The sequence below is a fragment of the Neovison vison genome, chromosome 11 (assembly GCF_020171115.1).
Source record: "Neovison vison isolate M4711 chromosome 11, ASM_NN_V1, whole genome shotgun sequence".
Classification (NCBI taxonomy): domain Eukaryota; kingdom Metazoa; phylum Chordata; class Mammalia; order Carnivora; family Mustelidae; genus Neogale; species Neogale vison.
This window is the reverse complement of record NC_058101.1, coordinates 134,769,805-134,913,983: the sequence shown is the minus strand read 5'-3', so window position 1 is coordinate 134,913,983 and position 144,179 is coordinate 134,769,805. Positions and strand designations below refer to the sequence as shown.

Sequence of the window (144,179 nt, the reverse complement as noted above, 5' to 3'; positions counted from 1 at the left end):
CCCTACTTAGAGGAAATGGTGAATAAGACATGTTGAACATATCAAATGTATAAAATTAGAATATCGAATGTGGTAAAACGTGTATTCAGTACAATGCCCATTCAAACATTTTCCCAGGATCTCCTTGGGCATATGTGCTGGCTGAAAAAACATTACTGATCATAAATGCTGCATTGAGCTAATATCTGAGCCAAAATATATATTTTCACAAGAAACCGTAAGTCCAAAAAAAAAAAAAACCCAAAAAACCCCCCACCACACGCACACACACATACACAAAACAAACAAACCAGAAACAAAAAACCACACACTTTTGAGAGTACAGATACCTTCCTAATCCTCATATGCTTGAAAGCCTGAAAAAAGTTAATGTGGTGATGGATGTAGAAGACTTTCAATTATATCATGTATAAAAGTAATAGAGGTAGCAATGTAAGGTTATTGGTGATCTTTCTATATTTTTCTATCGAAAACCAAATTAGGTAAAAATTATTCGATCGACATAGAAGAGATCCCACTTAGTAGTATTTCTCTCCTAACAAAAAAAAAAAAAAAAAGAAGAAGAAGAGAAAGTGAGGGGCACGTGTCTGGGTCAGGTTAAGCATCAGAGTTTGGCTCAGGTCATGACCTTGGGGTTCTGGGATCGAGCCCTACATCCAGTTCAGCGGGGAGTCTGCTTCTCCCTCTCCCTCTGATCCTCCTCCCTCTCTCTCTAATAAGTAAATACAATCTTAAAAAAAGAATTAAGGAAACAAAAAATAAAATAAGTAAGACATTTTGGGTTTATCTTCTCTACCCCGACTTTTAACCTTGCTTATATGATTATTTTTATCAAAAATGTCTCAGGAATTTCATAGTAACTCCTCAGCAATAATTACTGTTTATTGTGTATGATATTTTTATGTATGATATTTTATTATGTATGATATAAAACCGCTAGTAAACCTTATGTTAGAATTCTTTAAGGGTGTATTTAAGACTTTAAGACTTTGAGATTATGAATTTTGAAAGTTCTTTGAACCATAAAGGTTGAGTGGTCTAGAGGGCAACATTAAACCGACAGATTAAAACTTGGCTTGTGATAATTTTGTTCATCACCAAAAATGAAGGTAGTATGGTGTCGTGGAGATAGCATGACCTTGGGAGTCAGGCAACTTGAAGTTTTAGTCCTGGTTCCTGTCACCAAGTCATATGGTTTGGGCCAAGTTATTTTGTCAGATCCTTCATTTAAAAGGTGAGATATTTAGAGTTTAAATTTACAGATTCTTAAGTTCTCTGAAACCCCAGCTTTGGCTCTACTTTAATTTCCTTTGGCTGAAAATTTAAGGGGGTACACTAATTTATTTAATAAGCATGACATGAACACTTCATATATGCAGAGATTTTGTTGCAGTTTATGAGGAAGAAAAAGTGTAAGTGTAGAGCATCCATTCTCAAATAGAACAGTAGGGTCGTATCATACTAACTGATGTGTGGTTGACAAAGTACAGAGAATTTTGTTGATCAATTTCCAAGTGTTTTATCCTTTCAACCCTGACCCTTATTTCACTCCCTAGTAGTATGCTGCAAAATATCATTTCTCTTTCTCAGAGAATCCAGTCCAATTAATGTTATCCCAGAATGCTCAGCCTAGTTGTCTAGCACTGCCACACTTTGCCTGACTGTCTTCCCGATAACTAGTCCAGAACAATTTCCAACTCCCTTTCTACAAGGAGTGCCCACAGGGGGTATTTGATAAGAATATTGGATACAGTTTCCTGTCTTGCCTCTTGACCTGGCTGGAATGGGTATTTGATTGTTTATTATGTTGTGACTTCTGCATTCCCAAACTTGGCACCTGAACTGGAAATATTTGTGATCAATTACTCAATTACTGGGACTGTTTTAGATTTGTTGAGTCCATATTATACACACATACCAATATTTAAACTAGTTTATGGGTTTTGAAGTCTGATAAAAGTCCTAGAAATACATCTAGGAGGAATGTTAGAAATGCAGTCCAAAAAAAGAAAGAAAGGAAAAGAAAGAAAAGAAAGTCCAATCTGCTTTCTTTCTCTCAATGAGAAAACTGGCATTCGATGGCTTGCTGAAAGCCAAAAGCAAGTTAATGATAGAGCAAACATGCCCCAGTTATGGTTCTTTTTAGAAGCAAGTTTAAAGGGAAAGATCCTTTCTTTATCACTTTCTATATGCCAAGCATTGTAAGAACTTTACTTGAATTAACTGATTTAATCTTCATAACAAACCCCTTCTGCTTGTTTTACAAATTGGGCAATGTAGGTATAGAGAAATGAAATGGTTTTCTAAGGTTACGTAGTTACATAATACAAGCTACAAACAGACTTAGTGTTTGAATCCAGGCAGGGAGACCACAGGAGAGTTCTGAGTTCTAGCTACCTCTCCACAGATGCAGGAGTAAAACAATCCTTATCGTATGTTAAACCTGGCAAAGTTTCCTTAAGTATTTACAGTGAAAATAATTTTGTATTTTTAATAAAGCTTATTTGAATTTTAAGTCTTATTACTGCACTTGTCTTCCAGTGAACAAATCATACTGGATTTCTGACCCTGCTAAACTCCTGATCAGATGTTATTTTTAGAAATACAATGGTTAGAGTTATAGCATACATAGGTATGTAGGCATGTACTTAAATAAATTTAATTATTTAGGTTAGGCTTCCACTTTCTCATGAATACTTTAAAACATCCCATTCCTCTATAACACAAGCACAAAACTGTTCTAGCACGAATACAAATTCTCTATAAAAGACTGGTACACTCCCTTGGTAAGAGGTAAGCTAGAAGAATAACTACAGGTGTGTCCTTTTACTTCTGCATCCTTTTTTTACTGAGATCAGAACTCCACTGTAGCTAACTGCTTTTTAAAATCTTGTAAGCCAGCAACATACGGATCCAATTACTTAATTGTCTGCAGAGTTGTAATGACAGTCACTTCTACTGATCTCAGCCAGTCTGCCAAATCTCTAGAAACAAACTGAGGAACGACTCCCCTAACTTGACCCTTTGTCCTTTTTGGAAGAAGCCAATCAGCAGCAGATGCAGTGTGTGTGTGTGTGTGTGTGTGTGTGTGTGTGTGTGTGTGTGTGAAGGAAAAATGTATATGGCATTCTGGTCATTTGAAAAGGAAAAGAATAAAGTGTGAAGTAAAAGGGAAGAATGGGAAGATGGGAAGAGAAAAGGAGCGGAGGCAACAGGACAAAGGGGAGGCTAAGGGAGAGCTTGACTGAGCAGGAATTTCGATGGAGTCTATAATTCTTTAGCTCGAGGAAAATCTGTTTTGCAAATATAGTTACCATACAGCGTGATTGCTCTTGGTAAAATGTAACACAAAGCCATAGCAAGTTAATCTGAGAAAGTTGTGGAGCTGGGATTACAATCTCATGGAAACAACTTTAAAAAGTTTTGAAAATACTTTGCTAGTCATCTAATCACACCTCAGCAAGACAGGCAAAGAGGATAGTTAACATATCAGTGTTTCCTCCGGATTGTAGCAGAGGACAATGGAGTGTTATTTTCTTTAAAACCTCATTTTTAAAATGAAATTGACAAAGGTGACCAACTTCTTCACTTTGTTTTTTTGCTGAATACCTGCTCTGTTGCCTGATTCTTCTTTTTTTTTTTTTTTAAGATTTATTTATTTATTTGACAGAGGCATAGAGAGCACAAGTAGGCAGAGCGGCAGGTCGCGGGAGGAGAAGCAGGCTCTCCACTGAGCAGGGAGCCCGATGTGGGGCTCAATCCCAGCACCCTGGGATCATGACCTGAGCCAAAGGCAGCCACTTAACTGACTTAACCACCCAGGTTCCCCTCTCTGATACCTTTTGAATCTCTCTCTCTCTCTCTTTTTTTTTTTTATCATTTCATTTCAATCAACAAAATGGAGCAGGGAGGGAAATTTCAAGTCGGAATTACTGAAGAGTTGGCTTTCTCTTCCATCTTTTTGGAGACCATTTACTTTTAATGATTCTTTAATGCTACCTACAGATTAAAAATGAAGTATGGATAATGCTAGGTATAGTTTGCATAAACTATCTCTTAAATTGTCATGAAGATCTATGTTAGCAAAATTCGTCCTGCTCTTATAGTCCCACTATGGTTGATTGGTGAGAGGTAATACGTTTTTTATTCCTACACCAGTGGTTTTTCCTTTTCCCACCTGAGAGTGAGTGTTGATCAGATTCTAGCCAGCCCCTTTTGAATACGCATAGAGACCTAATATATTCAACATAAATGGCATTACTAAATGGTGTTATTCAAGTACATATTAGATATGATACACTGATTCATAAATAAGAATGCTAACATGACTTCATGGTCTAACTTCAACTAATGACTTAATAGCAAATATGCTTTCTAAATATTTTTATTTGTTTTATTTTTTTTTTTAAAGATTTTATTTATTTATTTGACAGAGAGAGATCACAAGTAGGCAGAGAGAAAGAAGCAGGCTCCCTGCCGAGCAGAGAGCCTGATGCGGGACATCGTAGGACTCTGGGATCATGACCTGAGCTGAAGGCGGTGGCTTAACCCACTGACATGTCACTCATGTGACAAGCACCATGAGTTCATACGTTGTTCTCTACATTATCTATAACAACACTAAAAAATAAAATTATTCTTTTTTTTTAAGATTTTATTTATTTATATGACAGACAGATCACAAGTAGGCAGAGAGCTAGGCAGGCAGAGAGAAGAGGAAGCAGGCTCTGCTTAGCAGAGAGCCTGATGTGGGGCTCGATCCCAGGACCCTGGGACCATGACCTGAGCCGAAGGCAGAGGCTTTAACCCACTGAGCCACCCAGGTGCCCCCAGAAACTACTCTTTCAGTAAATAAATAAATAAAATAAAATAAAATGGGAAAGAAAGAAACTATTCTTTCTCTCTCTCTCTCTCTCTCTCTCTCTTTTTTTTTTTAAAAGTAAGCTCTACCAGCAACATGGGGCTTGAACCCTCTCATGACCTGGATCAAGTGTCATGTGCTATCTCTACAGTCTGAACTGGCCAGGCGCTCCTCATTCTCCATTTTACTAGCCTTGAGAGTGAGCCACAGAATGGCTAATAACATGCCTATCTCCCGAGGACTAAGAGGTTGGATCGACTTTAGAACCCAGAGCCCACACTCGTAACCACTGTTTTAACCTGCAGTTTCCAGTAAAGTAGCTGGTTTACTGTTGTGGAAATTACTCTCAACACAACACAGCTCAGCTATGCTGGACACATACAAAGGATAAACATTAGGGATGTAAAGACAAATGCTCATGCGGTGCCTGGCAGGCTCAGTCAGTAGAGTGTTCGACTCTTCATCTCAGGGTTGTGAGTTTGAGCCCCATGTTGGGTATGGAGATTACGTAAAAGACAAATAAAATCTAAAAAAAAAATGCTTTTCTTGAGCAAAGTCATAAATGGTGAGAGGCATTTTGGATAGATTTCCCACACAGAAAAAAATAAAATATGGCACCAGTTCCTTCCGGGTCCTTTGAAGTACAGCCTATTCATCTATCCTTAGCCTCTACCCCTACCCTTCCCTTCGTATGTTTCATTGCTTATAAAACCTACACGTTTTCCTCCCATGGGATCTTTACACCTGCTGTCTCCCCTTCTCAGAAATTTCTTCAGAACTTCACAAAGATAATGATGGGGTTTAGGACACAACACCCCAAAATATGTCACCTGGCATATCCAATATTTTAAGCTGAAGGAGTTTGAGAAAATAGCAGAAGCAGAAATGACACTCTGATTTTTTTTTTTTTAAGATTTTTTATTTATTTGCCAGAAAGAGAGAGAGAGAGAGAGTACACACAAGCAGGCAGAGAGGCAGGCAGAGGCAGCAAGAGAAGCAGGATCCCTGCCGAGCAAGGAGCCCAATGTGGGACTCGATCCCAGGACCCTGGGATCATGACCCGAGCCGAAGGCAGCGGCTTAACCAACTGAGTCATTCAGGCGTCCCGACACTCTGATGTTCTATCTTCCCATATCTCATAAAGCAGGTAATAAAGAACATATGTGAGAGGTGCCCTTCCTATACCTGGAGGAAAGGCGCATCCTTAGCTCCTAAGTCAAAGGGACCCCAAGAAAAATCTGAACAAATATGCCTTCCTAAAATTTCCCCGTTTAAACTTAGCTCATACTCTACCCTGTCACGTATCTATCTGATTGTCCACTCTTCATCAAACAAAGCATAAAAATACCTGTTTCTTTGGTTCCTCATTTTCTTCAGAAGGCTTCCATGTCATGTAAAATTTATATTAAATAAATTTATATGGGTGCCTGGGTGGCTCAGTAGTTAAGTGTCTGCCTTCGGCTCGGGTCACGGTCCTAGGGTCCTTGGCTCTCTGCTTGGTGGGGAAGCCTGCTTCCCACTCTGCCCCTACCCTTGCTTGTGTGCTCACACGTGTGGGCGCTCTCTCTCTCTCTCAAATGAATAAATAAAATCTTTTAAAATAATTTACATGCTTTTCTCCTGTTACTGTGTCACTTCAGTGTTCAGAAGTGACACTAAGAGGATCAAGGAAAACTTTTTCCTTCTGTAGAATGGCTTTCTCTCATGTTCTCTGCCACTCCCTCTTATATTCTCTCATATTGTCCTGTTTTCTTATCTCTGGCACATTTAATGCAATCTTAAATTTATTTATTTTTTTTTCAGTGATCTCTCCCCACGAATATAAATTATTTGAAAGTAAGGATCTTGTCTTCTGTGCTCATTCTATCCACAGACCCTAGAGGAATGTGTGGTACACAGTAGGCGCTCAGACCGTACTTGATGGCTAAGGAATGCAAAGACATTCTCTACAGGAGTCCTGCCATCTGCTGTTCTGTGTTTACCCTGTCAGTCAGACTTGAACACCCAAGCTTTTACCACAGGAACTCCAAAGTGCACTTTTGTTGTGGAGAAGAGGGATTTGAAGACTTTGTTGTCACCGCAGGAAACCCCTGGACTTTTGCTTTAATACTGCATGATAATGCCTTCACCTGTGTTCATAAATATTAACCTTTGTAAGTCCTCAAAACCTAGCTCCAAGTAGCAAAATGTAAGAAAATGATGCATGCACTTTATTTATGCACTGCATCTGCACCATATACGAGGGAACTGATTTATTTTTAGTAATTGTAAGGCAAAGAAGGGTTGAAAGATAAAGAACGAACAGAAGGTAATTTAACATTTCTTCGAAAAATAGCTGACTTTGGAAGGCCTTTACCAGATCGGAATATGATATTTTCCAGAATAGATTCCGTCTTCTCTGTATATGCTTTTGTATTCTGACCACCCATGCTACAGACCATTTTTATGACTCAACTGCATTACGTTCAGGGGAACATGTTTGTATCGTAACACAGCTGGGAAGTTATTTTTCTAACTTTGTGAAAGCATCTAATTTGCACGGCCTCCAGACTAAGGTAGGGGTTAAATCCCACAAGAGTACTCTGTCCCTGTCCACACAGAAGAGAGAACACAGCCCAGGGCTGACTCATTGTTGCTGAAGACCTGTCCTGCGGATCACTAAATGCCAGACGAAGGGAGTCATTCTAATTTACTGTCTACTCCCTTTGTGTCCAGAGAATCAGAAAACAACCACCAAGTGACAAAGGTCAGCTCTGGATCAATGACTGGTACATTTAATTTATGCGAATATATAAAGCTTCAATCTCTATACTTTACAATACTCCTGATCAATAACATGTAAACCTCCTTTGTTATGATTTTGCAATTTCGAGTCATTGATCTTTCTGCACCTTTGTCAAATTTAATAAGGCTTAGAGTGTAGAAAAAGTGTGAGGAGCAAGAAAAAAATTACTCATAATATTACCACTTAGCGGCAGTTTGGAGTATTCCTTTTTTTTTTATTCCTTCCTTTTTTAAAAAAAAGGTTTTTTTCTCCTATTCTTCTAATCCTCTGTATTCTAATCTATTCTAATGAAAATGTCACTCTACACATTTGATGATTGATTTGTTCTCATTCTGTACTCTAGAGTAATACGGGGGAGTGCTTCTCTGGCTAAATTTTGTCCTGTAGTGAATAGCATTTTATGCCTGGTTTTTAGATGTTTTCCTTTTTTTTTTTTTTTTTAAATGATAGCTCATAATCATTTTTAAATGAATAAATGATTTATAGAGAAAATAAATATTGTGCTATGAAATTGCATTTTTCCAAATTTGGGTGATATGTGATATTTACTTCTAGAGTGAGAAACAAAGACTTAGGAAAGATTTCCCTCAATTAATGGCGTTCCCTTTGTAAAGAAACCAGGTTTTGAGAAGAAAATACAGTAGAGAAGGGTGCTTGCGTGGCTCAGTCAGTGAAGCCTCTGCCTTTGGCTCAGGTCATGATTTCAGGGTCCCTGCTGAGTGGGGAGTATGCTTCTTCCTGCCCCTCCCCCTCTCCTGTGTAAACGTGTGCTCTCTTTCAAATAAATAAATGAAATCTTGAAAAAAATTTAAAAAAAGAAAATACAGTAAAGGAATAAAGAGAGGACTGTTAATGGTTTCCAGTTAATTAAAATTGGTGTTCAGACTCATAGAAGACCAGCATTCAACTTCTCACTAGTTCCATTCGTGTATAAAAAATGAAGTTCTAGGGGTGCCTGGGTGGCTCAGTGGGTTAAAGCCTCTGCCTTTGGCTCAGGTCATGATCCCAGGGTCCTGGAATAGAGCCCTACATTGGGCTCTCTGCTCAGCGGGGAGCCTGCTTCCCACTCTCTCTGTCTCTGCCTGCCTCTTTGCCTACTTGTGATCTCTGTCTGTCAAACAAATAAATAAATAAAATCTTAAAAAAAAAAAAAATGAAGTTCTGGGTGCCTGGGTGGCTCAGTGGGTTAAAGCCTCTGCTTTTGGCTCAGGTCATGATCCCAGCGTCCTGGGATCGAGTACGGCATCGGGCTCTCTGCTTGGCAGGGAGCCTGCTTCCTCCTCTCTCTCTGCCTGCCTCTCTGACTACTTGTGATCTCTGTCAAATAAATAAATAAAATCTTAAAAAAAAAAAAGTTCTGAATTAAATCTTAAATCATGAACCAAGAACCTACTAGACTGACTTTATTTAAACTCCACAGCATTGCTCAATTGCAAAGCTGTTTCTGTTTTTCCTTTGTCCTAGGATAAGATAAGATAAATGTGGTTATTTTTCTGTAGCTGATACTAGTTTCATTCTCATTAAAAGATATCTTATCAGAATATATTGACTATATATTGAGATGGACACGTGAAGAGTACTTAGTGTGTGTGGTGGGGGGGACAAGGGAGGGACAAATTCAGACTTACCTGAATTGCTGGCCTTCTTTCCTGACCATTACTTTTCCCAGCCATTTCTTTCTATGGAATTTACATGTGAAAAGTAATTTTCATATAAACTTAGAAAATCAAAGCAAATATATATTTTTAAATATTTTATTTTAAGTTTTATAGAGACGGATTGAGCATGAAGGAAGGGGAAGCGCAGAGGGAGAGGGAGAAAGATGCTAAGCGGGCCCCACGGATCCCAATGCAGGGCTCCATCTCACGATCCTGGGATCATGACCTGAGCCAAAATCAACAGTTTGATGCTTAACTGACCGAACCACCCAGGTGCCCCTAAAGATTTTATTTTTAAGCATCTCTACACCCAATGTGGGACTTGAACTCACATCAAGATCAAGAGAGTCACAAGCTCTACCAACTGAGCCAGCCAGGCACTCTATAAAACTAGAGAATTAAAAATATTTTTTTTTAATTTTTTTTTTAAAGATTTTATTTATTTGTCAGAGAGAGAGAGGGAGAGAGAGCGAGCACAGGCAGACAGAATGGCAGGCAGAGGCAGAGGGAGAAGCAGGCTCCCTGCCGAGCAAGGGCCCGATGTGGGACTCGATCCCAGGACGCTGAGATCATGACCTGAGCCGAAGGCAGCTGCTTAACCAACTGAGCCACCCAGGCGTCCCGAGAGTTAAAAATAAAAAAGATTTTATTTATTTATTTGAGAGAGTGAGAGAGATCACAGAGGTTCAGGGAGAGGGAGAAGCAGACTCACTGCTGAAGGGAGAGCCTTTCTCAGGGCTCGATCCCAGATCCCTGAGATCACAAGCCACATCCAAGGCAGACACTTCAATGACTGAGTCACCCAGTCACCCCAACTTAGAGAATTTTAAAATGATAGGGAGCTTATCATTTTTAGGACTAAAAAAGATCTGTATAGATGCAAGAGGAAAAAGAGTTGATCTTATTTCCATTATTTAAGGGACAGGGAGGAGGTGATCTCAAAACCTTTAAGCAGGGTTTTTTGTTTTTTTTTTTTTTTTCTGTTAATCTTCCCAGATAGCTCCACCTCCCCTGGGGCGGGGCTGGGCGGGGGCGGTAATAGTTACACGTAAAGCCAGGAAGTAGCTTCCAAAATGTTTATACTGATGACTTTATTACCTTTTCAGTATTTTCATGGGTTGTACTTAAACATGTAGGTCTATAATTTCTCATTTAAAAGGCTCTTCTAGTAAGTGTAATAGAGTAAAGCATTTTGAAGTAAACTTGCCTATTGTCACAAAATGGTCAACAAACATTAACTTTAGGAAAAACAGCTCAACAGGAGCACCTGGATGGCTCAGTGGGTTAAGCCTCTGCCTTCGGCTCAGGTCATGATCTCAGGGTCCTGGGATCGAGCCCCACATCGGGCTCTCTGCTTAGCAGTGAGCCTGCTTCCTCCTCTCTGCCTACTTGTGATCTCTTTCTCTTTCTGTCAAATGGATAAATAAAATCTTAAAAACAAACAAACAAACAAAAAACACAGCTCAACAAATAACTCTGTATCTCTCCTAACTACCTGAAATGCTTTTTAAGGTCACCTGTACTATTTTGGCTTCAGGTACTTTCTGGAAGCTCACCTCCCACCCCCACCTTTCCTTTTTCTTTTAAGAAGCTCAATTCTTGAAGATGTCAGCAGTTCATGTTTTAGAATAATTTCCACACATTTAGCTGTCTGCGATTTTATTTCCAAACTTTTTCATTTTTTTCATTTGATCAAATTAGCTTTAACCATCAATCTACAAGTACCTACTTACTTGACCGTAGAGGTCAAACTAAAGAATTAAAAATGAAACTGCCTTCGCTTTTGCAGAGAAGATCTTCTCACTATCTTTGCCATCAAATCAACTTATCCTTGTTAAGAAGACTTTGATGCCCCATAAATATTCCTTAAAAAGCAGTACTTTTCAGCTTTGGAATGTGGAGAGTAATATATATTATGATTCTGCCCCACGCCAAGAATTGATGTCTGTGGTCTTTTATTCTTTCTCTGTGTGACATATTTTGACTCTGGTTACTATGTCAAGAAGCATTAAGACTTGCTATTTACAATGAGAAAGCAGGTATTTCCTTTCCATTTGAAATCAAGTCAGGAGAGGACACTAAAGAGTCTTTACCTCTTCCAGACCCTCTGTAGTAGCTATCCCAGATGGACACCACAGTCCCCCAGTGCTGGGCCAGGCACGCATATGCTGTAGAAAATGTTTTATTGACGTCATTTATGATGACATTCTGTGATGTGATAAGAAACATCATCTGCATATTTCATATGAAAATGATGGGACGCTTGGGTGGCTCAGTTGGTTAAGCACCTGCCTTTGGCCCAATTATGATCCCAGAGCCCTGGCATCGAACCCTACATTGGGCTCCTTGCTTAGCGGGGAGCCTGCTTCTACCTCTACCTCTCCTTGGGTTGTTCTCTCTCTCTCTCTCTCTCTGACAAATAAATAAATAATAGTGTTTTTTAAAAAAGAAAGAAAAGGAAATGTGCCTTTTTTAAAAAAAAGAATGTGAGTAACATCTCATGTATTTTCCTATATCCCTCTCTTTTCATTTTTTTTTTTATTTTTTAAGTTCTTATTTATTCATTTGAGAGAAACATAGAGAGGCAGAAGTAGGCTCCCCACTGAGCCAGCCAGGAGTCCAACATGGGGGCTCCACCCCAGGACCTGGAGCCAAAGGCAGATGCCCAACAATCTGGGCCACCTGGGAGCCCCCATTTACTTTAATTTTTAGATGTCTCATTTTATTTCGATTATGACATTATAATATAATAATTAAGAGCCCCATAATCTTCCATCGGAAAAACTGGGTGCAAGTTTTAGCTCATGTTAACTGTGTGTTTAAGATTTCTTCTCTGGGGTGCCTGGGTGGCTCAGTGGGTTAAGCCTCTGCCTTCGGCTCAGGTCATGATCTCAGGGTCCTGGGATCGAGTCCCGCGTCGGGCTCTCTGCTCAGCAGGGAGCCTGCTTCCCTCTCTCTCTCTCTGCCTGCCTCTCTGTCTACTTGTGATTTCTCTCTGTCAAATAAATAAATAAAATCTTTAAAAAAAAAAAGATTTCTTCTCTGGTAATAGAGACAAAGTCTAGAAGGAAAGAGATGGGGGCACCTGGGTGGCTCAGTCCTTCAGCGTCTGCCTTCAGCTCAAGTCATGGTCCCAGAGTCCTGGGATTGAGCCCCGCATCAGGATTCCTGCTCAGTGGGAAGCCTGCTTCTCCCTCTCTCACTCCCCCTGCTTGTGTTCCCTCTCTCACTGTCTCTCTCTCTCTCTGTCAAATGGGTGAGTAAAATCTTTTAAAAAGCGGGGGGTGAAGAATAAATGAGAATTCAGTCAAGCACTCACAATGCCAGCTTTTGTGATTTCTTTTTTTTCTTTTTAAGCAATTTCTACACCCAACAGGGAGCTTGAACTCATGACGCCAAGAGTTGTGTGCTTTATCGACTGAACCAGCCAGGAGTCCTGACTTTCACTGTTAATGGCAGTTCTACTACCCTTTAAATTACATTCAGGTCGAGACAACAACGGGTGGCAAATGACATTCAGTGTGAGCACAATCTTGTCAAATGTCCACTTCTTCCATTCTTAATAACGATCCATTGATCCCTTGTCCTGCTGCCCGATTCACTTGTCAGGGTAGGAGGAATAGAAGATTTTGTTTTTAACTTTATTTTTTTAATTTTTAGATTTTATTTATTTATTTGACAGCAAAATAGCATGAGCAGGGGGAGTAGGTAGCAGGTGGAGGGAGAGGAGAAGCAGGCTCCCCGCCAAGACGGGATCCCGACTCAGGACTTAATCCTAAATTGAAGGTAGATCCAGTACTGACTGAGAACATGACCTAAGCTGAAGGCAGACACAGTACCGACTGAACCACCCAGGAGCCCCTAACTTTTTATTTGTTTGTAATCTCTACACCCAACTTGGGACTCGAACTCATGACCCTAAGATCAAGGGTCACAAGCTCTACTGACTGAGTGGGCCAGGCACCCCAAAGATTTGACAATAAGAAGAAGGAACAAAACAGAATCTTTTTTTAGCCAGCGGTAGAAGCTAGGGAGACATAGCATCACATACTGAGTTGAATAACATTAAGCTTTTCATGATTCCTGGGATCCTTAACCATCTTGGTTCTTTGACTGCAAATGTCTAATAATTATCTTTCCAGAGCTCTGGCTTTAATCCTTTACCAGAAATGCACTTTGTATTGGAGCTTAGTGATGTCTCTTTGAAACTCAGCAGTGTGGTTTCCATTTGCTTAATCCCCTGCTCTGTGAAACACCCAGGTTCTTTTGCTCCTTCTCATAGTGATGGATGTTGATGTCTGTGTTTTCCATTTAGCAGAGATTTGACTGACCACAGCAAGTAGCACGTCAAGGCTTACATTTCCTGCAACCCCTCCCAGAATGCTCTCAGGTTCTCAGGTAGTGGTGAATGGTGCCCAGGTAGAAACACCCAGAGCCTTGCCGCTTTGAAGAGGAATCGAGTACATAAGGAATTGAGTACTGCGTATAGAGTCATGGAGGCATAAGTACTGGCTTGACAGTCAGAAAATTTCTGTCACTCACCTCCTGAGGCAGACCCAGTATCATTTTCCTGTATGACTTGAGGAAGTCATGAAATCTCTTTGAGCCCCACTTTTATTACTTGTTGAATGGTTATATTATTTATCCACATTCTCTTGAAGGATCATTGTGAAATATTGAAAAATGAGAAAATTCATTTAGCAGAACTCGGTTGCATCTCTATCACATGTCATATGTATGTATTTTAAAAGTTTATTTGAGAGAATGCATAGCACACATGAGCAGTGGGGGAGGGGCAGAGAGAGAAGCTGACTCCCCACTGAGGAGGGAGTCTGAAGGGCTCTGTCCCAGCACTCTGGGATCTTGACTCCAGCTGCAGGCGGACACTTGAGTATCTGAGCCACCTGGGAGCCCTTCCATGTTCTGTATTAAGACAATTTATGCAAAGGGACCTCTAAACTCTAAATAATCATAGGTATTAGCTAGTACTTTTATTATTGTGTCCTTTTTTTAAATGCATTGATAAAATGTGGAAGTAACAACTGTGTGTGAGAATAGAATTTGAGTCTTAAATGCAGGGGAAGGAGTGGTGCTGAGCAGAGGAGGAAATACCCTTTGTATTTAGCTTGCTGGGTGGGCTGGAAGGAGCTCTCACGAATGCCTGGTTGGTTGCAAGGTATTGTGGACTCTACCCACTCTCTCGCAGATGCAACCCAAGTTCCTCCTTCCACGGAGTTGCTGATGATATAAATTCCAGGGCACAAAAACCTCACACTTTTCATAATGGGTTTCAGGCCCATTACTGGTAATAATTTAAAATTGTTAGAATTCATGGCTAAAGGGAGATGTTTCTGCTTTTCATTAAATGTCACTGAACAGGTGCTGAGCTGTGCAGTCTTTAATGACTTCCAGCCTCTGCTAAGTCATATTTAAAAGTAAAATATTTGAATCCCTCCCAACTTTCAATAGTCACATTAGTGGGAGAGTAGAGACGAGCACATATTTCACTACCTTTATTTTGCATCATTTGGTTTAGATTTCGATAACAATATTCCCTTCTGGTGGAATATTGAGTAAAGAGAAATGACTAGGAAAAAACAGAAATCTCTCTCTGTTGCATATGTTGTTGCACAAGAATTCTGGGAATATCACCACTTCTTTTTTTACTGCACCAAGATGAATAGAGGAAAACTACTCTGCTGGGGAATGTTTGAAGCAGATAAATTTGTGCCTAGGAGATGGAGGTAATTACCAGACAAATGAGCTGCATGTCCGGTAGATGCACGGAAGGTTAAACTAAATATTTCAAGCTGCTATTTGGTCTGTTTGCTCGTGTTTATATGAGGCTAACAACTTCCACAACTGCCTTTCAAGCAGTTGTTCCCAGGTGTCTTCTGTTTAGCTCTTAAGCTCATTTAAATTACTTTATGAGGAATATTTAGAAAAGAGAGGGAGTGGGGTGATGAAGGGTGATGAGAACGGCTTCGGAAGAATTCTCTGCTTCTGCTGTTCTTCGCAGCAGCTGTGGTGCGAAGGTTGCTGTGGGCAAAAGTCAGATCTGGTGATTTTCACTTGTGATTTCTGTAGACGATTACAGGCTTACTAGAAGTTTTACAGGAATGGAGAGCTTAGTCTCCGAAAGATGTTTGATTTTGAAGACTAATAGGCTTATTTGTTTATCTTTAGAATTTTAATGAGACAATTAAAAACTTCTCTAAATTAGGTGTATCTGATATTTGAAGCATTGGTGTTTGTGGATAAAAATGAGAATGTCTCAATTTTTACGAGAGGTATGCTAAATCATGCGGATGGGAGTGGTATGATGTCTGCAAAAATATTTTGAAATGTCTCAGCAAAATATAGAGAGATAGATAGAGGACATTCATTAAAGTATTGTTGAATCTGGGGCGCCTGGGTGGCTCAGTTGGTTAAGCGGCTGCCTTCAGCTCATGATCTCAGGGTCCTGGGAGTGAGTCCCATATCCGGCTCCTTGCTCAGTGGAAGGCCTGCTTCTCCCTCTCCCTCTGCCTGCTGCTCTGCCTACCTGTGCTCTCTATCTCCTTGTCAAATAAATAAATAAAATCTTTAAAAATAAATAAATAAAGTATTGTTGAATTTAATTGTTTGGTAAATGTGTTTCATTTACTGTTCTTCCAACTTTTTCGGGTGCAAATTTTCATAATAGAATGTTGAAAAAACTTCTACATGATAATCACAAAATGCTAAGATTCCACTGACAAATTTAAAAATTATTTGCTAAATATATGTCCTATAAGTTGTTATCCTTAAATATAAATAATTTATGAATCGAGAACAAAGGTGAACACTCCAATAAAAATAGACAAAGGAAATGAACAGTCAAGTCACAAAAGGAAAAACAGAAATGGACAATAAAAAAGTAAAAAACTGAATATTCATATAACTGTATACTGATCTCACTATCAATAAAAATATAATTTAAAGCAGATAAAATAATTATAATAACTATAAAGAGTTTACGCTAAGTCAGACACTAGTCAAGTATATCTCTTTTTCCTTCCTTCCTTCCTTCCTCCCTCCCTCTTTTCCTCTTTTAAACTCTACTCCCAATGTGGAGCTTGTACTCAAGACCATGAGATCAACAGTCTCCTGTTCTACTGACTGAGCCAGCCAGGCACTCTTTTCACTTAAACTCTGGCAGTGGTTCCACGATGGGGAAGCTTTTTTTGTTGTTATTTAGATTTTATTTATTTATTTGTCAGAGAGAGAGCACAAGCCGGTGGAGGAGGAAGGGGTGCAACAGAGGTAGAGGGAGCCTGCAGGCTCCCTGCTGAAATAGGAGCCCAATGTGGGACTTGATCCTAGGACCTCTGGATCATGACCTGAGCTGAAGGCAGACATTTAACCTGCTGTGCCATGCAGGCATCCCTGGAAACTCATTATTTTCATTTCATAGAAGAGGAAACTGAACCCAGAGGAGCTGAATTCCTTGCCTAAGATTATAGCAGGGAAACATTATTAAGTATTGGAATTAGGATTCACACTAAGACCCTACCTTTCTAGAACTTACTCTTCATAATGTGCTGTATGACATTCACTAAGGGGAGACATTCACAGCTGGTGTGTTGAAAAAAGCTGCTTTAAACACCTTTCTGACAATTTGGCAATGTGTATAATTACATGCCTTAAAAACGTGTATGCCTTTGACCCAGTGATTCTAATTCGAGGGATTTTTTTGAGGAAATAAGACAAATATGTAATGATGCTTATATGAAGGTATTAACCCAGCTCTGGTTATATATTTAAAAATCAAAACTAAATTCCCAATAAATAGAAGACCGGTTAAATAAGTGTGGTTTAGCAATATGGTAATATGTTAGATAGCCATTAACATGTCTATATATTAAAAAAAGTCTATATTTATTAAAAGAAAAATATTTATAAAACATTGCAAATGGGCACAATATTAAAAAACATACTGTAGAGTATAATCACAAGTTGTTGAAGAAAAAAAGCACATACAAGGAATATATATGTATATATTTAGAAAAATATGTACCCAAATTTTAACAACTTTTGATCTTAATTTTATTTTTTTAAAGGTTTATTTAACTTAATTGAGAGAGAGAGGGAGAGCGAGAGAGAGCAGTGTGCATGTTAAGGTGGGGGGCAGAGGGAGAGACTCTCAAGCAAACCTCCTGCCAAGGGTGGAGCCCAAGGGGGTGCTCAATCTCACAGCCCCAAGATGGTGACCTAAGCCAAAGGATTTGGATGCTTACCTGACTGAGCCATCCAGCCACTCCTATTTCTCCTTGTTTATATATGTAATTTAACATTTTCTCCACAAAAGGATTCTTAGCTATGCAATAAAAATGATTTTAATGCAGCATTAAGAGTTTTCAGTGTACAACATGATACTGTTATTTTTAGGCACACTGCTGGGTGGCGGATCTCTACAAATTATTTACCTTGCATGACTGAAATTTTATATCTATTTTCCCCTCTACCCAGCATCTGGCAACCACAGTTCTCTTTGCTTCCGTGAGCAGACTGACTGTTTTGGATAGCTCGTATAATTGGAATCATGTAATATTTCTCCTGCTGTGACTGACTTATTTCACTTAGCATGATGTCTTCAAGGTTAATCCATGTTGTCACATAAGCAGAATTTCCTTGTTTTTTAAGGCTCAAACTATTTCATTGTATGTATGTACCACATTTTCTTTATTCATTCAACTATCAGTGGACATTCAGGTTGTTTCCACATCTCAGCTATGATGAATAGTGCTGCAGTGGACATGGGAATGCAAATATCTCTTTGTGATGAGTTTTTTTTTTTTTTTTTAAGATTTTATTTATTTATTTGACACACACACACACACACACACACACACACACACAGAGATCACAAGTAGGCAGAGAGGCAGGCTGAGAGAGGGGGAACCAGGACCCTGAGATGGAGCCCTGATTCGGGGCTTGATCCCAGGACCCTGAGATCATGACCTAAGCTGAAGGCAGAGGTTTAACCCACTGAGCCACCCAGGCGCCCCATGAATTTTTTTTTTTTTAAGGAAGTATCTAAAATTATGAGTCTGGAGTCTAAAGACTATTATTTACTGCGGTATGAGTGATTACTTCATGTCACATTTTTCCTTCAGTTAGCCATTGGTTGCTTAGCTTTCTCGTTCCTGAGGAAGGAATACCAATGGACACACACTAGCTAGTTGTGCTGTAGCAGGGCCCCCCACTGATTGCTTGATGTCCTCTTTGTGCCTCTCTTCCATTTTTCTCCACTGGCTTCCTTGCCAGGGTATGAACTTGCTCAAGTCTCTTTCTCCCTTTGAAAACAACAAAACACTTCTCTGGATTTTGTTGTCTTCTTAAATAAACCTTTTGCCTTTTCTTCCTGAAATGACCGAGTCAACCCTCACTGGCTTTATGTCCTCCAGTCCCATTTGTTCTTCAATTTGTCAATATATAGTTTCTACTTGAAACCATCCTGGCAAAGCTTTTTATGGACAAATCTAATGTCCTTCAGTCAGTGCTTTTCCATTTGTACCTCTGTTTGATGCAGTTAACTGACAATTAAGTCAGGCATCCTTGAGTATCCTGTTTCCTTGGACTTATGCCCCCCGCCTTGGGTTCTCTTTATTACTCTTCTATTTTAGTTTCCCTTTTTTTTTTTTAAGATTTTATTTATTTATTTATTTATTTGAGAGAGAGAAGGAGGGAATGAGCAAAGGAGGGGCAGAGGGAGAAGCAGATTCCCCTCTGAGCAGGAAACCCAATGTGGGGCTCAATCACAGGACCCTGGGATCATGACCTGAGCTGAAGGCAGATGCTTAACAGACTGAGCTCTCCAGGCGCCATGTTTTAGTTTCCTTTGTTACTATGTGTGGTGGGTGAGTAATGGCTTCCAAATATATCCCTGTCCCAATCCCTAGAATCTGTGAATATTACCTTTTGTGAGAAAAGAGAGTTTGCTTATATGATTCAGTTAAGGGGTCTTGAGGCTCAATTGATAGAGCGTATGACTCTTGATCTCAGCGTCCTCAGTTCAAGCCCCATGTTGGATGTAGAGCTTACTTACACCCCACCCCCTCCAAAAAAGAAGTTAAGGGTCTTGAGATGGGGAGATTATCCTAGATTAAACCATAGGCCAGATGGCATCAAAATGGTCCTCATATGAGGGATATAGCAACAGTCAGAGTTAGAGCAGGAGAAGGCCTGATGATGAAGCTAGCAGATATTAGGGTGATGGGGGCCTCAAACAGTCACTGTATGCTGAAAGGCAAGCAAATGATTGTCCCTTCAGAATTCCAGAAGAAACTAGCCCTGCCATGATCTTGACATTAGCCCTGTAAAATGGATTTTGGACTTCTGGCCTGCAGAACTGTAAGGAATAAATGTGTGTTATTTTAAGCCACTAAATTTGTGGTTATTTGTGAAAACAGCAATAGGAAACTAGTATACTGTGTCTTTATTAATTCTTTCCTAAACCTTGTGCTACCTCAGAACTCTACACATGACCCTCTTCATTCCTTGCTCTACATTTTCTCTCTTGGACCCTTTATCATCTGTCAAGGTTTTAACAATGACTAATGACTGCTATAGCCATCTCTCTCAATCCACAGACCCCAAATTCCAACTCTCCAATTACACTGTCATATGGCTTTTTTTTTTTTTTAAGATTTTATTTATTGTCGTGAGTGAGAGAAGGAGCACGAGCATGAGTAGGGGGAGGGGCAGAAGGAGAAGCAGACTCCCTGCTGAGTAGGGAGCCCAGTGAGGGACTCTACCCCAGATCTCTGGATCATGACCTAATCCAAAGGCAGATGCTCAACTGACTGAGGGCCACCCAGGTGCTCTATCGTATGGTGCCTTGAAGGCAACTCAAATTCATTATCTTTTTTTTTTTTTTGTAAGTAATCTCTGTTCCCAACATGGGGCTTGAACTCATGACCCTGATACTGAGAGTCATATGCTCTTCCAACTGAGCCAGCCAGGTATCCCTCAAACTCATTTTCTGATGGGCATTCAAAGGAGGATTTACCAGCTTAATAAAGCATAAGCGTCAGGTTTCTCCACTTGTTCAGGTATTTTCCAAGACTGTGAGAGAGTCCTAGAAATTTGTAGTTGTGATTTTACATTATTCTTTTTAATGAAATTATTGTCAGGAAGGCAGTGTCTTAGAAGTTCTAGCTGTTAATAACAAAAATCCCTAAACTGGGTGGCCTAAGCAACAAACATTCTCACAGTTCTGGAGGCTGGAAGTCTGAGATCAAGAATGACAAATCTGGGGCACCTGGGTAGCGCAGTCCATCTGACCCTTGGTCATGATATCAGAGTTGTGAGATAGAGCCCTGCATTGGGCTCTACCTTCATCATGGAGTCTGCTTAAGTTTCTCTCTCCCTCCCCTGCCTCTCTCTCTCTCTCTCTTTCTCTAAAATAAATAAATCTTAAAACAAAACAAAACAAAACAAAACAAACTGACAGATCCAGTGTCCACTGAGGGCCCATTTCCTGGGCCATCTCACTCACTCATGTCTTTACATGGTGGAAGGAGTAAGGGAATTCCCTGGGGTCTCTTGTGTAAGGGCACTAATCTGATTCATGAGGGCTCTGTTCTCATGACTTAATCACCCCTAAACCCACACCTCCCAATACCATCACATTGGAGATAAGGTTGCAACCAATGAATTCTGGGGAGACGTAAATGTTTAGTCTACATCAGGCAGTAAGATGCCTCTTACTGCATAGTCCCATGGGTGAATCCAGCCTTCATATATCTCCAAATTTATCCAATTGCTCATGCTTATGCAGCATTTAACCAACATACAGCAGGTGGCCAACAAGTCATAGTATTGTTATCCCCAGATGCTTTATCCTGGTTAGTGACATCACAATCTTGCCTACGAAAGCAGGAGATCCCAGAATCATTTGTGATACATCCCACAGGCTCCTGCCATATCCAAGCCAGAAAATCCCATTGGCTTTGCCTTTCTAATTAAGGCTTTGCCTTAATTCTGACCTTACAATATATCATCACCACAATCTCTGACTTTATTCAAGTCTTGGTTTACTATAATAGTTATCTCATTTGTTTCTGTGCTAAACTTCTCCATTTGATGCAACCTCTTTGCTGCTGATAAATATATCTTCCTAAAGCCAAAATGTAATCATACCTTTATAGCTTAGTGCTTTGGAATATGAGATCTATAATCCAAAATAATTGATTGTTAAACCTCTAGAGAGTGGGGAACTGTGATACTGTGATTTTAATAAGAAATATGTGTTTAATCTTTATCCCCATTTCTGGCACAGAGCTCCTAAATTTAGCCCTTGGAATTTCCAAGGGAATTTCTTAAGTGATTAGAGTGGTAAAGGTATTTTTGTTATGTTAATGAGGTGACTTTTGGAATGCCCCCTCATGGGGGTTTGTCTCTAGAAGAAACAACCTTGTGATTAGAGGGTTAGAACTTTCAGTCCCATTCCCCTCTCTTTGGAGGGGAGGGAGCCTAGAAGTAGAACCAATCAATCAATCATGACTTTGTATTAAAGCCTCCATAAAACCCCAAAAGGACAGGGTTCAAAGAGCTTGAAGGGTAATGAACATGTGGGTCTGGGAGGTGCTTGGAGAGGGCACAGAAGCTCCACACCCTTTGCCACACATGCTGTCCTATGCACATCTCTCTGCTGTTCCTGGATTACATCCTTTTATAATAAACTGGTGTCTAGTAAGTAAAATGTTTCTGAGTTCTGCAAGCCGCTCTAGCAAATTTGTGGAAATGGGGAGCAAGTCATGGGAATCTCTGATTTATAACCAGTCAGTCAGAAGCACAGCCAGCAATCTGGGCCTGTGAAGGGGTGTGTGGGGGAATAGTCTGTGAGACTGAACCCTTAACCTGTGGAATCTGATCCTATCTTTGGGTAGATAATGTTAGAATTGAGTTGAATTCTTGGACACCGTGCTGGTGTTGAGAAAGTCTTGGTGGGTTTAAGGAAACTATCCTCTTCCCCTCACACACTGGAATCAGTTTCAGAACTCTAAGAGGGAACCAATGAGCCTAGTAGTTAGTGTTTTTGTACCAGGTATTTTATCTCTTTCTTAGTTTAAATTTTATTCCCTCAGAAAGACTTTTTCTAGTAGGCTGTCCCAATTATAGTCATGTCATCCATGTTTTAAACTTACTAATTCATATCTCACTTTATAATTATCTTGAATAATGGTTTATTTGTTACTTTACTTATTATCTGTTTCCTTCATTAGATCATAGCTCTGTGAGGAGAGGGTCCTTTTTTTTTTTTTTTTTAAACTCTTGTTCACTGATGTATCTCCAGTTTTTTTTACTGCATCTTGCAAAAAAAGCTAAAGCTCACCATTATAGGCTGAATGTATTCCCCCATACCCACTCCATTCATATGTCGAAGCCCAGTATGATGGCCTTTGGTGGGGTAACCTTTGGGAGGTGATTAGGACATGAGGGTGGAATCCTCATGACTGGGATTAGTGCCTTTATAAGATGAGACTTAAGAGAGAGGATTTCTCTCCCTCTCTGACATGAAGAAATAGCAAGAAGGTAGCCATCTACAAACCAGAGAGAGGGGTCTCATCAGAACCTGACCATGCTGACAACTTGATCTTGGACTTCCAGCCTCTGGAATTATGAAAAATAAATATTTGTTGTTTAAGCCACTTAGCCAATGGCATTTTTGTTATAGCAGCTCAAACTGCTTAAGACACTTGCTGAGTATTTGCTGAAGGAAAGCTAAGCTAGGATATTAAAAACAAAGAGAGAAATCTGTAACAACATGGGTCGCACATTCAGTTAGTAAAAGAAATGATATTATAATGCCACCAAGTTAGGAAGACTACAACTGCAAGGATGTTTTAAAACTTAAGTCAAAGTAGCTTTATAAAAAAATCCCTACAGGGGCACCTGGGTGGCTCAGTGGGTTAAAGCCTCTGCCTTCGGCTCAGGTCATGGTCCCAGGGTCCTGGGATCGAGCCCCGCATCGGGCTCCCCGCTCAGCAGGGAGCCTGCTTCCTCCTCTCTCTCTCTCTGCCTGCCTCTCTGCCTACTTGTAATCTGTCTGTCAAATAAATAAATAATTAAAAAAAATTCCTACATTTTTCTTACTTTTGAACCTCCCATTGGATGGTAAAACTTTCTCAAATCTCATCTCGTGGCTGGCATCAGGACAAGCCTTTGGGAGTCAAGGAACAACAGAATGTTTTCCTCTTCCCTGAAGGGGTCATGCACTAAAGTAAATCTGGTGAACGGCTGGTACAGAGCACACAGTAGCCCCACAGTACATGTTCACTGTTGCTGTAATTTCACACATTTCTTTGTGCTTGAGCACAAGATTTGCCTATAGCCTTTATTTATTTATTTATTTTTAAGATTTTTGTTTATTTGACAGACAGAGATCACAAGTAGACAGAGAGGCAGGCAGAGAGAGAGAGAGGGAAGCAGGGCCCCCGCTGAGCAGAGAGCCCCATATGGGACTCGATCCCAGGACCCCGGGATCATGACCTGAGCCGAAGGCAGCGGCTTAACCCACTGAGCCACCCAGGCGCCCCAGCCTTTAAAAGTCTATTACTTCTTTCCCTCAGCACTGCCCCAGAGTTTAATTTTTAGCTCAAGTGTCAGTTGCTCAGGACACCTGGGTAGCTCAGTTGGTTAAGCGTCTGCCTTGGGTTCAGGTCATGATCCCAGGATTCTGGGATGGAGTCCTGCATCTGGCTCCTTGCTCAGTGGGGAACCTACTTCTCCTTCTGCCTGCAGCTCCCTCTGCTATTCTCTCGTTCTCTGACAAATAAACAAATAAAATCTTAAAAAAAAAAAAGAGTTGCTCTACTAGGATTTCCTACCCACCTGTACATAATATGAATCTATGACAGCACGTGAATACTCTTCTTTTTACATTTCTTGTAGATGAAATACAATACAATTTATATTTTGAAAATTCATCTCCCAAGATTGATGTTTCCATTATTGGAAATTGTTTGTATTACAAGTTCCATAAACATCTGAGGAGTGAAGGCCCCAGACTGCAAGTTTAATTTGGTTTTGTTTAGCCAAGGGACTTGACTCATTATTATTATTTTTTTTAAAGATTTTATTTATTTATTTGACAGAGAGACAGCAAAAGAGGGAATACAAGCAGGGGGGAGTGGGAGAGGGAGAAGCAGGTTACCCACTGAGCAGGGATCCCGGTGTGGGACTCTATCACAGGACCCTGGGCTCATGACCTGAGCTGAAGGCAGACACTTAATGACTGAGCCACCCAGATGCCCTGAAACTTGACTAATTTGACTTGGAGTGTGTGAAATAGCAGCTAACACCACTACATATAGACACTAACTCTACTGAACACAATTTATAACATAATCTCATATAATTCTCAATTCTGTAAGGACATATTTTGTTTTATCCCTATTTTAAAGTTGAAAAAAATGACTCAGGAGGTCGAAGTAACTTAATGGAGATCCAAACAGTGGTAAAGCTGAGTTTGGAAATCAGATCTTTCGGACTTTTACTCTTCACTGTCATGATATAGTGTTGTGCACATCGGTGCTGACTTACACAGCAGCCAGTAGTTACTGGACCACTGAGCACTTGAAATGTGACTAGTGGAATTCAAGATGGCCCATAAATGTGAAATACACTCTGGATTTTAAAGATCGTATATGAGGGATCCCTGGCGGGCTCAGTCAGTAGAGCATGTGACTTTTGATCTCAGGGTGTACGTTCGAGTCTCATGTTGGGTATAGAGATTACTTAGAAATAAAATGTTATGGGGCACCTGGGTGACTCAGTCATTAAGCGTCTGCCTTCAGCTCAGGTCATTATCCCAGTAGGCCCCACATCGGGCTCCCTGCTCAGCAGGGAGCCTGCTTCTCCCTCTCCCACTCCCCCTGCTTGTTTTCCCTCTCTCACTGTGTCTCTGTCAAAAATTTAATAAGATCTTAAAAAAAAGATATAAAATCTTAAAGATTGTATATGAAAGGGATACATAAAATATCTCCATTCTACTTAATATTTGTTCATATTGGTTACATGTTGAAGTGATAATATTTAGAACGTTACATTATATAAAATATATTATTAAAATTGATTCCACTTATTTCTCTTTACTTTTCTTTTTAAAAAGATTATTTCTTTATTTATTTGACAGAGATCACAAGTAGGCAGAGAGGCAGGTAGAGAGAGGAAGGGAAGCAGGCTCCCTGCTGAGCAGAGAGCCCCATGTGGGGCTCAATCCCAGGACCCTGGGATCATAACCCGAGCCAGAGGCAGAGGCTTTAAACCACTGAGCCACCTAGGTGCCCCTTGATTGAGATCTTTTAAACTGTGGATTGGAACCCACTAGAGAATCTAAAATCAATTTAATGAGCTATAAACAGAAGTTGTTAAAAGTCATTTTTAAGTTTTTTAAGCAGCGTGGATTAGAATGGAGCAGAAGGGACTCGAATAGAATATTCTAGAATATAGAGTGTGTCATGGGTACATAGTGAGGGCAAGTATTGTTGGGTGAAACTTGTTTCAGTTGCAGACATGTGTTTGCAATAAGCCACCACGTGAAGTATGTTTCCCAGTGTGAGTCTCTCATAAAGCTGGGAAAGAACTGGGATAGATAGCAACTCCTAGCTTCATTGAGCTAGAGTCCTCTTCCATTAGGAAAGAATTTCACTCCTCTCTAAATTGTTTCTTTCCTTTTCCAGACTCACGCTAGGGTTGTGAATAAAATACTTCTCTATGGTTTTGCTCTCAAATCACCCGGCTCTGTGGCGGTTTTCAGTCTGTTACCCTATCATTTTACTTACCTTCTTATGCAGCTTACATTCCATAGTCTATCATCACTCTTTAGCTTGTACCCAGTCCTGTGCCTTTGTGGTTTGACATGAAACCCTGGCAAAACACTAACTCTTGTTAAAGCCTACTCTCTTGTCCACTCTGTCCATGGAAAGATGCAGATCCTTGTTGTGTGACCTCACTTGCTTCTAGTGCTTCTCTGAAATTCTTCTACATTCCCCTACCGGGTGGGTGTCTGACTGAAACCTGCATCAGAATCGCCTGTGTCTCATACAGACTGCCCTGCCTTGAGCTTCTGATTCAGTAGGCATATTTTTTTAAAAAAAGATTTTATGTATTTATTTGACAGACAGAGAATACAGTAGGCAGAGGGGCAGTCAGAGAGAGGAGGAAGCAGGCTCCCTGCTGAGCAGAGAGCCCAATGTGGGGCTTGATCCTAGAACCCTGGGATCATGACCTGAGCTAAAGGCAGAGGCTTTAACCCACTAAGCCACCCAGACACCCCTGATTCAGTAGGCGTATTTGCCGCCTATTGCTGTATAACAAATTACTTCAAAACTCAGTACCTTATAACAAGCCTTTTTCCCCTTCCTTCTTCCTTTCCTTCCTTCCTTCCTTCCTTCCTTCCTCCCTATTTATTTAAAAATATTTTATTGATTTACTTGAGAGAGTGAGCAAGCATGAGAGAGCACAAGCAGGCACAGGGAGAAGCAGACTCCCTGTTGAGCAGGGAGCCCATCACGGGGATTGATCCCAGGACTCTGGGATCACAACCTGATCTGAAGGCAGACGCTTAAGCCACTGAGTCACCCAGGTGCCCCTCTTTCTTTCTTTTTAAAATCTTTTTTAAACCCTCATGCCATTTTTGAGGATCAGGAACCCAGGAGGAGCTTAGCTTGACAGTTCTGGCAAAGCTGCCGTTAAGCTGTTGGCTGGGCTGTAGTCAGAATCTGACAGACTAGAGGATCCATTTTCAAGCTCATACATGTGGCTGTTGGCAAAAGACTATAGATCTTGCCATATAGGTCTCCCCACAGTAGCTGTTTTCTTATAGAGCAAGTGATGAGAGAGATGATGGAAATGGGGCTGGGGGTGTGGGGTGTGGATAGGTCAGAGGCTGCAGTCTTTTAAGCCTCTTTTTTATTCCATTGGTCACTGAACCACCGAGGCATCCCTCCTAATGACAAATTTTGAGTATCAACTTAAAAATTTGTGAAGACAGGGGTGCCTGGGTGGGTTAGTGGCTTAGTGGGTTAAAGCCTCTGCCTTTAGCTCAGGTCATGATCTCAGGGTCCCAGGATCGAGAACCTCATCGGGCTCTCTGCTCAGCAGGGAGCCTGCTTCTCCCTCTCTCTCTGCCTGCCTCTCTGTCTACTTGTGATCTCTGTCTATCAAATAAATAAATAAAATCTTTAAAAAAATTTGTGAGGACATAATTAAAAAAATTATCTTACATGGTATTTGAGGGAAAAAAAGTTCTCGGTGATTATTTCATAATTTGTTTCACCTCAAACTCCCAATCTCCCTTTCTTCTTCTCCCTCCCTCCCAATCATTCTGTTTTGACTTTGCTTATTCACTACTTCATTGACTAAAGTAGGAATAATCAGACGAGAAATTCTACTACACCTATTCACCGACATTCAGCATACTCTGCTTTCCTCAGCCTCCAACACCATTGCTCCTCTCTGGCCAAGTTACTCTTGATGTCCATTATTATGTGCACATAAGGATGGTCTTCCTATCCAGAGCTCCCACTTTTTTTAAACTTTTATTTTATTTTGTAACAGACTTTATTTGTATATTTGTCAGAGAGAGAGAAGGAGGAAAGAACACAAGCAGGGGGAGGGGCAGAAGGAAAGAGAAAAGCAGGCTCCCCATTAAGCAGGACCCTGGGATCATGACCTGAGCTGAAGGCAGACAATTAACTGACTGAGCCACCCAGGTGTCCCTTAATTTTTATTTTTTTAAAGTAAGCTCTATACCAAACATGGGGCTTGAATTTACTGACATTGAGAATCACATGCTCTCTGGACTGAGCCAGCCAGATGCCCCTAGAGTTAATACTTTTATTTGTCTATTATGCCTTTTTCCAATTCCTGGAATCCTTATTTATGTAACAATCATCATTTATATAATAATAAGTGAATCAACATTTTTTAGTGATGACAAATAAAGGGTCATGAATTGGAAGATCCAGGAGTGTGTTTGTTCATGTGCAAAAGGGATAGAAATTGTGCTAAAAAAAGAGCAAGTGATAATCCTAATCCTGGGCTCATTAGTTCATGTCTCAATATACTTGAGTAAAAACTCATACCTATTCATTTCTAAAGATAGGGATCAGAGGCATAGAAAGTCTTTTCTTCTTTTTTTTTTAAGATTTTATTCATTTTTTTTTTCGTGAGAGATTGAGCACAGACAGGGGTAGAGGCAGAGGGAAAGGGAGAAGCAGACTCATGCTGAGCAGGGAACCTGATGTAAGGCTCAATCCCAGTACCCTGGGATCATGACCTGAACTGAAGGCAGATGCTTAACTGACTGAGCCACCCAGGTACCCACAGTCTTTTATTTCTGATTTCACTCTTTCTGCTATGTGCTTGTACTAGAACTATGAAAAGATAATAGAAGGCATAATTGGAATAAACAAGTATGTTTTTACCACGATGCCTTGGGCCCCAACCCTTGGGTCCACCAGACTAAATTTCCTGAACAGTTATGTTGTTTTATTGCTCTTGGTGTCAGTGTCTGATGCATGCTTGTTTAAAAAGTATTTGCTGGAAGGGGTCCCTGGCTGCCTCAGTGGGTACAGCATGTGGTTCCTAATCCTGGGCTCATTAGTTCATGCCCCATGTGAGGTGTAGAGTTTAATTAAAAAAAAAAAAAAAAAAAAACCAAAACCAAAAAAGTATTTGCTAAATGAATACATTATCTTATTTTAGTTTTTTATGTGTTGTTTTATTAAGAGAGAATTTATTTATTTTTTAATTTATTAAACATATTTAATAACTTCTATGTCTCAGGTACTTGTCTTGATCCTGGACTTAGTCAATAGTGAACAAAGATAAAAATGATTTAAGAAATGTTCCATCTTGGGACGCCTGGGTGGCTCAGTCGGTTGGACGACTGCCTTCGGCTCAGGGCGTGATCCTGGAGTCCCGGGATCGAGTCCCGCATCAGGCTCCCAGCTCCATGGGGAGTCTGCTTCGCTCTCTGACCTTCTCCTCGCTCGTGCTCTCTCTCACTGTCTCTCTCTCTCCCAAATAAATAAATAAAATCTTTAAAAAAAAAAAAAAAAAAAGAAATGTTCCATCTATTCTGGGCCCATAAATTCCAAGAATATAGCCTAGATTAAATACCTTATACTATAACTCAATATACTTGATTAAAAACTCATACCTAGGGCGCCTGGGTGGCTCAGTGGGTAAAGCTGCTGCCTTCGGCTCAGGTCATGATCTCAGGGTCCTGGGATCGAGTCCCGCATCAGGCTCTCTGCTCGGCAGGGAGCCTGCTTCCCTCTCTCTCTCTCTCTCTCTCTCTGTCTGCCTCTCCGTCTACTTGTGATTTCTCTCTGTCAAATAAATAAATAAAATCTTTAAAAAAAACCAAAAAACAAAACTCATACCTAGTCTAGTGATCTTCTTTTATAGATGGAAGTCAAGAAAGTTTAAGTGATTTGCTCCAAATCTAAGCTAGTTCATATCATCGCTGTGACCTCTCTTCCCAGGACTTTGTCCTTTACCGTGAATCTTGCTGCCAAGTTGATACACTGATGTAATTAAAGACAACTATTTGAATGTGTAGACTAGCTTTTTTAGGAAAAATAAATGAATCCTTATGAATTGGGAATAGTTTGCCTGACTGAATTTAACAATACCTTCAACTTTCACACATATGATCATCTGCTCTTTGCAGTTGGTCATTTATGTAGTATTTATGCTAGTATCTTTATTTGGGGAATTAGAAGCACTGTTTATCTTCAGAATTCTTCAGAAATACTGATTCATTTCAAAAAGACAATCTGTTACAGCAGAAGCAGGCAAACTGCAGACCATGGGCCAAATCTGGCCACATGCCTGTTTTTATATAGTTCATGAGTAAAGAATGTTTTTACCATTTTAAAATAATTGGAAAAAACTAAAGGAAGAGTAGTATTTTGTGACATGTGAAAATGACATGAAATTCATATTTTAATGTCCACTTACATGGTTTTATGAGAACACTGCCATGTTCCTTTAAGTAAGGTCTAAGTCTGCATTTTTTTTTTTTAAAGATTTACATTTTATTTTAGAGAGAGATTGAGAGAGGGAGAGAGACAGTGCAGGGGTGGGGGAGGGGCAGAGAGAGAACCTCAAGCAGACTTCCTGCTGAGTGTGGAGCCAAACACAGGGCTTGATCCCATCCCCCGAAGATCACCACGTGAGCCGAAATCAAGAGTCAGATGCTTAACCCACTGGGCCACCCAGATGCCCCCAAGGCTACATTCTCAATATACCACGGAATCAGCTGCAACAGAAACTGGATGGCCTGCATAGCTTTAAATATTTGCTCTCTGGCGTTTTCCAGAAAAGTTGGTTCATCCTTCAGTACAGCAACAAATATACTGCCCTCTCCTTCCCCACACATGTAAGACTCTGAGATAGCTCTTTATTTGTTGTTATTTTTTAAAAAAGATTTTATTCATTTATTTGACAGAGATTACAAGTAGGCAGAGAGGCAGGCAGAGAAAGAGAGGGGGAAGGAGGCTCCCTACAGAGCAGAGAGCCCAATGCGGAACCAGAACCTTGAGATCATGACCTGAACCAAAGGCAGAAGCTTAACCCACTGAGCCACCCAGGCACCCTGGGAGAGCTGTTTAATAGGAACCAGCTATTTCACTATCTTTAAGGACTCTACCCAAACTTTTGCAGCTAAGTTAAAATAAGTCCAGATTTTCTCTTACTTTCTTTTCTTGCTCAATACTGCGCTTAATGTCTGTGTATTCTTTTCTCAAAAAATTAAAGCTTTCCAAGTGGTGTTTACATCTGGCAGACATAAAAAGCTTTCTATAGCGTAGCCACAGAAGGTATGCCTGGAGATCATTTGTAATGGCATAGTGAGGAGCGGTTCTCCACAGGGTCTGACTCTTTCTCTGCGAGGGAAGACGTGCTCTATGGTTAGTTATTGTGTGGCCGGCTCCTTATACTCTATGTTTAGATAGTTGAAACTAAATATTTTACATCAGTTTAAAAGCTTAGGGTTCTTTGAGAAGGAAGCTCTGGGCTGATCATAGAAATAGTTTCCTGTTTTGCTTGAGATTTCTTGGATTATTAAGGAACAACAAATTCACCTTTAGCCACAATAAAGTTTACTAACAGTGTAGTGAAAAAATTACAGAAAATGAATACACATATGGAAATGTTTATTCTCATTAAAGGTTAAGTAAATGCAACTTAAAATGGTCACAAAATACCATTTTTCCTTTATGAAATTACAAAGAAAAAATACACTTTCTAATATTGGTCATTTGGTAGTCATGTAGTGAATGTTGATATTCTTTTGGGAGACTAACTTTATAGGCTGACACTCAAATTATTTCCAAAAGGGTGCAAAATGCCATCCACAGGAATTCACTTGAGCCTTTCAGGTTTGGGGGCTCTATAAGAAATACCAGCTGTTGAAAAGGAGTCAATTCACATTCTAAATTGAATCCTGTTTTGGATACAAGGTTGTTACCTAGAGTACAAATCTGACATGCCATTTCCCAGCTTGAAATTCTCTGAAGGTTCCCAATAATCAGCTGAGTAAAATCCAGTGTCTATAAATGCATTAAAATCTCTGCCATCTTAGCCTGCACCTTTCCTCCTCTTACTTCCTGCCAATCTACTTGTGTAAATAAATTCTTTCCTTCCCTAACCCAGTTAAACTCATTCTTACAGCAATGGGCCCCAAATCTCTCCCGCATTATTATCACCCCCCCCTTTCCTAATCATTTACAAATGCTCTACAGTTGATTCTTGAGTCTACTCACACACAGATTTTTTTGTGATAAATACAGTGAAGTATTATAAATGTACTTTCTCTTTCATATGCTTTTCTTTTTTTAAAAGATTTTATTTATTTATTTGACAGACAGAGATCACAAGTAGGCAGAGAAGCAGGCAGAGACAGAGGAGGAAGCAGGCTCCCCGCCGAGCAGAGAGCCCGATGAGGTACTCGATCCCAGGACCCTGAGATCATGACCTGAGCAGAAGGCAGAGGTTTAACTCACTGAGCCATCCAGGCACCCCATTGTATGCTTTTCTTTCTTTCTTTCTTTTTTTTTTTTTTTAAAGCTAAAGTACATTTATTTCTCTTTAGAGAGATCAAGAATGACACATTAAAATTGTTGTATTAAAAAAAAGGTTGCTAACAAATATGTGGAGTCTCTGCCTACATAGATCTTCAAGAATAGGCAAATTGAGTGTTTTATATAAATGCATACTTACAAGAATGGACTAGATATGCACTGTCCAGCAGGATGGCAGTTAAAATCTAAATTCTTCAGTTGAACTAATCATATTTTAAGTGCTCAAAAATCACCTATGGCTAAAGGCCATTGTATGCTTTTCTTAATAACATTTACTTTCTTATAGCTTAAGTCATTGTGAAGATACAGTAAGTAATACATACAATGGATAAAATATGTGTCAATTGACTGTTTATCTTACCAGTAAGGCTTCCTGTCCACAGTAGGATGTTAGTACTTATTCTTGGGGAGTCAAAAGTTATATGTGGGGGCATCTGGCTGGCTCAGTCGGTACAACATGCAACTCATTCTCAGGATTGTGGGTTGGAGCTCCACATTGGATGTAGAGTTTTCTTAAAAAAAAAAAAAAGTTATATGCTGATTTTTGTCTATGGGGTGGAGGGGGACAAGATCGGCACTCCAACCCCAGTATTGTCCAAGGGTTAACTGCACTTTCATTTTAGAGGAAATTTTCTCTGGACCTCAGATACCCTCCAGCTACCATCCCATTTCTCTCCTTTTTTTTTTTTTTTTAAACAAACTTTTTGAAAGAATTGCCTGTATTTTCTTTATGATTTGTCTCCGATCTCTCTTCTCTTATTTTCTCTTGAACCTATTCTTTTCTCTTTCTATTTACCTTTATTATGAAAAAATTAAACACAAACACAAAGAGTATTATGAAATGAACATCCATATGTCCGTCTTCCGGCTTCCACCAGATTATTTCAAGGTCAGTTACAGATATATGAACATATTCTTTTTTATTTTTTAAAGATTTTATTTATTTATTTGACAGACAGAGATCACAAGTAGGCGGAGAGGCAGGCAGAGAGAGAGAGAAAGAGACAGAGAGAGAAGCAGGCTCCCCGCTGAGCAGAGAGCCCGACGTGGGGCTTGATCCCAGGACCCTGGGATCATGACCTGAGCTGAAGGCAGAGACCTTAACCTGCTGAGCCACCAGGCGCCCCATATGAACATATTCTAAACCGTCTTTCAGACTCATCATCCCACCAGCTGCTCTTGTCAAAGTCAATAGTGAACTTCACTTTACTTATTTTGTGCAGTAAAATACACACCTGTATATTTTTCTCCAAAGCAATAGCTTGGGTGGAAAATTATACATATTTATTAAAAGTGGAAAGCATAGGGAAAAGAATCAACAGAAATTCTACCATATAGAGATAATCATTATTAACATTTTAGTGAATTTTATCCCAGACTTATGTTTTGTATATTTGTGTATTTTAAAAATAAGGTTATAATACTTTAAAAACTTGTATTTATTTAATGAAGTATGAATATGCCTTCTCATGCTTACAAGTTATAGGTTTAGGAAATCATTTTTTTAAGGTCTATAGCATTCCATCATTTTTATGTTTCATGACTTATTCAAATGATCTTCTATATTTGTACATTTTACATATTTCTACTTTTAACTTTCATAAACATGACTATAATGATTATCCTTATAAAGCATTTTTGTGTATATGTGCTGTATTTCTTCAGGATAAATTCTTAGTGGAATTTTGAGTACTGCCTATTTTGAAAGATACAAAGCAATTTTAAAAAAAAAAATTATAAGGATTTAATCTATAGCGTGCTAGTTAGCTGGCAAAAATATATTCTTACCAGTAACATAGGGTCGGGGGAGGAATAAAAAAATGAATGTGAACATGTCATGCTTTTGCAAATCTTCAACTGTGCGCCCAGAAGACTCTGTGGTAAATGGATGAAGATTCAGAGTTAGAGGTTTGTCTGCTCTCAGCCCATACAAGACTAATAGAGTAGAATAAACTTCATCTATAAGTTGCCAGTTCTTTCATCTAATAACAACTGTGATCATGAAGCCTGTGATCATGAAACTCTGCTGAAGACATACACTTGACTTTGATGGGAATGATCATCAAAAGCAGAACTGAGGACTCTTATAGAATGAACTAGTTTAGGAAACAAATTTTCTTTTTCTTTTCTTTGCTCTTTCTTTCTTTTTTTTGAGAGAGCACATAAGAGCAGGGTTAGGGGGTAGGGCCAAAGGGAGAGGAGGGAGAGACTTCAAGCAGGAACCACAGCGAAGCACAGAACCTGACTTGGGGCTCGATCCCACAATCATGAGATCATGATCTGAGCCACAAAAACAATCAAGAGTCGGCCATTTCACTGACTGAGCCACCCAGGTGTCCTGGGAAACAAATTTTCAGTTCCATTTCCATTTTCTTTTTTTTTTTTTCCCAATTTATTTATTTTCAGAAAAACAGTATTCATTATTTTTTTCACCACACCCAGTGCTCCATGCAAGCTGTGCCCTCTATAATACCCACCACCTGGTACCCCAACCTCCCACCCCCCTGCCACTTCAAACCCCTCAGATTGTTTTTCAGAGTCCATAGTCTCTCATGGTTCTCCATTTCCATTTTCAAATTAATCTCATTAGTCACAATTTATTTGATTCGTGGGGTCTTAAGTATTTAGCCTAGTTCAAAAAATGCCTAAAGAAGAGAGGAGAAAATATCAACATTACCTTCCAATAAAAATGGTAGACTTTAATATTGCAAATGTAAAATAGAAACTAAAACCAGAGGACTTGTGACCAAAAGACCCCTTCAAAGAGTCTGTGGAAGGAACCTAGTTGCCTATCAAAGTCATCTGAGGAACTTTTCTTTGGGGAAAGAGAAATTAATTTTACTCAGGCAGAGGAAGCTGAATCTCAGTGGAAAGCTCTAAAGTGAGAAAATTTTACACTTAAAAACATTTCAGAGAATGTAACACACACATCTGAGGAAGTAAACAGTCATCATGGAAGCTGTTTATTCCTCTAAATTTTCATACATCCCTCAATTCTGAAATTGTTGAAAAGGACCTTACCACTGCCAAATGTCTGACCCTCTACTCAGTATTTTCAAGATTCAGAGAAGAGTCTAGTCACTGAAATTTTCTCCAGGGTTAACAGATAGTCATATCCATCTGCTTTCAGAGAAATCTCTTGAAATGTGGAATGTCAAATGAGGTCTGGGCTTTGGTTAGCATAGTTTGAATGATAATAGAAACTTTAAAAAAATCAGTCTGCAGTAAATGTGTTTCTCTTTTATCCTTGAAACCAGGAAGAAAGCTTGCATAATATTTTTGAAATGGGACAGCCTACTTATTAATTACACAATATTACTATAAGAGGGAGGTAAAAATTGGGGCATCTGGATTTTGTGGCTCTTAAATTGCATTGATTTTGCCTTAATTCCTCTAATTCAGGACATAATATGAGTTTCAACTCCTTGGGGTAGATGGATTCTGAGTTCAGTTTGGACTTTAGATAAAGATGCCCCAGGAGGTAATGAGTGTTCGGTTTAACGTGAACTGAGGAGTTGGTCTTGTGTCCTAGCAAATGCTTTTTTTAAAAAGATTTTATTTTTGGGCACCTGTGTTGCTCAGTTGGTTAAGCATCTGCCTTTGGCTCAGGTCAAGATGTCAGGGTCCTGAGATCAAGCCCCATGTCGGGCTCCCTGCTCAGTGGAGAGTCTATTTCTCCCTCTCCCTCTGCTGCTCCCCCTGCTTGTGCTCTCTCTCTCTCTCTCTCTCTGTGTGTGTCAAATAAATACATACAAATCTTAAAGAAAAAAAAAAAAAGAAAGATTTTATTTTTAAGTGATTTCTATATCCAGTGTGGTGCTCGAACCCACAATCTCAAAATTAAGAGTCACATGCTCTACTGAATGAGCCAGTCAGGTGCCCCATGATATCCTAGAAAAGGCTTTTTGGAGGAAGTGGTGAGATGTTTCCTAGATTAGATATTATTAGGCTCTGCCAATCTGAAGATTATCCCACTCAATATGCAAACTTCATGGTTAGATGGGAAAAGGAATAACAATGGTGGTAAATAGTGAGTCACAGTGAACCTGTTCTACTATCATTGAAATTTTCTGATGGGTCTAATGAGACTTAAATCACAACTTTCATAGAAATACAGGACTGGTATGTACTTTAGCGTTATTAGTCTCTTTTTCTCCCACTGGAAGAATTTCTTTTATAATATCTAAAGAGATGGTCATCTTCAACTTTTCCAGTGAGAAGTATACTTATTTATTTATTATTTGTTTATTTATTTATTATTGGTTATGAAGAAACCCATTGAACAGATGCACAGTTTTACTTTTTACTTTATTTAATTTTTTAAAAAAGATTTTATTTTTTTAAGTAATCTCTATACCCACTATGGGGCTTGAACTTATGACCCTGAGATCAAGAGTTACTACTCTACCAACTGAATCAGCCAGGTGCCCGAAAAGTTCACTTTTTTTTCTGATTAAATAAATAAAATAACACATGGAATAAATGTTCAGATATTACAGAAATGTGACTTAGAACATAAACTTGTCTATAATCTCTTTTGCGCATACTAGGGGAAATAACTGGTAAAAAATTACAGATGTCCCCCTGTGATTATATTCAGTAAGACATATAGGCAGAGGACTTACTAAGAGCTTGGGTTTTGAAGTCTGATGGTTTTAAATTCTGGCTCTGCCAATCACTACAATAGTTTGATGCTGTTTCCTTGTTTGGGGCACCTGGCTGGCTCAGTCAATAGACATGTAGCTCTTGATCTCCGTGTTGTGAGTTTGGGCCCCATGCTGGGTGTACAGATGACTTAAAAATTAAATCTTAAAAAAAATTAAGTGAAGGTAATAATGTACCCACCTTATCAGGGTGCTGTGAATCTTCAGTGAAATAATACATAACATTCTCAGTACATATGGCATTATATTTTTATTTAAACTTAGCCACTTTTTGGGGCACCTGGATGGCTAAGTCGGTCCGTTAAGCATCTGCCTTTGGCTAAGGTCATGATCCCAGGGTCATGGGATTGAGCCCCATATCTGGCTCTCTGTTCAGTTGGGAAGCCTGCTTCTCCCTGTCCCACTCCCTCTGCTTGTATTCCTTCTCTTGCTGTGTCTCTAATCCGACAAATAAATAAAATCTTAAAAAAAAAAGATAAAATAAACTTAGCCGCTTTTTGTTTATATGATATGTGTTATATATGAATTCATAGTCATGAGAGTCATAGAGAATTTTACTTTATTTATTTAATAATAGCCACCTTGAAATTCATTTATTGATATAATTGCCAATTTTTATACATTCTTTTATAAAAGATTTATTTATTTATATAATATTTAGAGAGAAAGAGAGAGTGGGATAGAGGCAGACAGAGGGAAAGAGAGAATCGCAAGCAGATGTTCTGTTACATGTGGAGCCTGTCTCAGGGCTCCATCTCATGACCCTGAGATCATGATCCTGAGATCATGACTTGAGCCAAAATGAGAAGTCGGATGCTTAACCGACTGAGTTACCCAGGCACCTCACGGGTATTTCAATGGTTGCATGATATAGTAGGTAGTCTTGTGTTGTTGTAGACATGTACCTTGGTTTTTTAAACAATACTCATTGACGGCCGTTGATTGTAGTTTCAGAGCTGTGGTGGAGGTCGCTTACGCCAGCACGTAAGAGTTGATTGCCACATCTTTGCCTAACTCTGTGTGCAGCTGACATCATGTTGGTGGCTTGGTATCAGCCATGGTGAGAGTATTTACAACCTTGAAAACTGGTAACTGCTACAGGAGGACTCCCTTTTCCCACTTCCACCCACACACATATCATTTACCAGAACACCACTGTGTGGTCGCCCTAAATTTTGCTATAACACATAATTAACATTCTGGAACATATATATTTGCACGTTGGTGAGGGTATTTCCAAAGAAATATTCTTAAAAGAAAAAGAAACAAAAAAACAGACAAAACAAAACAAAAAACAGAAAGCCCAACCCAAACGAAACAATGAACAGTGGTCATTTCTTTCCCTCATCCGGGTTATGAGTCAGAAACTGAGGGAAAACGGTTTTCTTTCTTTATAGGGCATCCTTCCCACCCCACCCCCCCCCCCCCCCCCCCGGCTTGCTGGGTCCCCCTGATGCTGGTCCTTGTGCCAAGGACTTATAGTAGGTTGGCTTTAATATTGTTATTACTTTCAATAATGCATATGTGCCCAGAAAGACTTGATTGAAATCTTTTGGCTTTAGAAGTAACTATTAGATGTTCGAAGGGGAGGAAAGAGATGCTTTTCCAGACATACCTCCTTTCAGTTCTTTCCTCTAAATAAATGGATCACAGAGGGGAAGGTGAAAGGAGATGTAAATTTGAACCTATACTAAATTCCTTTCCTATTCATATTATAATGAAAAGTTGCTAATCACATCACAAAAACAAACTTCTTTTTAACTTCTTCTCTGAATACAAAGTGGGCTTGTAAAACGCAGATTAGTTCTTAAAGATACACAGAGATAGACAATAGGGAAGATCTGTCAAGGATGCATTGGGAGGGCTGATAAAAGATGAACATAAAAAAAAGAAAAGATGAACCTAGGAGAAAGTAAACTAATCCTGAGTTCATTGTTGTCACCACTTTCCATCCTTGGATTCTACCTCCAAGGGTTTTGTGAAGGAGAATAGGAAAGAAATGATTAGTTTGTGCTGAACAGTATTCGTGCTATTCATTTTTTGCGCTACTTATTTTGAGAAACTCAAATTATTTATTTGACGCTTTTAGATAGGGTTGTCACTTAGAAGAAGAAAAGCCAGATTCTAGGGTCTGGGTAAAGCCTCTCTGAAAAGAAAGGGAAACAAGGCAGAATAGAATACATTTAAACCTCATTTAAGCCTTAAATGCATCCCAGAGCTGCCCAGGACAACCAGCTTAGTTACAACCCAAAGCACACAAAAACGATTTTAATTTAAGGACATGCATATTTATTTGATAGCAAAATTCCAAATGAAGTCTCCAAATTTTGGAGAACAAAGATAGACATGTGACCATGAGCAAACAAATTCTATTTAAGTGAATATTAGAGCAGCTAGAGAGAAAAAATACAAAGAACAAGGAAAAAAAGTAATTTTCCTGATCATTTCCTAACCTCGTGGAATACTGCTACAGAGGAGAGCCCAAATGTTTACATGAGAAGTTAAGACCTTCCTATTTTCCTCTTATTTTTGTTGAAAAGCATGTGACTTTTTTTTCTCATAAAGCAAAATCAGTAGACTTTGCTAAAAAATTTATGATCTCTCCTTCTAATTGTCTGGTGGGCAAAAAAGTTAAGAGTGTGTTTACTTTGCAAGGTGAATGTGGTTAAAAGGGAATTGCTAGAAAGCTGAAGAAATCAGAAAATTGTTAAACATTAAAATTAAACATTAAAAATATATCGTCTCCAGGCACTGTGAATTAGGACTTGGTTGTACATAGATCTGGGGAAAATGGGGACCTGAAATGCTAGTTACAACTTGAAATAAACGTGAATATAGCTGAAGCCTTTTTTGTTTGCACTTGGAACCTCTCAGACTTCTCTTTTGGTTCCAGTCCATGAAGTCTCATCCCCATGACCCTTAAGCAAGTTGAGTGGCTTCCAGCAAAACTCAGTCATGGGTGATGCTTAATTAAGCAGGAGGGGATGAAGAGACAACATTTATAGGGCTGTAGTTTTGTGACTTAAGTTATATACATTATCGGTATCTATTTCTCATGTGCATAAATATGAAAGGGTACTTTGGTCCTTCAGCCTAACCACTGGCCACAACTTGATTTGGTAAAGCATGCTAATTTCCCAGGTAGATGTTGGGATTAGGGAACTTTTTTTTTTTTTTTTTTAAACCTCATCAAAGCTTGTAAAAACAAAGAATGATGCCCACAAGAACTGTAGGATATCACTAAAAGTTTCGTCCTCAGTTTGTGACAGTGACAATTCCTGAATGATTCTCCTGTATTGACACAATGTATACAGTAGTCCCTCTGACCACCGGAATAGAATAGTTACGTCACGTAACTGGGCTGAGTCTTTTGAGTACCTACAGCTTTGTTTGTTTCCTGGCTTATGGGCATTGTAGGGACCCCTTTTTCATTTTCTTTGAAACCTCTTTGGCATAATTTTTTCCTTTGAGGCGTGCTTATTTTTAATGTGAATAACAACACCTGTGATGATAAAAATACAGCAGGGACGGCATGCAAGTGTGCCAGAGTACACAGAGCCGTGACCATCTCCAGTGCAATGATCACGGCCCCAATAAACTAGCAGTCCCATGGTTTAGGCTGGGAAGCTTGCAAACTAGCTGAAAAAGCACATTATTCCTTTCTCTTCCTGTCATATAATCTACAATATAGCTGTCTTGAGGAAGATATATATAGTCCTAGCACCTTAGTCGTGTGAATAGTGCTCCCTTGTTCCAAATAAAGTGAAGCTTCCTGTTGGCAGTTCTGCCCCGTTTTTGGGCGCACTGAACAGGACTGAAGGCCGCTGACACCGGTATTAGTGGTAAGGCTGCTGCTGCCTGAATGATTTATTTCCCTTGTGCTTTCAGCTGCCTTCATATTTCCCAGGTCTCAGATGTAGTATCACTTAACAAAAAAGAAAAGAAAAGCTTTCAACAGTGCTCACAATGTATGGGACTGGGGAAAGGAGCTTAAGTTCTCTGACATTTGAATGATCCTTAGAGGTCCTTTTGTGAGTCTGCTCTGTAGGGCTAACGGCATTTTATTGGAACAATGGTGGAATAAAGAAATAGTTCTAAAGAAGAATTTTATTTTCTGGCTTTTGTCATATAGAAGTAATAAAGAATTTAAATAACAAACAGTATAGCCACGGAAACTGAATTTAAACCACAAGGCATAGAAAAACTATGAAGATATTTTATACGACAGACACTAACAATAGCTACCCTTTACTGGTCTTTTCTTATATGGAGCCAGTCGCTCTGTTACATGCACAGTACGAATTTTAAACTTCCCTACAGTCGTAGGATCTAGCTAGGAATTACGATCTTTATCTTCCCAGGATGAAACAAGTTTAGGCTGGGAGAGATTCAATAACTTGCTCACAGTCTTAAAGATAGTAACTATTTAATAATTTATTTATTTGTAAAATATAAATATAAAACATAAGATTATAAAAAATTATTGTAAATAATAAAATACTATTAAAAAATGGTTTTGAGAATCTGAACATTTTGGGAAGGAATGTGCTTTCCAGGAAGGGAAAAGCAATCTCTGAGGCCCCCTGGGAAAGCTGACATTTAGGGAAAATAGACACTTTTATTTAAGAAGTGTTTTGTGTCTTTAATTCATGGTCCATGTAATGTCTTCATCTGGCCAGAAAACAAGACTTTAAATGCATCAGTTTCTTAGTTTTTTTTTGTTTTTTTTTTTTTTTTTTGAGAGGACATTTTGAGTTTTCATATATATTAACTGGTGAGTAATCTTCTGGAATTCATTTTTAGCTTTTTTTTCTTTTTTCTTTTTTTGGGTAAACTCTGAGCAATGTAGGGCTTGAACTCATGACTCTGAGATCAAGAGTTGCGTGTTCTAGGGACCAAGCCACCCAGGCGCCCCCGGTGGAATCAGTTTTAACTCTACTCTGGAGCCGGTTCTTCTGGAAAGCATCATTTCCTCTTTTGAAAGTATTCACTCTAATTTAAAAAATTTTTTTTAAGGTTGCATTTATTTATTTGACAGAAGAAAGATCACAAGCAGGCAGAGAGGCAGGCAGAGAGAGAGAGTAGGAAGCAGGCTCCCCGCCGAGCAGAGAGCCCGATGCAGGGCTCAATCCCAGGACCCTGAGATCATGACCGGAGCTGAAGGCAGAGGCTTAACTCACTGAGCCACCCAGGCATCCCTCAGTCTAATTTAAATTTAAGCTGAGAAGTTGTACCTTACCCTTTTAGTTATATTACATGCTTTAGTATTAGCCCCTCACCCCGAAGCTAACCCTAATAGGTTCACTCATCATTAAAGTCTAACAAAGATTTTCACACCTGAACTCTCTTTCGGGAAGCCAGATATCTTTTAGTCAATATTTTATGGAGATTCGCTGGCCTGCACAAGTACTGGCAAGCTGCATGTTTTTAAGCTAGAGAACTTATTTTTCTGAATGTGCTTTAAAGGTATGACTTATGTCCTCTATAAGCTTGAGGCACAATATATATATTAAGGTATGATATGTAAATGCAATGGTTATGTGATATTGAGGTGCCCACCATAAGATAGGATAAAATGATTAGAAAATGACTAGCATGTGTAGAACACACTGGAACTCGGGAATTATGGTTTTATTTGTTTCTATATTCCCTGTACATAAAACTCTTCCTGGCTGATGTTAGTATGTACTCATTTACTTTTTTTTTTTTTTTAATTTTGAGAGAGAGCATAGAGCATGCACAACCACACACACACACACACACACACACGCACGCACGCTAGGGTGGTGATGGGCAGAGAGAGAGGGAATCTCAAGCAGGCTCCATGCCCAGTGCACCCTACCTGTTCAATATTTTTTAAATAAAAACAAATATTGGGGCACCTGGGTGGCTCAGTTGGTTAAGCCTCCGATTCTTAGTTTTGGCTCAGGTCATGATCTTGGATCATGGGATTCAGACCTGTGTCGCTGTGGGCTTAATGCATAGTCTGCTCTGTGTTTTCTGTCTTCCCTCTCCCTCTTGCTTGCTCTCTCTCTCATAAATATATGAAATCCTTAGAAAAAATGAATATTAAAAATAAAGTAATAGGGGCATCTGGCTGACTTAGTCAGTAGAGCATGTGGCTCTTGATCTCAAAGTTGTAAGTTTGAGCCCAAGGCTGGGTATAGAGATTACTTAAAAAATGAAAATATTGAACAGCTAAGTAAAATATTGTATATAATGTTTTTTTCTTTCTCCCCAAATGTATCTTAAATAAGTCATCTGAAGTCCTCTGATGTCATTGACTTCCACCTAACACATTTTCACATCACATCCAAGATTTCCTGTCTCTCATTGTAAGGCCTTGCAAGATTAAATAAGAAAGTGGCATGTGGTTTAGCATTTAGTAGTTTGCAATGGTAGGTATAATAGCTGATCTTGGTCTTTTTAGAAATGATTAATTTGCTGATATTAGATATAATTTTAACTGCTTTGTACCTCAAAGTCATCACAAAAAATGTCTTTGGAATTACTCTGTCGTTACCATTTATGATGGTTATAACCACATTTCAAGAGATCTTTTCCTTTATATTTTTAAAGACTGATTTAATTTGCAGTTTCATGCTATACCTGTGGATGACCTGAAGAACGACAAGTGATTATAGGCTGAGATGTAGCTCCAGGGAAAGGCCTGCACGTGGGTAGTTTCACTTGTTACAACTGAATGCTCTCATTTACCTCTCATTAGCTATTCAAGAGTTGCTGCTTTTAGTTATCAGATTATCAGTTCTCAAACTTGACTTTGAAGGCTTTTGTTTTTGCTCATGAGTCCTCACAAATCTTTTTAAAACAAACAGTTGGCAAATTGTAAAAAAGCACAATGGTTTCTTTGCTAAATTATCCAAGTCTGGAAATTAGAAATTAAATATATTAAAATTTTAAAAATTAGATTTCCATTAGAAAGCTTTGTGATATTAGTACATTCTAGTAATATTTGTTGTGCCTCCTCTAAACCTGACAAACACTCATTTTATACAGAAGTTAAAAATAGAATGTGTTCCTGGGTTCAGATAAACCCAGTTTCAATGATGTTTTGTTCAGACAATATTTATCATTTGCTTTCAAAGAAGAAAAAAATCCTCGCAGTTCTCCCATACAAGTCAAACAGACGAATGACTATTTCACCACCAAGTTCATGATTTGATATATTCCTGTAAGACATGATCCCAAAGCACAGTACTCAGAAGTACTTCAGCAATTTACGGGCCAGTTTCCTGCTAGTCTCTGTAGACACTTTAAACAAGCTTCATTAAATTACTGAGGAAAATGTAGAGTCTATTGACCTACATTGCCAGTCCTTTTGCAGCTCATTTAAGAGACACTAAAACAATGATATGAGGTTTATTTACCTGTTCTCTCCTGCCACCATTGTTACGTAGGAGAGATCACACTGATAAGACACCAGAGAGCCTTTTACAAAAGCCTTAGCTCTTGGAAAAACTTCAGGACCTGTTTCTTCAGATTCGGAGGAAGAGAAAGAAAACTCTTCCTCTTCTCCTTCCTGTACTCCTTGATATCCATAGGTACACCTGATTTTCAAGTTTTGGTTGATGGTAGGTTCGTTTCTTTTAGATGTGCTTCCAATTCAATAGATGAAACAACATAGGTCCATTTCTTAACTGAGGCTTATTTAACTGTGGCAGAGGATTCTGACAAATTGCACAGGACAAGGCCCAGATGGGTCTTCACACACTAGTTCCCCACTAGTGTGGATATCCACACCTTTTTCTGGCAGACGTTTCCCCCCTGAGTATCCTATTGTTTGCATTCGTGTTTCTGTTCCTTCATAGAATAAGGAGGCTAGGGGGATTACAAGTTAAAAACATGCTGTATGCCAATATGAGCTTTACTTTTATCCAAGGGGGGTCTTACTGAATGTCTCCAAACACAGAACCAAAAAAGCATTTTGAATACAATCATGTTTCATACCAACTACGTAGAAAGTACCATTTTAGTTAGTTGGGCCAGTAGTAAAGGATTCGTTAACACAGGCCTATCATGAGAAACCTCAAATAGAATACACTGGGGATTTATGCAAAACACGGGGCACTGGCATCTTTGAAAAATTAGCTACCTCCAACAATAAGTCAATCAGGTATAGCAGGAGGGAAGAGCATTTCAGGCAGAATGAATTGTAAGCGGGAGGTCAACACAGTGTAGGGAGTGTCAGGACATCTAAAGATAGATGCCTACTGGGGACAATCCTGGGAGTGAGCTAGCATGGCTGAAGGTGATGGTGGAGACCTCAGAGGCACCAGCTTCTGCAGGGCCCACAGGGCTGAGTTGAGGAGTTTTAGCTTTATCATAAAGACAGTGGAAAGATAGAGTTTAAGGTGTGTGTGTTGTGGGATGGAGGCTGTTGGAGGATGGATAGGATGACTGGAGATGGGATGAGTGCGGACAAGCTTTTGAATGGATGGCTCTGGTTGCCTGGTGGGAGACAAACGGGAAGAGGGCCAGGGGCGTTGGGGTCTTCTCCGTTGTCTTGATGAGGAATGATTGTAGCTGGGACTCAGGTGGTGGTAGAGAGAAGTGATGGATTAGATTGCTAAGGTTCTTTGTAGTTTCAAAAGTTTAGGAAAAGACGAAGGAGAGTAATTTGATGAGTAATGGAAAAAATGCTAAAGATAAAGATAAAGTGGGAATAATTATGATTTTTTTTTTTTTGGTATGTGGAATGAAGCTTGGTTTTTAATGTGAAGTTTCTAATCTCTAATGCACAAGGGATAAAATGGTACAATTTGTTTTAGGAAACCTGGAAAAAAGGACTATCCAACTCAAACCAGTTTATATCCAACAACATATTACACTGAGAAATTAAGATTAATGGAGGCTTTCTTTGTAGACAGTTAATTTTAAGTTCCTTATATGATTAAGGCAAGGAAGATAAATTTTGGTATTTAAAGCAATAGATTTAATTGGAATGCTTAATCAAAATTACAGATTTTTTTCTGAATTCTTTGCTTACAACATGATGCAATGATATAATTAATGAAATCGCTCCTATTTGATCCATAGCATTAATGAAAATTCAAAATTGAGAAGCCTGTATAATTTGGTCTACAGGGTACTGACATGTGTTCACCATATGGTCCAAGTTGTTTAGAGTTACGTTATTTAAACCACAGCAAGAATAGTAGCAATAAGAAAGTACTTGTGCTTTTGTGGTTTTTTTTCCCCCAAGTGCAAAGGAATTTTTCTCTTGATAGAAAGCATTTGCTCTGGCTGACAAGTCGTAATCAGTTTTTGGTCATCACTTGGTTCAGACACTGTGCCTCTAAAAATAACTTGGAGTTTCCTACATGGAGCTGATTCTAGGACGTGGACCCTTAGGGCACAAGGAAGCATGTCCTATTTCTTTCCAGAAAATTCCAAGGTTGTCCTGTCTTTTTCAGACCTTTTTTTTTCCTTAAAGATTTTATTTATTTATTTGCCAGAGAGAGGGCAAGAGTAGAATAGAATGAGTAGGGGGAGTGGCAGGCAGAAGGAGAAGCAGTTTCCCCAATGTGGGGCTCAGTCCCAGGACCTTAGGATCATGACCTGAGTAGAAGGCAGACACTTAACCAACTGAACCATCTGGGCACCCCAAGCAGAGCTTCTTAAATGTGGCAGCATGGCAGAGTTTCTTAAATTTAAAAAAAAGGCAAATTCCTATATTCTACTCTAGACTTATTAAATGAAACTATGGGAGGTAGAGTCAGTGGTGGGATAAGGCTTTAAAGATTGCTCCTTTTTTTTTTTTTTGAAGTAGGGTCTGTGCCCAACATGGGGCTTGAACTCAAGAGATCAAGGGTCCCATGCTCTACTGAATGAATCCACCAGGTATCCCAAGAGTTTGCATTTGTAAGATACTTACCAGGTGATTTTGGAGAAACCATTCACTCATTTATAAATTGCCTCTGGGTGTCCTGTAAGCATTTTCTCCGGCAGAATTAATTTATTTGGAAATCCTTTTTCTTTGGAAGTGAAACCACTTTAGGATGTTATAATGGGCTGAAATGTGTCCCCCTTGAAACTTGTAGATTGAAGTCCTAACCTCTGGTACCTTAGAATACAATCATATTTGGAGATACCAGGAGGCCATTAGAGGCCCATTTGATATGACTGGTATCTGGACAAGAAGAGGAAGAGACACTGAGGTGCTGGAGAATGGCTCTCCAAGCCAAACTCACCACGATCTTGGACCTTCAGCCTCCAGAACTGAGAGAAAATAAATTTCTACTATTAGAGACACACAGTTTGGGATATTTTGTTATGGCAGCCCTAGCAAACTACTACAGATGCTGTGTACAATTAGGAAGAACCACGTATAAGGGAAAATAGAGTCTTTAATTTCAGTTTTAAGCACAATGTTAATTTCAGAAATTAAAAAAGATCTATCTGAGGGGCTCCTGGGTGGCTGAGTGGGTTAAGCCTCTGCCTTTGGCTCAGGCTCAGGGTCCTGAGATCGAGCCCTGCATCGGGCTCTCTGCTTAGCAGGGAGCCTGCCTGCCCACCCCTGCCACCTGTGTCTTTACCTACTTGTGATCTGTCTCTCTCTGTGTCAAATAAATACATAAAATCTTAAAAAAAAATCTTTAAAAAAATAAAGATCTATCTGGAATTAAATCTATTCCTTTTGGGTTCCCAGGTATTCCTTTATAATAGAATGAGATTAAACACTTTAAAAACATGTATTGAAACCTGTCTATAATGAGTTTTGACCTCCAATTTGGGAAATTGAATAACAAATCCACTTTTAATGATTGACCGTGAAATCTTAAACAATTGTGGCTTGATGAATTCAGATTCATCCTATTAAGAACATAACCATGTGTAATGTGGTTAATCCTCACTGATTATAAGATTTAAAAATAAATCTTGATATAGCCAAGGAAAAAAGCCCTATCACAGTGCTATGAATAAATAGGTATATACAAAAGTGCCCACTTTGTCAGCAGACTATAATCTTAATATAAGTTGAGATAACAATATGTTAGTTAGCATAAGATGTGAGATTCCTTGAAAAGAAGTAAGATTGACTTTGTAAAAATAACTTCTTGGGAACTTAATATCCTATTCTGGGATGTTGTTAATTATATCGGGCAGAATTTTTGTAGGAAGTTCTTTTTATTCTCCCTTTTTTCCTCTCCCGAGTACTTCCAAGTTCTCAAATTGTACTTTTGATAGCATATACACTTATTACAATATATTGTAAATGTTTATTCATGACCCTTAAAAACTGCAAATTCCATGAGGGTAGGATAATATCTGTCTCTTAGTTTGTTCCTATCACTCTCCACACTATCTGGCACATTGTCGGTACATAATAAATATTTGTTTCATAAATAAATGTGTAACTGAAACAAATATAATTTATTATATTTGATTTATATTTTATGTGATGAAAGTAAATATTGAAGTGTAACTTAGAAGAGGGAAGGTCCTTTGAAGCAGATAAAGTAATATATTTGTAGCAAGTAGCTCATTTTAACTGAATGCTGACTATATTTAAAGCATGGTTGCAGGGAAAAAAAAAGTTTGCTAGGAATATTATGCATCCATCAAAAAACCTGAAGTCTTGCCATTTGCGAAGCTGTGGATGGAACTAGATGGTATTATGCTAAGTGAAATAAGCCAATCGGAGAAATACAATTATCATACGATCGCACTGATGTGTGGCATTTGAGAAAGAAGGCAGAGGATCATAGGGGAAGGAAGGAAAAAGTGAAACAAGATGAAACCAGAGAGGGAGACAAACCATAAGAGACTCTCAATCTCAGGAAACAAACTGAGGGTTGCTGGAGGGGAGAGGGGTGAGATGGTTGGGGTGTCTGGGTGATGGACATTGTGGAGGGTATGTACTATGGTGAGTGCTGTGGATTGTGTAAGACTGATGAATCACAGACCTGAAACAAATGATACATTATATGTTAATTAAAAAAAAGAAAAAATGTTTGCTATAAGATGCTTACAGTTTAATTAAAGAAATAATGTGCATATACACAGGTAACAATTCATAATAGTATGTGGAAGTTGGCACATGAATATAGAAATATTATGCACTATTTTTCATAATTATACTTTATTAAATTGACAAAGATTTAACTAAATATTTTTAACCATTTTATTTTTAACTAATCTCTACATCCAATGTGGGGCTCAAACTCACAACCCCAAGATCAAGAGTCCCATGTTTTACTAGTTGAACCAGCCAGGTGCCTCAGATTTTATTAAATTTTAAAATAGTATATACTTGCTTATCTATTTCTGGAGTCCATATTTGACTGCTGTAAATGTAGGAAGGTGTGTTTTGGAATCCGAGAGGTTTTGAGAAAACACTTGAGTAAGCTCAGGAGAATTTTTTAGAAATAAATTCTTAAAGAAAGATGTAAGTTAAAATGAATTCTTCACATAGAATTGCAGAATACCCATATATAAACTACATGTGGGTATTCTGATAACAATAATAGTCAATGGAAGATCATTTTTTAAAAAAGATTTTATTTATTTATTTGACAGAGAGAGACAGCCAGAGAGGGAACACAAGCAAAAGAAGTAGGAGAGAGAGAAGCAGGCTTCCAGCTGAGCAGGGAGCCCGTGGGGCTTAATCCTAGGATCCTGGGACGGTGACCTGAGCCGAAGGCAGATGCCCAACAACTAAGCCACCCAGGCATCCTGGAAGATCATTTTGAATTTGGCAAGATTGAGTATAATACATTAACATTAAAATTCAATGAACATTATTGGAATGTATTTGTTTTAAGTTGTGTAAATGAAAATATAGTCCATACAAATTAGAGATCATGCTTCTCTTCACTAACCTTAAAAACTTTAATGTAAATAATTAATTAAAAAAATAATTGGTATATCACATGGTTCAAAGTTCAAAAGACACAAAAGGCCATACACCGAAAGTCTCTTTCCCATCCTTGTTTCCCAGTTCTCCTTATCAGAAGCAAGTTAAGCCGCCAATTTCTCATGTATTCTTTCAGGGATTTCAAGTATTTATATATCATCTCCATCTATTTTTTAATTTAAATTCAATTTAATTAACACATAGTGTATTATTAGTCTCAGAGGTAGAATTTAGTGATTCATCAGTTGCATATAACACCCAGTGCTCATTTCCATCAAGTGCCCTCATTAATGTCCAATGCCCAATTATCCCTTCCCCACACCTATCTCCCCGCTGCCCAGCAACCCTGTTTATTTCCTAGTTATAAGTCTCTTATGGTTTGCTTCCTTCTCTGTTTTCATCTTATTTTTAATTCCCTTCCCCTATGTTCATCTGTTTTGTTTCTTAAATTCCACATATGAAATCATATATTTATTTTTCTCTGACTTATTTCACTTAGCATAATACCCTGTATCCATCCACATCATTGAAAGATTTCATTCTTCTTGATGGGTGTCATCTCCATCTATTTTAAACACAAATGGTACCACGTGTTATTCTTAGCACTTAATTAAACAATAATTTTTGGAGATCATTTAAAATATATCCAGAAGGCAAATATATCTTGCTACTTCCTCTATTACCACCATGGTTCAAGCTAGTGTCATCTCTTAATTCTATTTAAGCAATCCATTTCTGACTAACAAATGGGTCAGCCAGAGTGATCCTTAAAAAAGGCCAGATCAGGGGTGTCTGGGTGGCTCAGTGGGTTAAAGCCTCTGCCTTCGGCTCAGGTCATGATCCCCGGGTCCTGGGATCGAGCCCCACATCGGGCTCTCTGCTCGGCAGGGAACCTGCTTCCTCCTCTCTCTCTGCTTGCTTCTCTGCCTACTTGTGATCTCTGTCTGTCAAACAAATAAATAAAATCTTAAAAAAAAAAAAGCCAGATTATGTCATTCATCTGTTCTAGACCCTTTGATGGCTTCCCATGAAACTGAGTGTAAAAGTCACATTCTTTACTTAGGTGACCATAGTGTCCTGATGGTACTTTTCTCACTACCTATCAGGTCTCATCTCACACCTCTCATCTCTAGCTGTCTCTATGTATGCCTCCCCTCGGCTTCTAGATATCTGTCATACCAGCCTCTTAAATGTGCCATCTCAGGGACTTTCTTTTCCTTTCCTTTCTTTCTTTCTTTCTTTTTCCCTCCTTCCTTCCTTTCTCCCTTCCTTCCTTCCTTCTTTCAGATTTTATTTACTTAGTTGAGAGAGAGAGAGAGCACAAGCAGGGGGAGAGGGAGAGGGAGAAGCAAACCCTCCCTGGAGTTGGGAGCCCGATGTGGGGCTTGATCCCAGGACCCTGGGATCATGACCTGAGCCAAAGGCAGATGCTTAACTGACTGACCCACCCAGGTGCCCCATCTCAGGGACTTTCTGTGGGAGCTCTATCTCTGGGTGGCTCTTTCTCCAGATATATGCATGGCCTCACTTCTTTCAGGTCTCTGTTAAAATGGTACCTTAACTTCCCTGACAATCCTAAATACAAGAGCAACAATCTGGGCAAATATCTATCTCCCTTACCTTGATTTTTTTTTTTTTAAGATTTTGTTTATTTATTTGATAGACAGAGATCACAAGTAGTCAGAGAGGCAGGCAGGTGTGGGGGAAACAGGGTCCCTGCTGAGCAGAGAGCCCGATGTGGGGCTCGATCCCAAGACCCTGAAATCATGACCTGAGCCGAAGGCAGAGGCTTTAACTCACTGACCCACCCGGGTGCCCTACCTTGTTTGGTTTTACTCCATTTCACACTTACACATTTTTATTTGTTTATTGTTGGTATTCCATGTGAGAAGAAAATTTGTTTTGTCCAATTTGTATCCTCTTTGTTTAGAATATAGTAGGTACTTAATAGGTTTTTATTAAAAAAATAAACAAGCGAGTCATCATATTAGTGCATAAACCTGTATTCCATTCTTTTTTGATGGTTGCTTAGTATTCCATTGGTGCATGTGCCTTAAGATAAGTAACTAGACCCCAACTGAGGGGTATTTAGGTTGTTTTCAATCTTTTGGTGAAAAGACAAACTGCAAAGAATAATCTTTTACATACCTCATGTTCTAAATATGTGAATGATGTATGTCTGAGGGTGATTTCCTAAAAGCAGAAATACCGGGTCAAAGTAATTTGCTTTTGTGACTTTAGTAGCTATTGCTAAATTGTCCCCCAAAGAGATTACACCAACATACAATCGCATCAATCATATATGCATGTCTGTTTCTCCACCTCTTCAATAACATGTGTTAAACAGCCCATATTCATGTCACATGACTGCTTTCCTAAGATAACTTTATTCTTAAAAGTTGAATGAAATCCAAGGGACATATAGAGAAATAACATTTTCCTAATTATCTTCCTAAGAAGGGAAAATGAGTAGAGTAAGGACAAACATGACATGACACATTGGATAAAAAAAAAATCTGAAGAAGCTGATAATTCAGTGAAAAGATGACAGTAGCAGAATTACTAGATATATTTACCAACATAAACTTCATGCAGATAGGTATAGAAGGAATAGGCAGACATCTTAATTTTACTTATTGTTACCTCTTCATTCAGAATGATAGGTCATATTTCCTAGGTCCAGTTATTAGTTTAGCTTTCATTTAGTTTCAGTTTTCGTCCTCCAGCCCCATATTTGAGGTAGGTTTTGAGAGAATCATAGTTTCTTTCTTGGATTTACTGCTTCAGTCACACACCAGCAGTCTTTCTCAATGGGCATTCTATGGAAGAATTAAACTCTCATTACCCAAGATGGAGGTTAACGAACTTTTCTCTGAAGGACCAGGCAGTAAATATTTTTGGCTTTGAAGACCATATGGTATTTGGCGTAACTACGCAAGTCTGCTCTTGTAGCTCAAGAGCAGTCATAGGCGATACATAAATGAATGAGCAAGACTGTGTGCCAGTCAAACAAAAGCCGCTGGGCAACTGGATTTTCCCCATGTGGCTGTACTTGGTCAACACCTTCCCTAAGAGAGCAATTAATGTAGTGAATGAGCTTCTCTTTCATGCAATGAGATGGCACTGGCTATCTATCACCCTTGGGAGAAATCAGAAGAGAGCCATGAAACTAATTTTCCGTATGGCTAATTCTTTTGCAAACCATAGATGCGAAAGTCTGTGGGATCTAGAAAACCATCTTGGAATTGATGTCAGCTGGTTCCTTTGAAACCTGAAAGCTGTGCCTTTGAAAATTGCAGGCAGAGGTCCAGATAGCCCTCTTTCTTCATCCCTGCTTAACATTCTTAGTCCGTGGCTCCATTAATTCCGCCTTGCCCCAGGTCCTGAAGACCGGTTGAAAGCACATGTTTCTGCCTCTTGTATACTCTTTCTAACTCCTTAGTTCAACCATGGTTTTATGTTCTCATAACTCAACTGATACCAACAGTATTTTAAATAAACATAGCCCCCCAGTGGGTGGGAAACTAAGGGATGGAGCACTGGAGATATTTCTCTCTCTAGGGGAGGTGATATGTGATTTCTGGGAGAAAACCAGTGTCCAGAAGATTAATGACCCAAATACAGTATGTAGCATGTGGGGTCCAGTCTGAGCAAATAGGTTGGGCCCTGAAGAGTCACTTCTGGGTTATGTAGGACAGGATTAGTTTATTCTGAGGTTGGGGAAAAAACATAGCTCACCTGTCTGTCTGCATTTTCCTTTCTATTTTGCTTCTCCAAACCTTCTAGACTTTTCCTTGTTCCTTTATATCTTTTCCCCAGAAGGATTTAGGATTGAAAGAGGAACAAGTTAAAACTTAAACTAGTTGGTCTAGTTTCTGATTAGCTCTTCAAATAATAGATTAAGCTTGAGAAAAGCTCAAAACCGTTGAATAAAGTTGGCTTTTGCATTATTTGTAAACTTTTAAAATTCTTTCTCTTTTTTTGGTTAGCACAAATGATGGATTGTTAATTTTATTTCTAGAAAAATTTACTCCGATTTCCATGTGATTACACAATTATTATTTTGTTGGGGTGGATAAATGCAGAGGTAACATTTTGAACCCATCTGTGTGTTTTATCACCATCATGAATGCTTGCAATACAAAGGTTTTCTCAGGAATAAAGTGACTCAGATTTCCTGTCCTTGGCCTTTCTTCCCAAATCAGACCAAAGAGAAATAAAATACTTTAGTCTTTAATCAGTTAAAATACTGATAGTTGGGAAAATAACAAACAGGAGCATGTTGTCTTACCTATTGTCAAGCAAAATAAAATGTTTACTTGTTGGAAACACTATATCTTCTTTGAGTCTCTCTCTCCCTCTTTTTCCTATCTTCTTTTTTCTTGGTGGAATTTTTCTCTTATCTGAGCAAACGTTTTTCTTTGTTTGGCTCTTATTCTCTGAGTGGACATGAAAGCGACCCATTAACACCAACATGGGTCTATTTTAAGAGTAGGAGTTTGAAATACATGTAATTCTTATCCACTGTATTTCTCCAATTCTTAGCTCTCCTTTACTGCCTTTTAAACACTGCAAAATGGAAAACCTGTTCGAACAAAAAACAGCTAATTCTTTTAGAGATGCACAAAGAAATACTACGCAGGGAAGCAGGGTTTCTTTAGTATATGGCTGCTTGAAAGTTGCTGTTAAAGCAAGAGGACATTTTTGTCAAGTGTGATGAGAGTTTGAACAGAGTCTAACATTCTCATTAAGGAATAAAAATAAGGGTTCCAAATGTATATATTTAAGAGGGCACGGATATAGTTAAACTTCTAATTGCACACATCAAAACAGGAGACGTATGTGATGGGTACATTTTGAGTTTTGAGTACTTATCCAAGCTTTTTTTTTTTTTTTAAGATTTTATTTATTTATTTGTCAGAGAGAGAGAGAGAGAAGAGAGTACAAGCAGGGAGAGCAGCAGGAAGAGGGAGAGGCAGGCTCCCTGCTGAGCAAGAAGCCCAATGGGGGCCCTATCCCAGAACCCTGGGATCATGACCTGAGTCACATGCAGACACTTAACTGACTGAGACACCCAGGCATCCCTATCCAACCAAGCTCTTTTATCAAGAATCCAGGATGGGAAGCTATTAAGAACAGGAATTTTTGAGAGAATACCAATATCTCCCAATCTCTGGAAGATTCAGTTTTTTATTCAATTTATGATTACTCTGGCTGTAAATCAGAAATGAGAGAACATTTAGATAAACTTAAAAGATGGAAAGTTTCTTAAAATATTTTAAAAATTAATTTTGGGGCCCTGGCTGGCTCTATTGGAAAAGATTATGACTCTTGATCTTGGAGTTGTGAGCTCCATGCTGGATGTAGAGATTACTAAAATAAATTTAAAAACATAATTTTGTGCTTGGTGGGGATAAAGTTTAAGAATATCTTATGTATCTGAGACAATTTATTTACAACTTATATGCAATCACGATACAGCAACATTCTTATTTTCAGTGTCATGTCTGTTAGACAATGACAGGAATGAATAGTACAGTTGCTTCAGAAACAACTTGAATTGATTTGATAGATTGGTTTTACTCCAGGCAACAAAATTATAATCTAGGGATTTGTCAGTTATTCTATTAAACATGTTAGGGAGATTTTATTTCATGTCTCTTCTTTACCATCTGGACTGAAATATATTTTTTAAATATTTTATTTATTTATTTGAGAGAGAGGGAGTGAGAGAAAGAGAGCATGAGCAGGGGGGCCGAGGGAGAGGGAGAAGCAGGCACCCTGCTGAGCAGGGAGCCCTATGCGGGACTCTATCCTAGGACCCTGGGATCATAACCTAAGCACAAGGCAACCCAGGTGCCCTGGACTGAAATATTATTAATTCATTGTTAAGTGCTTTCCATTCCCACTCAGTGCAATACAGTGTAAGATGAGTTAAGGGACTGAACTGGGCAGCATCCAAGTATTTTCAATCACATTGTAGACGTTTCTGCTTTCCCAAAAAACCATATCAAGTAAACCTAAAGGTCTAAAGGAATATCAATGCTTTCTCATAACAGCAGCTAGACTTTTTGAGCAACTATCTTAGGCACTGAATTATACATTTTATATATGCTGTGTCTTATCCATTCATCAATCCGGCAAAGAACGTCTTTCTTATCTTCACCTTTTTTCCAGAAAACATCAAGGCTCAGAAAAATGAAGTAATTTGCCCAAGCACATAAAGAAAAAACTGGGAGTAGATTCAAACCCAGATCCATTTGTCCTTAAAGTGCATGCTTTGTCCTTTCTAACTTCATGTGTCCCTTTGAATTTTTGGTATTCTGACCTATTACTTGAATGACTGCAAGGTCCACTTTGCTAAACAATATGCTGACAGTAATGTGCGTATTTACCTACGACAGGGAACTGCTTCTATGAACTCTGCTTGAGAGCAAAATGTATAGGACATTGTCAAGTATAGACGAATTGGGTCTTTTCCATACTGGAACTCAATAGCCAGAAGCAATATAGACCTAAGCTATGATTCTTACTAAATGCATGTTAGCTATCTTTGACAGTGTGTGGATTCCTTCCTGTCACTACAATACTACCAGTATTGATTGTGATGACTTAATATCTATTTATAAGATAAATACAGGAAATTGCACTTTTAGGGAAAAAATGGTCACAGAATGACACTTCTTCCTAGATACTTATACATTATGAATTTACACAGTACTAGGATCAGAAGTTTATAAAGACTCATGTCATTGTAAACCATATTGCGCTGCAGAACTTAAAAATTTATGTTTTATAACCCACTGAAGTGATGATAGTATTTTTATTTAGTGTAAACAATTCAAAATTTCTACCTTAACTCAGTGAAAATATGTAGTGTTCTTTCTATTTCATGTTTATTTCAGAAAAGAAGTAGTTACACAGTTGATTGTAGTTTGCACATCATGTATTAGGACAATTAAGTCTCTTACATGTTACCATATGAATCTCAAGTTTAAACAAGTGATTAAAATGAGCTTATTTTTTCTCTTAGCAAATTATTAACACGCGTGATTTGGGCTCTTCTTGCTCTTTGTACGATCTTACTATTATTACCACTTTGGCCGTATTCTTTTGTATAAATAGTTGCACCTCGCATGGCATATCACTCTTCATTGGCACAATAAATATTTTTAAATAAAACTGAGTCACACTCTTAATCGCACAAAACAAACTGTGGGTTGCTGGGGGGAGGGGGGTTGGGAGAAGGGGGGTAGGGTTATGGACATTGGGGAGGGTATGTGCTTTTGGGTAAATTGGAAGGGGAGGTGAACCATGAGAGACTATGGACTCTGAAAAACAATCTGAGGGGTTTGAAGTGGCGGGGGGGTGGGAGGTTGGGGTACCAGGTGGTGGGTATTATAGAGGGCACGGCTTGCATGGAGCACTGGGTGTGGTGAAAAAATAATGAATACTGTTTTTCTGAAAATAAATAAATTGGAAAAAAAAAACTGAGTCACAAAAATGTTAGGAAGCCTTCTCCCCAGGATTTCCTTTGTTAAGGGTTGTTACCATCTTGCCTGATCGGTAAATGCATCTTTTAACTTTATTGATCATCTCTTCCTCTTATTAACTGTGGGTCAGTAGCTCCTGTGGCCACTTCCTCCATGTCCTCAGTGGAAAGTTTCTGTGACTGTGATGTCATAGGTGGCCTCCGTGAACCTAAACAGCTTCAGTTTTGTGTTCTTCCTTTGGGGAGTTTTTCTTCTTTTTGGAGGCTTTTCTTTTCTTTTTCTCTTCCTTTATTTGGTGTTCTTCCTCTATAATAAAAAAGAATGGAGAAACAAGGATTGAGAACCAACCACTGGGAAAAGTAGAAATTAACTTTGGTTGTATAGGACTTGGGTACTCACTGTTGTCGCTTTTCCTGTCAGCTAAAGAAAGGAAGTGGACCGCGGGAAAGAAGACAAAGTGAAGAGGAAGCAGAAATCCAACCACTGAGAAGAGACGGCTGAACATTCATTTCTTGCCAGGTAATGTTTTTGTTCAGTACTACCAAGGCTGATCATGTCCTTTACAAGACATGAGCTGTTTCTGCAGTATTTGAGCATTTAGATCGATGTTAAAGTTAACTGGGTGTGAGAAGACAGAGTGGGGGTGTAGAGGGCTGCATGATGGATTCTGGGAGCCCCCTGTGCTCAGATCCTCAGGTCCTAGTGTCATTATTATGTGGTCTGGTGGCCAATCTCAGTCTGTTACAGGGTCCATGGACCTAGCATAGGAGCTATCAAGATACCATTTCTTTAGGCACTAGTTCACGTTTTTAGGGAGAAACAAGTCAATCACCACACAGACATAATTATGACGGTCTTCCAGAACCTCAAGAAGTCTTGTTTAGACCTAAGGGGTAGGCAAGAGAATCAGTAAAGACTGGGGAAAACCACTAAACCAAAAGACCCAGATGTTTTTTCCTTTGCTATGAACTAACACTATGATCTTTGACAAATCTTTTTATTTCTCTGGTTCTGTTTTCTAAATTTTTCAGATGAGTTGTCTCAGGTGCGCTTTAAAGCACTGTATAGTTTTGGGATTCTACTTCTATCAACTGTGATCATTCATACTGTCCATTATATTGTTTAGTGCTGATGTCAACTATTATTACTAATCTTCGCTTATTAATTCGTTAAGCAATTACTGTTGAGCATCCACGATGCATCCAGATCTGTGCTAGATGCTGGGGATACATCAGTGAATAAAGCTGACAAAGATTCCTGTCTTCTTCTCCCCACATCTCCCAAACTCACATTCTTGCAGACAGAAACAGGCAATAAACAAACAGAAGAAGAAGAAGAAAATGTATATTGTAATAGTAAGTTCTATATTAAAAAAAAATAAAACATGACAGGGAGGATCAGGAGTACCGAGGTGAGGAGGAGTTGAAATTCAAATGAGGTAGTTAGGATAAACCTTATTGAGAAGATGACATTGCGTAAAGACCTGGAGAAGGAGAAGTGAGCTGTATGGATATGAGCTGTAAAAGTAATACAAGCAGAGAGAGAGTGACCAGTGACAAGGTCCTAAGGCAGGAGCATTTCTGAATGTTCCAGAAACAGCAAGGATGGTAGTGTGCAGGGGGGTCTAGGGGAGAAAACTAGAGAAGAAGTTCAAAAGGCTAGGGGAAAAACATTTGGCTCTGTGGGCCATTGTAGAGATTTTGGCTTTTACTGTCAGTGAAACAGGAAACTATGACAAGCTCTGAGCCAAGGGATGATATAATTAATTACTGCAGCACTCCAGATGAGAAATGATGGTGGCTCACCAGGGCCGTGTTTGTGCAAATTTAAGATGTGATTGAGGTCTAGTTCTATTTTGAAGCTGGAGCTAACAGGTTGTACTGACAGTTTAGATACGGGGTATGGGAGAAAGAGAGGCCTGTCTTGAGCTACCAGAAAGATCTAGCTGTCAGCGACTTTGGAGGGACAGAGATGGAAGAGATTCGGGGAGTGATACCAGGAATTAAGTTTGGGTATTTGAGTTAGAAGTCTAAATGAGCTCTGGCTGGGGATCTATACCTGTGAGTCATCCATTTAGAGTTGGTGTTTAAAGCCAAAAGACTGGATGAAAGAGATCACCATGGGAATGTGTGTAGACAGAGAAGAGATCAAAGGATTGAGTTCTGGTTCCTCCAACATGAGGAGGAAACTACAAAAGATATGAAGAATGACAGCAAAGGTAAGGGGAAACCGAATAAATGTGTACTTATATATTTCTCGTTCCTGAAGGAATTTAGATTTATTTATTATTTATTATTATTTTTTAGATTGTATTTATTATTTGACAGAGAGAGAGACAGAGGGAGACACAGCAGGAGAGGGAACACAAGCAGGGGGAGTGGGAGAGGGAGAAGCAGGCTTCCCACTGAGCAGGGAGCGCAGTACGGGGCTTGAACCCTGGACCCTGGGGTCATGACCTGATTTTTTTTTTTTTAAAGATTTTTATTTATTTATTTGATAGACAGAGATCACAAGTAGGCAGAAGGCAGGCAGAGAGAGAGAGGGGGAGAAGCAGGCTCCCCGCTGAGCAGAGAGCCCGATGTGGGGCTCGATCCCAGGACCCTGAGATCATGACCTGAGCCAAAGGCAGAGGCTTAAACCACTGAGCCATCCAGGCGCCCCTCATGACCTGATTTGAAGGCAGCCACTTAATGACTGGGAGCCACCCAGGCACCCCAGCATTTAGATTTATAATCAAAGTTACTACAGTAAAACTTTTGGCAGCTGAAAGTGAATTAGAAATTTCACAAATGGGGGTGTCTGTGTCGTTCAGTCAATGGAGCATCCAACTCCGATTTGAATGGTACTTTAAAAAAAAAAAGATTATTTATTTGAGAGAGATAGAGAGATAGCAACAGAGATAGTGAGAGAGAGCATAAGCAGGGAGGTGAGGGAACACAAGCCGGAAAGAGAGGGAGAAGCAGACTTCCTACTGAGCAGGGAGCCCAGTGTAATGCGGGACTCTTATCCGAGGACTGTGGTGTCGTGAGCTGAGCTGAAGGCAGACTCTTAACTGACTGAGCCACCCAGGAGCCCCTTGAATGGTACTTGCCAGGGTTGAATTCAGAACCTGGAAATTAAAACGTGAGCAGATATCAAGAGTCAGACGCTTAACCCACTGAACCACCCAGGTACCCACATTTGGAAAGATCTTTTATATACAGTATCATTTAAGTCATTGATATTATAAAGATACTGTAAAGAAATTGTCTAGCTTATAAGTTCTTCAAATTTCCTGATTAGGTCATTTAGTCATGATAGCTTTTCGTGTGGGTATGTGTGTTTTAAAGTGGGGGAAAAGTCTTTTTTTTTTTTAAGATTTTATTTTATTATTTGACAGAGATCACAAGTAGACAGAGAGACAGGCAGAGAGAGGGGAAAGCAGACTCCCTGCTGAGCAGAGAATCCAGTGCAGGGCTTGATCCCAGGACTCTGAGATCATGACCTGAGCCGAAGCTTAACCCACTGAGCCACCCAGGCGCCCCATCATGTGTGTTTTTAAAAGTAAGCAAAACCTTGAAGAATTCTGATGCTGTGGCAGCTGGCCAAAGACCATGTTTTCATTGCTTATCTGATTATCTTTTATTTATTGTGAGAGAAAAAGTAGGCATTACCTAAAGAAAGGGAAGATGTGAATGGTCTCCAGATGAATAAAGGGGTATTTCAAGAGAGTCCTCACAACAAAACTAGGTTTCTAGTTCTGTGCTACTTTGAAAGGAATGTCCTGCATAAAAATGTTAGACTGGGTTGACATATCATGAAAATAACTAAAAGGTGACAGAGAATAGGGAATCTGAGAGAGGGAAACATTAACCTCCGTTTTTGTCAAGAGAAGAATAAAAGATTAAAGAAAGAACTTTTTCTCAAGAGTAAGAACCACCTTTCCACATTGCTTTTCTCTGAGTTGCAGAAATGTTCCAGGTTGATGCAAATACATTGGTGAAGAAGCATACGATTCATCAAGATTTAGCTAATTCTGGTACATTTCTGGTAATTTCTGGTAATTACTGGGAGGTCAAATGGATTTGCTTTCATTCTTTTCTAGATATAAAATCCTATATGGAGGCAGGAGTAAAACTCGAAAGGTTAAATAACTGACAATTATACACTGAGAATAGCCTGCCTCTACATAGTGAAGTTTCTCTTAGGGTTAACAAACACATTGGTGGACGTGAGTGAAAGTGCAATTACTTTGACAGTTCATGTTAAGCGACAACATGACTTTCATGTAAGAACCAAATTGTTAAGTTATTCCTTAATCTGTTCCATATAGATATTGGACCAAATTTTTGTTATTACCTCTAGAATGTCAGTGTAGATAAAGGAGGGACTGCAGGCAGTCACCTGAGTGAACTCATTTATATCTCTGTTATCTTTGATTCTCCTTTAACACCCTCAACACCAATGCTGTTGACAAATCTATTTCTGCATTCCAGGACTGTTAGCTAATTATTTGCAGATCCTTGGAATCCGCAAACATTCAGAGACGAGCACTGAAGCTGATTGAAAAACTCCTTATGATAATTAAATTACTCTTGAATTCTTGTTGTGTATAAGGAAAAAAAATCCAGAAATGGTCCCTTTTGAGATTCCGCCCAACCCAAATCACATAGAACTTTTAAAGTAAGAACATCAGAGATAAGTGCTTTGTTTCAATTGCTCGCTAACTCTCAAGTTGCATTAATGTCACAGAACTCTCCAAATTTTCTGGTAAGACATAAAATCAAATGCATTTTACTTTCTGAACTGGTGGATTTTATGCCTGAAATAGTAAATAAGGATACCACAGAATACTTTGTGAAATTGTTTGAAATTTCTGAAAATGACATATAAAATATTAGATAAGTTTCTTTAAATGAGTTCAAGAAACAGTCTTAAAAATGGGGAGAAAATGAATTTTACAGATTAGTGTTGGATGCTAAGAAGTTAGGTGACTTGAAATATTTTTTCATCAGTACAATGCCTAGGGCACTAATTTCTGAGACTTTGTTTCTCCTTTTATGAAATGGAAATTCTAATATTTTCCATGGATTTAACACATGGAAAAACAAAAAGTGTACATAAGATATTTAGTGAAGATACCATTTATATTTGCAAATACTATTATTTATCAGAAGAATTAATTCTAATGAATGTAACTAGAGTAAGCAATTATATTCAACTTTAAAATTATTTTTTTCTTTTTTCCAGTTTTTAAAATTGAGGTAGAATTGATTTATAACATATTAGTTTTAGATGTACAACATGATGCTTCACTGTATGTATATATTGTGAAATGATTGTCATAATAAGTCTAGTTAATATCTTTCACTACTCATAGTTGTATAATTTTTTCTTATGATGACAACTTCTAAGCTCTACTTAAACATTTTAATTTTTAAATTTTAAATTTTTTATAATCAAACTTTTTTAGCAATTTTCAAATATACAATACCATATTATCATAACTCCTAAATATATAATACTGTATTATTAATTATAGTCAACTACCTTTCTGAAACATAAATATTACATAGTATTAAAAAAGTTCTTCCAAATCAGTCAAAGTGAACACCGGTGATATTTGTATTACTTGCCAAGAAAAACAAAGGTTTGAAAAGACATCTGAAAAACACTTGTGCAAACAGAAGTCTTCATAATAATATAAGGGTGAAGATGGTAGGGAGAATCTTTGAAAAGGATTGAATTAAAGAGCTGAGCAATGAGCCTAGACGGGGAATGGTACTATAGCCCTGAAAAATTAATAATAATACATGCCCCACGGTGCATGTACGCAAAAACATCGACATAGATGTTAAAAGCACAAGTGTACGTCTAAATGAGAACTTGATGCTATAGCCAAAGTCCTTCTCTTAAATTGTTGCCTTCTTAAAGCACTGAAGAGACTAGAACAGAACAGGATACAAAACAGACCTAGATCTCTGGGCGGCCGATAGTGTGCATATGTTTATATAAAGTGTATTTTCTAAAGAGGGATAGGATTGGAGGTCAGGATTAAGAAATGTAGAATTGCCATTATCCAAGTAAAGTGAGTTCATGACATTTGAGATTCGATTCAATTGTCAGAGAAGAAAGAGCACAGAGAACACTAGGTTTACCCTGACTTTATTCACTACTTTTAGCTTTGTAAAAAAAAAAAAAAAAAAAAAAAAAGGCCCAAATGCTTTTTTTTTTTTTTTTTTTTTTTTTTCCAAATGCTTATTTTTAACTTGAAACAAAAAGAAAGGTATAGAGGAAGGGAAATAAGAGAAGAAGGAAGGAGGGAGGGTTGGGGGAAATATTAAAGTACCAGAGAAAGGCTATGTTTATCCTGTGAAAATATGCATTTCTTTCTCTAAACAGCTCATAGTAGTTATAAAAATCCTGGCACACCATTTAGCAACTCCCCGCTCCCTGGTATTGTCTAGGGAAGAACAACATTAATTTCAGTTTACCACAAGTGCCATTATGCCATTTTTTTAAAAGTAGTTTTAAGAATTGTTTAATAAAAACACTCTAAGAGGTAAACAAAGAGCACTGAAAATTATTAAAAATATAACCATCTACCCCTGAGGGTAGAAGTTAAGGTCACCCTTCTTTCTCTCAATTTTCTGTCCTCAAACATTTCTGGAAAATGGTCTTTAGTTTCTGCAAGGAATTATTGGTAATAGTTGTAACCTCATGATTTCACTAGGGATTCCAAGAACAAAGTTTGAGCTATGCCTATGGTTTATGGGTGCTAATTTAAGGTCCAACAATTTTTTTTCATAACTGTCTTTGCAAGCTTTGCACAGTGGCAGTATCGTAGCCAATGAGGTTTATCCGAGGCGCGATTATTGCTAATTCATAACTGTCTTTGCATCCTGTACATACCCGTTTACACTTTACATCTGTGTAGGGTCAAGCAGGCTCCAAGCCTCTAAACCCAGCCTAGAGTATTAGAATATTCTAACAAGGCGGTGACAAAGCACTTCGGGCAAAAGTCAATCAAGCTTCACTGGTTTGGTGTTCTACCTAGAGGAACTTGCCATTAGCATTTAGGCACAAAAGAAGATAAACTTCAGTAGTTAAAGTGTGAGTACATTTTCTAGATAATCAGTCTTTGGCCCAAGAATGCCAAAATAAAGCCCTAGAATTCTTGGGGCACCTGGGTGGCTCAGTTGTTAAGCATCTGCCTTCTGCTCAGGTCATGATCCCAGGGTCCTGGGATCGAGCCCTGCACCGGGCTTTCTGCTCAGCGGGGAGCCTGCTTCCTCCTCTCTCTCTGCCTGCTGCTCTGCCTACTTGTGATCTCTGTCTGTCAAATAAATAAATAAAATCTTAAAAAAATAAAAAGGCCCTAGAATTCTAGAAGGAAATATACACATAAGCTAAAATACATACTTGAAATTAAAATAAAAACTTAAAAAATAAAATACATGTAACAATGAGCAAGTGTTAATCTTTTTTTCTCTCTCTCTCTTTCTCTCTTTGTATTTCTAAATCCTAGGATTTCTGGCAATAATTGTGACCGTTGAGTGGCAGAATATTAACTACTCATAAAAAAATGTAGTTATCAAAGTTTCTAGAAAGATATCATTGAGGCACTCTTTTACCTTAGCATAGACCAGGCCCAGGGAAAAGCTTTCAGGTAGCTTTTGAATGGAATTTTCAATATCTCTTAGGATAATCTAAATATATCCCACTACTTAGAGCTGGAGCCATGAAGGCTGTCACTGCTGGTGGGTGGAGGTTGGGTTACTGGGTAAATAATTCAGCAAACATCCTTCAATGAGGATTAAGTTCCTGGGAACTTGTGTCATAAAAACAAAAATAAATTCTACTCTTTCCTCAAATCTGTAAAGTTGATTTTCCTTAGGGTTATAATTTTTAGATATAAATTTGACAATTTGGTTTATGGTACTCACATACTTTCTTAAAAATGCTTGGACTCTCGACCATCTCAAATGGGAAAACCATAGCTTATGTGGTCTTTAGGGATAACTACTATCTTTCATGCTACCGAATTTTTACTATTTACAAATCGAAGTTTAGGATTGGATTTAGGGAGCTGAGAGGATCCGAGCTGTCTGTAGCCATTTGACAATCTATTCCAAAAGATATTCTGCTCCTACCATTGTAAGAAAGTGTCTGATCTTACAATATTTTTAAAAGATTTTGTTTTGGAGGGGAGGGGAAGAGAGAGAGCGCGCGCGCGCGCGAGAGAGAAAACACACATGTGTGCACAAGCACAAGAAAACACAGGGGGGGCGGAGGGAGAGAAGTAGACTGTAGACTTCCTGGCTGAGTATGGACCCAGTTGTGCGACTTGATGTGGGGCTTGATCCCAGGACCCAGGGATCACGACCTGAGCTGAAGACAAATACTTAACCGACTGAGCCACCCAGGTGACATGATTTTACAATTTTTGAAACAGGGTTTCCATTCGTAAGAGTCATAGAACAAGTTTATATAAAATATACATTGGATATTTGAAAGTTGGATCTCAGGGCGCCTGGGTGGCTCACTGGGTTAGGCCTCTGCCTTCAGGTCATGATCTTAGGGTCCTGGGATCCGGCTGGCATTGAGCTCTCTGCTCAGCAGGGAGCCTGCTTCCCTCTCTCCCTCTGCCTGCCTCTCTGCCTGCTTGTGATCCCTCTCTCTGTCAAATAAATAAAACCTAGAAAAAAATTTGGATCTCTATCTCAAGAATCTATCTCATTAATAAACAAAATATTTAGTGCCTATATAAATAATTCCTTCACCATGATTAGTATTTTATAGTTTCCAAGGTTTACTTGAACGCATCATTTCACTGGATCTTCCCACCAGGCAGGGTAAGTGATGTTATCTCCATTTTACAGAGTAGGAGATTGAGGCTTACAGACTTTTGATGACTGACCTTGAATTACAGAGTTAATCAAGTTTTTGAGAAATAAAGCAGTGTGGACCAACAAAAATAGCTAAAGAAACCCATTTTGGAGTCATTTTTTAAAGTTTTTGTCCTGAAGAAATCTTTCTTCTTCCTTAGTAAATGTTTCAAGATTGTCTGAACTATTCAGGGAATTACAAAAAAAAAAAAAAACCCAAACACTTCCCCACCCCTCCCCCATGCTGTGGGAGTGGTGGTTTGGGAACTCTCAGCAGCAGCTTAAAAGTAAAGCTCTTTTTGTCCAAAGACACAGTATCCCAGAAGTACCCATGGAACTCTGTATAATCAGTGGAATGAGGCCAGCTATGGCACATTCCTTTGAGACGTTTTCATCTTGATTCTTGTTAAGATTCCCAGGTGTGTAAATAGGCTGTAGGATTCCCAAACTGGCTTTCTCTTATTTGCATCTCAACACTCAAGGAAGTAAACTGTGGGCCTTATTTCTCCCAAGATCTTTTGTAGTCTGTTAAACAGGAGTCAACAAACCATATTCTTGAATTTACTGGGTTACTGCTGTATTTCCATTCCTATGAAATTCATTACATTGTATCTAATTCCACCTGTTTGTGGGTTATTTTGCCATCTTTTAAAAGATTTCTTATGCCCATCAAATGGTCTTTTCTGCATCAAAAAAAGTTTTATCTGGATATGTGGCATTTTCTTTTTTTTTTTTGGAAAGAAAAAAAATTTTTTTTTCTTAATTCTTAGATAATCTCTATTCCCAAAGTGGGGCTTGAACTTAGAACTCTGAGATCAAGAGCTACAGTCTCCTCTGACTGAGCCACCCAGGCATCCTGGGGCATTTTCTAATATCAAGAACCAATGGCATTAGCCGTTACACTTACCAGCCACATTCTAAACGTTGTTTGTTTCAGAGTTCAAATAAAGAAGGTAGTTAAGCTGCAGTCATTAGTCTAAAACTTAAGGGCAGTCTTGGGAATCAAGCTTGGAATGTCTTTTGTACTCAAATCATGTATTTTACATCTCCCTAGGGAGTGGGAGAAACTTGATGTCCCCTTATAGCTCTCACACTATTAGTCTCAATTCCAGCTGGGGCTCTGCTTCCAACTTTCCTTCTTCATAGCTACTGCTGTGTTACTTCTAATTTTTATTTTTAGGGCCACCATTCTTACTTTGCTTTTCAGCAGATGGTGTATGAGCAGCAGAATTTATTATGCCTTGGTAAGGGGAAATCATGCCTGGAATCCTTGTCATTTCCAAGTTACTAAAGCAATGCTCTGATAGTTAATTAAAAAAAATTTATGTCATAAAACAAATAGCTTCTGTATTTTACATTTTCTGAGGTTTTTCTGTACAAGTAAATACAGAGAAGTGTATATAAGTGAAGTAAAAATGTCTGTATAGGTGAAAAAATATTTTATTTCAGCAAGATGCCCTTTAACTTTTTATATAAAAATCTGAAGAATACAACTTTTCTATGTTGGCAGATAACTTTGCATTGAGAAATGAGTTTAAGATAATCCAATACATTCATTTTATTGAAATGACTGCTGTAAAGAAACAATGTCTTTTAAAATTATCCTCTAGGTACAGATATACACACTTATTCATAGATAACTTTAAACTTCACTGTACTATTTATATGTTTTATTGTCCTTTGTATATTACATTCTTTGATATTTGACATGAAAATGCAGAACTCTGCCATTTAATGCTGCATTGAATATTATCCTTTTTTTTTTTTTAAAGATTTTATTTATTTATTTGACAGAGAGAGATCACAAGTAGACAGAGAGGCAGGCAGAGAGAGAGGTAGAGGGAAGCAGCCTCCCTGCTGAGCAAAGAGCCCGATGCGGGACTCAATCCCAGGACCCTGAGATCATGACCCGAGCCGAAGGCAGCGGCTTAACCCACTGAGCCACCCAGGTGCCCGAATATTATCCTTTTTAAGTTTACATATTTCAACTATAGTATTTATATTGCTTTAGAGATAAAGTAGTGTTTCAGTGCTTTTTAAATTTTATTTTTTACTTTACATAAAGTACAACTCACTTTTTTTGGTGGAGAGTTCCATGAGTTTTGCCAAGACCAAAGCATCACCATACTCAGGATACAGAAAAAACCCCTTGATTCGATTTTCTCGTGCTATTTCTTGTAGTCAAATCTTCCTTCTATTCTTATCAGCTGGCAACCATTATTATTTTTTGTCCTTATAGTTTTGCTTTTTCCAGAATGTCAAACAAATGGAATCCTAAGGTATGCAACATTTTGAGTTTGGCTTCTTGCACTCAGCAAAGTAGTTTTCAACTGAAAGCATCCTTGGCTCACACAGAGGACATCTAACATATTTGGAGACATATTTGTTTGCTAGAACAGGGAGCACTGGGGGAGTCCCTTTTGGATCTGGCGGGAGGAGGCCAGGGACGGTGTTAAATATCCTATGGTGAACAAGACAGCCTCCCACAACAAAGAATTGTCTGGCTCAAAACGTCAGTGGTGCTAAGGTGGAGAAACACTAACTTCGCATAATGCATTTGAGATTCGTTCATATTGTTGCACAGATCAATCAGTAGTTCATTCTTTTTCAGTGCTCAGTAGTACTCTGTTGTGTGCAAGTATCATAGTCTTTATCTTTAGATACCCACTAATGGACATTTGGGTTGTTCCAACTTTTTGGCACTTCTGAAAAACATTTTTCTTTCTTTCTTTCTTTTTTTTTTTTTAAGATTTTATTCATTTATTTGACAGAGATCACAAGTAGGCAGAGAGGCAGGCAGAGAGAGAGGGGGGAGGAAACAGGCTCCCTGCGGAGCAGAGAGCCAGATGCGGGACTCGATCCCAGGACCCTGAGATCATGACCTGAGCCAAAGGCAGAGGCTCAACCCACTAAGCCACCCAGGCACCCACTTCTGAAAATTTTTGAGTGAACACAGTCTTGGGAGGAGGATTGCCTGGTCATATGGTAAGCATATGTTTAACTTTATAAAAAATCCAAACTGTTTCTCAGAGGGGCTGTACTATTTTATTTTGCATTCCCACCAGGAGTACAAGAGGGTTGCAGTTGCTCTGTATTTTTGGCTGCACTGGGTATTGGGTATATATATATATATATATATATATATATATATATATATATATTTAAGTCATCCTCATGGATATGTGGTAGTATCTCACTGCACTTTTAAGTTTGTGCATTTTGGTGAATTTTTAGAGTTTTAGAATTTAATGCACATTTTCTAAAATTTCAAAAAATAGTGTTATATAAATAAAGTATGTAATAGCTGGCACAAAGTTATAATGTCTTTGTAAACTTTCATTCTTTCTTTCTTTCTCAGTATAGAGCTAATGATCCTTTTACAGTTCCTATCTTTTCTTTCTTTTTTTTTTTTTTAAGATTTTATTTATTTATTTGACAGACAGAGATCACAAGCAGGCAGAGAGAGAGGAGGAAGCAGGCTCCCTGCTAAGCAGAGAGCCCAATTCGGGGCTTGATCCCAGGACCCTGGGATCATGACCTGAGCCGAAGGCAGAGGCTTTAAGCCACTGAGCCACCCAGGCACCCCTTACAGTTTCTATTTTAAGAGAACCCAATTTACCAGTGTTGGATTCTCTGATGTACAATGATCTTCCCCACATGCCTGGCCCAGGCTACACGGACTTTGAAAAAAGGTGAAGGAGGAGGAGAAGCCAATCCCATTTTAGATAAAATTAAAGGACTATTTGTAAGAGTTGTATGCACTTCTTCTAGTTCACTGGGGAAAGGGACAAAACCTTGATGTTCTCATTGTCTAGTGTGGTCCTTGGCTGGAAGTGAATTCCAGAGAAGTGGTTCTTGAACACAACAGAGTGGAATTATTTTTTCTTAGATTTAAAGGTCTGTAAAACATTTTCCTTTACTGGCTGGTGCTGAAATTACTTCCAAGATTCACGTAAGCAACTAGTTACCTACTCTCATGATCTGCTGTATTCCTACCTCTAGCAAGCCTTATTAAATGGTTTCTTGCATCTTTTCCTTTTTTTAAGCCTAACTTTATTGGTCTGCCCATTTCCCTAGATTAGGTGTGTCAGGAGTATTGATGCTGAGAGGGTGTTATGATTTCGCTTACAGCCAGCTTGAAACTTGCCATTCGAAAGAATGAACTGTGACCCTCTAACATTCTAGTCATAATTCAAGGCTTCCAGGTGAGAGAAATAGATAGGAGGGCCTCAGTCCCACTAATGGCCGTGGCTTCCTAACTTTGGACAATTTGATTCATAAGGCCAGAAGGCTCATGGCAGCCAATGAAAACAGAAAGAATGCAGAAAATTAATCTTAAAACTATGTGTAAGGAGAGTGCATCTACAGACCCGCCAGCAATCTTAGTTGGGTCTTTTTGCTAAGATGGGCTTTCCTCACTTTTACGAAGTGAAGGCAGAGGTGTACAATTTGGGATCCAGACATTTCGGCCTTTGATACCCAACAGTTTAACTGGAAACCGTGGTGCCGGCGGCCGTTGGCACGCACAGCACTATGGCGTGAGGTATGAGTTCAGCATGCTATTAGTTCACTCACACAGTACAGAAATAGCCTGAGGTGACGAAAATGAAAACCCAACCCTAATTATTGGAGAACTGGAAATGAACACACACAGTCCTCTTCTGCAGGCTTTACAAGACCACACTGTTTCACTTAACATATCCCAGCGAGAACGTCTCTGGGATCGGAAGATATTTAATTTATGTTTCATTTTAGCTAATTTATGGTCAAACTCGGGTAATTGCAAACACCACTTTAGGGAGGTTAATGATGCCCTCATTTGAAACTGATGTAGTCAGGGTCTGGATTTATATTTGTTCCTTCCTTTCTCAATGTTGTTTTACATTTTCCTTAGGGTAGGAGGTCACTTTTTCCAAAAAAGTTCACTGCCATAGCAAACAATTGTGGGTTATTTTTGCTCAAGGACACTTGAATTTTAAAGATTTTTTTTTTTTTTAAATTTATCAGAGAGAGAGAGGGGGAGAGAGCAAGCACAGGCAGACAGAATGGCAGGCGGAGGCAGAGGGAGAAGCAGGCTCCCTGCTGAGCAAGGAGCCCGATGTGGGACCCGATCCCAGGATGCTGGGATCATGACCTGAGCCGAAGGCAGCTGCTTAACCAACTGAGCCACCCAGGCGTCCCAAGGACACTTGAATTTTAGATGTGAGGGTTAATTTGGCCACACAGTCACACAGATACTTCTGAATCAGTTCTATTTTCCACACTTGCATCTGACTCAGCTGTGCTGATTAAGAACATGAATCATGAGGGGCACATGTGTGACTCAGTCGGTTAAGTGTCTTGCCTTCGGCTCAGGTCATGATCCCGGGGTCCTGGGATTTGAGCTCCACATTGGGCTCCCTGGTCAGTGAGGAACCTTCTTCTCCCTCTCCCTCTGCTGCTTCCCTGTTTGTGCTCTCTCTCTCTCTCTCTCTCTATGACAAATAAATAAATGAAGTCTTTAAAAACAAAAAAACAAAAAACAACCAAGAATCATGACTGTGCATTCAGACCTAGACCTACGTCTTCCTAGCTAAGATTCTGGGCACATTGCTTCTGGGAGCTTCCTTTTCCTCATCTTTCAAGTAGTGATAATAACACAACCTTACATTATAATGTGGTCACCAGGATCAAATGAGAAGAAAATGCTTCGCATGCACTAAACGCTCAAAATATTATTATTATTTGCTCTATGGATACCATCAACTCTTGAAAATGCGTTATATTGTAGACAACTCAAATTGTGTACAAAAGAAAATAATCTTATATCAAGTCATCAACGAGAACTCCCACAGTTTGTGCTGGTACTATTGAATTAATTTAGTGTTATTAAAGGCATGTATTTATTTTTTTGTTGGGGGTTTATTTGTTGTTATTGTTGTTTGGAAAAAGATGTATTGTTCCTGCAGAAAAAAATCCCTCCCCTCATTTACATGCATAAAATCTGTATCTTCCTTCCTTGGTTTTGCATCACTACTCCTGACTGCTGTATGATTTATATCTTATGGCTACTTGTTGGCTCTGATTTGTGAGACTGATCTAGAAAAAATAGGAATTTCCTTAAATGTCAAATGTGTTTGGTGCTGTCTGATTAACATGGACCACTGCAGTGGTGATTTCTTTCAGGAACAGATAACTTTAAATCAAACTTTTATGATTGGCAGACCCATAAAACCTTACAAAGCAGAGAGATTTTTTAAGTGCAGAATTATATTCGCTTTATGCCTATCTGATTTCATGGTATTTGAAAACTTTATTTTTATTTTTTAATGAAACATCTTTCAAAATTCAGGGGTGCTGAGTGGAGACACATTCATTGTCTCTCCCTCATCGAGGCAACGTCTTGCCTGGGTGGCTTCCATGTCATCTTCTTGTTTATCTTCCTACTTTGTCCAGCATTATCTTTCCAATCTTGTCTGGATGATCTTTTATAAAAATATGTATCTAATTGTGTCTCTACCCTGCTTAAAATTGCTCATTGTTTTCCTTTTGCTCATAGGATAAAGTCAGAAGTCCTGACCTTGGCTTCCAGGCCACTGACCTACCTCACCACAGCCATTCTGCCTGAATGCCACACACTTTGTGGCCAAACCATACGTGACATCATGTTAGTTTTTCCTGCCCCTTTCCACCGAATGGCGTGCCCATTTGGTCTTCCACAGATGGAATGTCTGCTCTCTTTCTCCCCCTCCCCCACTGCCTTACCCTTATCTCCTTCAATGCTCAGCTTAAATGTCATTTCTCAGGGATGTGTCTCTTAGTCTCTTACGTGTGGTCAGATTCTTATACTGTATATTTCTTGGCATTTTATATTTCTTCCTAACACTTACCACAGCCCTAAGAAAATAGTTATGGGGTTAAATCTTCAATTTCCCCAGCATTATGTATGTAAGCTTTACGAGGGAAATTTTGTTTAACGAAATAGTCAACAGCTACCACAGTGAATGTCTGCTAAGCTTTTGACTGATATTTATCAAATACATGATTAAATGACATGTTTATTACTATGCTGTCAATGTTTCAAACACAGGAGATGCTCAGTATTATTTGATGACTAAATGAAAATGTTGTCTATTTAGGAAGAAAAGGGGTGAGTGAGTTGTAGGGAATCACAATGAAAGGACCCTCTGAGGATGACAAAAACCTCAGGCAAAGATGTAATGAACTATTTGGATGATTAGCAGCTCACTGGAGTTTTTTGTGTGTGGAGAGTTCCCCCAGTTGTGCTTGCTGAAGGAGTTTGGAGGGCAGTGCACTTGTGTCAGGATCCATGGTTCTGTCGCTGGCTGGCTGTGTAACTTCAGAAGGTCATGTATCTCCTAGATCAGGAAGGACACGGGGACCCTCCTGCCTCCCCAACCAACATCACAGGTCTATGAGGGTCCCAGGAGACGTGTGAAAGTACTGTGTAAGCCATAAACGGCTATAGATGGATGATTATTTAACTGTGCAAGAAATTTATAATAGGTTGCTGGTAAAAGAATTAATCCGTTTGGAAGGGCATGAAGTCCCCTCTCCTAACGTCTCTTTCCAGAGTTACTCACCTTTGCCAGTTTCTCTGTTCCTGTCCTTCTACATATGATCCATGAATTGGTTGATCCGCGCGCGTGTGTGTATATGTGTGTTCATAAGCACACAAGCAAATGTATATGCAAACCCCAAAACTGAAAATCAGATCATAATACAGCTCAGCAGTGTATTTTTCCAGTTCCTGCATCTTGAATATTTTGATGACAGTGCATATGGAGTTCTTTGAGCATAGTATTCTACTGTGTGCATCTGCTGTGGTTTATCTTATTTCCGTGTTGAAGGATATAGAGCTTGTTTCCATTTTGTTACTACTATAACCAGTGCCTCAGGGAACACCCCATTTGATTTCTCTTCTCTGATTAAAATCATTCAGTAGCTTCCTATTTTTCCCCCTGCACGTACATCTCAGACCACGTGAAGTCTGGTGCTCACTGAGTAGCGCTAGAACTGAAGTTGTCTTTACCATATTACCTCTGGCTTCAGGGAAGTTTCAGAATTGTTTTTAGTGTAGCTTCCCTGCTCTGGTGAAGGTGGCCTGTTCTCTGCATGTGACTTTCTTATTTTATCTTTTCACCTTTATAAATCCTGTGCTTAAACATGTTCATTTGACTCTTTCTTTGTATAAATTTCTAAAAATCCACCTCTTCCCAAAAAGGCTGTGTGGGCTAATTCAACTACATTTTTTTTTAAAGATTTTATTTATTTATTTGACAGAGAGAGATCACAAGTAGGCAGAGAGGCAGGCAGAGAGAGAGAGGAGGAAGCAGGCTCCCTGCTGAGCAGAGAGCCTGATGCGGGACTTGATCCCAGGACCCTGAGATCATGACCTGAGCCGAAGGCAGCGGCTTAACCCACTGAGCCACCCAGGCGCCCCTCAACTACAGTCTTTTGATGCCATCAATATTCTAGTTGTTTTTTTAAAGCAAGCTGAACTGTTATAGTATCCTTCTCACTATACTAGAAACAAATGTGAATATGAGAACTTTGTAAGATTTCTTTAATTATTCCTTGTTTGTAAGTTGTCACATTCTAAGTTTTCTTTTCTTTTCTTTTTTTAAGATTTTATTTATTTGACAGAAAGAGAGAGTGTACAAGCAGGGGGAGTGGCAGACTCCCTGTGATCCCAGGACCTTGGGATTATGATCTGAGCTGAAGGCAAACGCTTAACTGACTGAGCCACCCAGGCACCCCTGTCACAATCTAAGTTAACAATGGCTAACAGGTGTGCCCTAGCCTACCCTGCAGGGTTCTCCTGCCAGATTTTGCTCACTATGTACGACTTTGCTTTTGCTACTGCTGAGTGCACACGGTGCCGTCTGCAAGATGGTGCGATATGGTTAAAGTGGGATGAAACCTTCCTTTGTAAGAGGTAAGAGGAATTCCTTAACATCAGATCAGTACCGAAATATGTTTACTGGCATGGGCCAGAATTTTGCCTCATGAATATTTCAAAGACTGTGGTCAGGGCAGTGAAGCAGTTAGAGTCAACAGTTACATACACGGAGACGAGCTGTTGAGCAAAGTAACTATGGAGGCATGTCTCAGCCTCGTAAGAGATGATTAGGTTAGAGCCCTGGCTGTGTTGTAATGGTTTTTATTTGTTGACGCTGTTTTGTATTTATTCAATGTTCCTTTAAGGACACAGCCGCCCAAATTCCAGAATTTGGTGCCTGCAACAATTTTTTTTGCCAGCCAGAAGGTCTTTCCAGAACAAAGGAGGTGTCTTTTCTGTTTTTCAAGGTCTGTGATGCCTGCTATAGAGTTGAGTAACAGGTACTCAACAAACATTTCTTTCTTTCTCCCAGTTTTTTAATAGTTTTTTAATTTAAGTAATCTTAACACTGCATGTGAGGCTCAAACTCACGACCACGAGATTGAGGATCATCGTATGCTTTTCCAACGGAGCCAGCGAGGCACCCCAACAAATGCTTTTTACTATCCATTGGCACTCAGCAGCTCCAAGCAAATGAAAGCCCAAGCCAAAAACTAAACAACAAACCACAAGCGAAAAAATTAAAACTAGCTTGTAAGGCACTGTAGAAGTGAGACTTACTTCTACACAACTCTTATAATTTGGAGCGAAGAAACAGTACACATAGGAGAAATGCCTAGAGTATTCTATTAAGAATAGCCTGGACAAAACCAACAAAAAACAGTAAAATAATGAATGCAGCATCTGTGATTTAATTCTTAATAATAGGTTTTCTTGTTTTGTTTTTTAAAGATTTTTTTTATTTATTTGACAGAGAGAGAGAGCAAGCGAGCGAGAGAGGGAACACAAGAAGGGGGAGTGGGAGAGGGAGAAGCAGGCTCCCTGCTGAGCAGGGAGCCCAATGTGGGGCTCGATCCCACGATGCGGGGATCATGACCTGAGCTGAAGGCAGTCACTTAACCAACTGAGCTACCCAGGTGCCCCTGTTTATTTTTAAATATAGTACCATGTTTTAGTTTTCACAACAGCCTTTTGTGGGTAATTAGAATCATATAAATGAAGTGAGCCTCGGAGCATTCGTACAACTTGCTCGGGTCACATTGTGAGTTAAATAGCAGGGACAGGATTCGAGCCATTTCCAGCTGATGCTAATATAAATATTCTAACTGTTGTTTTCTCCTGGGTGTCTTCAGGTAGGAAGGGTGGAAAGGAGTACAAGGCTTTTTGGTCACATTGGTACAACTGGCTAGCATTAGCTGAAACATCTCAACAAAAGTTCCGGGAGCGAAGTAATTCCAAGATAATTTGAAAATTATCTTCATTTCTCTCCCTCAAGCTCGGTGCCCCCGGCTTGGAGTCACTAGGGCTGCTCCATGGCATTCTCTCTGTCATTCTGGAAGGCAACGTCTGGCACGGGGATGTCGGAAAGGCTCCTGTTTGTCAGGAGGTTGGACACACCTTTGGTGAAGGATCATTACCTACCCAGAATATCCTTATAATTCCCTGATGGGTCACTTACATTTTATCACTTCCTACGGGTCATTAGACCAGAGAGCTTTCAAAGACAGGGCCCTGGGAGCAGGTGGGCGGCAAGGTCATTCAGGCAGGAAACAGCCAGGCTGCGTCACAATGTGCTAGTCTCTGAAGATACAAAGAGGCCGTGACAGGAGCCTCTTCTAAACCGATACTGTAGCTTCACTCCGTCCGGCTTACAAAGGGAAGAACAAAGATTTGGATGGAAAACAATTCTTCACAATTCAAGGAATAAAAGGAAGCGGTGGTCTGGGTGATGCAAAAAAGGGAAATGCCCCCAAACCATTTTCTATTTGGCTGTGGTACACATCACATGATTTCTTCTGTCCAGCAGCTATCCTCATCCTCGTTTGGTTTTATTTGAGTGAGGTTAAAATTTGGTTTCAATTCATGGCTATCATGCCTGACTGCTATAAAGGGTGATCAGGTCTACCTTGAGTGCTGCCAGAAGAGCCTCTCCAGAGTGAGTAGTGTTGTTCTGAAGCAGTTTGTGCCCCAGTTCCTGGGTCTCCAGAAGGAGGTTTACAAATAATGTGGATATTAACTTTGCACACATTATGGCCGTTCTGCTCATTTACAAGTTCACTGGATTTTATAGACGGGACTCTGGTGGGTCGTCTTTGAGGATTTTAGATCCAATAGAGTAGAAGGATCTGCCTCATAAATTTAATGTGAGAGTTCAATGAGGAATATACAGGAAACAGTTTGAGCTGTTAGTAGCAGCAGCAGAAGGAGTTCTAGAATGTGTGAGAAAGACAATGTCCTCTGCTAATAGTATTTGGAACTCATGCTGAACTTGTCTAAATAAGCTGCAGGTATTTATACTATTATTTAAAATTTTATTTATTTATTTGAAAGAGAAAGAGAAAGAGTATGAGTGGAGGTGGGCGGCAGAGAGACAAGCAGACTCCCCACTGAGGGGGGGGGTCTGATGCAGGACTAGATCCCAGGACCCCAAGATAGTGACTTGGGCTGCAGGCAGATGCTTAACCAACTGAGCCACCCGAGTGCCCCAAGATGCCAGAATTATTTATTAACTCATTCAGCAGTGAGTTACTGAGAGCTTTCTCTGTTCCAGGCAGTGTTGTAAATGCTGGGGTGAAGCAGTGACTAAGACAGACCAAATCTCTGTGTTCCAAAGTTTGTATTCCAGGGGCATGCAAAATGGCCTTTCTTATTTTCTTTAAAATACTTCTTTTGGTGGTCGACTGTCTTATTTTTTTGACTTTTCAAAGAAAGCCTTCATACAGAGGTGAAGAATTTTGTTTTGACAGGAACAAAATTATTTTGTACTTTTATCTATCTACTTCAACTCTCCTATAAAACTCTAGAGTTTAGGGGCGCCTGGGTGGCTCAGTGGGTTAAAGCCTCTGCCTTCGGCTCAGGTCATGATCCCAGGGTCCTGGGATCGAGCCCCGCATCTGGCTTTCTGCTCAGCAGAAAGCTTGCCTCCTCCTCTTTCTCTCTCTACCTGCCTCTCTGCCTTCTTGTGATCTCTGTCAAATAAATAAATAAAATCTTAAAAAAAAAAAACACAAAAAACTCTAGAGTTTAAAGACAAGTCTGGTGATTGGGTAATTTCTCATTCTGTCACTGTGCCTAGCACAGTGTCTTCTTGTAGACAGTACGAAATAAAACCATATTTGCTGAATGGCCTGTCGATTCCAGTAACAAATTATGGAGTTCTGTTTCATTATTTTGTGGTTGCATTTCCTATGCAAGCAAAGATAATTAATAATACAGGGTGGTAAAGATAAGTATCAAATTAGTGATATATAACAGAGGTGCCGTAAGAACTTATTTTTCGGTTAGAGTGATTATAGAATAGAGGAAATGAACTTTGATTTTTTTTTTCAAGATTTTATTTATTTATCTGCAGACAGAGATCACAAGTAGGCAGAGAGGCAGGCAGAGAGAGAGGGGGAAGCAGGCTCCCTGCTGAGCAGAGAGCCGGATGTGGGGCTCGATCCCAGGACCCTGGGATCATGACCTGAGCCGAAGGAAGAGACTTTAAAGGCTTTAACCCACTGAGCCACCCAGGTGCCCCTTTGCTTTAAAGAATAAATAAGACTCAGGTAGAAGAGGAAGGCACTATTAGTAGGTAAGTGTAAATATCTTACTTGGAAGAATCCAAAGAGCTTTGGGAATTTTTACTTTATTTTCTAGACGGTGGTAAATTAGTGAAGATTTTTGCCTTGGGGATTAACCTGTAGTTTGTGAAATTGTCTTCCCAGCTGTATTTGCTGGTATTCCCTGAATTTAGAATTTAGAAATGATTAGAACGTAATGAAATTTAATGGATCATGTAGTCTATTAGGAGGAATGCCATCAATATTAAAAAACAAGATGACAAAGAGAACACAACACAAAGTATTAAAGTGTCACCTGGGGTGAAGTGAAGTATTATCTTATGAAACTCTCATTTCATTTGTACACATGTGGATGAGTGTGTGTGTCTGGGTAGGAACGGATCTGGAAGTGGATTTCAGTTAAACAATTTCAAAATCACTGAACTACAGACCCCAGTGAGATTCTTACTAGTGAGCACTACTTCTATTTTTTTTTTCTCCATCCCAGAAATCGTTGTATTTCTGCTAACCATTGTGTTATTTATTTTTATCATATACATATTGTGTTCTCATATGTAGGGACGAGATTGTGTTTTCTCAAAGACAAAACTCTTAAAAAAGTAAAGATACAGATATTATTCAAGCTCTGGTAATGAGAACATCCCAGATCTGAAGCAAGGCGGTTTTACCTTAGACAACTAGAGGGAGGAGTAGAAAAGTCACCGTGAGTGCTTTACAGTTGGAATTGTTTTGTAATCAAAGAAAGTCTGTCGGTCAGCTGTGCAGGAAATATTGATCTCTATGCCTAGCTAGCTTCAGGAAGACAAACAGTTCTAATCTCAGCTAAATCATTCGTGAGACAAAGAGCACAGGATTGGAGGGTCTGTGTCTGTCCCTGTCAGCAGGTTCAGGCAAAAGTGGAAAGGTCTGTGTTTGGCTCTGTCACAGGTAAACAAAGGAGTCATGGAAAGTCTTACGGAAATCGTGAGAAAGAGTGGACAGTCTTATGTACGTCATATGAGAGAAAGGTGGTTCTTTGTAGTAAGCCATTCCTCAGAACACAAGAGTCGGGGGATTCTGGAAAACAAAAGTTGGAGGGATTTCTTAACTAGAGCTGTTTGAAGCACAGAGCTCAGGTAAACATTGACTTGTCAGTTTTCTCTTCTGGTTTGGCTTTAAAGAAAGCATAGGACCCAAAGTCTGACCCACTCCCTACAAGTGGGTAACTTGGCAGCATGTATCCTGCTAATTTCTTTGATGGTAACTGATCGTGACTAACATCATATACCTCTGTAACAGGAAACTTCTTTTTAATTGGAGAATAACAAGTAGTGGAAAAGTTTATTTAAAGTGAATCTACTTTCAGGGCAAAAGTTTTTTTTTTAATGATTTTTATTTATTTGTTTGAGAGAGAGAGCAGAGCCAGAGACACAGCATGGGAGGGGTGAGGCAGAGGGAAAGGGAGAAGTAGACTCGTTGTTGAGCAGGGAGCCCGATGCGGGGCTTAACCCCAGGACCCTGGGATCATGACTCGAGCTGAAGGCAGACACTTAACCAACTGAGCCACCCAGGTGTCGAATTGGGTGACAAGTGGCTTTGACACTGACAAATGGCTTTCCCTGCGCAATTCCAGCAGTTCTTCCCCTTCCCTAACATCAGGTTTCTATCTTTTGTAGGTAGTTGATTTATACTGGTTGTATAGTATGGCTGTTGATTTAAAAGAAATACATTTACCCAGTATGTGGATAGTTTATATGAATACAGATTGTTTGGGTTCCGTAGAAATATTTTCCTTTACTTTATCAAGATCCTCAGTACTCTATCTAAACTCCTAATTATGAAGACTTCAAATGAGAAAACTCCAATAACAGGCACCCCTCTGTGTTTCATATGCTTTATTTCATGCAGTTCTCACATCAGCTCTATGAGGCAGGTGTTATCACCTTCCCCAGTACCCAGATGAAAAAATGGGAGCTTTGAGAATTTGTGTCATTTGCCTTAAGTCACAGAGTCACCAAATGGCAGAGCCAGGACATGAATGAAATAATGTTTCATAACGCAGGCTATACTCTTTGCTGAAACGGTATGCGAGCCTTCTCCTCACCATCCCACCCATTTCTGTCTCCACCCTTAGTTTTCTCTTTGTCTAGATTCCCTCCTTTACTTAACCACCCAGAAATGTACTTTCTGGGAATGTGGTATTATCGTGTTATATATTTTTAGCCAATTAAAGTCCTTGGTAGGAATAAAGACAGGTATGTATGCATTTTCTTCCTTCCTTCCTTCCCTCCTTTTTTTCCTTTCTTTCTTTCTCTCTCTCTCTTTTTCTTTCTTTCTTAAAACAAGTATCTTTTTCAAGGTAATCTGGAAAGAAAGTATGCTGGTTACATATACAGGTTTTTAAGTCCTATACCAGAGTTCCACTTTGGCTCTGTTGCTTATTAGCTGTGTGATCTAAGGTTAAGGTTTAAAGCGTCAGTGTCCTCGCTTGTAAACTAGTGAGGTTATTATTACCTATCTCATAGGGTTGTTTTAAGATTAAAGGAAATAGTACACTTAAAGTGCTCAGCACCCTACCTTTTACATCCTGCCTTTTACCTGGTAAACACTGTCATCATCATTGTTTTTTATGCTGACAGTGAGATGGGGTAGTCTGGTGAGCCGTGTCCTGGACTGGGAAAAAGCAGCTCTCTCTCATTTTAAATTCCACTCCTATAATGTGACTTTTATTTTTCTCAATTTTCAAGTCATCAAAATGAGACTTTTTTTTTTTTCCCCAGGTTGAGTGGATTCTTAAAGTATCTTTGGAAAGGTACCTTGTAAATTAATTCTGTAATGATCAAGCAAAAACATTTTATTTTATTATTTTTAAGACAATATAGCAACAAAGTAGGTACTTATGAATCTCAAAGAAAAACAGTAATGGTCTTGGGATGGCGAATTTTGGGTGTGTATGTAATGCTAGAATGTGTTGGTGTAGTTTTGAAGTCCACAGAGGACTTTTGATCACAGTGGTGTTAGGTGAAGTTTCCTTGAGTAGGCAAGATTTTTTTGGGGTTTCATGATTTTCTACAGTGACTAAATTCTGTTCTTCTTTGGATTCAAATGTACAAGTAAGAGCTAAATTTTAAGTTTTCAGTTTAATATTTAAAATATATGTTATGGTCCAGAATGAAAGCAAGATGCCTAAATACCTCTAAGCAGTCAAAGGTAAATAATCTATGTAAATTCAGTTAGAGACCAAAATAGCCAGAACTTTCCTTCCAGTGAAAAGTTGTTGAATTGACAGTGTTTGAAAGTTTTATGTGGTGACTCCTTATGGTAACAAATGTAGGATATTGGTCAGTTTCTCAACAAATAAATTTTCCTGAAGTATCTAAGGGCTTTGTCATACATTACACCTTCTTTTAACAAAGAAGGTTGTCTTAATTGTTTCCTTATAAATAGGAAAAGAGAAAGGGGCTCCTGGGTGGCTCAGTGGGTTAAAAGCCTCTGCCTTTGGCTCCCGTGGTGATCCCAGGATCCTGGGATTGAGCCCCACACTGGGCTCTCTCCTCAGTGGGGAGCCTGCTTCCCCCTCTCCCTCTCTGCCTGCCTCCCTGCCTACTTGTGATCTCTGTCTGTCAAATAAATAGGTAAAATCTGCAAAAACAAAACAAAACAAAACAAAAACAAAAACAAAAACAAAAACAAAATCATAGAGAAAGAGAATTGAGAATGCTAATTACAAATGAGATATGGATTCATAAACTATTAAGAGTTGCATGGAATCTTGTAGTACTAAAATACTTTGATTTTTAAGGAATGACTATGAATCTTCTAAATATAAAAATAATTTTTTAAAATGTAAACTCATCCATTCCTTACATTTGTAGGAGCTGAGGCAAGATCTGTGGTCTTTTTTCTTTTCTTTCCTTTTTTTTTTTTTTAAGATTTTATTTATTTATTTGACAGAGAGAGAGATCACAACCAGGCAGAGACGCAGGCAGAGAGAGAGGGAAGCAGGCTCCATGCTGAGCAGAGATTCCTAATGCAGGGCCTGATCCCAGGATCATGACCTGAGCCAAAGGCTAACACTTAACCCACTGAGCCACGCAGGTGCTCCCTGTGATCTCTTTTCTTCCTGCCTTTGTATCTGTTCTGTACTATAGAGGGACTTGCTTTCCGGCCCGTGTGCAGCGCAGCCACATACCCAAGGTCCCTCCTCACCTGCTGCACATAGATGACCTAGATCACCCCGGCACTAGGAATGTGTACATCAGTGGTTTGACTTATCTTCTGGAATGCTGTCATTACCTGGAAGCTTGTTAGAAAAAGAATCTTAGGTCCCCACCCAGACCTACTGAACAAAGTATACTTTTTTATAAACTCACTAGGTGATTTGTATGCAAATTAGAGCTTGAAAACTACTGCTTTCAAGTGGGAGATGGAGAACAGAGGCCTCCATCTCTTGGGTTTAAAGGTGACACTAGTCACATGTTTGCTTCCTCTCTTGACCTCTGAAAGGACTGAGAAAGTTCTGGCCAGTGTTTAGTTCTTGCCAATTTCTTGATGGACTTATTTACATTTCAAATTATAGTTGATTTTCTATTAGTCATATATATGTGTATGTATATATATATACACATATATGTGTATATATGTATGTGTGTATATATGTATGTGTGTGTGTATATATACATACATGTATATATACACATATGTATGTGTATGTATACACACACACATGTATAAATTTTTCCAGTTTGGTAGTTTTCCTTAAGTTGTTTTCTTATTGGGAATATGCTCTACCTCACCCTATACTGTCAATATCCAGTTGTACCAAGATGGCCATTTCTTCTGTGAAGCCCATCTCAGTGCCCCCTGAGTAAGATCTTTCCATTCTGACCCCATTGTCCTAGTAAAAATCTCTGGTAGACTATTTATTGAATTTTTCTCTGGTTATACAACTGAATCCTCCACTAGCTTATCAGCTTCCAGAGGTAGGAACTGCGTTCTATTCATCTTTAGATCCTCCATTACTTATAGCTTGAGACCATTAGACATTTTTTTAGAGAGGGAGAGAGAGAGAGTGTGTGTGTTAGCAAGTGGAGGCAGGGGTGGGGATAGGTGGGGAGGAGGAAGGAGAGAGAGAATCTTAAGCAGGCTTCATGCCCAGAGGGAAGCCTGAAGCAGGGCTGGATCTCACCACCCTGAGATCATGACCTGAGATGACTGGAGTCAAAATCAGGAGGTTTTTTTTTTTTTTTTAAAGATTTTATTATTTTTTTTAACACACAGAGAGAGATTCCAAGTACGCAGAGAGGCAGGCAGAGAGAGAGGAAAGCAGGCTCCCCGCTGAGCAGAGAGCCCAATGCAGGCTTTGATCCCAGAACCCTGATGTCATGACCTGAGCCGAAGGCAGAGGCTTAGCCTACTGAGCCACCCAGTTGCTCCCCCCACTTTTTTTTTTTTAAAGATTTTATTTATTTGAGAGAGAGTGAGCACAAGCGGTGCTCAGGGGGGAGGGACAGAGAGACAGAAGAAGAAGCAGGCTCTGCACTGAGCAGGGAGCCCAATGTGTGACTGGATCCCAGGACCCTGGGATCCTGACCTGAACCAAAGGCCGTTGCTTAACTGACTGAGCCACCCAGGCAACCCCTGAAATCAAAAGTTGGACACTTAACCAACTGAGCCAAGCAGGTGCCCCTAACACAGTAGATTTTTAATAAACGTGTGAAATTATTTTTTAAGCTTTTATTTATTTATTTAAGTAATCTCTATACCCAATGTGGGGCTTGAATTCATGGCCCCGAGATCAAGAGCTGCATGCTGAGCCAGCCAGGCGTCCCCTGCATGAAATCAAATCCACATCATTTAAGTTTATTTTCAGTGACTCTTAAAATTCTCCGCTATGCTGAGAAAGGGATTTTACTCACAAGTTTTATCACATTTAGGAAAGGGTACACTTTTTGCTTCTCATGTAAAATTGTGCTTATCACTGATCTGGTGGTCATGAAGAGAAGTGAGGGCTAAGCCAGAGGTGGAAAATAAACAACAGGTATAGCTTGGAAAATAGACAACAGGTATAGGAAGAACAGAGTTGGAGAAAAAGAAAATCATGAACAATAGAATATGAAAATGTAAGGGAAAGGTAAATTTCTATGACCCTTCTAATCCTTTGGCTCCTCATGCTCATGGATTATAATTAGGGAGGCAGGTGGCATAGAAGATGGGGTGAACTTGGAACTGTGAGACCTGTGCTCTAGTTTTGGCTCTTCTACTAATTAACTGAGCAACTGAGAAACTTACTAACATTTTTGGGTCTCTGTAATCCCATCTAAAATACGAATAGTTAGATTCACTACTTCTTTTTTTTTTTTTTTAAGATTTTATTTATTTATTTGACAGAGAGAAAGAGAGAGATAGAGAGTACAAGCAGGCAGAGTGGCAGGTAGAGGGAGAGAGAGAGGGAGAAGCAGGCTCCCCACCGAACAGGAAGCCACATGTGGGACTCGATTCCAGGACCCTGGGATTATGGCCTGAGCCAAAGGCAGCCGCTTAACCAACTGAGCCACCCAGGTGTCCCAGATTCAGTACTTCTTAACCAAAGATGAAAAGCTAAGAGAGCATGTTTAAAGACACGTGACCAGGTATGATGCCTAGAAATGCATATTCGCTAGGTAGTGATGGGACCTAGGCATAATGTGGCTTTCAATATTCATTTCTGGTTAAGAATAAGTTGATTAGATGCACTCTTATCATTCTTTCTAGCTCAAATGTTCCCTGATTTAATGACTATTAGCCCCTTAATAAATTCATGGTTTTGAGTCTATGTGTTCAGGGACACCTGCGTGGCTCAGTTGGTTAAGTGTCTGCCTTCAGCTCAGGTCATGATCCCAGTGTCCTGGGACTGAGTCTTGCTTGAGTTGGGCTTCCTGCTCATCGAGGAGCCTGCTTCTCCCTCTGCCTCTCCCCTTGCTTGTGCTCTCTCTCTCTCTCTCTGTTTGTGTCAAATAAGTAAATAAAATTAAAAAAAAAAAAGGAGTCTATGTGTCTGTCAGACACTTCTGGTTTTCCTTCTTCCTTCAGGAACACAAACCCTGAATTTCAGCTCAGCACATGCTTTGCAGAATAAAAATTATGCTCTGTAATTTCCTTTTGGGTATGGCCACGGGCGAAATTCTGGCTAAAGGGAAGTGGTGTACACGAATTCTGGAAGTGCCCTCAAAGGAAAGAAGTGTGCCATTCCTCCTTCTTTGTGTGGACTGGCATGCATAAATGATGGCAAAATATGGGTCAGTCACATTGGTCTGTGACACAGCAGCTGGAAGTTGAAGATGGGAGAGAATCAAGAGAGGACTAGCCTGTCCAGGATACCGTGGAGTGCTGCGTCAGCCATGAACTACTCCAGGCTTCCTTTCCAGGTGGGAGAAATACATTATTATCTAGTTAAAGTAACTGCTATTTTGGTTTTACTCTTTATTTCAACCAAACCCATTTTAAACTAGCATAATGTGGAGCGGGAAAAGACTTATGGACTCCTGTTTTGTTTCCTAATCTGCATGTCAGTATGAATTGGACTGTCTATTCACTGACTTTTGTTTTCTACTTCTGTAAGTGTTATATGTCAAGACAGAAATATTTTGGGGACGCCTGGGTGGCTCAGTGGGTTAAAGTCTCTGCCTTCGGCTCAGGTCATGATTCCAGGGTCCTGGGATAGAGCCCCCACATTGAACTTTCTGTTCAGCAGGGAGCCTGCTTTCCGCTCCCGCCCGCCAACCTCTCTGCGTACATGTGATCTCTATCTGTCAAATAAACAAATAAAATCTTAAAAAAAAATAATATTTTGCCTTACTGAAAGAACTTTTAGAATCAAAAATTGATGGAGGGGCATCACAATCATAGGAAGCACAATTTTCTTTTTATGATTTTTATTCTTATCTCTACAAATGGGTATAATTTCCCTCATATATATGTAAAATTTTTGGCCTTAAAAATGGCCAGTTCTGATCAATTTTGTATTGAGTCTCGAACTACAGTGAAATACCAAGCACACCACTGAAGTCGTATAAGCTGTTGCTAACAATTGTTCTTACTGGTCATGGGTAAGCATGTGGTGTCAAATTTTTAAAATACTTCTATCTATTTTTCAAATGTTTGTGCTTTGACAAGAAATCATTAGAAAAAACTCGAATCCTTTTCCTTCCCATGTATTGTTGAACACACATACACACGTACGTACACACACAACCACACTCCATACTATACTGCCCTGGAATTTGTTTCTTATAAACTCATTTATGTTTGCCTCGTAGAAAAGTTACCTTTAAAAACTTTTTAGAACATTGAGCTTTTTTGTACATTTAAGATTTCTGACTTGGGACAGGGATGGGAAGATGGTGAAAGTTAAAATTAGATAAATGAATATCAAATTTTATAGTATATATATTAATTTTACATTATATGTATATTAGGTTCAAGGGAAAAAATCTGCCAAATTCTGGGATCAGAAATCAGGTGACAATTTTGTCCATTTCTAAACCTTTTTTTTTTTTTAAATTTATTTATTTGACAGACACAGCGAGAGAGGGAACACAAGCAGGGAGAGTGGGAGGGGGAGAAGCAGGCTCTCTGCTGAGCAGGGAGCCCGATGTGGGACTCGATCCCAGGACCCTAGGATCTTGACCTGAGCAAGGCAGAGGCTTTAACCCACTGAGCCACCCAGGGACCCCCATTTCTAAACCTTTTAATAATAGTGGTGAAGTGCCACAATAGGTTTTTTGTGCTACTTAATGAGAAACTCTCTCTGTCTCTCTTTCTCACATGTGCACACCACATCCCAAAACAAACTCATCCTCACACAGAATAGAAGCCAAACCAATCAAACCATACAAAAAGGTGATTGGAAAGCAAGAGCCATAGAGACCAGCCTCAAAGAGCTTTCTCTTCTTACCTTCATTCCTCTCATCTGGGTTAGTGTAGATGGAAGCCAGAGTAAATAAGGAAAAGATAACAAAAGCCAGTAAAATGAATGCCATTTCCAGCCTGGTGAATGGAAGCTCCATGAGCCACCACAAACGTCTTCACCTGTAACAGAAACCAAACAGTGGCTCAGCACACTCTAATCTAGAGACAGTTTGTTCGACAATTATTTATTTTAGAATTAAACACTTGTGAGATTTACTGAAACTTGTTAAGGTATTTTCATGCACCTGGAACAATACATTGGGCGAGTGTGCTCTTGTTTTCTCGAAGTTTGCCAGAGCTATTGGTATCACTGAACTTATGCCTTCACCATGCAGATTAGAAGAGAATGTGAATGAATGGCAGAGGCAGTTTCTGTTTACATACATTTGTGAGTTGTTGGATACCCCTCTGGGAGTAAAAACAGGGTGTATTTCAGTTCATGAAGGAATAAGAAGTGATGTTAGTATCTATCTGACACGACTAGACCCAGCTTCAGAGTAAAATCTCTTTTGCTCATGGTCCTGAAATTACCTGGCATCTGCCAGCCAGGTGATAAATAGACGATTTGAAGCATTTTTTATTGAAAAAACCCACAGACCTCAGGTAGCTGGATCAAACCGAGCCTAACTAAATACAAACGTGTTAACAATTCAGCCATGGAACTTCCAGTATCAGACTCCAACAACAAGAGCTCATGTATGTTGACAGGAAATAGGATCTCCATTGGGGGAAAATTACAGCATTACCTACTTGGAAGTAACCTCCCTCTTTTTGTCTTTCTGCCTTTCAACGTTTACTACACGAATGCCAAATATTTAAATGACTTCAGATATGTGGGTTAATGTTATAATTTTAAGAACACCCAGAGAAAGAGATTTCACATCCTTCCACTGTAACTCATTCTAAATTCATTTACTGTCTATTTTGTGGAAGTGATTTATTGAGTCTTTCATCGAAGGATTCAGTTTTCTCTGAATGTGTTTTTAAGATGACCTCATCAGACCCTGTAACTGAGAGACAACATAGGTTTGTCCTCTGCAGAACAGAGGTGGCTGAGGGAATCACGGGTTCTTAAAAATCTGCTGGCTTTGACAGATTTCTTTTCTTTTGGATTTTTTTTTTTTTTTTTAATATTTGAAAATAGTTTGGGAACTCTGATTAGAAGCTTGTAGCTTTTTGTGTTTTTTTTTAAGATAGAATCTTGTAGGACAGAATTTCTATGTCATGGATCCGCACGTTTTTTGTTCGTTCGTTCGTTTGTTTTAAGAGAGAGAGAGAGGGCAGGAGAGAGAGAGAATCTTAATCCATGCACAGCACAGAGCCCAACTCAGGGCTTGATCTCACGACCTGAGCTGAAAACAAGAGTTGGATGCTTAACTGACTGAACCACCCAGGTGCCTTTGGAATGTATGTTTTAAAATATAAAATATAAAGGATACTGCAAACATTTTAATACCATTGCACATGACCTAGTTAATTCTGGTTAATGGGAGTTCAGTTTTCTAGAGTATGACCCTAACATATTGTGCTTAACCACTCTTGAACTGATGAAAATTTGGGCTCTTTCTAGTTTTTTGTCATTACCAACAATGCGGCAGCAAAGATATTTTTGTAAATGTAACTTTGCAGAGATGTTCAGATTTCTCTAGGAAAGATTTATAAGAGGTAGAATTACTGAAACTATACAGCTTTGAAATATTATTTCTTCATAAATTTCCATGGAATTTGCAAAAAACCAATACCATATGTAAAGGACTGTTTCCCCAATCTTTCCCCAGCGCTCTCTCCTTAGTGTTTTTTCCACCAGTTTGAAGTTGAAAATTCTCTCTCTGTTTAAACTGTTTTTTCCCTGATTTTTAGTGAGGTTAAATATTTTTTTCATATGTTGACTATTTTTATACTTTGGTCTGTGAAAACCTTATTCCTATCCTTTGTCCAGTTTTAAACTTGGCATTTGTAATTTTCTCACTAATTTGTAGACTCTCATGTATTTTAGATATACATATTCTATTACCTTCAATTTATCTTTTGTCTTTGCTTCTGGTATCTTTTGTTACTTAGATTTAAAAAAAATTATTTTTATGAAGTTAAATCCACCTTGACTAAAAAGCCCTTGTCCATCTCTGGTCCCATTCCTTGTTTTCTCTGGGGTCTTGCCATCTCTGGGGTAGGAATTTGAAGTTAATTATTACCTATGACCACCAGAGCGTTGTTGAGTTGGCGACGTCATCCATACTGCCTCGCCATTTCTTCCCGTCATCCCTGCCGCATCAAAACCCAGACTCACAGGGTGCCTGGGTGGCTCGGTGGGTAAGGCCTCTGCCTTCCACTCAGGTCATGATCTCAGGGTCCTGGGATTGAGCCCCACATGGGGCTCTCTGCTCAGCAGGGAGCCTGCTTCCCCCCCTCCCCGCCCCACGCCTGCCTCTCTGCCTACTTGTGATCTCTCTCTTTCTTTCTGTCAAATAAATAAATAAATAAAATATTAAAAACAAACAAACAAAAACCAACCCAGACTCACAGCTCCACTCTCAGATTGAGAAGGCGTGGGAAGGAGCTGTCCAACACAGTAATTAAAACAGAAGTGAGTGTTCTGGACGGTTTGGGGAAATCAGAATGTAGGGAAAAGTGAAATTTCATTTTATGGTATGTCTGTATCTGTAATCATGGATGAATTCTGTTTATTTCTCTGAGAATGTATTTTTTTTTTTTTTCCACTCCAGTGTTTCCAAAGTCCAAGGTGAATTTCTATGAGTACAGACAGAATCTGCTAAATCATGTTGACAGTAATTCTGGGCAATATTATAGGAACTGGCTGATATTAAATCACCTTGGCATAAATAAGCAGAATTTAATGATTTATTCAAAGGCCTGATTTTTTGTAATAAGTAAAGGAATGTTGTGTGATCTTTATGGTAGGTCAACACATTATTGGCTGCTTTTAAAGTCACATGAGCTTTCTTTTCTATATATAATTTTAATATCTTAAAATAAGAAATAGCCTTTTTAGGTTTTTTTTAAACTACAGTTTTAGATTTACAGAAATATTGAGCAGAGAGTACAGAGAATTCCATATATTCTCCTTCCTTCTCTGCCATTTCTTCTATTATTAACATCTTGCATTAGCATAGTTTGTTAAAATTAATGAACCAATATGGAAATGTTATTATTAACTGAAATCCATAATTTACATTAGGGTTCACTATTGTGTTATATGTTTCTGTTGGCTTTGGCAAACTTATGTCAACCTCATTACAGTATCACACAGAATAGCTTCTCTTATGCTTCATTATTCATCCCTGTGCTCCCTCTTTTCCACTCCTGGCACCCATTAAACTCGTTACGATCTCTAGTTGTTGTCTTTAAAGATTTTATTTATTTTAGAGAGAGAGAGAGAGAGAAAATGAGAACCAGCAGGAGGAGGGGTAGAGGGAGAGGGAGAAGCAGGCTCCCCGCTGAGCAGGGAGGCTGACTCAGGGCTCTATCCCAGGACCCTGAGATCAGACCTGAGCTGAAGGCAGATGTTTAACTGACTGAGCCACCCAGGCGCCCTGGTAGATAGTTTTTAATCTCCATTTCATAAATGAGGGCACTGAAGTTCTGAGACATGAGCTAACTTATCTTAAGCTATAAGACTAGCATGTGGGGGCTCTTGGCTGTGGCTCTTAATCTTGGGGTCATGAGTTTGAGTCCCACATTGGAGTAGAGCTCACTTAAAAAGTTACAAAAAAAAAATAAAACTAGTATATGCAGAGCTAGAATACCACCTCTGGCAGCCTGGGTTCCAGAAATCCTCACTCTTAATATACTATACTGGCCATGAGCCAACCACTAAGCAAGCAGGCAAGCAAACAAACCAAAACCTACCCTCATAGTTAGAATCCTGTTTTGCAAGACATTATGCAGATTACTGGAAAGGAGTTTTTATGTTAGGTAGTGGGAGAAGATAATATTGGTTAGGCAAAGGACAAATGAAAGAATTTAATGTCAGTGACAGCTTAGTCTTAAATGCTGTTGGATAGTAAATATAATATCTTTAAAAGTACAATGCCGTGGGGCACCCGGCTGGCTCAGTTAGTAGAACATGCAACTCTTGATCCTAGGATTGTGAGTTTGAGCGCCATGTTGGGCATAAGGGATTACTTAAAAAATAGAGTACAGTGTCATGATGAGGTAGTGTTTTGAGAATATTAATTGCATCTCCAAGTGAAGAACAGATTAAAGGAAAAGAACTCTAACAGTAATAAACTTGGAGTGAGATTTTTTTAGCTCTGTATTAGGTTCTGGCAATAGGATTAGAGAGGAAGGGATGAAGCTAAGAAATGTAAAGGAAGAGCAGAAGGATCTTGGAAGTTGGCTGGCTATATGGGGTGCAGAGGGTGCCCCAATACCAGTTAAAATGCAGCATAAGGAGGAAGAGGGGAGATGAAGATAACGGAGTGGGGTGGGGGGTAGGTCCACAGAATCATGTGTGAATTCAGCAATAGAGGATATGAATTCTTTAAATTTCCTCACGGTCAGCAGAGATGTAGAATACGTTGTTGAACATTCTGGAGTCCTTCAATATTTGGAAATTAGATCAATCATGCTGTGTGCCTCTTCAGAGAATATGAAGGCTATTAAGTTTGTTAAAGCATCTCAGAGAACAAAAAATCGTTTTTATTGCCAGTATCCCTATGAGGACTCCTTCCTCTTGGAAAATAGAAGAAAGCCAAGTAAAAACAGAGAAGCAAAAGAAATGATGCCATCTAGTGGTCACGAGGTGCTATAGGTTGGAAGCGAATGAGCTTGAATGGCCAGAGCTCTCTGCGATGCTTCATGTTGTGGTGGTACACACAGACTAAGATATTCGTACGCTCCGTTGCACTTGCTGAATTATGGGTCTGTTCTCGGCTCCGGTACTGTTGTTTCTATTTCATATTTCAATCTGATAAATGTCTCCTTGATTGATTTTCCTCAGTCTTTATTTTGGTTTCTCTGCCATATTGACCTCTGCTCTCTTAGACTCTGTATTTCAAGCCAGCTCTCTTCAAATTTTGACTAAAAAGCCATCTCCTTCCTGAGAATGTTCCCTTAAATACAATTTCAGATTTGGAAAGACAATTAAAGATCACCTTGCCTATTCACTACACAATGAATACTCCCTAAAGTGTTTTGGCAGAATAGATCCCAGCACAAATTTGAATTCCTCTAGTGACAGGGTACTCACTACCTTTGGAAGCAATCTTTTTCACCTCTGGCCAACTCTCTGCTCATTTAGAAAACTTTCTTTAGACAACTTTTTCTCCTCATAGCCATTCCAATTCAGTTCTTAAATAGTTCTGCATTTGTGTGAGGGCTATTCAAATATTGGAAGACAATGAATTTATAATATGTCCCTTGCACCTCCTTTCTTTTCTCTAAAAAAGCCATTCTTCATCTGATATAGTTCTGTATCTCTTTTCCGTTGTGATTTCTCTCCCTGGTTTCCAGATCTTTTATGTGAAGTACCCAAGTAGAAGACAATACTTTTTTTTTTTTTTAAGATTTTATTTATTTGACAGAGAAAGAGAGTGAGTGAGCACAAGTAGGCAGAGCAGCAAGCAGAGGGAGAGGGAGAAACAGGCTCTCCATTGAGCAGGGAGCCCAATGGTCACTCCAGAACCCTAGGATCATGACCCCAGCTGAAAGCAGCCACCCAATGGATTGAGACACCCAGGCACCCCATGAAGACAATAATTTGATTTGTTTAGGGTCCCATAGAGCAGTAGCTGTGTGCACTGCCTTTTACGTGTTCTCCTTTCCCAATGATCTGGTTGCAAATCAGGCCTGATTAAAAAAAATGTGTGTGTGTGTGTGTGTGTGTATACACACACATACACTAACTGACAGACTAAACCTCCATGTCTTTTTCTCTGTATTATTACCAAATTGTCAAATTGTTCTTTTTTAAAGATTTCATTTATTTATTTGAGAGAAAGAGATAGTGAGAGAGATCACAAGATCACAAGAAGCAGGCTTCCCACAGAGCAGTGATCCTGTCCTGGCACAGGGAGCATGACCCGAGCTGAAGGTAGCTGCTTAACTGACTGAACCACCATCAAGGCGCCCCAAATTATAGTTCTTAACTTGAATTCTTTTATACTTGGTTGTTTGATCCTTAGTATTTTTTTACTCATTAGATTTCATATTATTAGATTTAGCCCATCTATCCCACCTGTCTAAGACCTTTTTTGGGATCATTTTCTCATCATGCCACAACTTTGCAAATCCTTTCAGCTATATGTCACCTATGCCAATGGGTGGGTCTTCTACACGAGCCTTTAAATATTTGGTGAAAACACTGCTTAGAACAAGGTTATCTGCTCAATGAGAACAAGTCAAAATATACTGAGGTTTATTGGCCTTTCTTAATCTACATGTTTAGGGAATCCACTTTTTGGAGTTTTAGGGGGAATCATAGGAGATAAAGTACCTTGAACAGTGCCTTACATTTGGTGGGTGTGCAGTAAATTAGTCATTGAAATTTATTCCCCTTCCTGAAATTTTTTTTTTAAAGATTTGTTTATTTATTTGAGAGAGAGAGAGAGAGAGAACATGCACACATGTGCATGTGTGAGTGAGCATGGGGTGGCAGTAGATGGAGGGGAGGAGGGGCAGAGGACAAGAAAGAGTCCTCAGGCAGACACTACACTGAGCAGGGAGCCCCACAAAGTGCTCTGTCCCATGACCCTGAGATCATGATCTGAGCTGAAATCAAGAGTAGGACATTTAACCAACCAAGCCACCCAGGTGCCCCAACCCTCTTCTGGAAATTGCTAAGATTAATTTGCCTCTGCAGATCTGTTCTTTGTAAAACATAAATCCCTCAGTTTTAAACTGTGTCTCTATTTGGTCAGTCTTCAAAATTTTTCAGGTTTTAGCTACATACTTACTTTAAAGAGACTATTCTCATCCCTTTTAATGTATTTATTGGTTTTTAGTTTATTTAATATCATTTTCTGGATTTCTAAAGGGTGATTTAAAAATAATACTGATTTTTTTGTGATTATAAATATTATATTTGTTGGGGAATTTTGGAAAGTAAAGTAAAATAGGAAAAAAATCACAGAAGGTTTGTGTTCCCATTTTGATATTCTCACAGAATTCTCTAGGCAGTGACTTTATTTTTCTGAAAGAACCATCACCAAATTTGCAATTCTCTAAGGTGTAGGTTTCCTAGGTTTTTTTTTTTTTTCCCTTTCTGCCTTCTAAGGATATATATATGTGTGTATACACACACACACACACACACACACTATTTTAACTCAAGTTCATGCTAAGAATATTAACTTTTATTTTTTCTTTATTCTTTTGTCTCTAGTTAGATATTCATCCTCTAATCAAAAACAGTCAGAATCCCTTTGTGATTGAAAACTAATAGATCTCCAAAGTCTTTTTAATTCAGGGCTATTTGAGGTCTATTTTTGCCCCAGGAGAACATGAATACAGGTATCTTCAGATTTTCCCCTTTGCTAGTTTTTCAAAGTGTTTCATTTTTCTAGGCAGTATAGAATCACATAAATCCACCCACAAATGAGTAACTGCAATGCAATGAGTAACTTCAACCTGAGAGAGTTTAGATGAGTTTTACATGACATATAAACAAGTGTTTTGTATCTTATTTTATGGCAGTATTGTTGGCTCTGTTTAGATGCTGCCGAGTATTACCTATCATTTTTGCTGGACTAGACATTTTATCATTTTGGTTGCAGTAGATATTTGTTAAAATGAAAGAAAGACATTCAGGACATCATAGCTGTAATTCCAGCATCCTGAATTCCAGATGATGTCCGGTATATCTCTAGTGTCTGGGTTCCCTAAAACTTGGGAGGAGATGTCCTATTTTGTTTTGCATATACTTGTTGCCATTTAAAAAAAAAAGATTTTATCTATTTATTTGACAGACAGAAATCACAAGTAGGCAGAGAGGCAGGCAGAGAGAGAGAGGAAGGGAAGCAGGCTCCCTGATGAGCAGAGAACCCAACTTGGGGCTTGATCCCAGGACCCTGGGATCATGACCTGAGCCCAAGGCAGAGGCTTTAACCCACTGAGCCACCCAGGCACCCCTACTTGTTGCCATTTTAAGGCAGAGATACTTAGTCACCTCCGAATCATTAGTTTTACACTGCCGAGTTTCTATTGAAAGTTAGAGAGTTTCCTGTTTGGTACTCCTTGGCCTTGCAGAGTGTGTGTTGTGTGATTGTTGGGCGTGCTGGAGACTGGATGGATTGAGGTGGCTCTCTTGCATGTTCCTCTCCTTCCTGTAAACACTGGCTGAGCTGGCCAGAGCCCTGGAAGTGGGAGCCAAGACAAAGCATGGGATACTTCATTAAATTGAGTCTGCTGTCCAGGTTGGAGGTTACTTGTCACATCTCAGGCATAACTGTGATGGTGGGTCATGGGGCTGCCGGACAGCACAGTCTTACTGACTTAACTCTTGCCAACTATAGACTCTATTTTAGGAATGAGTAATTGACCATGGCTTCTTTTACTGTTTGTCAGTGCTGTGATTTCTGGATTGCTAGATCCAAAGGGCAGACATTGTGTCTGTTTTTATAACTACCTCTGTAAAATTATAGGATAAGCCCTAAGTTTCAAGACCAGTTTATAACCCTTTTTTTGTGATAATAATGGATGACTTGATGAAAAAGATAAGAGAATTATGTAAAGCATAGAAATAAACTCAAGAAAACGATTCAATTATTTCATGAAACTGTTAAGATGAAGTTTTTAGTTCACTTTTTAAAAAAGATTTTATTTATTTATTTGAGAGAGAGAGAGAGACAGAGAGACAGAGATAATGAGAGAGAACATGAGTGGGGAAGAGAGGGAGAAGCAGACTCCCACCAAGCAGGGACCCTGATGCTGGTATTGATCTCAGAATCCCGGGATGATGATCAGATGCTTAACTGAGCCACTCAGGTGCCCCTTTAGTTCACTTCTTTGTATTAGCAATGGTCAACAGAATATTTCTCTGATAAATTTATACTATAGCATGAAGTTCGGTTTCTAGTAAATCCAGTATGTGTGTGTTTTAATGAAGAGTTGGCATTCAAATACTATAAATAAATATATCGTGGAGCTCTAAACGATCTAAAAATAAGCAAGACACTTTAACCCTTGAGCTTAGCATAGCAATAAAAACTTAGAGCTAGGCAATTGTTTTGAGAAATACGCAATGACAATATTGAGTTCCTTGTAGAATAGCAATATGCTATAAAACCTCCTTTCAGAGAATAAAAGCAGAGGAAAATGGTTCCCAATCATATTATGAGGCTTGCATTAATTGTGATAAAAAAAAAAAACTGACAGAAACTACAAAAACAACAACAAGAGAAAATTACAGGTTGATAATCCTAATGAATATAAACAGAAAAATCCTAACAAAATAAGAGCAAAATAAGATCCAGTGGTGTACAGAAAAGGATGATAGAAAGCCAAGTTCATCCCAGGTTATTCTTAGGTTGGTTTAACATTTGACATTCAATCAATGTAATTTCCTCTATTAAGAGTATAAAGAAAAAAAACCCCCAAATAACCATTTAAATCAATGCAGAGAACTCATTTGACAAAATTGTACTCCATTCACAACCAAAAAATTCCTAGAAATTGGAATAGAAGGGCTCTTCCCTAATCTGATAATGTGAATCTCTAAAAATCTATGACTACCATCATAATTAAAGGTGAAATATTGAATGCTTTGTCCCTAATAATAACGTCCACTCCAACCACTTCTATTCAGTGTTATTCTGGTATAGTTCTAACCATTGCAATAAGGTGAGAAATAAAAATAAAAAACCTGAAGAACATAACAAAAGTAAAACTATCTCTATTTGCAGATGACATGATAGTTTAAGTGGAAAATCCTACAGATTCTACAAAGGAATTATTAGAATTTGTCAAGATCTCAACATACAAGGTCAGTATTAAAAAATCAGTTATATTTTGACCGGTTTCAAAAATTATAAGATAAAATCTAAGAATTCCCTTTAAAATAGAATTTAAATACTTAGGAATAAATGAACAAAAGAGGTACAAGGCTTTTATATTGAAATACTTACCATATGTCTGATACTTGTATACACTCAAATTTTTTTTACCCTCATAAAGCTAGTTCAAATTTGGTTTCTGTCATCTCAAGCAAAGGGGTACACTCTATTTTTTTCCCAAAGGAGTGCATTCTAATGAATACTTTTCACATATGGTGGCAAAACTTAAAATGATGTAAAGAAATGGCTAGTCTTCATCGTATAGTCTTAGAAAGAACATTAGATTTAAAATATTTCTATTTCTTTTATCCTTTTTCTAAAGACTTTATTTATTTGTTTGACAGAGAGAGAGAGAGAACGAACATAAGAGGGGGAGTGGCAGGCAGAGGGAGAGGGAGAAGCAGGCTCCCCACTGAGGAAGGAGCCTGATATGGGACTTGATCCCAGGACCCTGGGACCATGACCTAGGCTGAAGGCAGATGCTTTACCAATGGAGCCATCGAGATGTCCCCTGATGTATATTTTTAAATAAGAAATTCATCATAGTAGTAGAACACAGGCACAAGGATGGTGAATGGAGTGTCAGTTTAAAGGCGTCTCAGAAACACATGATGTAGACAGGATCAAAAGATGGAAACGCCCACAAAGGCTGAAGAGTTGGCTGCACAGTTCAAGTGACCTGAAGGCTGCTGGGGGAGGGAGCGGGCTTGGCGTCAGCAGGGTGGGTGGGATCAGCTGACTGTCGCTACAGGGAACATAACTCCTCCCTAAGAACAGAGGGGATGCGAGGAAGCTGGAGAGACCCCAGGGCCAGTGGAGAAGTGAAGTTGTCACTGTAGGGAGGGCTTAGCTATTTATTTATTTATTTATTTAAAACAAAGGTGATTCCTAGCCCCTTCTTGACTTTCTCAGCAACAGGGGATCCCTGTCCTACTTTCTGCCAGACTAGCCTTTCACCCAATCAGCTTCACCCTCCATCTTGAAAGAAAATGGGAATAAATCCTACTGGGGGATAAATCCCACTCAGTTTATTCTTTTTGTTCTGGGTAGTATTCCATTTTATGAAAAATCTCCACTTTGCTATCAATTCGTGTGTCAATAGGCATATTTGGCTTGTTTCCAGTTTGGGACAATTATGAATAAAACTTCTGTGACCATTTATGTAAAAAAAAAAAGACCTCTACCTTTAAAATTACAAAGCACTTCTGAGAGAAATAATAAATTGAGAGATATACCATATTTATACATTGGAAGACTCGGTATTGTTAAGCTTATTCTTAACCTATAAATTTAATGTAATCATAGTCGTAATCTTACCTTGTCCTTGTAGAAATTGATCATCTGATTGTAAACTTTCTATGCAAAGGAGGTAGCACATCCAAACATTTTCAAGAAAAGAGAGTAAATTTAAAGGACTCATATTACCTGACTTGGCAACTTACTATGAAGCCATAGTAGTCAAAAAAGTGTGGTGTTTGCATAAGAAGAGACAAATGAATTAATGGAACTGAATAGAGTCCAAAATTAAGATCTACTCTTTATGGTCATTTGATTTTCTATAGTCTCCAAAGAAACCCAGTAGAGAAAGGGAAAAAAAATAGTTTTTTTTTTTTTTTTTTAAACACTGGATATTCATTAGAAGATAGATATTCACTAAGCTAGATACTCATTAAAAAAGGAAGAAAACAAAGAACTCTTGCTTCACACCAAACACAAACATAGTTTTATTTTTTATTTTTTTAATTTTTAATAGATTTTATTTATTTATTTGATAGACAGAGATCACAAGTAGGCAGAGAGGCAGGCAGAGAGAGAGAGGAGAAGGAAGCAGGCTCCCTGCTGAGCAGAGAGCCCGATGTGGGGCTCGATCCCAAGAGCTTGAGATCATGACCTGAGCCGAAGGCAGAGGCTTAACCCTCTGAGCCACCCAGGCGCCCCAACACAAACATAGTTTTAGAACTGAATGTAAAAGTTAAAATGATAAGACTTCTAGGGAAAAAGAAAAAAAAACAACAACCCCCAAACCATGGAAGATTATCATTGCAACTTGATAAAAAAGAAGACGTTTTTAGGTAGCACACAGAAATTCATGATAATACAAAAATAGGTACTTAGACTTCACCAAATTTTAAAACTAGTGCTCACCAATTACACATTTAAGAAATTGAATAAGAAGTGCCTGGATGGCTCAGTGGATTAAGCTTCTGCCTTCTCAGGTCATGATCCCAGGGTTCTGGGATGAGCCCTGAGAAGGGCTCCCTGCTCAGCAGGAAGCCAGATTCCCTCTCCCTCTACTGCTCCCCCCGCCCCGCTTGTGCTCTCTCTCTCTTAACCCCCCCCCCAAAAAAAGGAGAAGAAAATGAATGAGCTAGCTACAGACAGGAGAAAAACATTTACAAAACATGCAGTTGACAGAGAACTTGTAGCTGCAGCATACACTTACAAAAGCACCTCTAATTCAATAATAAGAAGACCAACAGTCAATTTTTTTAAAAAATGGGCCAAATATTTAAATAGACATTTAATAATGCTATGCAAATGACCATGGGAAGACCCTCAGCCCCAGGAGACATCAGGTAAATGCTGATCAAAGCACAATGAGCTAGGACCACCCAACCAGCAGAATAACAGACTAAGAGCTGCTTAACCTCAAAATTGGCAAGAGGATGGGCTAACTGAACTTCTCCCACAGTGCTGGTGAGGCTGATAAAATGATATGATTACTTTAGAAAAATCTCTGGTAGAGTCTTATAAAACCAAGGTTATTACTACATTATGACCCAGCAGCATGTGTGCGAGGAAAGATTTGTGTAAGAATGTTTATAACAGGTTTATTCAGAATAGCTAAAAACCTGGGTGAAGCCCCAGTGTCCACCAATGAGAGGTGGATAAACAAACTGTAGTATATTCATCCAACAGGCTACTGCTCACCAGTAAAAAAGGAATGGCCTACTGATACACACAAAAACATGAATGAACATGAAAACAACATCATGCATACGCACTGTCTGAAGGAGATGAAGAATGATTACCTCTGGAGGTAGGAGAAGGCACCGACTAAGCAGGGGAATATAAAGGTTTCTAGATATGGAATGATGACAAGGATTTGGATCACAGATGTATACATTTATCAAAGCCCATCTGATAGTATACTAAAGATTTGTGCTTCTTACTGCACACGAACTTTATCTCAAGAAAAAAGTTAAACAATTGAACTCCAGTTAGTGACATGTATCCCTAAATGTTTAGGTAAAGTATACTGAGGTCTGCAACTTTATTTTTTTTTAAGATTTTATTTATTTGTTTGTTTATTTATTTATTTATCTATTTGACACACAGAGAGAGAGAGATAGAGAGCAGCAGCAGCAGCAGAGGGAGAGGGAGACACAGACTTCTTGCTGAGCAAGGAGCCTGATGGGGGGCTGGATCCAGGGACCCTGGGATAATGACGTGAGCTGAAGGCTGATGCTTAACTGAGTGAGTCACCTAGGTTGCCCCGAGGCCTGCGACTTTAAAATGCATCATACAAGTAAAGAGGATGGAGCCTCTGGGTTGGGGAACATGTGTTGATTTGGGGAAAGTGATGCTCCAGGACAGGGCATGGAAGCTCTGGGCCCTTCCCCACACCTTGCCCTGGGCTTCTCTTCCATCTGGCTGTTCCTGACTTATATCTCTTATCTTAAACCAGACATCAGAAAACATTAAAAAAATCTATAAAATACCAAAAGAATAATCCAAAAAGAAAGAATTGGTAATCTGGAATTCATTAGAATGAAAAAGTGCTTTGTGAGGGACTATATTTAGAGAGTGAGAAGACAAGCCACAGACTGAAAGAAAATATTTGCAAAACTCAATATCTGATGAAGCAGTGTTTTCCAAGATACACAAAGAACTCTCAAACTCAACAATAGAAAATAAACCCAGTTAAAAAATAAACCAAAGACCTTTACAGACACCTCACCAAAAAAGATACAAATGTCACTCAGCATATGAAAAGATATTTCATATCATATGTTATCAAGAAAATGCCAGGTAAAATGAGATACTGCTACGTACCTATTAGAAATCCAGATCGCTGACAACACAAAATACTGGTGAAGACATAGAGCTGTAGAAACTCTCATTCGTGGCTGATGAGAATGCAAAATGGTACAGCCATTTTTTTTTAAAAGATTTTATTTATTTGACAGAGACAGAGGTCAACAAGTAGGCAGAGAGGCAGGCAGAGAGAGAGGGAGAAACAGGCTCCCCGCTGAGCAGAGAGCACGGTGCAGGGCTTGATCCTAGGACCCTGATATCATGACCTGAGCCGAAGGCAGAAGCTTAACCCGCTGAGCCACCCAGGCGCCCCAGTACAGCCATTTTTAAAAAAGATTTGTTCACTTATTTTAGAAAGAATGAGAGAGAGAGAGAGAGAGAGTAGGAGTTGGGGGGCAGAGGGAGAGCGAGAGAGAATCTCAAATAGACTCTGCGTGGGTCTCGATCTCACGACCCGGACATCATGGCCTGAGCCGAAACTCAGAGTCGTATGTATAACTGAATGAGCCACCCAGGTGCCCCAGTATCACCACTTTGGGATACAATTTGGCAGTTTCTTACAAAGCTAAACATATTCTTGCTACATGATGTAGCAACTACTCTCTTTGGTGTTTGCCCAAAGAAGTTGGAAACTTATCTCCAAACAAAACTCAGCACACAGCTTTATTTATCATTGCCAAAATTTCAACACTGTCCTTCAGCAGGTGAATAGATAAACTGTGGAATACCCAGACAATGGAATATTACTCAGCTCTGAAAAGAAATGAGCCACCATGCTATGAAAAGACAATAAGGATGTCTATTACTGATAGAAACCAACCTGGAAAGGCAAGATACTGCATGATTCCAATTATATGATGTTCTAGAAAAGGCAAAACTATGGAGACAAGGAAACTATTAGTGATTGCCAGGGATGGAGGAATATGAACACCAGGGGTGAACCCTAACATAAACTACGGACTTTGGGTGATTATGATGTGTTGATTTAATCAGTTGTAACCTGATTAATTTCATTGTAATTAATCAGTAAAATACATTGTAATCAAGTGAACCACTGTGGTGGGAGACTGTTGATAATGGGGGAGGCTGGAAGCATATGAGAAATATTTGTACCCTGCTCTTAATTTTGCCGTGAACCTAAAACTTCTCTAAAAAAATAAAAGTAAAGAATATGAGTAGATGGATGAATAGATGGAGGGGTATTAGGTAATATTTGAAGAGGCCAATACAGCAAAGTGTTAATTGTAGAATCTATGTGGTGGGTATTTGGGTGTTCATGGTATAATCATTTTAATTTTTTGTATGTATGAAAATTTTCAATAATTTTGGAACAGAAAGTCTTTGCTGCTAAAGTCTTAGATAAAATACTCTTGCTTGGACTTGAAAATACAAAAAAACCCCAACATTTTGTGTGTGTTTTATGTAGATTTTATGTAGAGAATTTTTGGTTTTAATTGTTGGTAATGTGATTACTGCTCTGTCTCAACAGAGAGGATCCCTATGAGACCAGATGAATTTTCTGTACCTCATCGCACAACACAACAGGCAATTCAATAACCTCAGTCCAGTTTGAATTTTTAAGGCACATCTCATGACACTTTTACCTCAGAATGTAACCAAAAATAATTTTGGTTACAGATTTCTATCACCAGTTTATGTTACAAAACATATTAAGAAAAATTCAGGAGGAAATTTATCTTTTAGTCTTAAATTAAAAATAAAGAATGCATTATTAGCTATGTCCCTCAGAAATATTTCTCTTGAAATTATTTCTTGCTTTCACCAAAATATGGTACCATAATTTCAATAAGAGGAAAATACGAGAACTGAATGAGATCTTGTGATTGGATTTCCTTAATTCTACCTTGAAAATAAATGAAAATACATTTCTTGTTACTTGGAAATAAAAACTGCACAAAGAAATCAGTCACAGATAGCAAAGGAAAAGAAAAATATTCGGAGAGTGTGTTTCGGAGAGTGTGTTCCACAAAGCGCAGACTTTTCCCCTCTTTTAGCCATATTTCTTTTATGCTAAAAAAAAACTCCAGGAAAGAACAATAAGTGGAATTTCATTACCTATGGCAATGAAATTAATTACTAGACAATATGGGCTAATTAAAAAAAAAAGTTTCGTTTGAGGCAAAGAAAACATGAGGATTTTATAGAAACTTACCAGAAGCATTCCTGTCCTTGAGAGTGGTGGCTAGGAAGAAGCCCTTGAGTCTGATTCAAACAGAGTCTTCAGTGTCTTGGGGTCAGAGCAGGACAGGCTGTGTCCCTTAATAAACATTTTCACTGAACTCTACAAGGCCATGAAAATGTAGGGGCTTCCTGAGGCCAATTCATTAACCAAAGTTTACTAATCTAGCTGGAGTTTTAATTAAGTTTTATCCAAGGAGAATCTGTATTTCCAAAGGGAAAAGGCATCCTCTCCTGAAGAATCAAGAAGGAAAAAGGAAGCTATGAACAAGTTCAGTTATTTACTTTTTCTATCACATGCCCTTCTGTAAATACCACTAATATATACAGCTTTGAGCAAGCAAAGACTGTTCCTTCCGTCCAGGCACATTGAGACTCAACAGGTGGTTGATAGGGTGACGTGTCTGAACACAGGTCAATTTCTATAGTGTTCTTTAACAGTAAACCAGGCTGAACAAATAAGCACTTGGTAAACAATTAACTTTCCAAGTACTGTTTATCTTGGGACTTTGTCTTGGTTTTTATTTTGGTTTAAGTAGCCCATTTGCTATTCACTCCACCTGGAGATCTCATTATTTTCTTCTTATTCGTTATTTTTTATTTTAAAAGCATTAATTAATTAATTAAGAAGTAAGAGCAATACCTCTAGAATGATGTTAGTAATAAATAAATATTTCCAAACTGAGGCCTTTCAGTGGCAGGAGTTATTCTGAGGCTGTTAAATTCATGTGTCCAGAACATTATTTGTGAGTTGAAAAATCTTGCTCGATATGTTCTTTTCAGTCTTCTATTTTATTTTATTTTTTAAAAGAATTTGTTTATTTGACAGAGAGCAACAGAGAGAGAGAACAAGAGAGCACAAGCAGGGGGAGCTGCAGAGGGAGAGGGAGAAGCAGACGCTCCGCTGAACAAGAAAGCTCAATGCAGTGCTTGATCTCAGAACCCTGAGATCATGACCAGAGCCAAAGGCAGATGCTTAACTGACTGAGTCACCCAGGCACCCGGCTCTTCAGGCTTTTATTTATTTATTTATTTAACAGAGAGATACGCAGCCAGAGAAGGAACACAAGCAGGGGAGTGGGAAAGGGAGAAGCAGGCTTCCTGCCGAGCAGGGAGCCCGATGCTGGGCTCGATCCCAGCACTCTGGGATCATGACCCGCCAGGGCAGACACTTAACAACTCAGCCACCCAGGTGCCTCTCTCTTCAGGCTTTTAAATGCATTAAGATGCTGTGGTTAATTTGGTCATTTAAAAAATAAGCTTTTGGAGTTCCTAATGTTCTGAGTAACATGCTTTGGCAAATGCTACTTAGCATTCCTTCTCTTATTCCTTTTTCATGGCTGTATCATTTCATGTATGTGACTGTCCAAATCTCCATAGCCAATGCTGATCTTTGCTTGCATACTTGTTCTGCACAACAATTCGCTTTATAGTTTTATATAGATAGATGTCTTGTTGGTTCCTTAAGCTCACTATTTTTAAAGTATGCTATTTTCTCCTAAATTCAATCTTTCTTTGTTGTTTAATACAATAGTTGCCAGTCACGTAGGACTATGGAACATTTGAATTGTGACTAACCCAAATGAGTATGAAATACACATTTCTACTTTGAATTTATACATTGAAATGATCATATTTTGGATATACTGGATAAAAAAAGATATATTAAAATTAATTTTGCCTTTTTCTTTTTGATCTTTTAAATGTGGCTACTAGAAAATTCGGCATTACATATGTGTCTCTCATTTTTTTTAAAAAGATTTTATTTATTTATTTGACAGAGAGAGATCACAGGTAGGCAGAGAGGCAGGCAGAGAGATAGGAGGAAGCAGGCTCCTCACCAAGGAGAGAGCCCGATGCGGGGCTTGATCCCAGGACCCTGGGATCATGACCTGAGCCGAAGGCAGAGGCTTTAACCCTCTGAGCCACCCAGGTGCCCCATGTCTCTTATATTTTTATTAAATAGTACCACTCTATACTTCCCTGTATCTCTCATCCAAGATCAGAACCCGGTGCCATCTTAGATTTTTCAAATCCAGGACTTTTTCCATAATTTCTTTCAGATTCAACCTATCCTTTCATTGACATTGCCAGCACTCTGCCTTGTGATCATCACCCCTGGACCATCTGTTCCCAAATTATCATTCTTTTTTTTTTTTTTTAAAGATTTTATTTATTTATTTGACAGAGAGAGATCACAAGTAGGCAGAGAGGCAGGCAGAGAGAGAGGAGGAAGCAGGCTCCCCACTAAGCAGAGAGCCCAATGCGGGACTCGATCCCAGGACCCTGAGATCATGACCTGAGCTGAAGGCAGCGGCTTAACCCACTGAGGCACCCAGGCGCCCCCCCAAATTATCATTCTTTCCCTTTTATTTAAACTCCTTTGCTCATGTGTATAATTTCTGTGCACATGAAGTAACACTTTTATATGTTCTTATTTAATAGAACTGTCAGTAGATTTTCCATTTACAATTTTTATTTTCCATCTGACGTCTGTATACTTCTTTTCTCTGTTCTTCTTCTTCTTTTTTTTTTTTTTAAAGGAAGCTCTATGCCCAATGTGGGGTTTGAACTTACTATCCTGAGATTAAGACTCACATGCTTCTGTGGCTGAGGCAGCGAGGCACCCTCCATTCTGCTCCCCCCCTTTTTTTCATTTTTAACAATTTTTTGAAGTATTTTTGTTGTATATACAAAGAGTTAGCATTAAGGTAGGTATGGTGGATATCTGCGGTTAAAGTAGGTGTCTTAGATGACCCATTCAAAGAGGTTCACTCAATCCAACTTAATCCTTTGTCTGCTGACAGAAACACTGGTACCACAGATTGAGGGCATATTTCTGGAAGAGAACGAGCTGGTTTGAGCAGATAAGAATGAGATGGTAAGAATGAGAAGCCTGGCCAGATTTTCTCGGATGGCTCCAGGAGAACCACTGGTGGACCGATCTTGGTCTCTTGGAAGCAGTGAGGCGAAAGACTTATTTTTTAACTTACATTTTATGTCAGGGCTTAAAATTCAAAAGGTTCAAAAGGGTACACAGACAAAAGTTCTTGCTTTCATTACTACTTTTCAGCCATTTACTTAACCTCACTGAAGACATCCAACTTCACCAGGGTGTGTCTGTGTGTTTCCAGAGATATTTTATGCATACACAATCAAATATGCAAGAATGCTCTACTTTCCTTTTAATACAAATGATTACTGCACATATTTTTCTGTATTTTGAATTTCCTATTTAATATATCTTAGAGATTATTTTAAAAGATAAATTTTTTCAATGAAGTTATAAGGATTTGCTCTATATTTGCTCTATTTGCTCTAAATGCCATATTAAAAATAGGGTTTTTTTCCCTGTGTGTGCTGTAGTTACTTGTTTTTATTTTAAATTTTTATTTATTTTTTACTAGTTTTTATTTTAATGTTAAATTATTAAATTTCACATTAAAGTTAAAAATGTTTAAAAAGTTGATATAGACCACTAGATGGTGCTGTCATCGCAAAGAAATGAAATCTATACATATTTAAAAAATAATTTGCAGATTGTAAGAAAAAAACCCCTAGCTACTATAGAACTGTATAAAGTAAAAAGGATAAGCTAAACTTCTGAGAACTATTCCCTGAAGGTAGTCATTGATGGCACAGAGATTTTTCTTTTTAGTTATTTTATCTATGTATCTGTATATTTCTGTATATCTATATACTGTTTTTTTCTATATATCCCTTTATAAAAAATCCCATTCTGTACAACATTATTTTGAAATATACTTTTTTTAAACCTAATAATATATAATGGCATTCTTTCCATGTCAGTACATATCATTAATTTAATTCTTCAGTAGAATTTGTTGCATTGCTTTAAACGGTGAAAACATTAAGTTATAATTTTTTTTTAAGATTTTGTTTATTCATTTGACAGACAGAGATCACAAGTAGGCAGAGAGGCAGGCAGAGAGAGAGGAGGAAGCAGGCTCCCTGCCGAGCAGAGAACCCGACATGGGGCTCTACCCCAGGACCCTGAGATCATGAACTGAGCTGAAGGCAGAGGCCTTAGCCCACTGAGCCACCCAGGTGCCCCTATGTTATAATTTTTAAAAAAGATTTTATTTATTTATTTGACAGAGAGAGACACAGAGAGAGGGGAAACACAAGCAGGGGGAGTGGGAGACGGAGAAGGAGGCTTCCCGCCAAGCAGGGAGCCCAAGGTGGGGCTTGATCCTAGGACTCTGGGATCATAACCTGAGCCAAAGGCAGACACTTAATGACTGAGCCACCCAGGCGCCCCTAAGATGTTATCATTTTACCCTTTATTTGTATAATTATAATATTTTTTAATGTTGCTTTTATTTGTTATAATTGATTTTACCTCCAGGAATAGATATTTAGATTGTTTCTGGATTTTTGCTGATACACACAACTGCCCTTGCACATTCATCTGGGTATAGCAGGTGTGAAGTCTATGTTGACATAATTTCTCTCAGAAATTTAAAGGCATGATCTATGAATTAAACGTCCTAGCATTGCTGTTGAGTGGTTAAATATGCTATTTTAATCTTGATTCCTTTTAAACCCTTGGAATCTGATCTGTTCTCTCTCTGCCCATCCTCCCTGTTTCTCTTTCTATGCTTTAGGGATCATTTATTTCTTTCTTTTCTTTTTTTTTTTAAATTTTATTTATTTATTTAACAGAGACAGAGCAAGAGCGGGAACACAAACAGGGGAAGTGGGAGAGGCAGAAGCAGCCTTCCCACTGCTGTCACTTTAACCTACTATTCAGAAATAGCCACTTCTAGTATCTTGATGCATAAGAGGTCATTTCTTTCGAGCGTCCTTGGTAATGTCCCTAGCTGCAGTTCCTTTTCTCAAACCCTGTTCTGGGCCCTCCGTGAGCCCTTTCAGTCTGGAAACGTGTGTCCTTCCATTCCAGGAAATGCTCCTGCATTAGTTCTTCGATAATTTTCTCCTCCCTATTTTCTGTTTTCTCTTTGAAAAACTCCCATTATTCAATGATCTATCTCCTAGACAGATTATCTACTTGCAAAAAACATTTTTTCTCTTCCGTTCTTTTACTTTTTACTTTTGTCTTTGTTCTACCCTGCTTTTTGCCCTCAACTTGATTTTTCAGGCTCTTCTATTGGTTTGTTATTTATGCTGTCATTTAAAAAAAAATTAATGTGCTACTTTATAGATGACATTGAGAATGAGAAGGCAGTGATTTGGGCTGTGGCCCTAAAATGAGGTTCAGATAATGTCTTTATCATTTTTGCTCATGATTAGACCGGGTGTGACATGATGGCGAGAACGCTGATTCAAGAGTCAGGAGGTTGATGTTCTTACGCCGGGTATGCAGTAATCAATAGTGTCGGTACGTCTCTGGGGCTTTTTCCTCATTATTTGTTAATCTATTCAGCAAAGATTTAGTATATTCAGCTACTGCTGTAAGTCAGGCACTGGGTTATAAAAAGAAAGGATTGCACCAGATGATGTCAGAAGTATTTTCTTTATTCTGAAATTCTAAGGCTAACCCTCTTGACTTCTACCTCTTAGATATCTCTTCAGTGGGTTCCTTCCTTTATTGTCCTCCTTCTACCACCTTCCCCTGTATTGAGTGGATGTCTGCAACCTAGTTTCAAGAAACCTAGTTTCTTGGCTAGTTTTTCTGAAGTCATAGCAGGAAAGACTAGGGAAGAAGGAGAGAGAAGCCCAGGAGAGGGCAGGATTCAGTGAACCTGTGGGATTATGGGGGTTCCCTGGCTTTACCCTATATTTTTGCTGTCATATTTTGAATTTAATAAAACTTTCTCCTTTCTTAGTAGGTTCATTGGCATCCCTAGTTTGCCTGGGACTGAGAAGTTTCCAGGAATAGCAGGCTTTCAGTGCTAAAACCGAGGTATACTTGGACAAACCAAGAAGGCTGGTCATTCTGTCTCTGGATACTCTTTTGGTAGCAGCTCCCCACCCCCCATCTGCAATATTGGTCCCCCCCCCCCCCAGAATGTTATAGATTTTTAAAAAAGCCTTTGTTTTTCACAGTATCATGTGTTGTCTCTATTTTCTTTGAACTTCTTTGGTTTACTTCTTTTCGTCTTTCTTTTACGGAGAAGAGTTTCCACAAATGTCTTGCAATTTGTAATTGGCTGATCATATTTAAGAGTGTTGACTGGAAGCTGTAGGAGAGTTGGGTTTTACTACAGGGGGATTGGGGAAGAACCTTGTATATCATTGTAAGATTACCAAATGTCAGTCTAGAGCTCTTTTTTCTTGGGCTGGCTAGTTTTCTCGAACAGAAATTGTCCATGGTCTACTGGGCAGCCATCATTATGTGGGGAGCAGGAAGCTAGTGGAGAAAATAGACTGGAATGGCAATGGTGGGTGGAAGTGGGGACTTCCACTTACTGGGCGTTTTCAGTATGGGGCTTTGCTCCATTGGTGCTTGATGTCTTTGTGGCTAGGTACTCTACGGTTCACACTTTTCAAGAATGTTAGCCTCTCATCTTCTACTGTTGCTGGAGAGAGTTCCTCTCCTCACTCTGTTGGAAACTAGTAGTTTCTAGGAGTGAAACTAATCTTTTTTATGATTTCCAATTAATTCTCCAGGTTTCAGCTTCAAATACTCTTAAGTCCCCTTGTCTTATTCCAAGAGTTTACAATGGCCTCCAAGGTGTCCTAGTGACTTCCTGACCATCCCCTAAGGCCTGTCTTCATCCACCCCCCATATCAACCTAGACCCTGGCATGCCAGGCACAGTCCTAGTTCAAGACATTTACATTTGATGTACTGTTTCCCTTCAGGTACCCAGATGGTGGGCTCCTTCTACTCCTTTAATCTTTGGTCAGATAAAAGCCTTAGCAAGGGCTTTCCAGATCACTGTATTTTAAAGTGGGTTCCCACCCGCAGTACTGCCTACCTCTGTTCTGATTTTTTTTCCACCATCCTTACTGCCCTAGAATATAAATATAATATATAATTGAATATATCATAATGAAGTATATTATAATTGCATATTATATACTATTTTATTTTAACATATATTATCCCCATATTATATATTTCCATATCATTATAAGCACCTATTAGGAGATTAGCTCCATGAGGATAGACATTTTTGCCTCTTATTTCATACTATTTTCCCAATGAACAGGGGAGCTTGACAATTAGAATGATCTGCCCTGCATTTTCACTTTTAGTGATACCTGGTGCCATAACTCTTGGATCATTCCGGGGCAAAGCAAACAGGCATGATTCTTCCTACTTGTTCCCCCTCCACCTGCCCCTGCCCATTGGCACTTAATTTGCAGATGTTTGGCATGTACCATAGTTACTGCTTTCCTGTCTGCTTTCTAGATTTTATAATTTATGATCTTTTCTTTTTTTCCACTGTTGTCTTGTTTCATGCTCTCTTTGTACTTACGAATTAATGCCTTAAAAAAAAATCCTCTACTGTAGTTTCAGTGGGAGTTTGGGAAAGGATGGAGAAAGACATATGTGCTCAACTCATAAAATTTAAGCCCTAAAGCATCTCTTTGCATATTTTGGCTACCTGCATTTAGTTTTGTGAAGTGTTTGCTTGTGTATTTTGCTTAAGTTTCTTTAATGCTGCTCTTCTTTTGCTGTTTGATTGTGACTACCTTTGAAAATTAAGGAAATGAGATTTCTGTCATTTGTGCTGCAAAGCTTTTCCTCAGAAATGTCTGGACTTCTTGTGACGGGGCTTCCTATTTCATGACATTTTATCTATCTTTTCCTATATATCAGTTGTTTTCATTCTTTGATTCCATTTCTGAATTCTTTAGTATTTTTTACTGATCTGCTTATTTGTTGTTAGTTTTGTTTATAGCTTTGTATTTTGTAATAAAATCTCAGACTTACATAAAGTATGTAAGAATAGCACAAGGAATTCTTTAAATGTTTACATTTTGTCACGTTTCCTTTATCTTTCTATTATTGTTATTGCTATTTTTTGAACCATTTGGGAGTAAATTATAGACATAATGATAATTTACTCCCAAATACCTCATTGTGTATTTCATAAAGCTCAAATTGCCTTGGTATGATTATCAAAAGCAGGAAATTATCATTGATTCAATGCATCCATCTTAACTAAAGACCCTATTTAAGTTTTGCAATTTTCCTAGTAATTTACTTTATAACAAAAGAAAGAAAAAAGGAAAAAGAAGTCCCTTGCCCAGGATCAAATATAGGACTGTGCTCTGCATTTAGTTGTCATGCGTCCCTAGTCTATAATCTGGAGAGTTTCTTAGTATTTTTTGTGTGTTTTATGACCTTGGCATTTTGAAGAGTACATTTTCTCCATTGAGGTTTGTCTGCTATTTCCTCATAAGACGCAGTTTATGCTTTTTGGGTGGGAACACAAGAGTAAGGTTGAGTACTTCACAGAGATGTTAACATTGATCATTTGGTTACAGTAGTGTGTCTGATGGTTTTTTCCACTCTAAGGAGACTTTGAGACTATATAAATATTCTGTGGTTTATGACAGTAGGTAGCGTAGAGACAGCCACCATCAATTCTTTCTATATCACAAATGTACTCCACTCTTTATATCAAGAGGTAAAATCTAATTTTCCTCTGTTGAATCTGGGCTGCCCTCAGTGATCCAGTTGACTAATAGAATGAGGTGGAAAGGATGTTCTGGTGCTTCTAAGGTAAATCATAAGGCGCTTGGCAGCCTCCACATGAATCTCTTGAAAGACTTTCTCTTCGGACACTCCCTCTCAGAACTCAGCCACCATGCTGTGAGAGGCCAAGGCTCTCTAAAGATATCCTATGCAGGTGCTCTGGGGGAGAGCTCTAGCGGAACTCCCTGCTGAGAGTCAACACCAACAGCCATTTTTTAGTAAGTCCCTTCAGAGGTTCGACCCATGTGATAACTCCGACCCCAGAAGCCATCTGACTGTACTCATACAAGTGATTCCAAGTAAGACCCACGCAGCTGGGCCCTGTCTAAACACAGGACTATGCGAGGTAATAAGGCATTTTTGTCTTAAGCCTCTAAATATGGGTTGATCTGTCGCATAGTCCTATATACATGAAACAAAGTTATCCGGAATTGAGGGTCACCTGGCTGGCTCAGTCTGAAGAGCATGTGATTTTTGATCTCAGGGTCGTGAGTTGGAGCCCCACCTTGGATGTAGAGGTTCCTTAAATAAAATAAAACTTTCAAAATTGCCTGGAGTTGAGATTCTGTTGTAACAGAGACTTAAAACTTGTGGCATTAGCTTTGAGACTAGGTCACAGGTGAATATTGGAAGGCCTTGAGGAAACGATTAGCAAAACCTGAAGGACAGTGAGGAAGTTATTGTTGGAAACAGGAAGAGTGAGAATTCTTGCTATGTAATCTTAGAAGGTTTGGCAAAAATGTGGCCTGCAGATATGTGGGAAGTCGAAACGAACTAAGAGATTTGGCCAGAAAGACTTTCCATGTACCATGTTGAAAGTGTCATCTTGTTTCTTTTAGCAACATACACTAAAGTAACAGATGTAGAGAGAGGAAAAGATACTCTTGAGTTTTTGGACAGTTTCCCGGGAAGTAAAATTTTCTTAAGATTATAAAGGGGCCCTGGGTAAAGATCAAAGCTAGAAAATTACTAGTAATTCTGGTGACAGGATAAAGCTAGAATTAAAGCTGCAGCTGTATCACCCATCGTTGACCCTCAGGTGGAAGTGTGGGCCTTGTAGACTCTGTCAGGTGGACATTAGGGCTCCTGAGAATCTTAAGGGCATCTTCCCACAGCACCCTGACTCTCAGGCAGGTAGAGAAGGCAAGTCTTAGAGAGATTTTGTGTAAAAGGAGTGAACACCAATATTAGTAGGGAATATGTTAAGTTTTCAAGAAGTAGTTGCAAGCACAGTTTGCTTGGGTCGACAGGACAAAATAGTTCAAAATGAAAAGGTCCTGAACTTCTTCAGGCGGAAAAGAGTTTGAGAAAGCTTCTCAGCTACCAAACAGAATTTTTTATAGAAAAGGGAGGTCGACTCAAAATGAAGAGTTAAGAGTCCAAGGGGTAGAATCAAGACTCATGGAGAGCCACTCCAGGGGAGAAGATTAGCCCCCAATCAAAGAACTAGTGGTATGTGTCTTCCAGGATTTTAGAATTCTGTGAACCGGGCACTGCTCTGTGTCTCCTGATAGTTTCTCCACTTCCATCCTGTTTCTTTCCTTCTTTTTAAATATTTATTTATTTATTTTATTTATTTGACAGAGAGAGAGGTCACAAGTAGGCAGAGAGGCAGGCAGAGAGAGAGGAAGGGAAGCAGGCTCCCTGCTGAGCAGAGAGCCCGACGTGGGGCTCAATCCCAGGACCCCGAGATCATGACCTGAGCCGAAGGCAGAGGCCCAACCCACTGAGCCACCCAGGTGCCCCTTCTGTCCTGTTTCTGAAAAGAATATTTGTTGTGGTCATCCTATTTGTGTATTACCGTTGCATGTGGGATTTGTGCTTATGTGTGTGGGATGGGGAGATAACTTATCTCTTGAGTTCGCAGGTGTTCAGACTGAGAGAGAGCATACTTGAAGAGTTATATCCAGCGAACTACATCATCTGTATCTGACTGCCATTTAAATGAGGAGATCCTAGATTTTTAGCTGACGCTATAATCAAATAAGATGGTAGAGGATCTTAATAGTTGTGGTGAGTCCATTTTGCCGATGAGAAAGGTGTAAATTGTGGTGACCAGAGGGTGAACCATGGTAACTAGGATCGAGATATGTCCAGCACCAACTACTTTCCTTTCTGTGTGCATATGCTGCCCCTCATATTAAGAGGTGGGGACATGTTAGTCTCTTCTTGAATCTGGGATGGACCCAGTGACTTGCTTGACCGAGAGAATGCAGCATAAGAGATGTTCTGGGACTTCTGAAGCTGTGTCAGAAGTTGTCTTACAGTTTCTTCCCAGATTTTTATTTATTTTTATTTTTTTAAAAAAAGATTTTATTTATTTATTTGACAGAGAGAGAGATCACAAGTAGACAGAACAGCAGGCAGAGAGAGAGGAGGAATCAGGCTCCCCACCAAGCAGAGAGACCAATACGGGGCTCGATCCTGAGACCCTGAGATCACGACCTGAGCCAAAAGCAGAGGCCTAACCCACTGAGCCACCCAGGCACCCTCTTCCCAGATTTTTAAAAACACTTATTTGGGAATGCTCCCTCTCAGGACCTTGTGACCATCCTATTAAGAATCCAAGCCACATGGAGAGGTGTTTTGCAGGTGCTCTGGCTTATACCCTCAGCTAATAGCCAGCATCAACTCCCAACAATGTGAGTGGACCATCTTGGGCATGTATCCCAGATGAATCTTCAAATGATTCTAGCTGCAACTATTATTAAGCTATAGTTATAGGAAAAATTCCAAATAAGAACCATGAAAAATCCCAAATAAGCTGAGCCCAGTTAAGTCACAAAACCATTGAAGATAATTTTTCGAGTTACTAAGTTTTTTTTTTGTTTCTTTGTTGTTGTTGTTGTTGTTGTTGTTGTGTACTAGTTTTAGCACACCTGTTTAATTTTGAATCAGTACTAAAGGGGTCACCGCTATAGAATCATAATATATTTTAGGGCCGGTTTTCTATTACAGAACCCATATCCCCATGGGTTGGGTGTACAGGCTCTGGAGTCAGACTGATTCTATCTCAACTACTTCTGAAGGTATCCTTGAATGGTATTTAACTGTTATGTTTCTTACTTTCTTATTTACAAAGTGGTATAATAAAAATACCTATTTCACATGGTTACTTGTGGCATTCATGAAATAATGAATGTAAATTGTTTAATAGAATTCCTAGCAATTTATCAGGGCTCAATAAATATTAGCTATAATTATTAGTCTTCTTTTTCAGATTTTTTTTTAGAACTTCTGATCTCATTAGAGAGTTCATTAAAACATTGCCTCTATGAAGTTAATTGATATGTTTTTCTATCTTTATTATATTGTTCAAATGTCTTTGGAGTGTTTTAATGTTGGAAATTATTTAGACTGAATATATTAAATAGACATTAGTTTAGACCTACAATCTGTTAGAGAAAACCCATGGGTCTAGTTGTGTTTTTTATGGAAAATCTTCCATTTTAGACCTGTTAATTGATTTGTGTCCCCCTGTGTTATATAATACTCCTGGGGTAGGGCTAGGAGAGCACCCAGTGATCAAATATACTAACAGTTCTTCAGTAAAATTTATGAGTATTTACACTGAGAAGAACATAAAATGACTAAAAGTAGTCTCTCATCAATCTAGGTCATATTTCATTACCAAATGAATCATGTCGGGTCATATTTCAGTGCCAAATGAATTATGGAAAAACACTGAATTTTCAGAGTGGTTGTTGGATCTCAGGGTTGTGACTGATGGATTTTAGACCCACACACTTTCTTTATGTCAGTTCTGGAAACATAGGCTTGGAGGTCAATGGCCAATAATCAGTAGCTGGAGTGAAGGGAGTGGACTTGCCCAGTAAGACACGCAAAGGAACTAGGAAACATCAGCGTGATATTCATGCTGGGTTTCTTAGAACACTCTTTCAAATTTTTTTTTTCCCAGAACATTCAGTTTTAAAACCTGTCTGTTTGTATGTTTTTCTTATTTCTTGGGTTTCCTTTTCTTCATTCCTCACGAGATTTTTTTCCCCCCCAAATAAGAGCAAACTAATGACTAAAGTCAATTGCTGAGGTCATTGCTGAGGTCAATTGCTGAGGTTTTTGCAGAACAACTTAAATGCTGCCCAACCTAGACAACCAAGAAGGTTACAGAGCCAATGATTCAGAGTATCACAAACCTGAAAAAAGTTAACTTAAAACATGACCCCAAACCTCTTGGAAAAAAAAAAAATAGAGAACCTGGTGAAAACGTCAATTTGGTGATTTTTATTTTATTTTATTTTTTATTTTTTTTTTCAGCTGCACCAATTGTTAATGAAACCCAGGATAACATATCATTGGGTAGAGGACAGTACCCTCAGGCATGTTCTTCCTCAAGTACCTACATTTCAAATTAGAGAGTCACAAACTTGTGAATACCTATTGGGTATTATTCAAAGGATGGCCAGAGCTTTATGCCTACCTCTTATTTTATGGTTTGGAGGAGAAGTTGGCAAATATCATCTATGTAGATGGGTGCGAATGAGGTGGGGGATGATCAAGGGAAAATGACAAGTCAGAGAGGTTTTTAGTAAATCCATAGAGCTAGAAAAACACATGATATTTAGTTAGCAACAACAATGGTAACAGTTGTGATCCTTAAACTTTTTATCCCAGAATTTGATAAAAACTGTCGCTCCCCCCCATAAGACATACTGATGCATGTCCACCCAATTTTGCACACCATTTTAGATGATTTACATATTAATTAACTCATCCATTGACTCTGCCTGCTTTAAATAAAATCTGATTCTTATCCAAGCTGAGATACAAATACTTGCCCTCTTTGTTCTAACCTTAGGATAGTAAAAAGAAAAAGATACAGAAGAAATTAAAAAATGGCTCTAGCACTTAATGATAATATTTATTATGGCTTAATTTTAGAATATTAGGATATCCTGATTACTTTTAGCCATTGGAAAGGGATTAAGAGAAAGTTTCTTTTTAAATTATAATTTATAATAGGTTAGAGAATTAATCTAACATTATAGGCAATTTAAGAGTATGGAAAATTACTTAATAGGATTTACTGTGCACGCTTTAATGCATTTCCTTTTAGATTTCTCCTCAGTTCAAGAAGTAAAAATTTCAAAATATATAAAAGTAAGGAGAATATGATGACAAGTATCCATCACCCAGTGTGGCAGATACTATTTTTAAAAGATGCCTGGAACAATATTTCTATCTCCCATGTTATTCTTCCAATGTGACCTTGCCACTCCGCCATTAAAAGGTGGAGTCTATGATCCTTCCACTTGACCTGAGTAGACCATATGTCTTGAGTAGACTGAAGGGGTGCTGAGTACTGTTTAGAAAGTAATAGAGAGCATACTCTGCCTGCTGGTTTCTACTGGGACACCTGCCCAGGACCTTGGCTACCATGTAAGAAGTTTGTTTTCTCTAGGGTCAACAAGTGTAGAAATCACCTGAGAAGGAGAGAAAGCAAAGAGATGAGGGAAGAAAAGGAAGGAGGGACACACTTGAAGAGTCCCAGCTCTCCCAGCACACAGCTGCTCCAGTGAAGAAGGAAGCCAGGTGCTGCCACCATCTGATGCCCTGCAGGAGAGACCCTGAGGGAGACTGTTATCCCAGTCAACTACCAAATCTGCTAGCAAAGTAATGATCATTATTGTTTTGAGACCCTGTTTCCCGATGGTGTATTAAAAAGCTATAGCTAGCTAGAACATCTAGATATAAAATTATTAACAGATCTCTGTATTTGTTCATCTAATTTTTTTATTTGCAGAGAATTTTATTTTCTTTTTAAAAGATTTTATTTATTTACTTGACACACAGAGAGAGAGAGAGAGAGAGAGCAAAGCAGGAGGAGTGACAGGCAGAGGGAAAGGGAGAAGCAGGCTCCCAATGAGTAAGGAGCCAGTTGCGGGGCTCCATCCCAGGACCTTGAGATCATGACCTGAGTTGAAGGAAAATGCTTAACCAACTGAGACGCCCAGGCACCCCTGCAGGAGAGTTTTAAAGCAAATCTCAGACCATGATATTTCACCCCTAGTTCATTTTCTATTCCTAAATATTAGGGCCTTTTCTCCCCACATGATGTAAAATGTAAAATATATTTACATAATGTAATAACCAGACCATACTCAAAATTCTGCTATTGTATCTAAAATATTTTTTACCCTTATTTTGTTTAAATCAGATTACAAACAAGATTCACAGGTTACATATGATTATTGTATCTTACCTTTTTCATATTGAATAACCCCAATTTTTAAAAAAAAGTCATTGACTTGGAGAAAATACTATACTTATATCTTATAAATACTTTAAAATACAGTGTGTATGAATTTGTGACAAGCACTCTGCAACATAATGAGCATTTTTCATATTGCTAAAACTTCATAACTATACCTGTTAATGGCTACCATACATACCACTGACCTACTATACCTTGGTTTGCTCACTCATTCCCCCAAAGTTGGACATTTGAAGAACTATCTGTACCTATTCCTTTCCTAGTGTATTCACTGCTATCAAGTTTATGAATAAATATTTTTACTGGACTCTGAATTATTTCCTTAAGACAAACCTTCAGAGACGAAAATATTAAGTCAAAATTCTTTTAATATTTTTAGGGTGCTTGAGTGGCTTAGTTGGTCAATGATCTGCTTTCAGCTTAGGTCATGAACCAGGAACTTGGGTTCCTTGTTCAGTGGGGAGTCTGCACCTCCCTTGCTCACTGCTCCTCCTCTGGCTTGTACTCTATTGCTCATGCTCTCTCAAATAAATAAATAAAATATTTTTAAAAAGTTCATTTACTATTTATAGAACTTGTTAAAGAAAAGTTATACCAAACACTTGTTTTAAAATGGTGGGACAGTTTTTTGTTTTTTTGTGTGTGTGTGTTTTTTTTTTTTTTTTTTTTGAGTTATGGCAATAAGGGAGAAAGAGTTTGGTTTAAAACTGACCTCAACTCAGAATGTAGCAAGGGTAGCTGGGGATGTAGAGCTGATGTGCGCAGTGAAGAATCATTGGATAGAAAACTACTGGGGTGCCTGGTTGCCTCAGTTGATAGAACAGGTGGCTCTTGGCTCTTGAAATTGGGGACGTGAGTTCAAGCACTATCCTAGGTATAGAGATTACTTAAAAAATATTGTTTTAATTACTAGGAGGAACTTGATTAGACATTAAGGGTGAGAGGAAGAGTATCTGATTAGAAATGGATAGTAGAGAGGTTGAGGAATTTGACTAGGTATGCAGGGCAGGGGACTTCTTGCTAAACTGGGCTCAGCAAGCTAAGGACGATAGGCCAAGGTTAAAGCCTTGTGGAAAAAAAGCTCAGAGGAGCCTGGTTTGGTAAAAAAGGAAGTCCTTCAGCCACATGCAGAAGAATAAAACTGGACCATTTCCTTACACCACACACAAAAATAGACTCCATATGGATGAAAGACCTCAACGTGAGAAAGGAATCCATCAAAATCCTTGAGGAGAACAAGGCAGCAACCTTGAAGAGAGCAAGGCAGATTGCAAGCTCCTCCATTATTTCACAGCAGCTGGCTATGTCAGGAGTCCCTACATCTGGAATTGGATGATGATGATTGGATTCGACCTCAGCTGCAGCAACTTCCTCCTAGAAACACTGCCAAAGGCAAGTGAAGCAAGGGCAAAAATGAACTATTGGGACTTCATCAAGATCAAAAGTTTTTGCACAGCAAAGGAAACAGTCAACAAAATCAAAAGACAACTGACAGAATGGGAGAAGATATTTGCAAATGACATATCAGATAAAGGGCCAGTATCCAAAATCCCTAAAGAATTTATCAAACTCAACACCCACAGGACAAATAATCCAATCAAGAAATGGACAGAGGACATGAACAGACATTTCTGCAAAGAAGACATCCAGATGGCCAACAGACACATGAAAAAGTACTCCACATCACTCAGCATCAGGAGATACAGATCAAAACCACAATGAGATACCACCTCACACCAGTCAGAATGGCTAAAATTAACAAGTCAGAAAACAACAGATGTTGGCGAGGATGCGGAGAAAGGGGAACCCTCCTACACTGTTGGTGGGAATGCAAGCTGGTGCGGCCACTCTGGAAAACAGTATGGAGGTTCCTCAAAAAGTTGAAAATAGAGCTACCCTATGACCCAGCAATCACACTACTGGGTACCCTAAAGATACAAATATAGTGATGCAAAGGGGCATGTGCACCTGAATGTTTATAGCAGTAATATCCACAATAGCCAAACTATGGAAAGAACCTAGATGTCCATCAACAGATGAATGGATAAAGGAGATGTGAGATATCTATCTATCTATCTATCTATCTGTCTATCTCGGAATACTATGCAGCCATCAAAAGAAATGAAATCTTGCCACTTGCAACGATGTGGATGGAACTAGAGGGTATTAAGCTGAGTGAAATAAGTCAATCAGAGAAAGACAAGTATCATATGCTCTCTCTGATATGAGGAATTTGAGAGGCAGAATGGAGGTTTTGGGGGGTAGGGAAGGAAAAAGTGAAACAAGTTGTGATTGGGAAGGAGACAAACCATAAGAGACTCTTAATCTCACAGAACAAACTGAGGGTTGCCAGGGGGAGGGGGTAGGGAGAGGGTGGTTGGGTTATGGACACTGAAGAAGGTATGGGCTATGGATAGTGCTATGAAATGTGTAAGCCTGATGATCCACAGACCTGTACCCCTGGGGCAAATAAAACATTATATGTTAATAAAAAATAAATAATAAAAAAAGAAGAAAATGGTAAAGAAAAGAAAGAAAAAAAAGAAAAAGAGAAAAAGAAAGAAGTCCTTGTGGACTCTTGGTACATATGATCAAATTTTTTTATAAAACTAGGATACTAGGAGTGCCTGGGTGGCTCAGTGGGTTAAAGCCTCGGCCTTCAGTTCAGGGCATGATCCCAGGGTCTTGGGATTGAGCCCCACATCTGGCTTTCAGCTCAGCGGGGAGCCAGCTTTGCCCTCTCTCTGCCTTCCTCTCTGCCTACTTGTGATCTCTGTCTGTCAAGTAAATAAATAAAACCTTAAAAAAACACACACAATCTAGGATACTAGTAACAGAGGACCATGTTACCAACATCACATCATTCATTTTTTTTTTTTTAAAGATTTTATTTATTTATTTGAGACAGAGGGAGAGAGAGCACAGCCAGGAGGAGGGGAGGAGAGAGAGGGAGAAGCAGGCTCCCTGCTGAGCAGAGAGCCCAATGTAGGGCTTGATCTCAGGACCCTGAGATCATGAGCTGAGCTGAAGGCAGACACTTAACTGACTGAGCCACTCAGGTGCCCCCACATCATTAAATTAAAAAACAAACAAACAATTTATTAAATAAAAATGGTACCACTTGGGCTACTCTCTCTGTCAAGTAAATAAATCTTTTTTATATCTTTATTTGATATATATATAGAGAGCACAAGTAGGCAGAGTGGCAGTCAGAGGGAGAGGGAGAAGCAAGCTCTCCACTGAGTAGGGAGCCCGATGTGGGGCTCAATCCCAGGACCCTGTGATCATGACCCGAGCCCAAGGCAGCAACTTAACCGACTGAGCCACGCAGGTGCCCCGAATAAATACATCTTTAAAAAAAAAAAGTACCAAGTATTGGCACATGGTACACAGAAGAACTTTGAAAATATTACTAAATGAGAGAAGCCAGTCACAAAAAATACATGTATTATATTTTATTATATTATATTATATGAAATGAAATATCCATAATAGGTAAATCTATAAGAAATTGAAATTAGGTTAGTTGTTGCCCAGGGTTGGGTGTTTTGGTTAGATATATGGGGTTTCTTTTTGGGGTGATGAAAATATTCTAAAATTGATTGTGGTGATGGTTGTGCAACTTTGTGGATATACGAAAACCCATTGAGTTATACACTTTACCGTTTGTTTTTTTTTAAAGTCTGTTTTTCTTAAGCAATTTCTACATCCAATGTGGGGCTCAAACTCATGAGATCAAGAATTGCACTCTCCTCTGACTGAGCCAGGCAGTGCCCAGAATTATACACTTAAGTAATGAATTATATGGTATGTGAATTATGTCTCATCAAATTGTTATATAAGAAAGGTGGTATTGCCTTCTTAAGTGTTTTTGAATTTTGTTTGTTATTAATAAGGTTGAAAATGTTTCCATTTGCTTGGTTTCTAGTTTTATTTCCTCTTTAAAAAGTTTGAACTAATTTAATAGATTTTAAAAGATTTTTCATTTAAAGATTATTAAAGTGATCTTATTATTGTAAGCAATGCAAAGGATAAAAATATGAAATATAAATATACATACAAATATAAAAGCACACATTTTAACTGAAAAATATGCTATTAAATAATGAAACACCTATTTTAATCTTTAAGGAAACTGAGCAAATTACTACAATTGAGGTTGTTTTGCATGAATTCAGATTAAAATGGCAATATCTAATTGCCAGACAATAGAAATCACAACCAAATCCCAAATTCCTTGACTTAGAGATAGTCTGTATGACTGCAAAATCAGTCAAATTTCTTCTTTCAACAGAAGAAATATTTTAATTCTATTTTACTATTATACTTAAGGCTAATTTTCTCCTTTGAAATGTAATAGGTAAAAAAGAAAAAAAATAAATGTAGCAGGTAGCTTCTAAAATGGGGGTCCATTATGTATTTAACAACTCTAGAACTTTATAGATGTGCATGTTTGGAATTATTTGCAGTAAAACAACAAGGACCAGAAACCAGAGGGTTGTGGAGGCAGGAACTTCATGGTGTGGAAGCTTAATCTCAGAGCCCTGGTGGTTGCTTTAAGGAACCTGAAACAAAATTACTTCTTTCAGCTGCTTTGCAAGTTTATCAAGTGGTGTCCTGTGAGGACTCTGAGGGGTAATATTTATCCAATAATTAGATATTTAAGTACTTTTTGTGGTACTGCTTGGGAATATGTAACAACTCAGTCTCCTGCTTCATTAGACTCAAACCCCAAGTGAAACAAATCTCAAGCAAATCCCTTCGAGGGTATTTTCAACTTCATTTAATTTAGAGGAATCAGGAAAAGTAAAGAATGGATATTTGACTGATACGGGAATTAGACATTTCTGTAGGAGTTCTAGGAAAATCAGCCTTTTACAACTTGCCCTTCATTTTAGAGTTACAGTTCCAAGAGATACCCGCCCCTCTCTGCCTGTGCGGGACATCCTAGGACCCTGAGACCATGACCCGAGCTGAAGGCAGAGGATCAACCCACTGAGCCACCCAGGCGCCCCTACATGAGAAATTTTTTACAGTTGTTTCCTTTTTTAAAAAATTGTGCTAAAAACACATAATATAAAATTTTACCCTGTCAACCTTTTCTTTTTTTTTTTTTTAAAAGATTTTATTTATTTATTTGTCAGAGACAGAGAGAGAGAGCACGAGCAAGCGCACAGGCAGACAGAGCGGAAGAGGGAGAAGCAGGCTCCCCGGGAAGCAAGGAGCCCTACCTGGGACTCGATCCCATGTTGCCGGGACCACGACCCGAGCGGAAGGCAGCCGCCCAACCAACTGAGCCACCCAGGCGTCCCAATCATTTCTCTCTCTTTTTTTTTTTTTTTAAGATTTTATTTATTTATTTGACAGACAGAGATCACAAGCAGGCAGACAGGCAGGCAGAGAGAGGGAGAGAGGGAAACAGGCTCCCTGCAGAGCAGAGAGCCCGATGAGGGACTCGATCCCAGGACCCTGAGATCATGACCTGAGCGGAAGGCAGCGGCTTAACCCATAAGAAGGCTCTGCACTACACGGGGCGGAACACACCATGCTGAGATCAAGACGTGAGCTGAGACCAAGAATCAGACACTTAACTGAGTCACCCAAGCACCCCACCTTTGACCATTCAAAAAAAATTATTTATTTATTTATTCATTTATTTAGAGAGTCCACGAGTTGAGGGGAGGGGTAGAGAGAGAGAGGGAGAGAGAGAATCTCAAGCAGGCTGTGCACTGAGCCTGTCACAGGGCTGGTTCGCACCACCCCAAGATTGTGACCTGAGCTCAAATCTAGAGTCTACCACTTAACCAACTGAGCCATCCAGGCGCCCCCTTTCTAACCATTTTTAAGTGTACAGTTCAGTAGTGTTACGCGCATAACAATGTCCTAAAACAGACCTCCAGAACTTTATCATCTCACAATTCGGAAGCTGGACAACCATGAAACAGCTCTCCATGCACCCTCCTACCCCACTGCACCGCCCAGCCCCTGGTGCCCACCATTTTAGTTTCTGTTTTTGTAAATTTTACTGCTTTAGATACCTCTTAGACGTGGAATCATAATGTGGGTGACTGGCTTATTTCACTTAGCTTTATGCCCTCAGGGTTTATCCATGGTGTAGCCTGTGACAACTGGTGTTGTTTTAAGCCACTAACTTTCTGGTTTTTTAAAAACATATAATGTGTTATTTGCTTCAGGGGTAGAGGTACTTACTGATAATTTTTATCCAGTGATAGAAATCTAATATGGATGCTCATCCATTTTCGCTTTATTAACTGTGTCTGTCTCTGATAAAAAGAAAAATGTTCCCGCAGTGTGATTTGTAGGTCACCTCACATGTGTCACTGCGGGAGGTGGGCCTGAGCCAGGAGCGATAGCGCCTCGGACTAGAGAGAACCAGGCTGCCACTGCAGGACCTCACACCCGGAGCGGGAGCCCACGCAGAGCTCGGAACCTTGAAAAGCAGGTTTCAGAAACCTTGTGGGCGGTCCCGCCCTCATTAGTGACCTAAATGTTTATACATTGAACAAGTCCGTGTTTTCAGGTTTGGTGTGTAAGGCCTAATTCAACATCAGGGATAACTTAGCAACTGGTTTTCCATCCTGGAAATACAAGTATATTTCTCTGGACAAATTTCCAGTGATTCTGAGTTTTTCCGTTAGATGGCATCAAGCACGTATTTAATATTTAAAAAATGCTTAAAATTTGTGATTCGGTATCATATCCTAAAAAAATCTTCGAAAATGGAAAGAGAAATCTATGTGAAAGTGATTTTTTTTTTGGCCAAAACAGTTACATCAACCTAAAGTATTGCTGTTTTGTGAGGTAATCTCCAATGGTTTAACTTCACATTAACAGATTTCTAATAATTTACTTGGATAGATATCTACTCATATTGGTTGATGTAGAGGCTCGTGTTTGCTTGTGAATGTCAAGAGGCATGAATGTTTAAGAGGCATGAATTCTTAGGCAAATATATTCGATGTACTCAATGTTTCTCTTATTAGTTAGAATAGAGAGAAATGTACATATATTCTAAATATTCTTTGTTGTAATATTTCACTTGATTATTGAAAAATATTCCTGCTCCTTTGACTTTTATTTATTCTAGTGAAAATCCACTGACTCTCTTTTATTAATTGCCTAAAAGATTTCACCTAGATAATAACTAGTTGGTGGAAATTTGGGATTTGGACTCTAGTAGAAGCTGCTAGGCCATCTATTTATTCTCTCTTTCTTCCTTAGTAACAGACCACTGTTCTTAATTGCACACGTGTCACAGAATAAAAGACATTTCCTGTCGCCCTGGCAGCGAGGTGTGACCGTATGTCCAGGTTATGGCCAATAAAATGGGGGTGGGTGTACTGCTTGGGATTTATGAGAAGACATCTGAAAGAGCAGAGACCCAGTTGGGAGGTGTCCTTTATGTTTCTCTTTCCCTTTCCTCCTCCTTATTACTGCTCAGGGAATGCGACACTGTGGTTGCAGAACTTCCAGGAGTCAACTGGGACCTGAAGTCATAAACTTGGATAGTGCCACAGCAAGATAGGAACCTGTCCCTTATCGACAGACATCACAGATCTGCCGTCAGAGCCATGAATTAGTCTTTGCTACGTTTCTCTTACATGAGAGAGAAGCAAATTTTTACCTTCTTAAAAAGGCTAATATTTTGGTTTATTAGAGGCACCTGTAACTAATCTTAGTTATCACAAAATAGAATCTAGGCTTGATCCTGAGAAAAATGTTCTATCTTCCCCCTTCTTCACCTGGTGAACTACTCAGCCTTCATGTTTGAGCTCAGGTGTCATTGTCACTGAGAAGCCGCCCCTGCTTTCCTCAGTCTGAGTCATGTTTCAAGGGACCTTCTACACGTCAGTCAACACTAGACATCTGTGAATTACTATTGTTCCTTAGATGATGAAATTTTTTGAGGATGAAGATAGTATACATACAAACATACACGTTTTTATATATTTACTTTATAATGCTCAAATATTTTTATTAATCTTTATTTTTTTAGTTTTATTGATACATAATTGACATTCCAAATCTGTTTTTTGAAGTAAACTTTACGCACAACGTTGGCTGGAACTCATGACTCTGAGATCAAGAGTCACATATTATATCAACTGAGCTGGCCACGTGCCCCTAGAATGATTAAATATTAATAGGACTAAAAATTATTGAATTCCAATTTTATTATTTACTATTTGCATGAATTCAAGTAATATTCTCTCTGACACTAATTTTTCTTTGGAGAATGGAGAAGTTAATATCTGGTTGATACAAGAACTGAATAACAACAATAAACTTAAATAAAGCCCACTGCTTTGCATTTAGTGGGTATGTAGTAAATATTAACTCCTATCATCTTCTCTTAAAAGTAGCAAAATGGTGACCCATATGTATGTATTTATAACACTTAAATAAAACTCAAATCAAAATATAAATTCAAAAACCTCTGTTTCCTAACCAAAAATTTCTGATAATCATCACAAATACCAAGAAAACTCTTGAGAAATACTGTAGCAAAAGTCAACCTCTGATTGCATTTTTGGCTTAGAGGATCATAGTTAATGATCGTCACGCATAAGAACAGGGGCACCTGGGTGGCTTAGTGGGTTAAGCTTCTGCCTTCAGCTCAGGTCATGGTCTCAGGGTCCTGGGATCGAGCCCTGAATGGGGCTCTCAGCTCAGGAGGGAGCCGGCTTCCCTCTCTCTCTCTGCCTGCCTCTCTGCGTGCTTGTGATCTCTCTCTTTCTGTCAAATAAATAAATAAAATCTTAAAAAAGAACACTTACACATAAAATAAAGGGGAGCGGAATTCATTCACTTAAAATTAGTGCTGAGAATATCCTCCTCCTATAACAGGGATTACATGATGGATCGCATCACTCATCTGTGAAGAGCAGTGACAGAACATCCTCACAAGAGGGCAGCATTGCAACTCCTGTCACTTGGGTGATAGCACAGACTTTATTTGCAGTGTTAGTCGTTGTTTCTAACCTTTTAGTAACTTGCACAAACCTCCAGCCTCTGAGGTGCAGGCTTTTCAGACAATGTATCATTAGATATAAAATCAGCAGTAAGGGGTACCAAAGGGAAGCCAAAAACTTATGCCTTTGAAAGGACAGTTCAATGTGCAAACACTTTTCTTTCAAATATACACATATTTTTATCAAAGACCAATGCAAAGTCTCTGTTTTTATCAGTGAGTTCAACTATTAATGTAGTATTAATAATTCAGAAGAGAGCTGATGAAAGGTTGGTTTGAACCCGAAACAGATTCAACAGAGGCTATTCTTGGTTGTTATCACCAGAAAACAGAACTACAACTAAAATTTGTAAAATGTCATATATGGATTTAACAAATATTTTTACTTAATAGTTCCCACAGTCGCAAGAATTAGGCTTTCCAGCTATTATTAACCTCATTTTACGCAAGGGTTTAGATACGTTAATTAACATATCGAAAGACTGATAGCAAGTTTGTGGCAAAATGAGGACCTGAGCCCTGAGCCCATCGGACCACAGCAAGTTCCTGCTTTTGGTTTTATTTTGTCATTTTAAATAAATAAAGCTATTCTGTGCTTCATCCTCAACATAAGAAATGCTTCATTGTTCACCCTAAGGAGGTTTTAGAATTCTGTAAACAGGTCTGTGCCACATTTCTTGGAAATGCACCAGGCCTGTAATTGCAAACATAGGCATGACCTAATGTTAGCTTAGGAAGGGGCTTTCCCACTTACCCCATCAAGTGATAGTCTCATCTACATATATATCAGTAATATCATCAGAAAAGAATATCAATACATAACATTTTACTATAAATCAATTACTTACCGCCAATTTAACAAGGAAGTAAAAATAGCTTGCTATGGCATCGAAGGTAAAGTTGAAGGAAGAATGGAATTTAATCCCCAGATAGGTGCAGCCTTGAGAGAGAGCCGTCTGCTGCTGAATTCTGAGTAATGAATCTCTAAGCTAAATATCACGATAGTAACTCAAAAGAGCTTTTGAAACCATGTTAGAGGTCACAACATCAAATGCCTTTAGGTGCTAGATAGATAACACCATGATATGGGACAGATGTAAAAAAGGGTTTTTCCATGAAATACTCAATCCTCTTTCTAGCCCTCACTTTCCAGATTTCAATAAAGACTGTAGAGTGCGAAAGATTTCATTTTCCCCTCAGCTTGATTCTAAGAAGGACAGACACACAAACATCAAGACAGTGCTACCTGAACTCTTGGGATGGGGGAGACAGCAAGGAAGGAGGGTTCTGTGGCGACCTGAACACGTCCATCCAAGGGGGAAGCTGCTTCTTAGCCCTCACTCTGGGCTAGCTAGAGGGAACGAACATGGGTTTAACTTCACAACATTTTCAACGTTTCTGAAGAAAAGCTGAAAATCTGGATTTTTAGGTGCAGTCTCCTCATGTTTCAGGTTATCAGCTCACGGAAAAATTAGCCAGTTGTGCTGGCTAAACGAGTTTGTGGGCAGGATTTGGCCTCTGGGCCATCGATTTGCAACCACTTAATTGGCCTGAATTTCTAGGTGAGCGCTTTCTCCTGAATTCCTGACTTGAGTAATCAATGAATGACTCAGCTTCTCTCCTGAGATGGGGACAGTTCTCAAACGTTTAACATATACTACGTACCCACTCCACAGGCTTCCCTGTAAAACCCACTCTCCTGCTGCTACCACAACTAGTCAACAGCACCGCTGTCCACTCTGTTCCTTCAGCTCCAGACTGGCAGCTGGTCTAGACCTCTCCACCGTGCCGCCCACATCTGATCAATAACCACATGGTTTTAATTCTTCCTCTTCAAACTCTGTCCAATTAGTGCTCGTTCCTCCATCCTCGCCTGCCACCGTCTGTGGTGGTGTCTGTCACCTATCCTTGTGCAAGAGCATCCGAACATTCTTCCAGCATTCCCTTTGGCCTTTTCTTATTCCTCTCCTGGTACGATCTTTTCAACGAAAATCAGATTGGGTAGCTTTCTAGCTTAAACATTTTAATGACTTCTGACTTATACTAGGATGGAGTTCAAAGTTTAACCTGGTGATAAGACCTCCCCCATCTGGCTGCCATTCAATCATTCACTTGGGAAATGTTTGTTGAGCACCTAGCAGACACATTTGAAGCTTCAATACACAGCTGTGAATGAAAACAACCCCAAATCTCTGTCTTCTGGTCACTTTCTGAGTGTGACTCTGAAAGCATAGTTTATTGTGCCTGGACATTTATGAACTGATTTTCTATCCTTTATTTCACTTATACTTAAGACCCGTCATGGCCCAGGTAGTATTCTAGGTCCTCAGAAAATTAAGGCTAATAAGGTACAGCTTCTGTGGTCCTGCCCTAGTGCAATCGTTTATACCAGGGACAGGAAGAAACTATCTCCATGACCGGCATTCCCATTACCATCAGTGGGCTAGTCTTCTTTTTTTTTTTTTTTTTTTTTTTTTTTTTTTTAAAGATTTTATTTATTTATTTGAGAGAGACAGTGAGAGAGAGCATGAGCGAGGAGAAGGTCAGAGAGCGAAGCAGACTCCCCATGGAGCTGGGAGCCTGATGTGGGACTCGATCCCGGGACTCCAGGATCACGCCCTGAGCCGAAGGCAGTCGTCCAACCAACTGCGCCACCCAGGCGTCCCAGTGGGCTAGTCTTCTAATATACTTTTTTTCTATGTCTTTAGAAATGTTGGAAAATGTAAGTGTGAGTGAAATCTTTGGGGTTTTATTTAGATTTTGGAAATATAGTCCCCTATTGCCGTTAAGGAGTTAGTAGTCAGATTTGTCAAATGGCCTTGACTCCCCAGAGGGTGGTGTTTGACTAAATGGATGAATAAAAAGATTGAACCCGTAAGTGCCCCCTGGTGGGGCGGTCTCAGAGTGTCATGCCCATAGAGCCACTGATTTGTTTTTATTTTTATTTTTATTTTTTTTAAAGATTTTATCTATTCATTTGAGAAAGAGAGATAGAGAGAGAAAAAAAAAGAGAGTACAAGCAAGGGGAGAGGCAGGGGAAGAGACAGGGAGAGAGGGGGAGGGAGAGGCAGACTCCAGGCATAGCTAGGAGACCGGCATGGGGTTCTATCCCAGGACCTGGAGATCATAGCCTGAGCTGAAGGCAGACACTCAACCTTCTGAGCCACTCAGCTTGAGCCACTGCTGCTCCATCTACCTGAGAAAACACGTCAAACTTCTTTTGGCTCCATAATCTGCCCGGGAAACTATTTTCTTCCTATTGGAATCTGAGCTCTGTCAGCCAATTAGTCTGCTTAGATTGGAAAGATCGTGTTAGGTGCTAAGAGAATCTGGGCGATCGTGAGCATTGGTCTTAAGGAGGGAGACAGATGAGGAAGATGTCCAGATTGCTAGGTGAATGTGGAGAAGGGAAAAAAGGTGATTGGATCCAACTGAAGGTATCTGACCTGGTACTTAAAAAAGGTATGAAATTTCAACAGGCAGGAAAAAAGATAGTTCCAGTTGGATGGACTTATTCAGAGCAGATCTGAGCCATGTGGAGGTACATCCTGTGTTCAGGAGATAGCACTGCCTGTGGGGCTTCTGCAAGGGGCCAGTGAGGGTGTGGGAGGGAATCCAAGGCAGGGAATCCAGGCAGGGCTGGGGTTGGATCACCTTACAGAGCATGGAAAAGCTCACAACAAGAAGTGAGAATAGGAGGGGTATCTGGGGGGCTAAGTGGTTAAATAGCTGACTCTTGACCTTAGTTAGGATCACAAGTTCAAGCCCCATGTTGGGCTCCATGCTGGGTGTGGAACCTACTTTAAAAAAATATAAAAAGAAAGGGGCACCTGGGTGGCTCAGTTGTTAAGTGTCTGCCTTCGGCTTGGGTCATGATCCCAGAGTCCTGGGATCAAGGCTCAGCGGGAAGCCTGTTTCTCCCTCTCTCACTCCCCTGGCTTGTATTCCCTCTCTCGCTATGTCTCTCTCTGTCAAATAAATAAACAAAATCTTAAAAAAAGGAAAGAAATGAAAACAGGAGGTACATTTGCGGTTTCAACCATAGCATGTCTGAAAGACCAGAGCTGCCTATAGCCCTCCTGGCCTGTGGTTCTTCTTTTTGAGTTACAGTATACTGCCAAGTATGAATCCAGACAGAATCAACAGAAATATCCCTCTTGACAGAAGCCACTAACTTGAATCATAGGACAATTCCCACGCATGATCCGTGTGCAGTGTCTTGCTGGTCTGGCCAGTTGGAGGACTCAGCAGAGAAAGGAGCGGTGAAAAGTTAATTTGCTCTGTGAGGGCTCTCGGAGCATGGGCTTTGGCAGGTTTTAAAAACAAAATTTACAGCTTTAATAAAACTGATAAAGTCTTTCTCACTTTTATACGTTGAAATATGATTTGATATTCACTGGAGATAAAGGAGCTGTAGTGAGAGTTTCCCCCAGGGCTCCTGCTGGAGACTGAAATGGCATCATCTATAATGAATCCAAGGATTCATCTTTGGATTAGGATCTGGGTGAGCTGGAGGAGACGAGGACCAGGTCGAGGGTCCAAGTATGAAGTGAACAATATGAAACAGAGTTTAAGTTGGATGGCCTTAAGCGTTTCTTAGGTGCTGTTGTGAGTCTGGAAGCCTGGAAGAAAGAAGAGAAGGGCTCTGAGGGGCCTTAGCTGGCCCAACTCCATAACTCCCAGGCTGCATGGACTCCCACGATGCCTGACCCCGATTCTAATAGAGCTACATGTTTGTTTACTTAAAACAGCATATAAAACAATGTGCAATTTCATCTTCCTTATTTATCTCTCCTAGATCCAGTGAGAAGCAAATTTGCACATAATGACAGATCGCAGGCATCTAGCCCCAAATGGAGTGTCTGGTTGTGATCCATCATCATGACATTTCAGCTTTAGCAAACATGGCTGCTCACAGGGGGACACAATCCGTGAGTGAAATTGGAGGGAGCAGTTTGTTAGGAGCCATACATCAATACAAGAAGGGATGGGGGAGGGGGTTGTTGGGATTCATCCTCCAACAGTGGGCGGCTGCGGGATTTCCCCTCAAGCTCAGTCAAGAGTCTTCTACAATGTATTTTCTTTTTTCTTTTCAAGTGAGTAAGATCATATATCTTCGTCATTTGGGAATTACACGGAGACCCTTAAAGCAAATGAAATTTACATTAGTGTTTCGTCAAGATGATCAAATCCTCCTTGAAAGATAAATCAGAGAGGGGGGATATAGAGGCTTTAATTTGATTAGTTACCTATACAATCAAATGTGGTATCTTTTTTGTTTGTTTGTTTTTGGTTTTGCTTTGAGTTTTTATCAGGGTTTGGATCAACTGTGTAGACAGGCCACACAAAAATTAGTTGTCGTGTACTTCTGTTCTATTTTCGGATAACCAAGGTAGAACCATTACAGAATCTTGCTGTTTAAGAGAACATGAAAGGATTAAAAATTTAGGCCGCCTGTAAAACATTTAGTTGAATAGCTTAAAAATAAAGATAATACACATTAAAGAATTAAGGCTGAAGGCTAAAAATTAGAAAGAAAACAGATACATCAAAGATATGAGTGAGTAGAAAGTAATTGGAGAAAGCACTTACAGCAAGATATTTGCTCTAGCTGGGGTCCTAATCACTAGGCTAGATGGGTCTATGGATATGTAATGACTCGGCTCTCTAACACTCAGCAGTCCAATCTAGGTTCACCACCTGAGTCTTTAGCTTGAGTTTCTCAGATAATCACTGAACCCTGTGGGATAACTGGCCACAGAGTTGTAGGGAAGAGTCTGAGTCAAAGTTGAATCCAGTGCTAGTGAATCCCCCACCCCCAAGTTAAAAAGCTATGGGGAGATGGTCTAGTTAGAGTACTCATCAGTTCATGGAAGAACACTGTGCCATCCAGTGCAGGGGGTGGTCACCACATTTCTTTAAGACCCATCCACTGATTGATTAGTTGTTCTTTCCAGTAGCTCCAGAAAGCCGTTAAACAAACGTCTCATTTTGCTCAAGTAAAAAATGAGGCAAAGATGGCGTAAGACATTGATTTCATGCCATAAATGAAGACCACATTAACATGACAGCTGTGACTTTTTCTGACTTTAGGCAAATAAATAATACCCTAAAAGGGTTGTTTTGTTAGAATAGAAACTCCATTTGAACAACTTCAGTTAAGAGGGAAGGATACTAACTTGGCTATTCATAGACCTGTACTCCTGGGGATAAAAATACATTATATGTTTATAAAAAAATAAAAAAAATTAAAAAACAATGGGAAGGATACTAGGTCTCTTGTAACTCTAAGAACAGGCATTCTGTGTGGACTTTGGAGGGCAATCATGACCTGGATCTCTGAGACCCAGGAAGCCCCCTCTGCCATCTGTTATCCTCTTCCTTTGTTTCTGCAGATCACTATTTCTCTATTTCCCAGGCCAAATGGTAGTTTCAAGTGTATTAATGAAAGCTCAAGAGTCAAATACAAGGACTGGGTTAAAGATATTCATAAGAAAATCCAGGAAGGTGAGAGAGGATTCTGGAGGTCAGTGGGTGAGAGGGACCATAATGGAAGAGGTGAGTGTAAACTCTTTTTTTTTTTTTAAATTTATTTGATATATATATAGAGAGAGATCACAAGTAGGCAGAGAGGCAGGCAGAGAGAGAGGGGGAAGCAGGCTTCCTGCTGAGCAGAGAGCCCGATGTGGGGCTCGATCCCAGGACCCTGAGATCATGACCTGAGCCGAAGGCAGAGGTGTAACCCACTGAGCCACCCAGGCATCCCGAGTGTAAACTCTTTTTTTTTTTTTTCCCAATTTATTTATTTTCAGAAAAACAGTATTCATTATTTTTTCACCACACCCAGTGCTCCATGCAAGCTGTGCCCTCTATAATACCCACCACCTGGTAGCCCAACCTCCCACCCCCCCGCCACTTCAAACCCCTCAGACTGTTTTTCAGAGTCCATAGTCTCTCATGGTTCACCTCCCCTTCCAATTTACCCAAATTCCCTACTCCTCTCTAACGCCCCTTGTCCTCCATGCTATTGGTTATGCTCCACAAATGAGTGAAACCATATGATAATTGACTCTCTCTGCTTGACTGATTTCACTCAGCATAATCTCTTCCAGTCCCATCCATGTTGCTACAAAAGTTGGATATTCGTCCTTTCTGATGGAGGCATAATACGCCATAGTGTATATGGACCACATCTTCCTTATCCATTCATCCGTTGAAGGGCATCTTGGTTCTTTCCATAGTTTGGCGACCGTGGCCATTGCTGCTATAAACATTGGGGTACAGATGGCCCTTCTTTTCACGACATCTGTATCTTTGGGGTAAATACCCAGGAGTGCAATTGCAGGGTCGTAGGGAAGCTCTATTTTTAATTTCTTGAGGAATCTCCACACTGTTCTCCAAAGAGGCTGCACCAACTTGCATTCCCACCAACAGTGGAAGAGGGTTCCCCTTTCTCCACATCCTCTCCAACACATGTTGTTTCCTGTTTTGTTAATTTTGGCCATTCTAACTGGTGTAAGGTGATATCTCAATGTGGTTTTAATTTGAATCTCCCCGAGGGCTAATGATGATGAGCATTTTTTCATGTGTCTGATAGCCATTTGTATTTCTTGATTGGAGAAGTGTCTGTTCATATCTTCTGCCCATTTTTTGATGTGTTTGTCTGTTTCATGTGGGTTGAGTTTGAGGAGTTCATTATAGATCCTGGATATCAACCTTTTGTCTGTACTGTCATTTGCAAATATCTTCTCCCATTCCGTGGGTTGCCTCTTTGTTTTGTTGACTGTTTCCTTTGCTGTGCAGAAGCTTTTGATTTTGATGAAGTCCCAGAAGTTTATTTTCGCTTTTGTTTCCTTTGCCTTTGGAGACGTATCTTGAAAGAAGTTGCTGTGGCTGATATCAAAGAGATTACTGCCTATGTTCTCCTCTAAGATTCTGATAGATTCCTGTCTCACGTTGAGGTCTTTTATCCATTTTGAGTTGATCTTTGTGAACGGTGTAAGAGAATGGTTGAGTTTCATTCTTCTACATATAGCTGTCCAGTTTTCCCAGCACCATTTATTGAAGAGACTGTCTTTTTTCCACTGTATATTTTTTCCTGTTTTGTCGAAGATTAATTGACCATAGAGTTGAGGGTCCATATCAGGGCTCTCTACTCTGTTCCACTGGTCTATGTGTCTGTTTTTATGCCAGTACCATGCTGTCTTGGTGATCACAGCTTTGTAATAAAGCTTGAAATCAGGTAAGGTGATGCCGCCAGCTTTATTTTTGTTTTTCAACATTTCCTTAGCGATTCGGGGTCTCTTCTGATTCCATACAAATTTTAGGATTATTTGCTCCAGCTCGATACCAAAAGACTGAGATTATTCCGAGTGTAAACTCCTAAGAAGAACTTAAAACAGCACAACTAAACAAAACAACAAATATTACAAAATCCAGAGATGGGGAAGGGAAGGTGATGGCTTGCTGAATTTTGGCACTATAATGTATGCAGATTCCTTTTTACTGTTTAATGCCTTAGGGGTCTGTCTACTTTCACTGGAAGATTTTAAGAGGGACATTGTGTCCCCAGCGAGAAACGAGGCTTCATCTACGGCAAGGATGCAGAGTGATTGATCTTTAGATGAGTATGGTTCATAATTCTGTGATGCAAGCATTTGCAGAGAGGCTATGTAGGGTCTGCATAAGAATCCAAGTAAACAGAAGAGACATCTAAAGACAGCTGACCTTTCTTTTCTGTCAATCTCATTTTTTTTCTTTCTTCTTTTGTTTGACTCACTTTTATTTCTAGGAGCAAAAAGTGAGCAGATTAGAATTTTATTTCCTTTCATAATCCATAAACATGATAGACATTACTAAATAGTTGGGAAATTTTCAGTTTTAACAGGGTAGTCAGTGTTGAACACAAGAATCTACAAAAATCTTCTATTTTCTTTCTTTCTTTCTTTCGAGGAGTGGGGGCAGAAGGAGAGGGAGAGAGAGAATCTTAAATAGTTTCCATTCTTAGTATGGATTGCGGAGCCCAATAGGGGGCTTGATCTCAACCCCTTGAGATCATGACCTGAACCAAACCAAGAGTTGGACATTTAACTGGCTTAGTCACCAGGTGCCCCAAGATTCTTCCTTTCAGCTTTATTACTATTTAATTCCAACTGGTTCTTTCACCCAGAAAACACTGTTGAGTGATCCATATTGTGTTGTGTGCGATAGTACAAGTTAACAGTATTCAGTTCTAAGAACCTCATCTGTGCTACCTCATGTAATCTCTAGCCACACCCAGTCACATAGACATTGTTAGTTTCCTGTTCTTTTGGTGACGAAACTGAGGCACAAAGAAATTAAACAACTAGCCCTGGGTAACCCAGCTAGGAAGCGGGATTCTGTCCTCAGCAGACAGACTCCAAAGCCTTTTCCTTCACTCAGCTATCTTCCCAACAAATATAAGTATCTACATCAACAACACTTTATGACACACACTAGAAGAGAGATTTTTCAGGAGTAGAGAAGGCATGGCTGACTTCCTGGTGTTTGACCTGGCCTCAAAAAAGATCGAAGGATGGATAATTATGAATGTTGAATTTAACTGTTGGATAACGGGGACCCACTAGAGCATTACAGCAAAGAAGGAAAACTGTCATGGTTTTGCTTTAGTGGGGAGGCAAATGGGCAGCCCGGTGAGAGATGGTTTCATTGGAGAAAACTAGGCCATGGGAGCTAGGGTGTTAGGATCAAGGTGAGAGACTTTAGGACCAAGCTCGAGATTATGTAGGTCTACAGGACTTGGGCTTCAAAGAGTAAGATTTCAGAAGACATGGAGAAGATAAAAAAGATAAACTGTAATATTTTCCCTTTATCTCAGCTTTCTTTCCTGATCACAAGTATGCTTAATTTTTCTGTTTTGTTTCCCTGTGAGAATTTCCCAGGGCAGCAAAACAGTCATGTTTTGCCTTTGATACCTGAGTGCTAATCAGATGTTCTATGGTTGTGTTCTGCTGTTTATGACTTGAAAGGTAACCATATAGGACAAACGAATGCATGATCCTCTGTCTATGCTCTTGTTTATGGGAGATCCAGTATGGTAGCTTCAGTGGCTTCTGTGATGTTTGAGGCAATCGGGATATTTAAACACAAGCAAAGCCTTTTGAAGGCCTGGATAATGTTGATTAGGCTCCAGATAAATGACAGGGATGAACACTCTCCAATGGAATTGCATAACAGGGTGAGAAGAACCTTAAGCTCTTTACCTTCCTGCCCTTTATATTAGAGAATTGCCCTCTTGAGGAAAGTTCTGATGCCTTCATATCCGTCAGTGCCTTACACTTAGACTGGTAGTTGCCTGGCTATTTTGCTGTTAATTCTTACCAGGACCTATTGCAGTATGTAGTTTTTTGTGGTTCTTATTTTTGTAGACCTCAGACCATCTCTTCTAAAAATGAATCATCCCCAAAACATACTAAGTGAATGAAGTCAGACATAAAAAGACACATATTGAGTGACTCTACTTGTATAAGTTACTCAGTATAGTCAAATTCAGAGAGACAGAAAGAAGAATGGTGGTCACTGGGGGCTGGAGTAGGTGAGGAGGAATGAGGGTTATTTAAATGGGTATAGAGTTCCAGATTGGGATGATGGAAAAGTTCTTTTCTTCCTCTTCTTCTCCATCTTCCTCTTCCTCTTCCTCCTCCTCCTCCTCCTCCTCTTCTTCTTGTACTTCTTTTTGAAGATTTATTGATTTATTTGAGAGAGAGAGAGAGAGAGAGAGAGAGGGAAAGAGAAAATCTCAAGCAGACTCCCCAATGAGCCAGGAGCCCAGTACAGGGCTCAATCCCACAACCCTGAGATCATGACCTGAGCTTAAATCAAGAGTGTTAATAAATGGCATTGAAAAATAATTGAAGGAATTATAAAGCTTGAGAAACTATGAGTTAAAATTACTAAGAATTTTTCTGACTACCAGACTTCTAGAAATTTTAGTGTACTAATGTGTATGAAGACTCTTCAAGAGGGGAGCACAGTATGCCTATTTCCCCCAAGTTTCTGACCACATACATGTCTAATAACAGAAAATCTCTTAGGGCTAGAATTCCTTGGATAACAGTTTGGGGAATAAAGGCTGGCAGAATAAAATCCAACAATTTCGTATGGATTCCAACATCTTCTGTTACGATTTCAACCAGAATTCCAAATTCCTACATTTCCCCCCACATGTGTAGTATGTAGCCATGTTATACTTCTTGGTTAGCATAATTTACACTCTTGGCTCACCATGCACTTGCTCAGACTTGGTCTGATATGCACTGCTCTCAGGTTTATCCTCCTGAGACACTTGATTTTGTTTACTTCAAAGTTTTTCCTGGTCCTTTAAGTGTAAAGGGATTGCCTCATCTGTAATCACTATAGCAAGTGTCTTACATTTTTTTTAAGCATTCGTGCATACATTAGCTAATTACATGCTCAGCTATGGCATTTTACCTTTATTATTGTTAATTGTTCACAAGTCTCTCTTATCTACTGAATGTTAAATTGCATGAGTGCAAGGTAAATCTGTGTCTTATTCATCTTTGTGTTTTCCACAGCCTGGTGTGGAAAACATCAAACAGGTTTTCAATATGTACATATTTGCAAACTTGGATTTAATTGCTAAGCAACATCTATGATGTATAGAACTCAGGACCAGGTTTAATTGGTAGGATTAAAAAGTATTAGTCACAGTTTCTGTTTTTTTTTTTTTTTTAAAGATTTAATTTATTTATTTAACAGAGAGAGAGAGAGAGAGAGAGAGACTACAAGCAGGCAGAGCAGCAGGCAGAGAGGGGAAGAAGTAGGCTCCCCACCGAGCAGAGAGCCTGATGTGGGGCTCGATCCCAGGACCCTGAGACATGACCTGAGTTGAAGGCAGAGGCTTAAGGCTTAACCCACTGAGCCACCCAGGCGCCCTAGTCACAGTTTCTGTTTGCTAGGAGATAGGAAACTAATATGTGCAGAACTGGAATAATTTTAGGAAAATTAAAAAGTGACATCGCTGATACAAATGGGGGAATAGAAATAGAATACATGGGGAAGCAGTGGGCAGCTGAAGACTCATGTAATTTGACTGGGTTGAGGGATAGTACTCGAGCTGAGTGTTAAAGGAAGTGATGGGCATGGCTTAGTGAAGAGGACCAGAAGTGCCATTTTCCTTTGCTGTCATCCTGTTTTGTATGTCATCATCTTTATCAACATCATCAAAATCACTATTCTTACTATTATTTTGTTATCAAAGAGTTGTCCATGGATTGTGCTCTTTGTTGACCTTTTTGTACCCGTCCAGTATAACTGGGGCTTCCCTGGCTCAGTAAGAGGATATCTGTAGAAGGACTAAATGTAACATCTCATTGGTGAAATTATTTTTTCCTTTGATCCTGAGGATGGTGCATAAATGACAAAGGGAAACGACAGAGGTGTTTTTATACTCTAGCAAGTCATGGTATATCAACCACATGGTGTAAACTATTGTAAACTATTTATGTATCATGACCTGAAGCACAATGCCACGTGGTCACTGTATTCTGGTGGCAAAACAACTCATAGGATTTTTCTGCTTTGGTACTATTTACTTAAAATAATTCTTCTTCTTCTTCTTCTTCCTATTCTTCTAAGATTTTCTCTATTTATTTTTATTTTAGAGGGAGAGAGCATGTGAATGGGGGGAGGGAGAGAGATAGAGGGAGAGGGAGAATTTCAAATAGACTCCATACTAAGCCTGGAGCCCAACTATGCAGGGGCCTTGATCTCACAACCTTGAGATCATCACTTGAGCTGAAATCAAGAGTCAGATGCCTTGAGGAAAACACAGGCGGCAACCTCTTCGACCTCAGCCACAGCAACTTCTTCCTAGGAGTGTTGCCAAAGGCAAGGGAAGCAAGGGCAAAAATGAACTATTGGGACTTATCAAGATCAAAAGGTTTTGAACAGCAAAGGAAGCAGTCAACAAAACCAAAAGACAACTGACAGAATGGGAGAAGATACTTGCAAATGACATATCAGATAAAGGGCTAGTATCCAGAATCTCTAAAGAACTTATTAAACTCAACACCCAAAGAACAAATAATCCAATCAAGAAATGGGCAGAGGATATAAACAGACATTTCTGCAAAGAAGACATCCAGATGGCCAATGGACACATGAAAAAGTTCTCCACATCACTTGGCATCAGGGAAATACAAATCAAAACCACAATGAGATACCACCTCACACCAGTCAGAATGGCTAAAATTAACAAGTCAGGAAATGACAGATGCTGGCGAGGATGCAGAGAAAGGGGAACCCTCCTACACTGTTGGTGGGAATGCAAGCTGGTGCAACCACTCTGGAAAACAGCATGGAGGTTCCTCAAAAAGTTGAAAATAGAGCTACCCTATGACCCAGCAATTGCACTATTGGGTATTTACCTTAAAGATACAAACGTAGTGATCTGAAGTGGCACGTGCACCCGATGTTAATAGCAGCAATGTCCACAATAGCCAAACTATGGAAAGAACCTAGATGTCCATCAACAGATGAATGGATAAAGAAGATGTGGCGTATATATATATACCATGGAATACTATGCAATCATCAAAAGAAATGAAATCTTGCCATTTGCGATGACGTGGATGAAACTAGAGGGTATTATGCTTAGTGTAGTAAGTCAATCAGAGAAAGACAAGTATCATATGCTCTCCCTGATATGAGGAAGTGGAGATGCAACGTGGGAAGTTTGGGAGGTAGGAAAAGAATAAATGAAACAAGATGGGATTGGGAGGGAGACAAACCATAAGAGACTCTTAATCTTACAAAACAAACTGAGGGTTTCTGGGGGTAGAGGGGTAGGGAGAGGATGATGGGGTTATGGACATTGGGGAGGGTATGTGCTATGGTGAGTGCTGTGAAGTGTGTAAACCTGGCAATCACAGACCTGTACCCCTGGGGCTAATAATACATTATATGTTTATAAAAAAATAAAAAAAGAGTCAGATGCTTAACTGACCGAGCCACCCAGGCTCCCCTCCTTAAATAATTCTGAATTTTGAGACTCCATGGAAAGTTTTCACAAGTCTTGCTTATGGAAACCTACTGAACGGGATGTTGCCTAAATGACTGATGGCCCTGTTAAGTACTTGGCAATGACTTGGCCTCTACAGGTACCATGGACATTCCTGCCCTTGCTGACAAATGGAAAGCAGCAGTTCATGATGGTCACTGTGCTACAGGCTGTCAATAGCAGGACACACTGATTTGGGCAGCTCTAGTGATGAAAATTCAAAAGGAAAAATTATTGAAAAATTTAAAGTGCCTAGTTGTTTGAATTGTGTCACAGAAATAATGGGAACATTCAGATCAGGTAGAAGCAGTTCCCAGAGACATAACTGCGTTTGGAGGATTGGCCATCTCATTCTACAAATGTCCCACAGGCTACCTTCTCCAAACGTGGCATGTGGCTCTCTTACTAGGTGAAAGGCCAGGCGTGCTTGCTTTTGTGAGCATTCAGTGTAAGAGAGAAGGTCAGCTCCTCTCAAGATTACAAGCCACTAACATTTCCTTCTAATGGGATGCTTCTTTTGAATGAGATAATAAGTTGTTACACTACACCAAATAGTCCATGGGAAGGTGCGTTAGAAGCAGTAATCTCCAGCAGCAATAACAGAGGATATTTTATGCATTATGACATGCTTCCAACACTCCATTATATATGCGAACGCTCTCATTTTCATTATTGGAGGCAATTTCTAGCATTGAAATTTAGATTGTACTTACATTTGGTTTATAAAACAGATTTCCCATTATCATTTGATACAGGTGTGGGAGATGAAAGAAATATGGGTAAAAATGTTAAGCACGGACAAAGGACAATGGTTACAAGTATATGGTTTTCACATATACTTCCACTTCCACAGGAGTGGAAGGAGGGATGTGATGGAAAGGCCTGCCTAAGAATGAATATCACTCCATTGCTAGAATTTCTACTACCACAGGAGTAAATATCAGTGCCTCATTTCAGAGGAGCAGCTTTGGGGACACTAATGTGCAAAGTTGTAGAGGAGAGAAAAGGAAACTAAGGATGAAGCTATAAACAAAATGATCTTTATTAAGTGAGTCTGGCACTTTTGTTGTCCGCATAAATAATGTTAGAAATAACTTTAACTTCAGGGGTTCAGTCAGTTCAGGGGTGACTCCTGATTTCAGCTAAGATCATGATCTTAGGGTCATGTGATGGAGCATTGGGCTCTGTGCTGGGTATGGTGTGGAGCCTGCTTGAGATTCTCTATCTCTCCCTCTGCACCCCTCCTGCCCCTATGCCATGCTCTCAAAAAAATAGAAAATAAAAAGAAATAGCTCTAACTTCAGACACTTACATTTCAGTCTATTCTCCATACTTAGGAACTGAGATTGTATCTTGATATAGTACATATTGAGATTTCTTTCCTCCAACTTCTTTCCCCCTGGGTAATCAGATTTCCATATTGCTCCAAGAAATAGGAATATTATAAAAGGAATAAGAAGAACCAGAAAAAGTCAGTGTTCAGGGATGCCTAGGTGGTTCAGTTGGTTAAGTGTCTGCCTTCTGCTCAGGTCATGATCCCAGGGTCCTGGGATGGAGTCCTGCATCGCGGTCCCTGCTCAGTGGGGTGTCTGCTTCTCCCTCTGCCTACCACACTTCCTGCTTGTGCTCTCTCTCTCTCTCTCTGACAATTAAATAAGTAAAATCTTAACAAAAAGAAAAGTCAGTATCCAGTTTCCTTGACTTTCAATATCAGGCACTGAGATTCAAAAGGGAAAACCTAAAGCATGTGAAGTAAAATTTACACCATGGAAGCAGAATGAAGGAGGAAGTAGAAAATGACGTTACGTTTGCTGTTATGCTTGATGTTGCGGTTGCCTCTACCCTTCCCCCTGGCGGGGAGCTAGAGGCATGACACAGGGTTATTTCTGGAGATTTGGAATAAAGCCTTGGCCAAAGCTGGAAACCAAACCAGCACCCTGGAGACTGCTGACTGTCTGCTGAGGGAGTCTTGCGTGCCACCTGGATGAAGGAGCTGTGGCGGTCGCCTTTCTTGTCCCTGAGGGTCCTTTTAATATTAGCTGTTTACCTATTGTTCTCTTGTCTATTTGCAGAAGGATTTCAGGCTGTGATAAAACTGCTCCCTGGGAATAGATACCATCATACCCCCACCC

At 39.3% G+C, this 144,179-nt stretch overlaps 1 protein-coding gene and 1 pseudogene across 1 annotated transcript; one reads left to right on the top strand and one right to left on the bottom strand.

The window, feature by feature from the left end:
- The first annotated feature begins 64,261 nt into the window (after window positions 1–64,261).
- On the top strand, window positions 64,262–64,376 carry LOC122890639 (annotated as a pseudogene).
- Window positions 64,377–81,091: 16,715 nt separating this feature from the next.
- Window positions 81,092–104,473, bottom strand: SMIM31 (small integral membrane protein 31). Its single transcript, XM_044225967.1, has 3 exons — window positions 104,102–104,473; window positions 87,867–88,000; window positions 81,092–81,258 (listed from the first exon to the last, which is right to left on the bottom strand). Exons 2-3 carry the CDS (start codon window positions 87,976–87,978, stop codon window positions 81,092–81,094), a joined length of 279 nt encoding a protein of 92 aa, XP_044081902.1. The 5' UTR covers window positions 87,979–88,000; window positions 104,102–104,473.
- Between the last annotated feature and the right edge of the window lie 39,706 nt (window positions 104,474–144,179).

Coding starts and splice junctions, on each gene's coding strand:
- SMIM31 (XM_044225967.1), bottom strand. CDS start 87,978: ATGGAGCTTCCATTCACCAGGCTGGAAATGGCATTCATTTTACTGGCT. Junction 81,259..87,866: donor CCCAGATGAGAGGAATGAAG/GTAAGAAGAGAA, acceptor TAAGAAAGAAAG/AAAAAGAGAGAGAGAGAAAG.